At 42.6% G+C, this 119,642-nt stretch overlaps 4 protein-coding genes across 7 annotated transcripts; all 4 read left to right on the top strand.

Annotated features, from left to right (window-relative positions):
• The first annotated feature begins 7,059 nt into the window (after positions 1–7,059).
• rtca (RNA 3'-terminal phosphate cyclase) lies at positions 7,060–12,624 on the top strand. The gene is made up of 11 exons (XM_041839843.2): positions 7,060–7,521; positions 7,639–7,739; positions 8,266–8,409; positions 8,693–8,816; positions 9,060–9,118; positions 9,210–9,351; positions 9,653–9,774; positions 10,331–10,389; positions 11,624–11,718; positions 11,946–12,050; positions 12,183–12,624. The coding sequence occupies exons 1-11, from the start codon at positions 7,480–7,482 to the stop codon at positions 12,279–12,281; spliced, it is 1,092 nt and encodes a 363-aa protein (XP_041695777.1). The 5' UTR covers positions 7,060–7,479; the 3' UTR covers positions 12,282–12,624.
• An 11,387-nt stretch (positions 12,625–24,011) lies between these two features.
• Positions 24,012–98,534, top strand: LOC121533694 (dual specificity protein phosphatase CDC14AB). Of its 4 annotated transcripts, none has more exons than XM_041839845.1 (16): positions 24,012–24,471; positions 24,928–25,018; positions 27,067–27,142; positions 31,540–31,632; positions 38,944–39,023; positions 52,461–52,527; positions 62,475–62,537; positions 63,119–63,206; positions 63,578–63,808; positions 64,588–64,726; positions 70,022–70,199; positions 71,040–71,143; positions 71,579–71,626; positions 72,629–72,760; positions 73,874–74,270; positions 79,662–79,854. In XM_041839845.1, exons 1-16 carry the CDS (start codon positions 24,375–24,377, stop codon positions 79,689–79,691), a joined length of 1,914 nt encoding a protein of 637 aa, XP_041695779.1. In that variant the 5' UTR covers positions 24,012–24,374; the 3' UTR covers positions 79,692–79,854. The 4 variants fall into 4 exon arrangements, with proteins under 4 accessions (XP_041695779.1, XP_041695778.1, XP_041695780.1 ...); XM_041839844.1 differs by having other exon boundaries at positions 72,626–72,760; XM_041839846.1 differs by lacking the exons at positions 73,874–74,270; positions 79,662–79,854 and adding an exon at positions 98,426–98,534 and having other exon boundaries at positions 72,626–72,760.
• Positions 87,464–90,130, top strand: LOC121533695 (probable G-protein coupled receptor 88). The gene has a single exon (XM_041839848.2). The coding sequence runs from the start codon at positions 88,662–88,664 to the stop codon at positions 89,733–89,735; it is 1,074 nt and encodes a 357-aa protein (XP_041695782.2). The 5' UTR covers positions 87,464–88,661; the 3' UTR covers positions 89,736–90,130.
• Positions 98,535–101,338: 2,804 nt separating the features above from the next.
• On the top strand, positions 101,339–111,798 carry LOC121533696 (vascular cell adhesion protein 1-like). The gene is given in 11 exon segments (XM_041839850.1): positions 101,339–101,483; positions 101,828–102,103; positions 104,058–104,348; positions 104,561–104,821; positions 105,052–105,327; positions 106,327–106,596; positions 107,507–107,818; positions 108,197–108,472; positions 108,748–108,849; positions 108,852–109,008; positions 109,353–111,798. Coding segments are annotated over 10 exon segments (2,223 nt in total). The 5' UTR covers positions 101,339–101,440; the 3' UTR covers positions 108,968–109,008; positions 109,353–111,798.
• The last annotated feature ends 7,844 nt before the right edge of the window (positions 111,799–119,642 follow it).

Raw genomic sequence — 119,642 nt, 5'->3', positions numbered from 1 at the left:
TCATTGTATGCTGTAGCGTTAAGATTTCCCTTCACTGGAACTAAGGGGCCTTGCCCGAACCATAAAAAAACAGCTTCAGACCATTATTCCTCCTCCACCAAAAATGGCAGTATTCATTGGGGCAGGTAGCGCTCTCCGGGCATCCGCCAAACCCAGATTCGTCCGTCGGACTGCCAGATGGTGAAGCGTGATTCATCACTCCAGATAACGCTTTTCCACTGCTCCAGTCCAATGGTGGCGAGCTTTACACCATTCCAGCCGACGCTTGGCATTGCGCATGGTGATCTTAGGCTTGTGTGCGGCTGCTCGGCCATGGAAACCCATTTCATGAAGCTCCCTCGACAAATAGTTATTGTGCTGAAGTTGCTTCCAGAGGCAGTGAGTGTTGCAACCGAGGACATACACTTTTTTTACGCGCTTCAGCACTCGCCGGTCTCGTTCTGTGAGCTTGTGTGGCCTACCACTTCCTGGCTGAGCCGTTGTTGCTCCTAGAAGTTTTCACTTCACAATAACAGCACTTACAGTTGACCGGGGCAGCTCTAGCAGGGCAGAAATTTGACGAACTGACTTGTTGGAAAGGTGGCATCCGATGACGGTGCCACGTTGAAAATCACTGAGCTCCTCAGTAAGGCCATTCTACTGCCAACGTTTGTCTATGGAGATTGCATGGCTATGTGTTCGATTTTATACACCTGTCAGCAACGGCTGTGGCTGAAATAGCCGAATCCACTAATTTGAAGGGTTGTCCACATACTTTTGTATATATAGTATATTTGCTGCAACTTCACTTAAAAGTCTCCCTTCCAGTGGAGGCTGCTGAGGGGAGAACGGCTCATAATAATGGCCAGAACGGAGCAAATGGAATGGCATCAAACACCTGGAAACTATGTGTTTTATGTATTTGATACCATTCCACTGATTCCGCTCCAGCCATTACCACAAGCCCATCCTCCCCAATTAAGGTGCCACCAAACTCCTGTGTTTAATACACATAAGGGAAGTTGTCCCAATACTTTTGCTCCCCTAAAATGGGGGGACTATGTACAAAAAGTTGTGTAATTTCTAAACGGTCCACCCGGTATGGATGAAAATACATTCAAATTAAAGCTGACAGTCTGCACTTTAACCACAGTCATTGTTTAATTTTAAATCCAAAGTTTTGAAGTATAGAGCCAAAATAAGAAAACAACATGGAAATCATGTGTTTGATGTATTTGAAACCATTCCACTGATTCGGCTTCAGTCATTACCACGAGCATGTTCTCCCCAATTAAGGTGCCACCAACCTCCCTTCCTAACTGTTTTACATTCCCTGAGACCAACCAGAAAATGTTCCTTGGCCAAATATTCCCAGATTTTGTAGTCTCTCGTTTCTGCATCGGCAAATTTTGCGCAGGAAAAGGAGTAGGCTAGGTGCATTTCAAGGATTGCTCATTCGGTGCGCAGACTGCAGGGGTGTCGTAGCACTTCCACCACTTCTTACAATAGTGCTCCTATAGTAAAGTTTAGATCAAAGCTGAATCGATGTCTTGGACAGTGGCAACCCGTCATTCAGGGCAGGTTGGGCTCTGTTTTGAGCCCCACCTGTTTAGTTATATATATATATATATACAGTTGAAGTCGGACGTTTACATACACTTAGGTTGGAGTCATTAAAACTCGTTTTTCAACCACTCCACACATTTCTTGTTAACAAACTATAGTTTTGGCAAGTCGGTTAGGACATCTACTTTGTGCATGACACAAGTCATTTTTCTAACAATTGTTTACAGACAGATTATTTCACTTATAATTCACTGTGTCACAATTCCAGTGGGTCAGAAGTTTACATACACTAAGTTGACTGTGCCTTTAAACAGCTTGGAAAGTTCCAGAAAATGATGTCATGGCTTTAGAAGCTTCTGAAAGGCTAATTGACATCATTTGAGTCAATTGGAGGTGTACCTGTGGATGTATTTCAAGGCCTACCTTCAAACTCAGTGCCTCTTTGCTTGACATCATGGGAAAATCAAAAGAAATCAGCCAAGACTTCAGAAAAAAAATTCTGGTTCATCCTTGAGAGCAATTTCCAAACGCCTGAATGTACCACGTTCATCTGTACAAACAATAGTACGCAAGTATAAACACCATGGGACCACGCAGCCGTCATACAGCTCAGGAAGGAGGCGCGTTCTGTCTTCTAGAGATTAACATACTTTGGTGCGAAAAGTGTAAATCAATCCCAGAACAACAGCAACAGACCTTGTGAAGATGCTGGAGGAAACAGGTACAAAGGTATCTATATCCACAGTAAAACGAGTCCTATATCGACATAACCTGAAATGCCGCTCAGCAAGGAAGAAGCCACTGCTCCAAAACTGCCATAAAGAAGCCAGACTACGGTTTGCAACTGCACATGGGGACGAAGATCTTTCTTTTTGGAGAAATGTCTTCTGGTCTGATGAAACAAAAATAGAACTGTTTGGCCATAATGACCATCGTTATCATTGTTTGGAGGAAAAAGGGGGTTGCTTGTAAGCCGAAGAACACCATCCCAACCGTGAAGCACAGGGGTGGCAGCATCATGCTGTGGGGGTGCTTTGCTGCAGGAGGGACTGGTGCACTTCACAAAATAAATGGCATCATGAGGAAGGAAAAGTATGTGGATATATTGAAGCAACATCTCAAGACATCAGTCAGGAAGTTAAAGCTTGGTCGCAAATGGTTCTTCCAAATGGACAATGACCCCAAGCATACTTCCAAAGTTGTGGCAAAATGCCTTAAGGACAACAAAGTCAAGGTATTGGAGTGGCCATCACAAAGCCCTGACCTCAATCCTATATAAAATGTGTGGGCAGAACTGAAAAAGCGTGTGCGAGTAAGTAGGCCTAAAAACCTGACTCAGTTACACCAGCTCTGTCAGGAGGAATGGGCCAAAATTCACCCAACTTATTGTGGGAAGCTTGTGGAAGGCTACCAGAAACGTTTGACCCAAGTTAAACAATTTAAAGGCAAATGCTACCAAATACTAATTGAGTGTATGTAAACTTCTGACCCACTGGGAATGTGATGAAAGAAATAAAAGCTGAAATAAATAATTCTCTCTACTATTATTCTGACATAAAGTGGTGATCCTAACTGACCTAAGACAGGGAATTCTTACTAGGATTAAATGTCAGGAATTGTGAAAAACTGAGTTTAAATGTATTTGGCTATGGTGTATGTAAACTTCCGACTTAAACTGTGTGTATAAATATATATATATATAGTGCCTTCGGAAAGTATTCAGACCCCTTGACTTTTCCACATTTTGTTAGGTTACAGCCTTATTCTAAAATTGATGAAATTGTGACAAAGCAAAAAACATATTTACGTAAGTATTCAGACCCTTTACTCAGTAAAGGTGTTGATGCACCTTTGGCAGCGATTACAGCCTTGATTCTTCATGGGTATGACGCTACAAGCTTGGCACACCTGTATTTGGGGCGTTTCTCCCATTCTTCTCTGCAGATCCTCTCAACCTCTGTCAGGTTGGATGGGGAGCGTTGCTGCATAGCTATTTTCAGATCTCTCCATAGCTATTTTCACGTCTCTCGATCGGGTTCAAGTCCAGGCTCTGGCTGGGCCACTCAAGGACATTCAGAGACTTGTCCCGAAGCCACTCCTACATTGTCTTGGCTGTGTGATTAGGGTCGTTGTCGTGTTGGAAGGGGAACCTTCACCCCAGTCTGAGGTCCTGAGCGCTCTGGAGCAGGTTTTCATCAAGGATCTCTCTGTACTTTGCTCCGTTCATCTTTGCCTCGATACTGACTAGTCTTCCAGTCCCTGCCGCTGAAAAACATCCCCACAGCATGATGCTGCCACCACCATGCTTCACCGTAGGGATGGTGCCAGGTTTCCTCCAGACGTGACGCTTGGCATTCAGGCCAAAGAGTTCAATCTTGGTTTCATCAGACCAGAGAATCTTGTTTTCTCTGCACATGCTCGTGGTCCTCTGTAGCTCAGCTGGTAGAGCACGGCGCTTGTAACGCCAAGGTAGTGGGTTCAATCCCCGGGACCACCCATACACAAAAATGTATGCACGCATGACTGTAAGTCGCTTTGGATAAAAGCGTCTGCTAAATGGCATATTATTATTATTATTATTATGGTCTGAGAGTCTTCATGTGCCTTTTACTGAGGAGTGGCTTCCATCTGGCCACTCTACCATTTAAGGTCTAATTGGTGGAGTGCTGCAGAGATGGTTGTCCTTCTGGAAGGTTCTCCCATCTCCACAGAGGAACTCTAGAGCTTGGCGCATGTGACAAATAACATTTGATTCAATTCAATTTGAGTTAGAATAGTAGAGTACACAAGGTGCAATTTCGAAACGTGGTTGGGCATCAGCAATTTTCCTCTTGTTATATGTCACTCACTGACAGTCACTCAATTAGCCCATGTCCAAAAAAAATTAGCTGGCTAGACTAACACTAAACTATCTAAACTTGTAGTAATCATGGCCGAATTACCGACCAGGCACGCAGGGCCCGTGCCCAGGTGCCCTGACCTCCAGGGGGACCCCATTGATTTAGTCACTCTCGCTCAGGTATCATATTAACATGGCATTAGTCATTGCAAAACGGGTAAAATTGCAGGAAGTTAACTTTAAAACTTTTTTAAAATCCCTACACCCCATGGAAAAATGTGTAGAATTGCAGGAAATTAGCTGTAAAACTGCTATTTCTTCTCTCCGACCCATTGCAAAATGTGTAGAATTTCCCGTATTTGCCCTTGCACGACACGCCCTTACAATCCCCCAATCCGGGCCTCACTAAAAGCTCTGGCTGCAGCCCAATAAGTCGACCAGAATATGGGCAAGTGGGTGTGTCGAAAGGAAAGTAGAGGGCATGAGGGAAGGGTGGGTGTGTCGAAAGGAAAGGAGTAACCACGCAACTACTGTCCCGCTAGTATTTGGACTTCTATTTTGAAGCCAGATGATGAGTCTGAGTCATAGTACGTTTTACACAAATAGTTGTACATTTTCAGTTATAAAACTGGCTATTTTTTATTTTTTATTAAAAGTACTGATGATGGGTGTATTGTTGCTTGTATGCATTGTATGTGTGGGCTTACTGTGTCTGTCACCCTGATATTGGCTACTAGGTAGCTACTTCCCACGCCGTTGCAGGACAGTAGTGCTTGGCAATTGGTTGCGGGACAGTAGTGCTTGGCAATTGGTTGCGGGACAGTAGTGCTTGGCAAATGGGAGCGAAGGACACCGGTGTTGTTGCCGTTTATACCCTCCCCATTGAATAAACTGTATGTATCAAGGTGATATCTAAATTGGTTTTCAATATTAGTTATTTCTTGTGTAGGCTGCTATCCTACCATAAATAAAATCATGGGAGGGAAAAAATGGCCACGTTAGCTACTGCCTGTGACACCATGATACAGCTGCCCTGTAGGAAGCACCTCAGGTCAGCAAGCAGCTCCATACAACACCGGTGCACTAGTCATTCGCACTGGCTTACCAACTCAGCCACGCAAAACGGTTTAGTGGCAACAAATCTGCCCAATTAACTGATTTGCTTTCCATACACCCACCCCTTTAAAATATTATGTGTATTAAAGTAGTAAAAAGTACTTGGTCTAATATTCATAGCACGCAATGACTACATCAAGCTTGTGACTGCAAATTTGTTGGATGCATTTGCTGTTTGTTTTGGTTGTGTTTCAGATTATTTTGTGCCCAATAGAAATAATGGTAAATAATATATTGTCATTTTGGAGTCACCTTTATTGTTAATAAAAATAGAATATGCTTCCAAACACTTCTACATTAATGTGGTTACTACCATGATTTCGGATAATCCTGAATTAATCTTGAATAACGATGAGTGAGAAAGTTAGACGCACAAATATCATACCCCAAGACATGCTGACCTCTTAACATTACGATAACAGGGGAGGTTAGCATTTGGGGGGGGGGCCTTATGATATTTGTTGAGAGGAAGTGTAGTGACGGGAAGTGGGAGAGGATAGAGCTAGATGAAACTTGGCCAACATTCTTCTAATTTTCTTATTGATGAAACATTCGATCTCAATACAGTTTTCCGTTCCCAAAACGATCATCTGTTACTAACAGAGTGCACTAAGTTTTGTAGACTTCACCCTTTCTAAAAGTTTCTAAAAATGTTATTGTTCAGGAGTGCAAGGGCAAATTGCGATATTGCACACAAGCGCTTCACAGAGTAGGTGTTCGCTAAGGGAAATATGCAAATACATGCTAGAACGCTAGATCGTGCTTGGCCCTGCCCACCTCCTTGCTTGTTCTGCCCATTATGCTTAATTTTCTCCCATTGGAAACGACACCCCATGGTCTATCTTGGGTTAGTTATCAAAATCTTTGCTTGCACTAAGTGGCAAATCAAGTTGTTTTTGACTGGAGTCACTGGGCTAGTGGTCCACTAGTATATTCAGACTGGGCTACTAGTGGTCCGTAAATCCAGTCAAAATAACCAACTTCATTTTCCACTTACCTTGGCTGTTGATTCACCTAGAAAGTTTGGTAACTCTTTATTTGAGAATATATTAATAACACATTCCCTACATAACATACTCACACACAGTACAACAACCACACGTTCATATTTCCGATGTCACTTGCGATGAGATAATATGGTGGCACTTTTCTCTGGGACTCCCTTTCCCTAACCTTAACCTATATCTCCAAACCTGATTCGTTAATTCTACTAACCTGCGATGAAAAAGTCGTAGGCTTGTTTTCAGTGAATCTCCTTTTTTTCTAGGCCTTTTTTCCAGACATGGCTAGAAGGAATCCAGCTTTTTTCAAATTAAGGTCAAATGTTTATTTTATTTTTTTGCATTTTAGCTAACCCTAACCCTTTTCCTAACCTTAACATAGCAGGTTAGGATAATTAGGTTAAGGTTAGGAAAAGGGTTCGCTAAACTGCAAGAAAAACAAAACAACTTTTGACCTTAATTTGACAAAAACTGGATTCCTTCTAGCCATTACCCTTTCCCCCCTACAACCAACTTTGAACGGGGAGGGGGGGTTCATTGGGTTGCTTGCTGATCACGAGTGCGCATGTGCTAACTGTCAACAGACTCAAGAGTAGCAGCTCTGTGGTCGCAGCCTATGCTGAGCAATATATTCCATGGACATTTTTGAATAACATGTGAACATCCCAGTTCAAATATAACCCATTTTTGGGACCATTGTGGATGTACCTTTTTTCTCAGTGATAATAAATTGCTTTAATTGATTAGGCCTAAGTACTACCGCACTGCGCAGTGACTGTTGGGGGAAGTTCGCGGTTGGACTTGCTGTATTGTCTGCCCCAGACGCCGCCGAGTGTCTCCTACAAGCGCTGTCCAAGGCTACTTCAGAACAGACCATCCACATTGGCGTGTTTTCGCATCATTAAAGACGGCCATAATACATTTCTTAGAGCGGTGAAGTCATTGAAAAGTATAAATCTTTTTCTTATTTTTTCAAAAATGGCCGCAGCAGTGGAAATGGACGGAAGTATAATGGAGGGTGTGAGTATTTCACACGATTAAAATACACTTTCTACTACATATTTTATAAAAATGATTTGACAGTAAACGTAGGATATGTATTTACTGTGTACATTGTCATGTTTTGTCCTCTTTCAGGGCGGGCAAATTTTGAGAGTAACCGCCGCACTGAGTTGCATCAACGGCGCATCCATCAGAATACACAAAATCCGCGCAGGTAGAAGTACACCAGGATTAAGGTAATACATTTAATAAATCTATGTCATAATATTATAGAGAGTATGTATAACAACAAAAGCCACATGTCATTACTAATAAATGAAAGCTTCACTCTAGTCGCAGTCTATAGCCCTGGGGCGATCCCCGGCGTCCCCAGACCGAAGTTTAGTGAATCACAAAACAAAGCAAAGTTGGTTTAAAGGACCTTTCTTTTCAAAGCAGATAGAGCATAAACGTACGGCTCTGATCAACAGTTGATAACGGTTTTACAGCATTGATTTGTAACTTGTCTGTTTTGTTTCATATTTAACGGCAGATGCCCTCCCTCGTACATTTTTCATGTGATCCTTTGTTGGTTAGTGCGCAAGCACATGGCTGTTCACTTATTCCGATCAACAACTGAACTAGCCTACTAAACTTTTCCCTCATCGCCTATGTTATTCTGCACAGATAATATCAAAGCCTACATACATTTTTTTATTCTAGTGAAATAAGACGTTTGTTCCTTTCATTGTTAACCCCCACCCCCCTTCCCCCTTTCACAAGACCACAACATCTGTCAGGGTTGGAGTTGGTGAGAGACATTTGTTGTGGAAATCTAGAGGGAGGCACAGTGGGATCCACTGAAGTCACACTCACCCCTGGGAAAATAAAGGCTGGGAATCACACCGCAGACCCCCAAACAGCAGGGTAAATCATGTCAGGCTGCTCCTCCATTCTTCCAAACTGCACATTCAATGGGAGTATGGGACAGACAGTTTGTTGTTCCTAAACTCAGACAAGAAAGACAGAGCTGTTAAAAACCTTGTTGTTACTATCAACCTGACATATTTGATACCCATAGAAACACTATCCAGAACAATATCTAGAAGTGTCTATAGAATTCAATACATAATTTCACACAAAATATAGGGAAAAAACCTACTGCATTAGTCTCCTATCTAACTAATACTTCCGTGTGTCTCTGCGCCAGGAGTGTTGGGCTGCTGCTGCAGGTCTCTCTACCCTGTGCCCTGTACGCTGACGGACCCTCAGAGCTCTGTCTGAAGGGGGGCACCAACGCAGACATGGCCCCGCAGATTGACTACACCATAAAGGTATGGTTAACCCAAGCTGTTTTTGTAGAGGTGCAGTGGTTGTAGTGTGGGTAATGGGGGCTTGTGTTCCTGGGAAATCATGAATTGGAGTTCTCTCAAATTCTTATATACCCTGTGTCTATAGATATGCCTGCAGATGGACCGCTTGGTATATGACTGTCATTCGACATCCTCTTATTTGCCATTCTCTTACTGCTGTTAAATGCCATTGGAAATACTTTAATACATACAAATGTCTTCCAGGTATTCAAGCCCATTGTGGAGAAGTTTGGAGTACATTTTGACTGTGATTTGAGAATGAGGTTAGTATCCCTCCTCGTGTTGGATAATTTTTGGTGGGAAAATACTGCCTGGCCCCAAGAATGACAGTACGCGTTCTTGTGTCTTTAATAGGGGCTACTACCCCAAAGGTGGAGGTGAGGTGGTGGCGAAGGTAAACCCAGTGAGCGAGCTGAGCCCTGTCACCATGACCGAACGAGGGACCATCACCAAGATATATGGCAGGTCCTTTGTTGCTGGGGTGCTACCCTATAAGGTACCGTACCAAGCAATGGCTTTGGGTTAGAGTTGCCTAGGAATTTTACATTAAGTTAATGTTGTACCTGTGTAATAATATAGTACTGTAGTAATTGCATAGTAATGAAGTTGAGTGGTTTTCATCCTTATTCCACTTGTGTACTTACAAACAATCAATTAGACGTTTCTGGACAGGTGAAATGTATGTGATGGAGCAGTTTCTTTCACCTATCCGTGTGCTGCCCTCTATGCCCGTGAAAAAAAAATAAGTACATTTTGAGAGCAGTTTTGAGTGAGCTCATATACTTATTTTCCTCCAGCTTGCCAAGGACATGGCAACGACGGCAACAAGAGTTATCAGGAGAGAGATAAAGGACCTGTACATCAACATCCAAACACTGCAGGAGAAGGACATGGCCTGTGGTAGCGGCAACGGCATAATGTGAGCTTATACCTGACATTTACCATTACATGAACCCTCAAACTGTAAACATTGTCAAAAGATGTCAATACCCGTATGACCTCAGTAAACCTGCATCAATCACAATGCTAATGTGATTGCTAATGAGTACGGAGTATACACATACACACACACAGAGACTTTTATCTATGTAAAGTCCCGTGTAGCTCAGTTGGTAGATCATGGCGTTTGCAACGCCAGGGTTTTGGGTTCAATTCCCACGGGGGGCCAGTATGAAAATGTATGCACTCACTAACTGTAAGTCACTCTGGATAAGAGCGTCTGCTAAATGACTAAAATGTAAATGTAATGTTTTCAGTGAAGATCCTTGTCAAAACAATTGCACTAGTAGAGGGTGTGTTGATGGTGTCATCTAAAAATCATTAATAAGTAGACTGATGGCTTGCATAATGTTGTGTGTCCCAAGTTTGGTGGATAGACGAGAGAAGGCTACTTAAAAAAACTGCCATGGGTAATCTGTCATCTTAAATGCTTTGCACCAATACCACATTATTGATATGCTGTCTATCCTCACCAGAATCATCGCAGAGTCTTCCACAGGCTGTATATTTGCAGGGTCAGCTCTTGGGAAGAAAGGTGAGAAATCCACTGTTCTTGTGCTAGCTTGCAGCTTGGTCTATGAAGTGAAGTGTACAGTCCAGTATGTACCACTAGTGGGCAACATCCTACAGAGAATGCCAAGCATGTCTGTTACGATGTGAAACTGTAATAGATGATTGGATGGTGAGTGAAGTTGTGCTTCAACATTTCTAAGGCCATACAAGGTAAGCTGTCAACGGTGGAGAATAGGAAAATATTGAGAAAATGGACAATCTTGCTCATTGTGTTTTGTTTGGCAATATTGGCTACCATTTTCAAATTGCCATCAGCAGATGCATCCGTAGATAGTTTTTTTTATAGATTGTGTCCGTTTCTGCAACAACACATAGTTTGTTCTCTAGGGAGCAGAGTTAGGAGGTGTATGCAGTGCACCTGTTAAGAAAGAAAACAAATGACAAAAACAGTGTTCATGAATTATTAAAATATCAAACTGAACTCTATCCACTGGCCTGGTTTGAACCTCCCCTGTGACTCTGGCACACCCCTCACTCACTGATAACCTCTGGGCCAGTATTCATAAAGCTTAGAGTAAAGGCGTCAGCATGCTTCGAGCTCGGCTAGCCAAACCGAACGAGTGTGCTCGCATACTCCCTTAAAATACCTTTGCTTGAAAGACGAGAAATAATCGGCAAAAGTACTGTTTGACAGTTTTGAGACTCATTAGCCAGTCAGCATACACTTCCCCAAAATAATCATAATTAGTCTAAGATAACTCAAGAAAACTGTCATTTTGATGTTTTTGCAGAGGAGATCTTAGTCGTGCAATTTTACGTCTAAGATGTTTGGTGCAGTATTTCTCAATGAAAAAATGTGCATGAAAACAAGTTGTCTCCTTGAATGACAAATACTTTATTGAAGAATCCTTACTGTTGACTTTGGCTACTGACTTTGGCTTGCCTCGAGGAAAAATGTTGTGTGCTCGAACAGCTGAAAAACTCTTACTGAAGTCCAAAACTAACAACAATGTCACAAAATGTTGTCATAATATATGCACAAACTCTTCCTAACAGTTTCGGCTGGGAAGCATGCAGACGCTTTAAGAGGGCTGCTGATCTGGGATCAGTTTTGCCTTTTTATATTATAATGAATAAGATTACAAGGGGGGACCTGATCCTAGATCTGCACTTTGCTCTCTTAGACACAAAAAATATGGGCCCAGATCTAAAATAATTGAAAAATGTACAACGAATGCTTTTCTTCTATGCCTCAGGTGTGTATGCAGACAAAGTGGGCTTCGAGGCTGCAGAGATGCTGCTTAGGAATATAAGGCACAACGGCTGTGTGGACGAGTTTCTCCAGGACCAGGTTAGCAATGACACCCACGCAGGGGTATTTTACAGCGCAAGCTTAGGTGTCCTCCTGTAAGTCATCTATACTAATTGTAAGTAACGTGAACTTCCAAATCCAAGTTGAATAGGTGCTTGACACCTATCTTTGCCTTACTCTCTATGTAACAGCAGCCACTTGAACTTATTCTATTTAGTCATACTGAACTCTTCGTCTTCGTCCATCTCTCTTTCACTCTCTGGCAGCTCATCCTCTTCATGGCCTTGGCGAATGGCACCTCCAGAATCCGCACTGGCCCAGTCACCCTACACACACAGACTGCCATCCATGTGGCAGAGCAGCTCACCCAGGTGGGTCCAAAAACACATTTTGATTGATTTTCAAAGACTCACTTGATGGGGAAATGAGTTAATATCCTTGGTTTTATAAATGTTTATAATACCAGTCAACATTTTAATTGAAAGTGTTGTCCTTATTCCCAGGCTAAGTTTACAGTGACCAAGGCAGAAGATGAGAATGCCAGCAATGACACCTACATTATCGAGTGCCAAGGAGTGGGTGTCACCAACCCTCATTTCTAGCCACGCCCATGTGTTGTCTCCCCACCCCTTTTATGTTGACATTTCCACCTGCAGTCGTGGATAGAAGAGGCACTGGAGAGACTTGAGGACTCATAGCCGATACACTACTGTGACGTCACTGAATGGTCTGACGCTGCTTCTATTTATATTATGATTTATGGCCCTTGTGGCTCGATATTCAAGCAAATTAATTATTGGTTTAGAAACGTACAGCCACATGAGTTGGTCATCATTGTCCTTTCCCCTCCAATTGCATTAACTATCATTACCCTCTTAGCTTGTATAACTCAGGGTATTAATGCCTTACACTGTTATAATAAAAACCTTCGGTTTCTGCGTAGAAGTGGTGTACGTTTCAGCAGTTTGTTGAAGTGCCTTATAGTGCATACAGGCTTTTACGACAAAACATTTTACATTTACGTCATTTAGCAGGCGCTCTTATCCAGAGCGACTTACAAATAGGTGCATTCACCTTATAGCCAGTGGGATAACCACTTTACAAGGTTTTTTTTTTTTTTTTCTTCTTCATGTTCTTTGTCCCTAGTTTATCATTTTAGTTCTATGCTGCTGTCCTTTCTTAGGGCAATTATTTCTCTATTTTTTGTTGTTGTTGATGGTCACTCTAAAGGTAATGCAGACTAGACTGCAGAGGTTTGTTGGCTACTGTATTAGTCATACGGTTAAAAAGACAATTTGGAGATTGCTTCCCTGTTTTTTTCTTCATTTTTTTTGTAAACATTTACAAATAAAATGCCTTCCCAGAACAGATGATTTTGAGGAAAGGATTTCTCACAGACCTGGATAAATTCAGGTATTTTCTCACCACCAGAAATATGTAGCTAGAAATCTGTCATCTTAGTCCGTCATAACACTCAAAAAGTAAATCCGTATCTTCACATATCATGTTTGTGATTCAAACAAATATTTAATTCCAGTCAGTGACTTGTTCCAAAAATCTTATTAGATGTGCTTGAGAGTAATTACATAGACATCACATGGAGTTGCCTGTCTGATGCTAATAACTATCTAGCCGACCCAGCTTGATAACATTCTTGTTATAGTTGCCACCTAATGATTCAACAGCAAAAATAACCCTTTGGCACTACAAATGTTGAGGCGCTTAGGCTGCGTTTACGCAGGCAGCCCAATTCTGATATTTTTTTCTCTAATTGGACTTTTGACCAATCAGATTAGCTCGGGAAAAGATCTGATATGAACAGATCTGATGTGATTGGTCAAAAGACCAATTAGTGGAAAAAATATCAGAAATGAGCTACCTGTGTAAACACAGCCATAGTGATCTTATTCCAGATAACTAGCAGAAATAGTTGCATGTTGGTCTGACTGGAAAGCATGCAGAAAACCTGTGGAAAACCTTATGTAACTACTCCTGGCAATGTTGACTTTTTTCCCTCCCGGCTGTGGCAACTTGACAAAACATTTTCAACAAGCTCTATGTAATGAAAATGCAGTATAATGAGAAGGTCAACGACTATGTTTTAGCTTTGCTCATTGAGTGGTTATGAAAGTAAGTGGTGAATGTGTGAGGGCTTAATGGTTTACGGCAAGGCTTGTTGCTCAGCTCCTTTTGTGGCCTGTTCCAACCCCCTTGACTCACCACCCCCAGATGCAGGGACAATAGGGGGGAAAGAATGGGTCCAACCCATGTGAATGACTATGCAGGGGAGGGGGTTGTGACCACTGAACTTTATTCAATCTCTAATTATTCACAACAGTCATGTGCATCTGTTGCTTATAGAAGTCACCAACTCCCTAATTCTACCCTATTATGTTTTAGATTGAAACCAATGTCGTTTTTATTGGAAGCTCACAGTCAGACTGAATTGTATATCAATTTACAGTACATCATAGAACATGAAATGAAAAATGATCATAAAAAATAAAATATATATACAATGATGCCATAGTACTACACCTAGAACATCAGTACTATAAAAACCATAGGCTGTTTTGTCTATTTCAGGGACTGCGTGCACCAGGACATGGCTATGTTCTCATGGCAGGGGATATTGCATCATCTCAGTTATCTCGCCCTGTTTCCTTCCATCTTTCCATTGTCCTTCCTCCTCTTTCGCCACCCAGCCTCTGTCTGTTCTCAGACACAATAAAAGGACCTTTAAGGTCCCATAACATTAATAAATAATTTACGGAGCTGATTTAGTGGAACTTCGAAGTATGTGAATGAGAAAGATTTGTATGCAACGGTAAAGTAGGCCTACAATCAGTAATCTCTGTGCTTTCTCAAACCTGGGTGGTGCTGATACGTATGCACTCACTAACTGTAAGTCGCTCTGGATAAGAGCATCTGCTATATGACTAAAATGTAAAATGTATGTCAACACCAGGTGAGAAAGAGCACTGGTGGTCGACTCTGAGAAATGTGCCAGTTTAGATAAAGGTGCAACTGTCCTGGTGCCGCTCAGAAGGCGGATAATGTCCAGCAGGAGACTCGAAGAGGACTGATGGTAGTGAATAGTGTGGGGGTCTATTATCCCAGGTTGGACCTCTGATTGGTTGCAAAAAGTCAGCTGACACAGAGTTCTAGAAGGAGATTCCCTAAAAGCACAACACTTCGATTCAGCAAAACTTTTTCCAGATACAACTACGACTTTTTTGTAACAGGTTAGGATAACTTACGCAGCAGGTTAGGAGAATTAATGTAGCAGTTTAGGATAATTAGGTTAAGGTTAGGAAAAGGGTTAGAGTTAGCGAAAATGCTCTATTAACCTGCTACGAAAAGTAACTTGTATCGAAGTGGCACATTTTTAGGGAGCCCTGTTCTAGAAGTGGTGTGAAGAGTAGGGGCCAGAGTTGCCTGAGAACAATGGAAAGCCCATCCCCCGAGTTGACGAGGTTGAAAGCCCATCCCCGGAGTTGTGTCTCTGAGAGAGGGTCAGAGAGGTTTCTGAGAAATGTTCAGAAAAGACTATAGGTTTTCTAAAATATGACTTTATGGCCGTTGTGGTATTTCTACTGCAGATAAAGCAAGATAATCAGATAAGATTGTAAATATTTTCAGGTTCATTATGTAGGATGACATGAAATGCCTGAAAATATCACATGTAAACAATATACTGTATTGTAACATGTATTAATCAAATATACACACTCGTATGTTGTTCCTCGTCAACCTTGATCAACCTTTCTGAAATACTGCTCTAACAACGGTTGCGTAAAGGATTATTGTCAACATGCTTCCAAAGTAAAAAAGATTTACTGGGAGAGTTGGCAGATCCATGAAAGCCTATGTTTCAACACCACTGTGACCTTAGATGCACAACACTTAGAGGAGATTGGGAAGTTGCATCACTTCACTGTTGTTAACTTAGCTACACAATTAAACACCCTCCCAAGACAACTCTCTTGGTCTAATGCTCCTGTGGTCGGGGGGTTCTTTAGAATATATTGTACAGATTAGAGGAAACTATGCATGTACAAACATTACCTTTTTTGAAATTCCTTGTTGAGTAGTGCAGGTAAGCCATCTCCTTACAGCTACGGGTTCACTTGTCCTGTTTTTCCATGATGTCAAAAGGGGAGAGTATCAGGTCGTCTCCACGTTTGCCCAATTGACATGATCCCAAATACAAACAACACTCATCAATGCATGGTGTCTGAAATAATACACAGCACAGCACTGCAATTAAATGAAAAATGACCAGCATTTATAGGGCAGATCGATATCTATCTACAGAGAGGAAATAACAAATGAACGGCTGATAAATCTGAGAGAAACTTGAAATTCACACCGTGGCTGCATTGTGACAGGAACAGGAGCACCATGTTAGGGCCGATCACATTGCAGTAACCTGAGGTGGTTACCTGACCCCACCATCCCTAGCTTTGTGTTCCTCTGGCACACTCAGAGGTACAGCACTCACAAAGCCCCTCTTTTGGTAAACATCGACTCGATCATATTCAGGGGTTGGAAGGGGCACAGTGATCCACAGAGTCGTCGCTGAGGTCCCGGGTGGCCCCCAAACCTTCCCTTTTGCTGCACCCCAATGAAGGCATGTCAGACGTTGTGTCCTGGAGGGCCCAAGAGCACAGTGACTGGAGCCAACCTGCAGCCGCAGCAGCAACACCCCAGCGGGTCTGGATCTCTCTCATAGCAGGTGAGCTGGATCCATGGAAAACTACATTCTCTACCTCATTGCTGCCAGATCAACCTTTACTAGCATCATCAACCTTTACTAGCATCAATTAGTATTATATCTGGGATTGGGGTTTGTTTTATGTGGTATCTCTTCTAAACTCCAATTAATTGGCAATAACCATATTATGGGATTTTTTTCTGTGAGGGGAAAAGGTACAGTATTTTTTGCAGTCTATGATTGAACGAAATGAAACAAACAGCTACTATGACAAATGGCATTCTATCACAGATACATGTTTTCATGATTGATGGTGTCACTGTTGGTGTGGGTGCGTGGAGAGGAGTCAGACGCAGGACGCATAAGCTAAGTCGAACAAGACTTTACTAGATGTACAAAATAAAGTACCTCTATCGAGGAGGCAAAACGATAACGCAACACAGTGCGTTATAATAACAATTCCAGCGTACTGCACAGGATACCACCAACAGACAGGAAATAAAATAACACACAACTAACGAACACAACCACAGGAAACTTATAAGGCACATAATCAAGACCAAACGGACACAGGTGTAACAGACAGACCAAACCAAACGAACATCGAAACATTCAACGGTGGCAGCTAGTACTCCGGGGACGACGAACGCCGAAGCCTGCCCGAACAAGGAGGAGGAGCAGCCTCGGCAGATTCCGTGACAGATGGATACAAGAGAAAATAAAATATATGGTTTGTCAACAATCAAATTACTTGGTTTTTCATGACCCGTGATCTGAGCAGGACAAACTCTGGACCTTACTGAGGTAGCCTCTTTTTAAAGGACGGTTCAATAAAAATACAAATGTATATGATTTTGTGTTTACGTTGACCCTGAGTAGGCACATAGGGTCAATACAACGTTGAATCAATGTTGTTTCTACGTCATTTGAATGAAATTACGTTGAACCAATGTGGAATAGACGTTGAATTGGCGTCTGTGCCCAGTGCATGATGGCAATAAAAAAAACACATAGTACCCTAGATGATAACTACACCAAATTTCACACAGAACAAGGAAACCCCATTGGGAAAGCTTTTTAGCTACACTGAACAAAAATATAAACGCAGCATGCAACAATTTCAAAGATTTTACTGAGTTAAAGTTCATATAAGGAAAGCAGTCAATTTAAATAAATTCATTATGCCCTAATCTATGGATTTCATATCACTGGGAATACAGATATGCATCTGTTGGTCACAGATACCTTTAAAAAAAAAAAGTAGGGGCGTGGATCAGAAAATGTGTCACTATTTGGTGTGACCACCATTTGCCTCATGCAGTGCGACACATCTCCTTCGCATAGAGTTGATCAGGCTGTTGATTGTGGCCTGTGGAATGTTGTCCCACTCCTCTTCAATGGCTGTGCAAAGTTGCTGTATATTGGCGGGAACTGGAACACGCTGTCGTACATGATGATCCAGAGCATCCCAAACATGCTCAATGGGTGACATGTCTGGTAAGTATGCAGGCCATGGAAGAACTGGGACATTTTCAGCTTCCAGGAATTGTGTACAGATCCTTGCGACATGGGGCTGGGCATTATCATGCTGATACACGAGGTGAGACAGCCTATAGGGAGGAGGTCAGAGACATGGCCGTGTGGTGCCAGGACAACAACCTCTCCCTCAACGTGATTAAGACAAAGGAGATGATTGTGGACTACAGGAAAAAGAAGAGGACCGAGCACGCCCCCATTCTCATCGACGGGGCTGTAGTGGAGCAGGTTGAGAGCTTCAAGTTCCTTGGTGTCCACATCACCAACAAACTAACATGGTCCAAGCACACAAAGACAGTCGTGAAGAGGGCACGACAAAGCCTATTCCCTCTAAGGAGACTGAAAAGATTTGACATGGGTCCTTAGATCCTCAAAAGGTTCTACAGCTGCACCATTGAGAGCATCCTGACTGATTGCATCACTGCCTGGTATGGCAACTGCTCGGCCTCCGACCGCAAGGCACTACAGAGGGTAGTGCGTACGGCCCAGTACATTACTGGGGCCAAGCTTCCTGCCATCCAGGACCTCTATACCAGGCGGTGACAGAGGAAGGCCCTAAAAATTGTCAAAGACTCCAGCCACCCTTGTCATAGACTGTTCTCTCTGCTACCGCAAGGCAAGCGGTACCTGAGCGCCAGGTCTAGGTCCAAGAGGCTTCTTAACAGCTTCTACCCCCAAGCCATAAGACTCCTGAACATCTAATCAAATGGCTACCCAGACTATTTGCATTGCCCCCCCCCCACCCCTCTTTTACGCTGCTGCTACTCTCTGTTTATTATCTATGCGTAGTCACTTTAATAACTCTACCTACATGTACATATTACCCCAATTACCTCGACTAACCGGTGCCCCCGCACATTGACTCGGTACCGGTACCCCTATATATAGCCTCGCTATTGTTATTTTTAATGCTGCTCTTTAATTATTTGTTACTTTATTTCGTATTATTTTATATTGGATTTTCTTTGGTATTCTTTACCTGTTGTATTCGGCGCATGTGACAAATAACATTTGATTTGATGGCGGCGGATGAATGGCATGACAATGGGCCTCAGGATCCCGTCACAGTATCTCTGAACTTCAGTCAGGTCAAGACCCTGGTGAGGACGACGAGCATGCAGATGAGCTTCCCTGAGATGGTTTCTGACAGTTTGTGCAGAAATCCTTCGGTTGTACAAACCCACAGTTTCATCAGCTGTCCGGGTGGCTCGTCTCAGTCGATCCCGCAGGTGAAGAAGTCTGATGTGGAGGTCCTCGGCTGGCGTGGTTACACGTGGTCTGCGGTTGTGAGGCCGGTTGGACTTACAGCCAAATTCTCTAAAACGACATTGGCTTATGGTAGAGAAATTAACATTACATTATCTGGCAACAGCTCTGGTGGACATTCCTGCAGTCAGCATGCCTATTGCATGCTCCCTCAAAACTGTGGCATTGTGTAGTGTGACAAAACGGCACAATTTAGAGTGGCCTTTTATTGTCCCTCGCAGAAGGTGCCCCTGTGTAATGATCATGTTGTGTAATCAGCTTCTTGATATGCCACACCTGTCAGGTGGATGGATTATCTTGGCAAAGGAGAAATTCTCACTAACAGGGATGTAAACAAATTTGTTCGCAACATTTGAAAGAAATAAGCTTTTTGTGCATATGGAACATTTCTGGGATCTTTTATTTCAGCTCATGAAACATGGCACCAACACTTTACATGTTGCGTTTATATTTTTGTTCAGTATATTTTGTCTATAATCAGTCCCAGCAGCCTACTTTCAAAATGCCCAAGTATGTCAGTTATATGTGTGTGATTCCTCACGAAACTAGAACAAAACAGGACCATGATTTTGGGGATTTTGGGAAAATCACCCTAATCCGGCTATTGCCGACCCCTGCTCTACAGACACATCAAAGTACCAGAGAGGGATCTCTGCTAGTTTTGCAGTTATGATCCAATTTGTAAGCATTATCAACAGAGTGAATGTGAAAATTGATTTAAATTGGTCGCCTCTGCTGGTGATTTGCAGGATGTGCAATGATACAAGTAAAAGGAGGGCTGATTGCCTACTATGCCAATGTCTCTGTATAAAATAGGCCATAACCGTAAAACTAGCAGAGATCCCACATGAAGTTTGATATGCCCGTAGAGTATACTATATTGTTCAACAATATATTGAAACTTTTGCCAAATCTAAAATCATATATTAATGTAAGAAAATTGCTGTTGAAATCAAAATACTACTCATATTACAGAGCATATGATATATACTCATATATCATATGACACCACACATACAGATAAAACATTATGGAGTCTTAAAGGAGGCCTGGGTAAGGCCAAGATGTCACAAATGTTAAAAAATTTGCCCCAACAATATTAATATAACTGTTTTTGGTCAGTATTTGCATTCTTAATTTTTTATATTTTTCTCTCCAAACGATATTTTTTTCTAATCACCAATTGCATAACTTAAATTAAATGTGTCAACCAGCCACTGAACTAATGGCTACAAAATGATTAGGTAACATATTTAATTAAATAACATGTAAGGTTGAAGGTTAGAGAGCATATTTTAAGGTGGTTAGGGACAGAAGAGCTTATAAATCACCAATGTTCCTTTTTTAGAGATAATTTGTGTTTACCTAAATCTTTGTGTTAACATGCTGGGACAACTCAACAAATGGCAGAGCACACCTTTCATCTTAGCATGCTGAGTATTGTTATACAACAGACTATTACAGGTGGAAACTATAAAACCAATACCCTATCAGCAGGGCCGTAGCTACATATGAGTACACCGAGGTCCAGACCCCTGCATTTTTTTGGAATATTTATAAAAAATACAAATTTCAACTTACTGTTGAGAGTTATAATAGTGGAATACACAAGGTGCAATTTCGAAACTTGGTTATGCACTAGCAGTTTTCCTCTTGTTACATGTCACTCACTGACAGTCACTCAATTAGCCCATGTCAGTTAATTGTTTTTAGATCTGTAAATTAGTCTACTTAGTCTAGCCAGCTATCTTATCTTGTAGTAATCATGGCCGACCGGGCATGCAGGGCACGTGCCCAGCAGCCCTGACCACCAGGAAAACCCCAATGAATTGTGTTATTCACTCTCACTCAGATATCATATTAACATGGCAAAATGTGTAGAATTGCAGGAAATTAGCTTTTAAAACTGCACAAAATTATCCTCACCCCATAGCAAAATGTGAAGAATTGCATGAAATTAGCTGTAAAACTGCTAAAAAAAAGTTCTGGAAAGCAAACATTTTACCTTTTGTTAAAGATGCACTTTCGAACTTTTGAATAATTTCAGCCAGTAGTTCTGGAGCCAAAAGTTGTCCCAGTTTTTTTGTGTACTATGTCATCAAATTGTGCAAGCTGACTCCAGTCATCAGTCGAGTGGTGTTTCCTCTGACACATTGGTGCGGCTGACATCAGGGTTAAGCGAGCAGAAGTAGGTGGCCAGGCGGGTCATGTTTCAGAGGACGCATGACTCAACCTTCGCCTCTCCCGAGCCCATTGAGGAGTTGCAGAAATGACCCAAAGGACCTAATGCGGGGAGAAAACGGGATAAAAAATACTTTTGTGGCCATACGACCCTGAACAAGTCTATAGAGGGTCGGGCCTGGTTAGTACTGGGACGAGAGACCGCCTGGGAATACCAGGTGCTGTAAGCTCAAAAAAATAAAAATAAAAATAATATTGGGTACAACGTCATCCATTTCGTATGATGTTGCATCCTGCAAAAAAAATAAAATGGTGCTACATCTTACAAATTGGTTGTGCTCAAGATCCTGGAGTGCAGCTTTAATAAAATACTTTTTCTGCTAACAGATCTCTCTGTACATATTCAATTACAGTTTTTAATCCCGTTGCCCAGTTATTGTGAGTTAATGTGTAGCGGCTAATAGTATAGCTAACAGATATGTGTTTGTAGATTGATTGAGGGGAATGAAGCTACAGCAACCAATGGGATAATGGCTTGGGTAATTTTAAAACTCAGACCCTGGCTACCAGATTTGTATTTGTTGTATTTGTATTATATCCCACTATACCCAATATCCCTAAAACAAAAACACTATATATACAAAAGTATGTGGACACCGCTTCAAATTAGTGGATTTGGCTATTTCCAGACACACCCGTTGCTAACAGGTGTATAAAATCGAGCACACAGCCATGCAATCTCCATAGACAAACATTGGCAGTAGAATGGCCTTACTGAAGAGCTCAGTGACTTTCAATGTGGTACCGTCATAGGATGTCCTGCTAGAGCTGCCCCGGTCAACTCTAAGTGCTGTTACTGTGAAGTGGAGCATCTAGGAGCAACAACGACTCAGCCAGGAAGTGGTAGGCCACACAAGCTCACAGAACGGGACCGGTGAGTGCTGAAGTGCGTAGCGCGGAAATATCGTCTGTCCTCGGTTGAAACACTCACTACTGAGTGCCTCTGGAAGGATCATCAGCACAATAACTGTTCGTCGGGAGCTTCATGTAATGGGTTTCCATGGCCGAGCAACCACACACAAGCCTAAGATCACCATGCACAATGCCAAGCGTCGGCTGGAGTGGTGTATAGCTCGCCGCCATTGGACTCTGGAGCAGTGGAAACGCATTCTCTGGAGTGATGAATCATGCTTCACCATCTGGCAGTCCAACGGATGAATCCAGGAGAACGCTAACTGAGGAGAACGCGGATGCCAGGAGAACGCTACCTGCCCGAATGCATAGTGCCAACTGTAAAGTTTGGTGGTGGAGGAATACTGGTCTGGGGCTGTTTTTCATGGTTCGGGCTAGGTCCCTTAGTTCCAGTGAAGGGAAATCTTAACGCTACAGAATACAATGACATTCTAGACGATTCTGTGCTTCCAACTTTGTAACAACAGATTGGGGAAGTCCCTATCCTGTTTCAGCATGACAATGCCCCCCCCACACAAAGCGAGGTCCATACAGAAATGGTTGGTAGAGATCGGTGTGGAAGAACTTGACTGGCCTGCACAGAGTCCTGACCTCAACTCCATCAAACACTTTTGGGATGAATTGGAACACCGACTGCGAGCCAGGCCTAATCGCCCGACATCACTAATGCTCTTGTGGCTGAATGGAAACAAGTCCCCGCAGTAATGTTCCAACATCTAGTGGAAAGCCTTCCCAGAAGAGTGGAGGCTGTTATAGCAGCAAAAGGGGGGCCAACTCCATATTAATGCCCATGATGTTGTAATGAGATGTTCGACGAGCAGGTGTGCACTTACTTTTGGTCATGTAGTGTATGTAGAATGTTCTATTGTTGTTTAATAGTCTTTTTCAATTAGTATGTGAACATTCCAATTTGTCTCAACATTAGTTTATCAGCGGGCGAACATTCTATTGTACAACATATATAAATGTGTGAAAAACATAGAAATATACTTTTTTTGAGAGGTTATCATATGAATTTTGTCAGGGGCTTGTGGGGAACAATGTAATGCCATTAACCATTTGCTGCCCAAAAGTGTACAAATCTTTCCACTTGCCATGGACCAATAGTTATTATAATATAATAATATGCCATTTAGCAGACGCTTTTATCCAAAGCGACTTACAGTCATGCGTGCATAAATATTTTTTTTTGTGTATGGGTGGTCCCGGGGATCGAACTCACTACCTTGGCGCCGTGCTCTACCAGCTGAGCTACAGAGGACCACTAGGGGGTTATATAGCATCTTAATCTCTGTTAACTCAGAAGTCAAATATAGCGTAAATTGGCCAATTGCACGCAGAATCTGCTCACGGGAGATTTAATAGGATCTAATTCTCATGATGTTATTTTGCATTTCCTATCAGCTATAACTTTGTCAATAATCCACTGGGCCATGCTGAACAGGCATACAAAGTGTGTTACTCATATAGGCCTGTTTATACAGTGCTACTTACCCATAATGTTATAGAGTTTTTATTATACTCTTTACCGTGCCCTTAACTCCATTGTTGAGTTTAGGCACAGTGATTTTGATCGCTGATTGGTTGAGGCAGACATGACCTAGCAACGTGCCTTTGTGTGGTGATTGGATGGTTACCATGTGACGTTCCTATCCTCAATCATGGCAGGGAAAGGATTTGTGAGGTGTCAGAAATAAGTGAAGAGGACGTCTGCTATTTGTAATGCATGGATATTTTCCTAAGGCGATAACACAGCGCGGAATGAAACCAAGAGGCATGCAAATAGTTTCTACTGCAGGGCTTCACTTTATCTTTGGGCATGGATTTCGAATTGGAATGTAGAAATGACGTCTAATTTATTATTTCAGCCTAGAGAGAGCAGAGCAAAGTGCGTGGCTAGCAACTAGGATAGATTCTTCTGTCTATCGAGCTAACTTCATTACTGTACTTTTAAAAAATAGTTTGATACCATTATCTAGCTAACTTTTTCCCAGTTTAGTCGGTCTTTGCAACTTGTCTGTCGATGACTTTCGACAGCCTTAAACATTCTGCTATTCTTTCAACTCTGTTTAAAATGGCAGACGACATAGAATTGATAGGAGCTTCTGAATTGATAAAGGGTAAGTGGAAATTAGGTAGCTATGTGTAAACTTGCTAACTAACAGTTATCAAGTTAGCAAACTCAATAACGTTAGTATTTCGCCAACCTGGCTACCTAGCGAGCGAGCCTTTTGCACCTCGCGAGCCAATGTACTGGTCAGGCTCCTCGCTATCTGTGATTGACACATGCGTTCGAGAACTGCTAACTTGATTACTCCTCTTTTCTTATTTTCAAAGTAAATTAAACTAGCGAATTAATATGCCATTTTGATTTTAAAACGGACATTTGAATGAACGTAGCAAGCTTTGTACGGCAACTCAGCTACTTTTTAATGACAGCTTGCGGGTAGCGAGTGATACAGTCGCATGAGTAAACAATGTTGCCATAAACGCATTCTTACTTTGTAATGTGTGTGGTGGATGCAGGTTTTTATGCCCCCTGAATATTTGTTCAAAATGTATCCATGTTTTTTCAGATCGATTATATTTTGCTACCCTAAGAAGCAAACCAAAAAGCACTGTAAACACGCACTACTTCTGCACGGATGACGAATTTATCTATGAAAAGTAAGTTTTGTTCTCCCTCCCAGCATCTCTTCTCACTTCCATTCGCTTCAGTGCATTTGCTTAGCTACAGTTGAAGTCGGAAGGTTACATACACCTTAGTCAAATACATTTAAACTCAGTTTTCCACAATTCCTCACATTTAATCCTAGTAAAAATGCCCTGTTTTAGGTCAGTTAGGATCACCACTTTATTTTAAGAATGTGAAATGTCAGAATAATTGTAGAGAAAATGATTTATTTCAGCTTTTATTTCTTTCATCACATTCCCAGTGGGTCAGACGTTTACATACACGGAATTAGTATTTGGTAGCATTGCCTTTTAAATTGTTTAACTTGTGTCAAACGTTTCGGGTAGCCTTCCACAAGCTTCCCACAATAAATTGGGTGAATTTTGGCCCGTTCCTCCTGACAGAGCTGGTGTAACTGAGTCAGGTTTTTAGGCCTCCTTGCTCGCACACGCTTTTTCAGTTCTGCCCACAAATCTTCTATAGGATTGAGGTCAGGGCTTTGTGATGGCCACTCCAATACCTTGACTTTGTTGTCCTTAAGCCATTATGCCACAACTTTGGAAGTATGCTTGGGGTCATTGTCCATTTGGAAGACCCATTAGCGACCAAGCTTTAACTTCCTGACTGATGTCTTGAGATGTTGCTTCAATATATCCACATAATTTTCCTTCCTCATGATGCCATCTATTTTGTGAAGTGCACCAGTCCCTCCTGCAGCAAAGCACCCCCACAGCATGATGCTGCTACCCCCGTGCTTCACGATTGGGATGGTGTTCTTCGGCTTGCAAGCGTTACCCTTTTCCTAAAAACATAACGATGGTCATTATGGCCAAACAGTTCTATTTTTGTTTAATCAGACCAGAGGACATTTCTGTGCAGTTGCAAACCATAGTCTGGCTTTTCTATGGCGGTTTTGGAGCAGTGGCTTCTTCCTTGCTGAGCGGCCTTTCAGGTTATGTCGATATAGGACTCATTTTACTGTGGTTATAGATACTTTTGTACCTGTTTCCTCCAGCATCTTCACAAGTTCCTTTGCTGTTGTTCTGGGATTGATTTACACTTTTCGCACCAAAGTACATTAATCTCTAGGAGACAGAACGCATCTTCTTCCTGAGCAGTATGATGGCTGCGTGGTCCCATGGTGTTTATACTTGCGTACTATTGTTTGTACAGATGAACGTGGTACCTTCAGGCGTTTGGAAATTGCTCCCAAGGATGAACCAGACTTGTGGAGGTCTACCATTTTTATTATGAGGTCTTAGCTGATTTCCTTTGATTTTCCCATGATGTCAAGCAAAGAGGCACTGAGTTTGAAGGTAGGCCTTGAAATACATCCACAGGTACACCTCCAATTGACTGATGATGTCAATTAGCCTATCAGAAGCTTCTGAAGCCATGACATCATTTTCTGGAATTTTCCAAGCTGTTTAAAGGCACAGTCAACTTCGTGTATGTAAACTTCTGACCCACTGGAATTGTGATACAGTGAATTATAAGTGAAATAATCTGTCTGTAAACAATTATTGGAAAAATTACTTGTTTCATGCACAAATCAGATGTCCTAACCGACTTGCCAAAACTATAGTTTGTTTAAAATAAATGTGTGGAGTGGTTGAAAAACAAGTTTTAATGACTCCAACCTAAGTGTATGTAAACTTCCAACTTCAACTGTACACTCTATTGGACAGCGGCAACAAGTCGCTGGGGCTGTTGAGGAGCTTTCATTGCAATTATGTAACAGCGTTTCATTGAAAGTTTTCCAGTTAAGATTAATAAAACCATTGTGTTCCACTCGGCTTGCGGTTGACCAATAGTTAACATAAGGTTGACCCTCCCTGCTGAACTTGAGAACAGAAAAGTAAAACAATCAATCTGTGGTTACAATACACAAATATTTAATTGACAATAAATATAGCAGATGGGCTTCATTACTGAATAGGATAGCTAAGTCATCTCTGTAATAGCCATTTCTATTTAGAATATCAAGGATTTAAATATGTTTAAGTAGTCTGACATTTTTTTAATGTTCATTATATTTCAGCTTCTATGCAGATTTTGGACCCCTCCACTTAGCCATGCTGTACAGATACTGCTGTAAACTCAACAAAAAGCTGAAGGTAAGTCATGTGCCTCTATCTCACGCCTTACCTCCCTCAGTAAGAATGTACAGTATGCATCTGTGACAACAAAACCACTTGTGAAATTCTACCTCCCACACCCTCATTGACAACAACTGCAAGGTATGTGGCATTTGAAAACATGGCAACACATACAGTAGTGTGGTTTATGGGGTTAGTTTGTAGATAATTACAAAACCCACACATATCAAATCAAATGTTATTTGTCACATGCGCCAAATACAACAAGTGTAGACCTTACCTTGAAATGCTTACTTACAAGCCCTTAACCAACAATGCAGTTCAAGAAAGAGTAGAGAAAATATTTACCAAATAAACTAAAGTAAAAAATTATAAAAAGTAACACAATAAAATAACAATAACGAGGCTATATACAGGGGGTACCGGTACCGAGTCAATGTGCAGGGGTACAGGATAGTCGAGGTAATTTGTACATGTAAGGCCTCCTGTAGCTCAGTTGGTAGAGCATGGCGCTTGCAACACCAGGGTTGTGGGTTCGATTCCCACGGGGGGCCAGTATGAAAATGTATGCACTCACTAACTGTAAGTCACTCTGGATAGGAGCGTCTGCTAAATGACTAAAATGTAAATGTAAGTAGGGGTAAAGTGTGTGGGGGGGTGTCAATGTAAATAGTCCGGGTGGCCATTTGATTAATTGTTCAGCAGTCTTATGGCTCGGGGGCAGAAGCTGTTAAGGAGCCTTTTGGTCTTAGACTTGGTGCTCCAGTACCGTTTGCCGTGCGGTAGCAGAAAGAACACTCTATGACTTGTGTGACTGGAGTCTTTGACCATTTTTTTGGCTTTCCCCTTTTGGCTAGAGTTCAGTTACTTGCAAGGACAATAATACATTTAATAGGCCTTAAGCTAGAGTATATGAGCATCTTTCTGTTTGGCAGTGCCTCACATTGTGAAACCTGAAGGGTAGGTATGGAATGAATGGACAAAACAAAAGTCCTCTGACCATGTAAATCAGGGCTTTGGCAAAGTTATTGGCGTTCTGTTTTTAGCCACTGACTCACCTGTCACAAAGCTGGCCTTCATTGCTCCCCGTTGCTCAGCAGTTTTTGTGGGCTGACACAACACCACAATCTACTCCAACTTGTAGTATAGGCTACAGCTATATTCTTGTCTATTCTGGAGCCTCCCAAAAGAATGATTAGATAATACTGTTTGTCATGTTTGGTGCAAATGAAATCTGCAGTGATTATTACCACTTTTGGTAACAGGAGAGGCATTTTGTTTATAGATCTACATTTGTTCTTATTTGTTGATGTGCATTAGAATTCATTTGAGTTCAATCAGGGCCTGGCTTTTATCCAGGAGTCATAACATTGTTGCAGTCTATGATGATTTATAACTCAATTTTATGCCAAGATTTTACATGAAGTTAGTTTGTTAGGCAAACCTGAGTATTTATGAGTTCTTCTTGGCATTCAGGGTACATAAATTCTCCAGATATGTTTGTTCAGCCATTTTAATTATGTTCAAATCTATGTGGGGTCTAGGAGATGTGAAGCTCTAGCTAGGCCTACTCAATATTTGTTCTCAATTGCCCTTTTAAAAGGTCCAACAGGCCAAAACCTTCACATAAGACCATAGTCAAGGGGAGGTCCCAACGCTTTTGTTTAACTCGGCTATTCTCAACTGGTGGGTCGCGACCCAAAGGTTTTGAATGGGTCCTGGGTGTCTGAGTAAAAAAAACATGTATTTATTTTTATGAAAAAATACTCCAGTTTGACCTTAAACCAGGTAGAACGTGTGTAGAAATGATAATGAATTTACATTTTTAAATAATGTAACCTCTGATTTTTTTCTTTTCTTTCTTCAATCACATTATTTTCAATATAGAGCTATTAGCAACGCTATTTTGGTTGATTTTGTGGTCTCAAACCAGAGTGTATTAACACACTTCATCAAGAATGTGCAACATTTAATTATTGACAATGAAAGAGGTGGGAATGTTGTTCCCTTGTCATATAATTGCTACGGATTGTGTCAAGAGGTTCTGCGTCTTTTTCTTTTGTCCTGTCATTTTTCCTTCGATGCAGCCAATCTGTAGGTCTGTCATATGTAGATGTTGGTCAATGTTGAAGGTAAAGTCTCAAGCAAGCATGATGTTTTTAACACTGTCACCCCCTTCCCCGCTCCTCCCTTCTGTCCATGCCACCGCGCTTTGCCCTCCAGTGTTTATGTTGTGAACAGCTTGTTGCCTTAGGGACAGCATTCCTTTGAACCTCACTGGTTTGGATCTGCTGCATGACAAGCTGAGTATCGTCTGAAAAGGGCAAGGAAAAGTGGACAACCCTGATTTGAGAAATGCTGAAATTACACAGTTTGGAGGCTGGAATGTCTTTGTGAAATTTGTCAGGTTGTCCCTTTGACAATCACGTTTTGACCATCCCACACCTGTTGGACTTGAGTCCATTTGATTTGTGTTGTAGCCCCCACTCACCTACCCTGTTTCCACATCCTCTCACCACTCATGCATGTGTCTGGCCTGGCCTCAGTTTAGTCTAATTTAACCTGCTTAGTGATGCATTTCACCTGACCTTTACCCAGAGAGGATCAAGGAAGTCTAAACATCTGTGTTCACTGCTCACTAGTAGATTCAATCCATTTCCCAGATAATTTCATAAACATTACAAATCCATAAATCAAATCCATCCATGTCTTTTGGAAATGTATTGCTTCAATATCTTGGAGGTTTAGGCCTACTATTTTAGGTCTAGGCCTACATCCTCTAGCAAACCTTGTTAGCTAGTCTGTTGAAGTATTTTACATATAAAGTGAAAGCATTACAGCAGATGGAGTCTGTTTTCCCCAGAATCCAAAATAGGCTGTGTTTTCGTGGTCATATAGCCATCAATTTACATGAAACGGTGACCGCAAAGTATGTAAGCTAAGTTTCTCTGATATAGCAATTTACTGTCTCTATAAAGACTAGCATATTGGTGCCATGAATGCAACAAGTAGGTCACTTCCCTCAGGCCTAGATGATGGTATTGATTCATGACCAGGCCCGTTGTCTTTTGCTATGGTAAAATATTCCTCCCACACCTGTCCACTGTAAGTTGCTGCCAAGGTTTTCCTCTCGGATGAAAAGACTGAGGTCATCCTTACAAGCCTGTGCAGTTTCATTTCCATACCACACTTCAATTAGTATAGAGACTTCTCCTCACATTTATGATTAGGCCTATGTAGCAGTGACTGTGCATTTGTGTCTATGGATGTATATCTTCTAGCTTGCCTTTGCTGCTTCCAAGTGCTTTTGCCCCCTCGGGCAGTGATTCTGAACAAAAACACTGACAGCGGCACACACACTGTCACACACACCTGCAGCCCACCTGTCCTGCCAGCGGCGGTGACGTCCTGAGCATCTGAGGAGAGCAGCTGCCACAGCGTCTGTCTGTATCTGTACACATCACATTTTTTTCTGGATCAAAAAGGGGCTTAGGTGTTGGGTGTGGCGAGGGGGCGTGGCAATGGGCGTGTTCGGCCCATCGGCACGGCTGAATTTTAGAGAATGTTTTAGAGGCCCCCATCTTGGCAGTGTAGAGGAAATTGTGAATATTTAAGCCACTTTCCTGCAATTCTACACTATGCCATGGATGTGAGAAAATGTTGCTGTTTTAAAGCTAATTTCCTGCAATTCTATGCATTTTGGCATGGCTAATGCTGTTCTTTTGCTCAAACATAACAAAATCAATACTGCTCAATTAAATAATTGTTTTTGGAATTATCAATTCTCCCTGACTGTCTAGCTAGTGATTGTTAGTTCTCAAAGATTATATTATAAAAATATATATGTTTTACATACTTTATTTTATTTTAGTCGTTTAAGTTTATACTGAAGGCCTTTTTCCATCCCGAAAATTCATTAAAAATGTAAAAAAATGTACACTGTCCGGACTTGGCGGCCTGAAAAAAATGCTTACTCAGCCTGCCGAAGGATTTCAATGGCAGAAAAAACCCTACATATAATATAGCGTCATTTCATATACAAGCCAGTACGGTGCCAGAACCAGGTGTGCTTTCAGGTCTATTAATTAGCCCCAAAACTGACATGTTCTTGCATCTTTCTCTTGAGTAGAAAATAGGAGGCTGACGAGTTTATCGTTGTTGATTTCTATTTGTTGCACTAACTAGCGTATTTTTATGCCAGATAGAAATACATACATGATAATGCACAGTACCTTACAACCTATGGTCACCTAACCATTGTTGTTTAGACATGGTTTAGTGGAGTTTGTTGTGACTCAGCCAGCGTTTGTGGATATCTTTATCAATTGTTATAATCTAAATAGCTTTAATGTGATTAAGTTTGAATGATAATGATTATTTTTTTTCCTTGCGTGTATTTTCTCCTTTTGTCGCAGTCCTTCACACTGACCAGAAAGCGAATCGTACACTACACCAGTTTTGACCAGCGGAAAAGGGCTAACGCTGCTGTTTTAATCGGCGCCTATGCTGTGAGTACCCCCTTTCTCTCTCCTTCTCCCTCTCTCCCTTTCTCTCTCCCTGCAGGGAAAGGAAGTTACGCAAGGGGAAAAGTGTATTTTGGGGCGTTATGTCATGCTGCAGCTCAACTCATTTTGCATTAGTATCAATATACCCAGATGGGCCGATGCACATTTCCCCTAGCGTGTTGTTTTGGCAGTATTGTTGTCGACCCAGGCCTTTTTTCAGTGCTTCTTTCAGTCAGTGCGGATTTCCTTCAAGGTGGTTTAACCCCTGCAGTGTTAACCCTGCCAGCCAGGTCTCTCTCTGACTCCCTTGGAGTCAGAACAGAAACTGAGGGGAGCTGATTGATATATAGTCAGCCCTATTGTCCTCAATGTCCTGCCACAATGGCCCCATCTTCCAGCCCCTTTGAATGCCCAGCAGCTGCTGTTGCACTAGGCCCTATTCATTTGGCCCTTGTTGCCAGCCATGGTTGAAGGCTGTCCTTTCACTTACAGTCAGATACCAGCCTTGACTAATATGTGGCCGTCCCCTGCCAGCTGGCCGCTCTGTCACATGGCAGTAAACGATGGGATTTATCTGGTGCTTCTGTTGTTGCTGTGTTATGATGACATGCCTTATGACAGATGCCGTAGATGACATGATGATTATCACCAGCAATGTGGGTCAGTAGTGTTTCACCCAGTGGACTGTGCCCAGTCCTTACCCGAAGGGAACAGACAAAGGGGTCAGCATCGGTCATGACAAACTTTGTATGTAACTTAAGGCCCTTCTCTGAATATTTCCATTGTGATGCCCTGCAAATAGAAGCTTTAATAAACATGGACTAGACCTTCCTCTAAGGGAAGCATGATATAGGTTATATCAGCCTACATTCTGGTATCGGCCCTTAATGGCTGAACACATGATTGATAAAACAGTTGTTGGCATCTTAGCCATGTTTACATTTTCTTAACTAGCTAGCCTATCTGAATCAATAAGTATATTCTAATGCTGGCCTGGGTTAGATTGAATAGGGCCCTTTGTCTATAGCACTCTTTGTCTTGCTATCAGCCCAGGCAAGCCCCATAGCTCTGGGCGGAGATATTAATAAGCGGCGTTGCAGCAGGGGGCCTGCTGGAATATCATCTGGATTTGGGTTCTAATCCTTGATGACAGTGGCAGGAGGATGGTTGCATGCCATAATACCCCCCTGGCCCTCCCCAAACAACATACACCCCTGAAGTGAACCCTGTATAACATGCTGTCCTATGCACAGCTGTACGCAAGGTCGCATGCTAGCTTAGTCCTCTCAGCATGTCTAGACATTAGCCATGTTGATGCACACTAGCCATATTGTAGTGTGCATCAACATGGCTAATGTCTAGACATGCTGAGAGGACTAAGCTAGCATGGGAGCACACATGGTCAGATGCTCTTCAATATTTGTCCATGCTCGAAATAATTTGATGTACAGCACTTTCTAATAACAGATAGGATTTGATCCTCTCACCTTAAAGGAGAAGTTGACCCAAAATCCACAAACTCCCAAGTGATTCCATACATTGAATCTAGTTCAGTGGAGTTTGCCCTCTCCCCTTCTCTCTCCATGTAGTGCTGTACTGAAACAGCCCCCCCCCCGGTCATAAATAAATAGGGTACATACAGTGCATTTGGAAAGTATTCAGACCCCTTTACTTTTTCCACATTTTGTTACATTACAGACTTATTCTAAAATATATATTTTTTAAATCCTCATCAATCTACACACAATAGCCTATAATGACAAAGCAAAAACAGTTTTTTAGATTTTTTTGCAAATGTATTAAAAATAAACTGAAATATCACATTCACAAAAGTATTCAAACCCTTTACTCAGTATTTTGTTGAAGCACCTTTGGCAGCGATTACAGGCTCGAGTCTTCTTGGGTATGACGCTACAAGCTTGGCACACCTGTATTTGGGGAGTTTCTCCCATTCTTCTCCGCAGAACCTCTCAAGATCTGTCAGGTTGGATGGGGAGTGTCGCTGCACAGCTATTTTCAGGTCTCCCCAGAGATGTTAGATCATGTTCAAGTCCGGGCTCTGGCTGGGCCACTCATGGACATTCAGAGACTTGTCCCGAAGCCACTCCTGCGTTCTTTGTGCTTAAGGTTGTTGTCCAGTTGGAAAGTGAACCTTCGCCCCAGTCTGAGGTCCTGAGCGCTCTGGAGCAGGTTTTCATCAAGGATTTCTCTGTACTTTGCTCCGTTCAGCTCTCCCAGTCCCTGCCGCTGAAAAACATCCCCACAGCATGATGCTGCCACCACCATGCTTCACCGTAGGGATGGTGCCAGGTTTCCTCCAGACGTGACGCTTGGCATTCAGGCCAAAGAGTTCAATCTTGGTTTCATCAGACCAGAGAATCTTGTTTCTCATGGTCTGAGAGTCCTTTAGGTGCCTTTTGCCAAACTCCAAGCGGGCTGTCATGTGCCTTTTACTGAGTAGTGGCTTCCATCTGGCCACTCTACCATAAAGGCCTGATTGGTGGAGTGCTGCAGAGATGGTTGTCCTTCTGGAAGGTTCTCTCATCTCCACAGAGGAACTCTGGAGATCTGTCAGAGTGACCATAGGGTTCTTGGTCACCTACCTGACCAAGGCCCTTCTCCCCCGATTGCTCAGTTTGGCAGCCGGCCAGCTCTAGGAAGAGTCTTGGTGGTTCCAAACCTCTTCCATTTAAGAATGATTGAGGCCACTGTGTTCTTGGGGACCTTCAATGCTGCAGAAATGTTCTGGTACCCTTCCCCAGATCTGTGCCTCGACACAATCTTGTCTCGGAGCTCTACAGACAATTCCTTCGACCTCATGGCTTGGTTTTTGCTTTGACATGCACTTTCAACTGTGGGGCCTTATATAGACAGGTGTGTGCCTTTCCAAATCATGCCCAATCAATTGAATTTACTACAGGTGGACTCCAATCAAGTTGTATAAACATCTCAAGGATGATCAATGGAAACAGGATGCACCTGAGCTCAATTTCGAGTCTCATAGCAAAGGGTCTGAATACTTATGTAAATAAGGTATTTCTGTTTTTTATTTAGAATACATTTGCTAAAATTTCTAAAAACCGTTTTTTGCTTTGTCAATATTGTGTTTTGATGAGGAAAAACATTTATTTAATCAATTTTATAATAAGGCTGTAAAGTAACAATATGTTGAAAAAGTCAAGTGGTCTAAATACTTTCAGAGCGCACTGTATGCTAACCTGTGGAGCACCTAGGCCTATATGTCTACATGATATGGTGCAATGGTAATAACACAATAAGAACACCATGAACTTCAAGAATCAAACTCCACTGAACTAGTTTCAATGTATGGAATCACTTGGGAGTTTCTGGATTTTGGGCAAACTTTCCTTTTAAAGGGGCAGTCAGCAGTTACTACATCAATTTTTGGACTTTTAATGAAATTAATGATACGTACCCATTGATTCTTGAAGAATATAACTTATAAATGCCTCATGAGCTTAGTTTAACTGTTGTACCCCATCCCATCAGAAGCCAAAATATATAAGCTTGTTTTACTCTAATGTTCGGAAACAAAGAAGGGGTTTGAACCAAAATGATTTTCCAATAGTTTCGTTCTGAACAGAACCATTACTTTTTTCGTCCATTCCACTCTTCCAACCAGCACAATAAAGTTCTGAACCGGTTCGAACCATAATAAAAGTAACGTTTATATTGTTCCTTTTTAAACCTGTGAAATATATGTGACTCCTTCAGAGCGTTTGCTTACCGTTGGACCAGAGCTAGCTAGCTAACAAGCTTGTGTGTGCAGAGCGGCAGCAGAATTCAAATAAAAACATGTTTTTCCTTTTTGTTATTAATAAATCCGATGTGAAAAGTGATAACATAGTATCCTTAACTAGGATTGAAAAAAGTTAATCCATTCTTCTCTAATAATAATAATAGATCTCTCTCCCTAGTTTCTGAATCACGCTTGTAACGGCAGTAGGCTACAGTAGACTATGGTTCTTAGGGGGAGGGGCAGGTAACCTGCACACACACTGGCAAATATTTTGAGACTGGGACTGGAAAAAAATGCCCGGAACTAAAAATGACGTTATTAACCAGTTCCCATGCTTTTAAAAATAACGGGTTCCAGAACGGTGTAGATAACTCGTTCCGGTTTTTGGTTATGTTCCCTGAACCAGTTCCAACTACTGAAACAAAGTAAATGTAAACAAACACTTTATAGCCTCAACATGGTTAAAACTATAATTTTGAAATCATGGATGGTCAGTCATTGCATCCATGGCTCTGAGAGTGATTACATTTCTCCAGCCCCATCCCTCAGCTTTCTACCAAAACGGTGGCGGGGGAATATTTGTTATTGTTTCAACTGATGATTGGCCCTTTAAAGATCCTGTCGTTTTCCCCTTACATTTCCTGGATTGGCCAATAGGAGACTGATGATAACCTTGTGGGTTGTGGGAGGAGTTTTGCACTGTTGGTGTGTCTAATCTGTCACTAGGTGACCCTATTAAAGCTGCTATCACTTATTCCTTCCTAGACAATCTCTCCAGGGTAGATACACAAGGCGAGGCGCTCAGCTAAATTTTGCCTGAACCCTGACCGATGCCCAAGATGAATTCCTCATTCATTGACACTTAAATATCACATTCTCTTTCAAAACCAGGCCATATAGTTTCTCCCAGCTGCATGAGTCATTAGCTCTCAAATGCACACCGAGGACATAGCATTCAGAAATCAATATCGTGCCTGATGAACTGCGTTTAACCAATTAGATGGGATACTGGATGTGATGTTTGTCTGCAATGTCGTAACCTCTGTTGTAGCTACATCATGTGGATTGTGTTGACTTTAATAAGGAGAGAATGTGCAGGGAACACGGCAGGGCGGTCTGCTACTCGCTGTGTTTTCTTTCCAAGTGGGTCTCCATTGATCGCGTCACGGGATTGTGTGGGCTCCGTTGAGCCCTCCTGGCCCTGCTCTCATTACAGAAGTTTGGTGCTGTGCTTTAATACAAATGACCCGCTTTCAACCCAAGAGGATTATATGTGGGACAAACAGCTGGCCCCGTGGAACTCTACATCATGGATCACATGGGACAACACGCACACCAGCAGAATAATTTAATATGGTGCATTTCTGCTGGATCCAATTGTCTGACTGGTGAATATTTCATGAAGCGGGAGCAGGAATAAGAAAGCTCTGTTCTACTTGCTGAGGATGCGTCGGCTTCATGCACTATTTGGCCTCCATGTCACCAGATCCACTGACACAAAAGCTGCAGTCATAAGCCCACTCTCCCATACATGCCCCCAAGTCGAGACAAATCATCCAGTCAACTTTTGCAAAATGGCACTCTTGGACAGATTTGTTAATTGTTCACACCAGGGGCCGGTTGCACCAGTTGGGTGTAAAAAAAGTTGGTCTTAAATGCTAGGTCGGTGCCGTAGCTACGTCCGACTTTGGGATCAGAATTTACACCTGTTGCACCAACCAAAAATAAGACTAGTCATAGTTAAGTCCGGCGTAAGCAAAGCGCGTTCATGAGATTTTATGCTGCATAATGATGGTTGCAAGGCAGCGGCCATTACTAAACTGTTACCATCCTCGTGGCAGTTCTAAACTTTGCGAGGCATGTCCCTTCACTTCGCAAAGCCCACCACTATGTATGCCAGTTTTCTTAACCACAACTGGATGAATCAATCAGTAATTACTGTGGTATTACGAAAATATTGGAATAAATTAGACTGCCATTGAAGGTATTTATCGTATTGTTGCTTACTGAAAATCCCAAAGTCATCCAACTGTTTTAAATACTTTAAAGCAATAGCCGTGTGTTGTCAACTATAATTTCAGCACTGTTATGATTGGGACAGCGTTATCGCACTGCTTTGGGGACTGTTCTTGATAAATCAATCAATGTCAGATTTCTGTTTTCATAGAATCTTCGTTTGAATATTTGGTTACAATTAGGCTGAGAAAATGTTAGCCAAATTGAGGTGAGTGTTCATTATGATAATTGTTAGACGAGCAAACTAGATTATCTGAACATTTTGCTAGCATGTTATGTAGGCTACGCTAGCCTTTTTTTTCTTCTCTTTACTCACGTAGTAGCCTAGGCTATATTCCGAGTTAAAACCCTTGTCTGATAATCAATCAATGTGATTCTATTTCACTGAATCTCCGTCTGTATATTTGATTATTGGATCTCTGGCTGGGCAAATAAGTGGAGGTGGTTTGCTAATATCTGATCAGACACATTTAGCATGCTATAATGTAGCGTATAAATCAAGTGTGTTATTTTGCTATTGACTCGCGCATAGGAAACTCGAAAAGCCCACGGAGGTTGTGAAATATGAACACGAAACTCGCATACTTTTGAAAATAAAGATTGCCATTATTTTCCGTGCATATCATGAAAGAAGAAAGTCCCAATTTAACACCCTATGCCTTTTCTCTACTAGAATCTACGCCCAGGCATAGCACGTAGACAGCATTACGCCCAGGCATAGCACGTAGACAGCATTACGCCCAGGTTGTGCAACAGGTATACTTTTTTATGTCTGGCATAGAGCACATTTTTACGTCGGACGTGGAGTTACGACCAACTGGTGCGACCGGTCCCAGGGCAGTTTGCACCGGTTGTTTCCTGCGGAATGTTTACGTCATCTTTATTTACTTTGTCCAGAGTTATGCCTCATTCTCTGAATCTTTGTTTTACCCTTTATTCTTAATGCGTACATTTTACGTATTTTTTAATGCAAGCCTTTTAGTTTTTTACATGTAATGATTAACTAAATCCGGTCCTCTACATCCAAATGTTATGAACACACCTTGTACTGTAGCTGATAAATTCACTTATTCAGTGAAAAGAAATGGCAGACCTTTTGCTCCACTCTGTCGTTGCTACTCCTTGTATGGATGTGGGACGCTGAGGTGTTGAGTTCAGCAGTGTTTAGTTTGAGCGTTGGTTCAGATGAGCTACCAGCTTTGCTGACAGAGTTGGGAGAGCAGCACATTCATGAATGGATGACTTACCTAGCGTGTGTTTGTGTCCTCCATTTGGAGAGCCTGTGGTGCTGAGACGTGGCCTACCTGCCTCTTTATGCTCTTGCCCGTGGAATCTCATCTGTGTGACACATTTTGTGTCCCTGTCCTTGTCACCTGTCCATGTTATATCCGTGCTCTCAGAACCAATCTTTTCAAAACCTGAATAAATCAGGAAGGTAGAGGATTACCAAAATCATGAAATGAAAGCTGTGTAGCTTCAGTAATTCAAAGTAATTGTTTATTAACTGCCCCCCCCCTCTCTCGCTCTCTCTCGCTCAGGTCATCTACCTAAAGAAGACCCCAGAGGAGGCCTACAGGGCTCTGATATCAGGCTCCAACTCTTCATATCTTCCCTTCAGGTAAGACCCATGTCCACACTATCACACAGCAGCATGGTTTCTTACCACAGAAACAATCATTGGATATTTGCCTTGGAAGCACATCTTGGCTAATTGCCTTACATTTGTATCATGGTTGAGCTTACAAAGGTGCTTGTTTACATTGTCTCTGTAATCCTTATTCTGGGGCTTTAAGCAGCTCGCTTACCTTTCGTACTGTGCTTGCTCTGCTCAGTGCAGATGACTGGTTCATTGGTCTGTTCCCCTGCCTTGTCTGGTTTCCACCTCCAGAGGAGACAGACACCAGAGGCTTCCCCAGTTCCCCTGTTTGTTTGTGTCACCTGAAACTGTGACGCCCTGCCTGTCCCTGGGTCATCTGATACTCTGTAATCACCCTGTCATTCAACCCGACAACACAGACCTGGGTCACAGCTCCACAGCACAATCAGACCCCTGTGGCGCCTCCCTCTGTGTCATCATCATTGTCATAATTTCCCCATAATCCTCTTATTAACAGGGTGCGTGTGTGTCTTTTAAAATAGATTAGATTGGGCCTGTGTGTATATGTATGACGCTTGACATGTGAGGCTAAAATAACTTCAGGAGTGTCTCGTGTCCATCAAAACCAGGTCAGTTATTAGACCTGAAAAATCAGATGAATCGGTGTGCTCTCCGATAGTATTTATACTTCATATAGTAAGGTCTTTGTTTTTCCCAGGCTTGTGGCATTGACAAATAAAAATCTAGAGCCTTTACCCTCCAGTTGTTTTTAGTTATTAGACCTGCCCTACTCCAAGACAGAACTCACACGTTTTACTCAGCAAATTCCACCCATTCCATAAACACACACATCCTGTCTCTCTCCCCAGCATAACATGGAGTTAATCCACTTTCTCGTGGCATAAGATATCTATGCCTGTTGTGGATCAACGGACTCATTCTTTAATAGGATTGGGCTACATTTTTAGAGTGAGTGTGACAAAAATGGAATAAACAAGAATCTTTTCCCATCACTCGCCATTGTTATGTGTGTAAAATGGTATAATCTTCATGTTAGCCTGGTTTGTTTCACTTGTCATATAACACAAACAAGCAGTTTTCATGCATCTGGATGGAGTGTACGGTTTAGAATAGATAGCTGGATTAGATTTAGCCTGGCTACCAAGACTCCTTGCTCCGGCCAAACGCTACGCCACGCCCAAGGACGTTAGTTTCTTCTCCGCAATGAGTCTGGATCGGAGTGCCTCCCCGACCCTTCACCCAATGCATTCGGGGCTGTCGGGTTGGTCCAGAAACCGATGGGATGGGCCCGAGCCAGAACACACGTGGGTAAAGCAGCGGTTTGAAAATTCGTCATTGGTTTTGATTCTTTGATTGGCTAGAGACAATTCAATCGCTGATGACTTTGTTTTGTACAATGCCCCTCTTTAACACAAACGACTCCAATTACGTCAGTCTCAGACTGAAGTATGTAGTGAATGACAGAGCAGTGGAAGTCGTCAGGCTAGATTAGATTAGCGCCGCTACTTTAATTAGGTATTATGATGGGTCAGGTGGGGCTTCTGTAATCCCAGCTGGTCATTTGGGGTCAGTCATGTGGTGTAGACGTGGTCACGGTTTGTTGATGGAGTTGTCCGTTAGATCGTCTATGCATTGAACAGGCCACAGATAACAGGAACAAGGCTATAGTTGTGTGTGTGTGTGTGTGCGCGCTCAGGGGTCTGTAGCAGATAGCCTTACCTCATCAGCTCCTTCCTATTGAACTGTGGAGTGAGTCACACCCTCATGATCACAGTCCCATCCGCATTCCAACCCAATATCACATGGAAGTGAGGAATTGGTGATGGGGTTGGGGATATATGAGTGGGTAAGTAAAGTGAAGGCGTGTTGATCTGTTGTACCCTCTCTCTGCCCCTACATTGACCTGTGATTGCATTCTGTACTTGTCTTGTGCAGATGGTCTGTGATTCATTGTCTTGTGACCTGGGTAAGCAGCCAGGCTCTACGATCGATTTGGGCATTGTTGGCTTGAGTTATAATAGTGCCATATCGACCCTTAGGGCTTGTCTCAACCTGCCGGTGTGTTTGGTGAGTTGAAGCTGAACAATATCAAATAGTCCCATGGACTCTCCCCCATGTTGGTATGAATGAGAGATTAGGATATCTCACTGAACCTAGTTGTCCTTGCTGACTCCCCTTTCTGGTCAGTGCTTGGTTACAATTTAGGCCTATCGTCACTACATTCCTATATTCTCCAACTACTCTTCCACTCCTTTATTTACTCAATAAATTACTACGATGCATTGTATCTATCCACCAAAAGAAAATACCAATCTGAATACAATGAGAACGACTTTGGAGAGTCTTCCTGGTCATAGAAGAATCATAGGCGCTGCAATGTTTCTCTCCTCCCTGTGGTGATGCCTCTATTAGCGCTCTTTGGTTTAATTGGGGCCTTGTGTGGCCCACAAAGATGGCCTTTTGCCGGGGCCACGGGGCTGTGTGGAGCAGAAGAATGGAGCTTTGTCAGTTAATTTGACCAGCTCTAATGGCCCGAGCTAAAGGGATGGCACTTATGTAATGTGGAGAATGAACGAGTAGAGATTAGCGAAGAGGGAAGATAGGGTTCTCATTCGATCATTATGCTCTCTTGTCCTGCACTTTAAGCTGTGTGAGCATTCCCAACTAAGCTACTGCCTTATTTTTACATACTTGTGTAATGAAGGCTGGACCAACCCTCCTCCCACCACTCTGCGTTGCCAGCACATTTTAGTTTCCTTTGAACTGGATTTGATGGATATCACAGGGCTACTTTTAGAAAGTCTATTTATAACTAGGCCTTTGACCTTGTTGCTCCATCTCTACCCAGTGGCTCCCTCCAGAGGTTCAGTGTGTGTGGTTAGAGAACGGTGTGACACAGATGCTGCCCTGATCCTCACCTCCCATAATTTGTGACTGACTTATTTTAACTCTGTGCGGACTGGAGTTTGGTTTTTGGATGGGATTGTTACTATGTTATGAAAGGGAAATGGACGGACCTATGCACAGTAGTACATAGACACCCATTACATCAGGGGTCTCCAACATTTTCTAGCATGAGAGTTACTTTTTAAAAATTGAACATGTCGCAAGCTACACATTTTTTTTCTAGCTTAAATAAGCTTCAAATAAGCACATTTTTCTCTTCTCCCCTGCAACTCTTCCCCGGGTCCTTAGTGTACAATAGAAAGTAGTGCACTGTTTTCTGTCTATATACAGTGCCTTGCAAAAGTATTCATCCCCCTTGGCGTTTTTTCCTATTTTGTTGCATTACAACCTGTAATTTAAATTGATTTTTATTTGGATTTCATTGGATTTCAAAATAGTCCAAATTGGTGAAGTGAAATGTTAAAGAAAATAAATAACGGAAAAGTGGTGCGTGCATATGTATTCACCCCCTTGAAGACCAAGGAGCTCTCCAAACAGGTCAGGGACAAAGTTGTGGAGAAATACAGATCAGTGTTGGGTTATAAAAAAATATCAGAAACTTTGAACATCCCACGGAGCACCATTTTTAAATCCATTATTAAAAAATGGAAAGAATATGACACCACAACAAACCTGCCAAGAGAGGGCCGCCCACCAAAACTCACGGACCAGGCAAGGAGGGCATTAATCAGAGAGGCAACAAAGAGACCAAAGATAACCCTGAAGGAGCTGTAAAGCTCCACAGCGGAGGTTGGAGTATCTGTCCATAGGACCACTTTAAGCCGTACTCTCCACAGAGCTGGGCTTTACGGAAGAGTGGCCAGAAAAAAGCCATTGCTTAAAGAAAAAAATAAGCATGTGGGAGACTCCCCAAACATATGGAAGAAGGTACTCTGGTCAGATGAGACTAAAATTGAAATCAAGGAAAACACTATGTCTGGCGCAAATCCAACACCTCTTATCCCCCCGAGAACACCATCCCCACAGTGAAGCATGGTGGTGGCAGCATCATGCTGTGGGGTTGTTTTTCATCGGCAGGGACTGGGAAACTGGTCAGAATTGAAGGAATGATGGATGTCGCTAAATACAGGGAAATTCTTAAGGGAAACCTGTTTCAGTCTTCCAGAGATTTGAGACTGGGACGGAGGTTCACCTTCCAGCAGTACAATGACCCTAAGCATACTGCTAAAGCAACACTTGAGTGGTTTAAGGGGAAACATTTAAATGTCTTGGAATGGCCTAGTCAAAGCCCAGACCTCAATCCAATTGAGAATCTGTGGTATGACTTAAAGATTGCTGTACACCAGGGGAACCCATCCAACTTGAAGGACCTGGAGCAGTTTTGCCTTGAAGAATGCGCAAAAATCCCAGTGGCTAGATGTACCTAGCTTATAGAGATATACCCCAAGAGACTTGCAGCTGTAGTTGCTGCAAAAGGTGGCTCTACAAAGTATTGACTTTGTGGGGGTGAATAGTTATGCACGCTCAAGTTTTCTGTTTATTTGTCTTATTTCTTGTTTCACAATAAAAAAGATTTTGCATCTTCAAAGGGGTAGGCATGTTGTGTAAATCAAATTATACAAACCCCCCAAAAATCCATTTTAATTCCAGGTTGTAAGGCAACAAAATAGGAAAAATGCCAAGGGGGGTGAATACTTTCACAAGCCACTGTACCTATAATATAATAATAATAATAATAATAATAATAATAATAATAATAATAATAATATGCCATTTAGCAGACGCTTTTATCCAAAGCGACTTACAGTCATGTGTGCATACATTTTTGTGTATGGGTGGTCCCGGGGATTGAACCCACTACCTTGGCGTTACAAGCGCCGTGCTCTACCAGCTGAGCTACAGAGGACCACTGGTAAAATAATAACCTGGTAAAATAATGGCTAATAAACGACTAAGGGGCGCCCTATAAAAGTTATGAATTCTTCTAAATTATTTTCTCAGTTGTATATTTCCTGGTTTTAGAGTTTTTTTGTTTCTCACTCTCAATTACAATTGTTCGTAAAGAAACAACGAAATTGGATGTTCTGAGGCCATGTCAATGGTTAAATCGCATGATAATATTTTTTGGGGGGTCTGGAAAAAACAAAACAAATAGTGTAATCCCCCTTTTTTAATTGGGCATCTGGCACTTTAATTGCGCATCTATAAATAAATAAATTGGTCATTTAGCAGACGCTCTTATCCAGAGCGACTTACAGGAGCAATTAGGGTTAAATGCCTTGCTCAAGTGCACATCGACAGATTTTTCACCTAGTCGGCTCGGGGATTAGAACCAGCGACCTTTCGGTTACTGGCACAACGCTCTTAACCACTAAGCTACCTGCCGCCCGTCTAGTGAGTGAGCAATGTGCCGTCTAATGTGCGTTCTAGCGATGGTTCTGTACTGCTGCTGTTCATTTTATGGCGAAGTTTGCAAAGAACAGATACAAATTATATACTTACTCATGATATACTTCATCTAGGTAAGCCTACTTTACAGTTAACATTTAATTGAAAGGTTTTGGGGAAAGTATTTCTGTCAACCCACAAGACAGTTATCACGTCAACTGGCTACACACGGAGTGATAGACAAACACGCACACCATGTAGACAGACGGGGGCAATGTTGCTGGAAATGAATTGGCAGATATTGTGTTAGGTTTGGCTTTTTAAGTCAATAGTTGCTAACCAGGGGTGGGATAAAGTCAATGCTGTGTTGATTAGATAGTAGCTGGTAGTTGTGAGATTTGTTTGACAGTAGCTCGCAATCGACCTGTTGGAGACTCCTGCATTACGGTTTGTAGACACACACATTACGGCAGGGGTCTCCAATCATTTCTAGCATGAGAGCAACTTATTTTTTTTTTTATACATGTGGCAAGCTACTCGTTTTTTGTATAGCTTTCAAATAGGCTCTTCTACCCTGCAATTCTTCCCCGGGTCCTTGGAGTACAAGAGTTTTCTGTCAGTATTCAGTGTCTTCAGAAAGTATTTATACCCCTTTGACTTATTCCACATTTTGTTGTTCCAGCCTGAATTCAAAATGGATGAAATATAATTTCTCACCCATCTACAATACCCCATAATCACAAAGTTAAAACATGTTTTTAGAATGTATTGAAAATGAAATACAGATATCTCATTTACATAAGTATTCGGCTGCGATTACAACTGTGTCTTTCTGGGTAAGTCTCTAAGCGCTTTGCACACCTGGAATGATTCCTGCTTATAAGCAAAAACTAAAGCAGGAAGCACCAGTGACTCGGTTAATAAAAAAGTGGTCAGAAGACGCAGATGCTAAGCTACAGGACTGTTTTGCTAGCACAGACTGGAATATGTTCCGGGATTCTTCAGATAGCATTGAGGAGTACGCCACATCAGTCACTGGCTTCATCAATAAGTGCATCGATGACGTCGTCCCCACAGTGACCGTACGTACATACCCCAACCAGAAGCCATGGATTACAGGCAACATCCGCACTGCGCAAAAGGCTAGAGCTGCCGCTTTCAAGGAGCAGGACTCTAACCCGGACGCTTATAAGAAATCCCGCTATGCCCTCCGACGAACCATCAAAGAGTCAATACAGGACTAAGATTGAATCGTACTTCACCGGCTCTGATGCTCGTCGGATGTGGCAGGGCTTGAAAACTATTACAGACTACAAAGGGAAGCACAGCCGCGAGCCCAGTGACACAAGCCTACCAGATGAGCTAAATCACTTCTATGCTCGCTTCGAGGCAAGCAACACTGAAGCATGCATGAGAGCACCAGCTGTTCCGGATCACTATGTGATCACGCTCTCCGTAGCCGTTGTGAGTAAGTCTTCTAAGCAGGTCAACATTCACAAGGCCGCAGGGCCAGACGGATTACCAGGACGTGTACTCCGAGCATGTACTGACCAACTGGCAAGTGTCTTCACTGACATTTTCAACATGTCATTGACTGAGTCTGTAATACCAACATGTTTCAAGCAGACCACCATAGTCCCTGTGCCCATGGACACTAAGATAACCTGCCTAAATGACTACCGACCCGTAGCACTCACGTCTGTAGCCATGAAGTGCTTTGAAAGGCTGGTCATGGCTCACATCAACACCATTATCCCAGAAACCCTAGACCCACTCCAATTTGCATACCGCCCCAACAGATCCACAGATGATGCAATCTCTATTGCACTCCACACTGCCCTTTCCCACCTGGACAAGAGGAACACCTACGTGAGAATGCTATTCATTGACTACAGCTCAGCGTTCAACACCATAGTGCCCTCAAAGCTCATCACTAAGCTAAGGATCCTGGGACTAAACACCTCCCTCTGCAATTGCATCCTGGACTTCCTGACGGGCCGCCCCCAGGTGCTAAGGGTAGGTAACAACACATCTGCCACGCTGATCTTTAGCACGGGGGCCCCTCAGGGGTGCGTGCTCAGTCCCCTCCTGTACTCCCTGTTCACCCATGACTGCATGGCCAGGCACGACTCCAACACCTTCATTAAAGTTTGCCGACGACACAACAGTGGTAGGCCTGATCACCGACAACGATGAGACAGCCTATAGGGAGGAAGTCAGAGACCTGGCCGTGTGGTGCCAGGATAACAACCTCTCCCTCAACGTGATCAAGACAAAGGAGATGATTGTGGACTACAGGAAAAAAAAGAGGACTGGGCACGCCCCCATTCTCATCGACGGGCTGTAGTGGAACAGGTTGAGAGCTTCAAGTTCCTTGGTGTCCACATCACCAACAAACTATCATGGTCCAAACACACCAAGACAGTCGAAGAGGGCACGACAAAGCCTATACCCCCTCAGGAGACTGAAAACATTTGGCATGGGTCCTCAGATCCTCAAAAAATTCTACAGCTGCACCATCGAGAGCATCCTGACAAGTTGCATCACCGCCTGGTATGGCAACTGCTCGGCCTCCGACCACAAGGCACTACAGAGGGTAGTGCGTACGGCCCAGTACATCACTGGGGCCAAGCTTCCTGCCATCCAGGACCTCTATACCAGGCGGTGTCAGAGGAAGGCCCTCAAAATTGTCAAAGACTCCAGCCACCCTAGTCATAGACTGTTCTCTCAGCTACCGCGCGGTACCGGAGCGCCAAGTCTAGGTCCAAAAGGCTTCCCCAAGCCATAAGCCTCCTGAACAGCTAATCATGGCTACCAGGACAATTTGCATTACCTCGACTAGCCGGTGCCCCTGCACATTGACTCTGCACCGGTACCCTTCTGTATATAGCCTCCCTACTGTTATTTTATTTTACTGCTGCTCTTTAGTTATTTAAAAATAAATAATTTGCTTAACTTTTTTATTTATTTTTCTTACTTTGCATTGTTGGTTAAGGGCTTGTAAGTAAGCATTTCACTGTAATGTCTACACCTGTGGTATTTGGCGCATGTGTCAAATAAAATTTGATTTGTACAATATTATCACTTTCTTTTTTTTAAAGCCCTGTCAAGTTGGTTGTTGATCATTGCTAGACAGACATTTTCTAGTTTTGCCATAGATGTTCAAGTAGATTTAAGTCAAAACTGTAACTCAGCCACTGAGGAATATTCAATTTCGTCTTGGTAAACAACTCCAGTGTTGTATCTTTGGCCTTGTGTTTAAGGTTATTGTCCTGCTGAAAGGTGAATTTGTCTCCCAGTGTTGGTTGGAAAGCAGACTGAACCAGGTTTTCCTCTAGGATTTTGCCTGTGCTTAGCTCTATTCAGTTTCAACTCCCTAGTCCTTGCCGATGACAAGCATATCCATAACATGATGCATCCACCACCATGCTTGAAAATACAGTATGAAGAGTGGTACTCAATGATGTGTTGGATTTGCCCCAAACATAACACTTTGTATTCAGGACATAAAGTTAATTTCTTTGCCACATTTTTTGCAGTTTTACTTTAGTGCCTTATTGCAAACAGGATGCATGTTTTGGAATAGTTTTATTCTGTACAGGTTTCCTCCTTTTCACTCTGTCAATTTGATTAGTATTGTGTAGTAACTACAATGTTGATTCATCCTCAGTTTTCTCCTATCACAGCCATTAAATTCTGTAACTGTTTTAAAGTCACCATTGGCCTCATGGTGAAATCCCTGAGCGGTTTCCTTCCTCTCCTGCAACTGCGTTAGGAAGGACGCCTGTATCTTAGTAGTGACTGGGTGTAATTAATAACTTCACCATGCTCAAAGGGAAATTCAATGTCTGAATTTTGTATTTTTACCTGTCTACCAATAGGTGCCCTTCTTTGCGAAGCATTGGAAAACCTCCCTGGTTTTTGTGGTTGAATCTGTGTTTGAAATTCACTGTTCGACTGAGGGACCTTACAATTATGTGTAGGGTACAGAGATAAGGTATTCATTCAAAAATAATGATAACTATTATTGTACACAGAGCGAGTCCATGCAACGTATGTGACTTGTTATGCAAATGTTTACTCCTGAACTTATTTAGGCTTGCCATAACAAAGGGGTTGAATACCTATTGACTCAAGACATTTCAGTTTTTCATTTTAAATTAATTTATAAAAAAATTCAAAAAACATAATTCCATTAACATTATGGGGTATTATGTGTAGGCCAGTGACACAAAATCTCAATTTAATACATTTTAAATTAATGCTGTAACACAACAAAATGTGGAATAAGTCAAGGGTGTGAATACTTTCCGAAGGCACTTAATAAACAACTCTAAGGGGACCCCATCAAATTATATTTTCTATTTTCCTGAATTCTTTTTTTCCAGTTTAGCTTTCTCCTATTTTTTTTACTCCCAATATAGAGAAACAACGAAAATTGATGTTTTTTAGGTCTGGGGAAAAAAAAAAAAAAAAATCAGATTAAGCGTTTTTCCCCTTCAATTGCGCATCTAGCAAGAGCGGGATGTGTCGGTCTAGCAATGTTTCTGCTGTTAGGCCTACTGCTGCAGCACATGTTATGCCGGAGTTTGCAAAACAATCGCCACCCAATTGATACAAATAATCACGATATAGTTCTCAGGTAAGCCTACTTTGCAATTAACACTTAATTGAGAAGGTTTTAGGGAAAGTATTTCTGTCTACCAACAAGACTTATCATTAGCATCACTAATTGGCTACATACAGAGTGATAGACAAACGCATGCACCAAACAGATGTGGGCAATATTGCTGGCAGATATTGTGTTATGCGTAGCTTTTTAAGCCAGTAGTGGCTAACCAGGGGTGGGATAATGTCAATGTGGCTTTGATTGGGTACATGCCGGGAGTTTGAGGTGTCTAATATTTGTGAGATTTGTTTGACAGTTTGAAAAAATGCATGTACTTTCAGAATTGTTTGGTGAGCTACTCATAGGTGGGCTGCTACTGGTAGCTCTCCATCTACCTGTTGGAGACCCCTGCATTACAATATATAATCACACACACATCTACAAACAGTCTCAGCCTTTGTGTGTGTGTCTGAAACAACTTGTTTTGTGTTGTGAGTGGTGTCATGGTAACTGAACTCCTCATGTCTCCGACACACTGCTTTGTGTAGGTGGCCTCTTGAAGGCTCTTGGTTGAACCTCTCCCATTCACTTTGATGCTCCTGTCAGTAGCAGAGCGCTCACAGCCTGCAGCAACACTCCAACCTAGAGAGAGGAATGAGAACTAACAGCTGAATTTGACCCAGATCCTTCTGCCAGCTACAATATGCCTATGAAATGAGGAATTAAGTACATGCGCACATAATGTGCCAGCTGAGATTTTGTGCGTGCATAATTGTGTGTGTGTGTGTGTGTGTGTGTGTGTGTGTGTGAAACAGGGAAACTGTGTTATTGACCCAACAAAAAAAATCAATTTTGTTTGTCAGCATTGGAGAATGCCAAATGGGGCTGCAATGCAAATGCTTTGATTTCGTGAAGGCTGTCTCTAGAAAGATATATCTTCCCACATTCTCTGGTCTCCTCTCAGGGCCAACTCTCTGCACGCAACATCTTACGTTTTCAGTTTTCACATTGAATATATACACTACCGTTCAAAAGTTTGGGGTCACTTAGAAATGTCCTTGTTTTCGAAAGAAAAGCAATTTTTTTGTCCATTAAAATAACATCAAATTGATCAGAAATACAGTGTAGACATTGTTAATGTTGTAAATGGCTATTGTAGCTAGAAACGGCAGATTTTTTATGGAATATCTACATAGGCGTACAGAGGCCCATTATCTGCAACCATCATTCCTGTGTTCAAATGGAACGTTGTGTTTGCTAATCCAAGTTGATCATTTTAAAAGGCTAATTGATCATTAGAAAACCCTTTTGCAATTATGTTAGCACAGCTGAAAACTGTTGTGCTGTTTAAAGAAGCAATAAAACTGGCCTTCTTGAGACTAGTTGAGTATCTGGAGCATCAGCAATTGTGGGTTTGATTACAGGCTCAAAATGGCCAGAAACAAATAACTTTCTTCTGAAACTCATCAGTCTATTCTTGTTCTGAGAAATGAAGGCTATTCTATGCGAGAAATTGCCAAGAAACTGAAGATCTCGTACAACGCTGTGTACTACTCCCTTCACAGAACAGCGCAAACTGTCTCTAACCAGACTAGAAAGAGGAGTGGGAGGCCCCGGTGCACAACTGATCAATTTGATGTTATTTAAAAAAAAAAAAAAATTCTTTAAAAAACAAGGACATTTCTAAGTGACCCCAAACTTTTGAGCGGTAGTGTACATCTATCTCCCCGTTGCCCTGTTTCAAGCGTTCTTTCCAAACTGAATATTTTTTGTTCTCCTTTGTCGCTGGCATCTAGTACCCCAATTGTCTCTGAGGTCACTGTCAGTGTCACCTGAGAGGTGGATGGTGACATCACTTGTCCTGGCTCAAGGACTTGTTCAATTGGAGCATTCCTCTTGGTGCCCGTGTCCCACAAAGATGAGACGTTTGGATTCTAGGCTCGGATAGGGACTAGGGGTTTCTGATTTGTGTGTATGTGTGTGCAATGAGGATGTTTGTTGTGTTTTGATAGGAGTGAGTACATGGAGGGTAACCATAGCTATATATAACCTACCCCTATTCAAAGAGCACCTCGTCTCCGTAGCTTAACTACTTATACAGTACCAGTCAAAGGTTAAGTGTGCCTTGAATTCTAAATCAATCACAGACAGTGTCACCAGCAAAGCACCCCCACACCATAACACCACCTCCTCTATGCTTTACGGTGGGAACTACACATGCAGAGATCATCCGTTCACCCATACCGCGTCTCACAAAGACATGGCGGTTGGAACCAAAAATCCAGACCATAGGACACATTTCCACCGGTCTAATGTCCATTGCTCGTGTTTCTTGGCCCAAGCAGGTCTCTTCTTCTTATTGGTGTTCTTTAGTAGAGTTTCTTTGCAGCAATTCGACCGTGTGTCTGTGACTTGAACTCTGTGAATCATTTATTTGGGCTGCAATTTCTGAGGCTGGTAACTCTAATGAACTTATCCTCTGCAGCAGAGGTAACTCTGGGTCTTCCTTTCCTGTGGCCGTCCTCCTGAGAGCCAGTTTTATCATAGTGCTTGATGGTTTTTGCGTCTGTACTTGAAGAAACTTTCAAAGTTCTTGACATTTTCCGTATTGACTGACCTTCATGTCTTAAAGTAATGATGGACTGTAATTTGTCTTTGCTTATTTGAGCTGTTCTTGCCATAATATGGACTTGGTCTTTTACCAAATATATACATCTTCTGTATACCACCCCTACCTTGTCACAATACAACTGATTGGCTCAAACGCATTAAGAAGTAAATAAATTCCACAAATTAACTTTTAAGAAGTCACACCTGTTAATTGAAATGCATTCCAGGTGACTACATCATGAAGCTGGTTGAGAGAATGCCAAGAGTGTGCAAAGCTGTCATCAAGGCAATGGGTGGCTACTTTGAAGAATCTCAAATATATTTTGATTTGTTTAACACTTTAATGGGTTACTACATGATTCCATATGTGTTATTTCATAGTTTTGATGTCTTCACTATTATTCTACAATGCAGAAAATAGTAAAAAAATTATGAAAAACCCTTGAATGAGTAGGTGTGTCCAAACTTTTGATTGGTACTGTATATACTGAACAAATATATAAACACAACATGCAACTTGGGAACTTGCTCCACCCCCCCCCTTTTTTTGTCCCCAGCACAAGGTGTACCTGTGTAATGATCTGTTTAATCAGCTTCTTGATAAGCCACACCTGTCAAGTGGATGGATTATCTTGGCAAAGGATAAATGCTCACTAACAGGGATATAAACAAATTTGTGAACAAAATTTGAGATAAATCAACTTTGAGGGTATGGAACATTTCTGGGATCTTTTATTTCAGCTCATGAAAAATGGGACAAACACTTTACATGTTGCGTTTTATATTTTCGTTCAGTATAGTTCCCATGTTTGGGCTCCAGCATATTGTCTTTCCAATCTCTCCGATGTGGTATGACTGCAACACTTTATAACTCGCTCACCTTTCAATGAATGTCTCACTCCTTCATCTCTTTTGATTTTCAGAGACGCCTCATTTGGCAATTGCACATACAACCTGACTATTCTTGACTGCTTACAAGGAATCCGGAAGGTGAGTTTTTTTGTATTTATGGTTTGGTGAATTCACAGTAAATCGTGACGTTAAATAGAAAGCAATCTTTTGTGTAGCATATCATGATTGCTTTCCTGCTGCTCCCTCTTTCCCACCTCTTGATCACCATTCTACAGACTTTCTTATATCCAAGGCCAAGCCAACACTTTGCACATGATGCTGGCCTTAAGTTACTCTAACTACTCTGGTGACCTAAATGTAAATACTCTTACACTGCTGAACTTTGTTAAACGTTTCCATGTGTAGTTTCTGTGCAATTACCAGTAATTTGGCAGTTGGTTACTAAATGGTACTCACAGCCCAACTGAGAAAATCTGGACTCATTTTAACTTCATTGGTGAAGATGACTGGCAATGTGACAGGGTAAAAAAAAAAAAAAGCCCCAAAAAACTGCTCCGTTGTCATACGAAGTCGTGTTTCTCTACTCCGACGATTAATCCACAGGTAAAAAGGGAAAGCTAGTTAGTTTTTAGTTATCTAATAATTAATCTCTCCTCGTTTGTCTTTCAAGCGTACAAGTGGGTTTGTGTCTTCCTGATATCCAATAAGGAGGGGACTTGTGGCGCGTCTCAAATAGAACCAAGTTCTATTTTAGCGCTTGGCTACACAGATGCTCGTTCACGCGTGGGTGAAATTATTGAATAACACGTATGTGTACATTTATTTTGCAATGCTTGCGCGCTCAACGTGGCCGGTAAGGTTTACATGTTAGCAGTTGTCTGTCTCGCTGTAGCATCCTGACCTAGCATTTAGACAGCAATCCCAGACTGAGGGCAGAGTTCTGTAGTCCGGCAGCGGGATCCTTATGTTGTGCAGTCTATGGGGGATGAAGGGGGGGGTTCTAGTTTGTCTCTGTAGGGGGGACAGTTACGTTACCCTGTAGGTGAGCGGTAGGAAGGTAGCACAGTCTCACGTGGCACAGCAGGTGGGGCACTGCAGGGACTGGGACAAAGGCAAACACACAATAACCACTCTTTAGGTTACATCACCCACACAGTGTCTTAGCTGGGGACTTGTGCCAGCAGTGTGTCTCTCCGTCCGCGCGGCCATGTCATTCCGGAAAGACTTGTCAGACAGCCATCAGATAGGAATGTCTGCGATTCCTTGGCACATTCCAGTATTTTCCGTCATCTTCCACAAAAGGCCCTAGCACACACACACACACACACACACCCACTACGTCACTCCCCAAAAACCCAGGGAATTTCCCTACCCATTGTGAGAGGCAGGGAATAACAACAAGTTAGTATGTGGCAGTATTGAAACCTTTGGGAGATTTGAGACTCCAGTCCCATATATTTGCAATGAGGATTTGGGGTAATTTAAATTCACTTCCTGAATTGTCATAAAATTGACACCAATTCTGGTATAGGCTGGTATATAGCCCTCAGAACAACTTGCCTACTTCCGCTGTTGCTGTATTGCTGGTGCTTGAACACTAGAAAAACCTGACCTCTTTGGACCTCCCTTCAGGCAAATAAGGAGTCATTTTGACTCAACATTCTAACAGTCTAATAAATACATTCCATATATGCTATCAGAAAAATAAGACTTTGGTTGCATTTATGGAGGTCTTGGTTAACAGAATACAAAAAAAATATTATTTAAAAGAACACAATAGCATTTCTATTAGGCTAGTTTGTTACTGTAGTATATATGTTGCCGCGTGCTCACACGTGGAGTGCATGGAACAGTGGTTATGCTTGGAAAATATTATTTTGAAAAAATACATTTATTTGGCAATGGTAAGTGTTTTGGAAACCTCAGAATCGGCTCTTTCTGATACTATATAGAAATCAAAACGTCTTGCCTGCATGTGACTCTCTGTAGGAGGATTTGAAAAAGTAACCTTTTGTCCTCTTAACTGCTTAACACATTCAAAATTCTAACAACATACGTGTGTTAAATATACTTATTTAGGAAAAGTAAAGGACAGAGGGGGGCATGACTTTAAAAATGGCAGAGATATTTACATTGTAAATTCATATTGGGTCAAAATTGTTCCCTTGGCCTTTTTAGTGTTAAGCAGCCATTTCCCCATCTCTTTATGGCCCTGTAATGCTACTAAGTGAGTGAGTCTCAGTATGGTGTTTAATTACAGGCTGTTTCTGTTCTAATCACTGTTATCTGTTCCATGATTCACTGTTTGGCTGTCTGCTCTGCTCTAATAGAGGGACCCAGTGACCCCGTTAGCATGTCACTGTGCTAATGAATTAATTACTTGACACACACGCTTATGTGACATGTGCCCAGGGCACGTATGCACACACTAAGGTACATACAGTGCATTCTGAAGGTATTCAGACCCCTTGACTTTTTCCACATTTTATTACGTTACAGCCTTATTCTAAAATGTATTTAAATGTTTTCCTCATCAATCTACACACAATACCCCATAATGACAAAGTGAAAGCAGGATTTTATTAATTTTTGCAAATGTATAAAAACAAAAACAACAGATACCTTATTTACATAAGTATTCAGACCCTTTGGTATGAGACTCGAAATTGAGCTCAGGTGCATCCTGTTTCCATTGATCATCCTTGACGTTTCTACAACTTGATTGGAGTCCACCTGTAGTAAATTCAATTGATTGGACATGGTTTGGAAAGGCACACACCTGTCTATATAAGGTCCCACAGTTGAAAGTGCATGTCAAAGCAAAAAGCAAGCCATGAGGTCGAAGGAATTGTCCGTAGAGCTCCGAGACAGGATTGTGTAGAGGCACAAATCTGGGGAAGGGTACCAAAAAATGTCTGCAGCATTGAAGGTCCCCAAGAACACAGTGGCCTCCATCATTCTTAAATGGAAAAGTTTGGAACCACTAAGACTCTTCCTAGAGCTGGCTGGCTGCCAAACTGAGCAATTGGGGGAGAAGGGCCTTGGTCAGGGATGTGATGAAGAACTCGATGGTCACTCTGACAGAGCTCCAGAGTTCCTCTGTGGAGATGGGAGAACCTTCCAGAAGGACAACCATCTCTGCAGCACTCCAACAATCAGGCCTTTATGGTATAGTTGCCAGACTGAAGCCACTCCTCAGTAAAAAGCACATGACAGGCCGCTTGGAGTCTGCCAAAAGGCACCTAAAGGACTCTCAGTCCATGAGGAACAAGGTTCTCTAATCAAGATTGAACTCTTTGGCCTGAATGCCAAGTGTCAAGTCTGGAGGAAACCTGGCACCATCCCTACGGTGAAGCATGGTGGTGGTAGCATCATGCTGTGGGGATGTTTTTCAGAGGCAGGGACTGGGAGACTAGTCAGGATCGAGGAAAAGATAAACGGAGCAAAGTACAGAGAGATCCTTGATGAAAACCTGCTCCAGAGCGCTCAGGACCTCGGACTGGGGGCAAAGGTTCACCTTCAAATAGGACATCGACCCTAAGCACACAGCCAAGACAACGCAGGAGTGGCTTCGGGACATGTCCTTGAGTGGCCCAGCCAGAGCCCAGACTTGAACCCGATCTCTGAAAATAGCTGTGCAGCGACGCTCCCCATCCAACCTGACAGAGCTTGAGAGGATCTGCAGAGAAGAATGGGAGAAACTCCCCAAATACAGGTGTGCCAAGCTTGTAAATCAAATCAAATCAAATCAAATTTTATTGGTCACATGCGCCGAATACAACAGGTGCAGACATTACAGTGAAATGCTTACTTACAGCCCTTAACCAACAGTGCATCCATTTTAAACAAAAAAGTAAGAATAAAACAACAACAAAAAAGTGCCGAGAAAAAAAGAGCAGAAGCAAAATAAAGTGACAGTAGGGAGGCTATATATACAGTAAAATAAAGTGACAGTAGGGAGGCTATATATACAGGGGGGTACCGTTGCATAGTCAATGTGCGGGGGCACCGGCTAGTTGAGGTAGTTGAGGTAATATGTACATGTGGGTAGAGTTAAAGTGACTATGCATAAATACTTAACAGAGTAGCAGCAGCGTAAATAGGATGGGGTGGGGGGCAGTGCAAATAGTCCGGGTAGCCATGATTAGCTGTTCAGGAGTCTTATGGCTTGGGGGTAGAAGCTGTTGAGAAGTCTTTTGGACCTAGACTTGGCACTCCGGTACCGCTTGCCGTGCGGTAGCAGAGAGAACAGTCTATGACTAGGGTGGCTGGAGTCTTTGACAATTTTGAGGGCCTTCCTCTGACACCGCCTGGTATAGAGGTCCTGGATGGCAGGGAGCTTTGCCCCAGTGATGTACTGGGCCGTACGCACTACCCTCTGTAGTGCCTTGCGGTCAGAGGCCAAGCAGTTGCCATACCAGGCGGTGATGCAACCAGTCAGGATGCTCTCGATGGTGCAGCTGTAGAATTTTTTGAGGATCTGAGGACCCATGCCAAATCTTTTTAGTCTCCTGAGGGGGAATAGGCTTTGTCGTGCCCTCTTCACGACTGTCTTGGTGTGTTTGGACCATGATAGTTCGTTGGTGATGTGGACACCAAGGAACTTGAAGCTCTCAACCTGTTCCACTACAGCCCCGTCGATGAGAATGGGGGCGTGCTCAGTCCTCTTTTTTTTCCTGTAGTCCACAATCATCTCCTTTGTCTTGGTCACGTTGAGAGAGAGGTTGTTGTCCTGGCACCACACGGCCAGATCTCTGACCTCCTCCCTATAGGCTGTCTCATCGTTGTCGGTGATCAGGCCTACCACTGTTGTGTCGTCGGCAAACTTAATGATGGTGTTGGAGTCGTGCCTGGCCATGCAGTCATGGGTGAACAGAGAGTACAGGAGGGGACTGAGCACGCACCCCTGAGGGGCCCCCGTGTTGAGGATCAGTGTGGCAGATGTGTTGTTACCTACCCTTACCACCTGGGGGCGGCCCGTCAGGAAGTCCAGGATCCAGTTGCAGAGGGAGGTGTTTAGTCCCAGGATCCTTAGCTTAGTGATGAGCTTAGAGGGCACTATGGTGTTGAATGCTGAGCTGTAGTCAATGAATAGCATTCTCACGTAGGTGTTCCTCTTGTCCAGGTGGGAAAGGGCAGTGTGGAGTGCGATAGAGATTGCATCATCTGTGGATCTGTTGGGGCGGTATGCAAATTGGAGTGGGTCTAGGGTTTCTGGGATTATGCTGTTGATGTGAGCCATGACCAGTCTTTCAAAGCACTTCATGGCTACAGACGTCAGTGCTACGGGTCGGTAGTCATTTAGGCAGGTTATCTTAGAGTTCTTGGGCACGGGGACTATGGTGGTCTGCTTGAAACATGTTGGTATTACAGACACAGTCAGGGACATGTTGAAAATGTCAGTGAAGACACTTGCCAGTTGGTCAGCACATGCTCGGAGTACACGTCCTGGTAATCCGTCTGGCCCTGCGGCCTTGTGAATGTTGACCTGCTTAAAAGTCTTACTCACATCGGCTACGGAGAGCGTGATCACATAGTCGTCCGGAACAGCTGGTGCTCTCGTGCATGCTTCAGTGTTGCTTGCCTCGAAGCGAGCATAGAAGTGGTTTAGCTCGTCTGGTAGGCTTGTGTCACTGGGCAGCTCGCGGCTGTGCTTCCCTTTGTAGTCTGTAATAGTTTTCAAGCCCTGCCACATCCGACGAGCGTCAGAGCCAGTGTAGTATGATTCAATCTTAGACCTGTATTGACTCTTTGCCTGTTTGATGGTTCGTCGGAGGTCATAGCGGGATTTCTTATAAGCGTCCGGGTTAGAGTCCCGTTCCTTGAAAGCGGCAGCTCTACCCTTTAGCTCAGTGCGGATGTTTCCTGTAATCCATGGCTTCTGGTTGGGGTATGTACGTACGGTCACTGTGGGGGACGACATCATCGATGCACTTATTGATGAAGCCAGTGACTGATGTGGTGTACTCCTCAATGCTGTCTGAAGAATCCCCGAACATGTTCCAGTCTGTGCTAGCAAAACAGTCCTGTAGCTTAGCATCTGCGTCATCTGACCACTTTTTTATTAGCCGAATCACTGGTGCTTCCTGCTTCAGTTTTTGCTTATAAGCAGGAATCAGGAGGATAGAGTTATGGTCAGATTTGCCAAATGGAGGGCGAGGGAGAGCTTTGTATGCGTCTTTGTGTGTGGAGTAAAGGTGGTCTAGAGTTTTTTTCCCCTCTGGTTGCACATTTAACATGCTGGTAGAAATGAGGTAGAACGGATTTAAGTTTCCCTGCATTAAAGTCCCCGGCTACTAGGAGCGCTGCATCTGGATGAGCGTTTTCCTGTTGATTAATGGCCTTGTACAACTCATTCAGTGCAATCTTAATGCCAGCATTGGTTTGTGGTGGTAAATAGACAGCTATGAAAAATATAGATGAAAACTCTCTTGGTAAATAGTGTGGTCTACAGCTTATCATAAGATACTCTACCTCAGGCGAGCAAAACCTCGAGACTTCCTTAGTATTTGATTTTGTGCACCAGCTGTTGTTTACAAATATATATGTAGCGTCATACCCAAGAAGACTCGAGGCTGTAATCGCTGCCAAAGGTGCTTCAACAAAGTACTGAGTAAAGGGTCTGAATACTTACAGTGAGGGGAAAAAACTATTTGATCCCCTGCTGATTTTGTACGTTTGCCCACTGACAAAGAAATGATCAGTCTATAATTTTAATGGTAGGTTTATTTGAACAGAGAGAGACAGAATAAAAACAACAAAATCCAGAAAAACGCATGTCAAAAATGTTAGAAATTGATTTCCATTTTAATGAGGGAAATAAGTATTTGACCCCCTCTCAATCAGAAAGAGTTCTGGCTCCCAGGTGTCTTTTATACAGGTAACGAGCTGAGATTAGGCGCACACTTTGAAAGGGAGTGCTCCTAATCTCTGCTTGTTACCTGTATAAAAGACACCTGTCCACAGAAGCAATCAATCAATCAGATTCCAAACTCTCCACCATGGCCAAGACCAAAGAGCTCTCCAAGGATGTCAGGGACAAGATTGTAGACCTACACAAGGCTGGAATGGGCTACAAGACCATTGCCAAGCACCTTGGTGAGAAGGTGACAACAGTTGGTGTGATTATTCGCAAATGGAAGAAACTCAAAAGAACTGTCAATCTCCCTCGGCTTGGGGTTCCATGCAAGATCTCACCTCGTGGAGTTGCAATGATCATGAGAACAGTGAGGAATCAGCCCAGAACTACACGGGAGGATCTTGTCAATGATCTCAAGGCAGCTGGAACCATAGTCACCAAGAAAACAATTGGTAACACACTACGCCGTGAAGGACTGAAATCCTGCAGCGCCTGCAAGGTCCCCCTGCTCAAGAAAGCACATATACATGCCCGTCTGAAGTTTGCCAATGAACATCTGAATGATTCAGAGGAGAACTGGGTGAAAGTGTTGTGGTCAGATGAGACCAAAATGGAGCTCTTTGGCATCAACTCAACTCTCCGTGTTTGGGGAGGAGGAATGCTGCCTATGACCCCAAGAACACCATCCCCACCGTCAAACATGGCGGTGGAAACATTATGCTTTGGGGGGGTTTTTCTGCTAAGGGGACAGGACAACTTCACCGCATCAAAGGGATGATGGATGGGGCCATGTACCGTCAAATCTTGGGTGAGAACCTCCTTCCCTCAGCCAGGGCATTGAAAATGGGTCGTGGATGGGTATTCCAGCATGACAATGACCCAAAACACACGGCCAAGGCAACAAAGGAGTGGCTCAAGAAGAAGCACATTAAGGTGCTGGCGTCTCCAGCCTTAATCCCATAGAAAATCTGTGGAGGGAGCTGAAGGTTCGAGTTGCCAAACGTCAGAGAAGATCTGCAAAGAGGAGTGGGACAAAATCCCTCCAGAGATGTGTGCAACTACAAGAAACATCTGACCTCTGTGATTGCCAACAAGGGTTTTGCCACCAAGTACTAAGTCATGTTTTGCAGAGGGGTCAAATACTTATTTCCCTCATTAAAATGCAAATCGATTTATAACATTTTTGACATGCGTTATTCTGGATTTTGTTGTTGTTATTCTGTCTCTCACTGTTCAAATAAACCTACCATTAAAATTATAGACTGATCATTTCTTTGTCAGTGGGCAAATGTACAAAATCAGCAGGGGATCAAATACTTTTTTCCCTCACTGTATGTAAATGTGATATTTCCATTTATTTTATTTTATACATTTGCAAACATTTATAAAAACCTGCTTTTGCTTTGTCATTATGGGGTATTGTGTGTAGATTGAGGGAAAAAAAACAATTTAATCAATTTTAGAATAAGGTTGTAACGTAACAAAATGTGGAAAAGTCAAGGGGTCTGAATACTTTCCGAATGCACTGTAGGTATGTACACACACACAGACAGGTGGGTCGGGTGGGCACCACAGTGTAAACGGTTCAAAGGGATTTCCTTCTTTATAAACCTAAGCGTGGTACAGAAAAATAGGCATTTTTCACCATGGTTAACCCTCGCTGGCAGAGGGGTTAATTGTCTATTAAACCTGCTGCTCAGGAGAACCGAGAACCGTTGCGTAACACAGACCTGGGGGAGAGAGCAGCTCCGACAGTTCTCAACACTACAGACCTGACAGAGAGAAGAGGGGATGGAAAGAGGCTGTCAGCGCAGTGCACGCTCACATGTACAATGATTGTGTGCATCTTTGTCCGCTCCCTGTCTCAAAAAGTGGTCTCCCACTCTCTGCTTTTCCATAGATTTCTGTTAGTGTAAAGTGATTTTACATTAAGTAGGATACATTTCTAAGCCAAGGAGAGACCCTAAACGTATCCTTGAAAGAGTGCATAGTCCACACAATATACTCTACATGGACAGCATCTTATTATTGTATGCGTTATGTGAGGGGCGTGGAGGTTTGTTTGACAGTAGCCATGTTAGTTTGATTTACTGGTTACTGTTCATCCACAGGCTGGAGAGCTCGACCGGGTGGTTTCTTTAAGACTCAACTGTTGACACGAAATGCGATAATTTGTTTAACTGGTTTTGATTTAAGAGTAAAGGCATGGACAGTAAAGACCAGATCTCTCCCATCTATATGACATTTGTTGAAGTAAAATAGTTTTAAATATCTCTTTGGCTATCATTCTGGCTTTAGAATCTGTGACTGATCCAGACATGGGGAAACCAGAAGTATGACCTCTGTGGCAGATCGATTATACCAGTTGATAATTGATTTCTGGTGGATAAAGAAACCAGTCAACACTTCCGGGACATTACCAGGACTGGAGTTGAATAGCCCGTTGGCTCGCTGCCTCGGAGAAGCAAAGCAAACGATTGGCTCAGCAGAACTATAAAATTCACTAAATAATTGAAACTTCATTGTACAATGCTGCGAATCACAACCTCCTAATGCTTACCAATGATAGTTCTACAGCATATGGCTGGTACAGTGTAGTACCGTCTTCACACGCTTAATCTGACCCTCCCTATTTGACACCTCTGTCACAAATGTCACAGGCCTTAGACAGGAGAGACACAGTGGTGTGGGGTAGAATACTGGGAAGGAGCATGGTGGTTACATGTTCGCTACCCTCATGGCTTTGGTTGGTTGCTGACTGTTCACTATGCGTCTATCCTCACCAACACTATATTTGAGTGTGCGGTTAAAGTGCCCACATGATTTATCCTTAGTAATTTAGCCTTGTACCTAGCGAACACGTCACTTCGTCATGCCAGTAATCACAGTACCACATGCCCTCTTGTGTTACGGTGCCTTCATTATTCCTATCCTTGTAAGCCCACATTATCATCAACATGGCTTAGTTTGATGCAGCTGATAATGACTGCGTTGGTCACTTTGCCGACCTCAGCTATAACAGTATCTGTTATGAGCGACGCAGATTGTAATCTGTCATCATGACGCTGCAAAGGCTTTAGTGCGTCAGGCTTTCCAGTGGACCGCAGGCTTGAGGTGAACCTAGTTCTAGGGCTGCCTGGGTCACTTTAGTTTTGCTTGGTCATTAATTAATTGAGACACACGCGCATTAAACTGTCTCTGCTCTGTTCTTTTCTCACCTCTTCAGGCCCTGCAGCATGGATTCTTTGACTTTGAGACGTTTGACGTGGACGAATACGAGCACTACGAGGTAATGATGACACGTCGTCACGGTGACCTTGGACCTGCTCCAATAATAAGCGTCCACCCATCAGTTTGAACGGCAGAGCATCTGTAAAGGCAAACGGCAGCACCCCTGCAATATTCACAATCCCACTCGAAGATGTTACGCAACGCTGTGCTTGACTGATGAGCTGACGTGCCATTTTAGTTTCATGAGAAAGTCTTGTGTGAGCGACATCAGTTTAATTTGACCGGACTCTGCAAAAACGGACATAATATTGTCTACTAAAGTGTATGGCACGTAGTCACAAAATTATTTTTTTTATAATGTTGATGTGGCAGCCTAGCCTGGTCCTAGAGCTGTTTGTGCCATGGATTGACAATGACCGTAGGAGTTGGCAAGGCGGCACAAACAGATCTGGGACCAGGCTAGTGGGAGCCATCAGTTTAGGTTGTTACAGAAGATGGCGACTAACTGGCTAGCCTGAAAAGTCTGAATAAAGCATTTAGTGTTGAAGTAGAATTTTCAGTCAGAATGTCCATATCCCATTTCTTCTGGGTCCCTGTTGGATATGTTGAGTCCTCTTCTAATCTCGCTCTCTGTTATAGCGAGTGGAAAACGGAGACTTCAACTGGATCGTGCCCGGGAAATTTCTGGCCTTCAGTGGACCCCATCCCAAAAGTAAAATAGAAAATGGTGAGATGAGATTTGGATTCAGCCGTGACCTTTTATGGACCCTTTTCCTTTAAGAAGCAACAGCTCTTCCAGTGTAAATGAATAGTGTTGTCTCGACCAATGAACCTTGGCAAGGTTCGGGTTTGGATTCGGGTTTAGATTCAGGTAGACTTTCCCTATGCATCTGTTCTCCCTCGGCTGTTCTCCTCTGTAACAGCAGATGGCGCCATTGGCGTAGTAATACGTTTGACGACAAACCAAAGAAGATAGCTCTGTGCTTAACAAGGCTCTGGTTACTTTCTGTCTTCAACAGCATGTCTAGAATCAGTTTTCCTTACCTAGGTTTTACACTAATTAACTGTCCTGAATCTCCTCTTCCCCCCCTAAACCAGGCTACCCTCTTCACGCTCCAGAAGCGTACTTCCCCTACTTCCGACAGCACAATGTTACCTCGGTGGTGCGGCTCAACAAGAAGATCTACGATGCCCAGCGCTTCACGGACGCCGGCTTCGACCACTACGACCTGTTCTTCGTGGACGGCAGCACGCCAAGCGACGTCATCACCCGCCGCTTCCTGCACATCTGCGAGAGCACCGACGGAGCCGTGGCCGTCCACTGCAAGGGTGCGACATGCACACACACACACACTGCAGTATATGTTGAGATATTTCAAATATCTGATATACCTGAGGTGTGCTTGATTTGGCTTGCCTGGCATATGGGGTCTGCACTTTTTGGACTATTCCATTGTTTCCACTGTGTGCCTGGCAAGCTAAATCAGACGCACCTTGAGTATTTTCTGTTTGTTAAGAGGGATTTTAAAGAGTTCACTCTTCGTTGAAATGTTGGCGGAGCTAAGTTAATCAGTAATGCAACGCTCAACTGTAGGCTATGTTTTTGGATTCTTTGCCACCGAAAGCAGGTCTGCAGGTCTTACATTAGGGGGCAGTGTTGTTACATTAGGGGGCAGTGTTGTTCAATGTATGCCCCTTGTCAGGCATATTAGTTACCAGTCTTACCATTATGCTCGAGTACTGCAGTGATACTGTCTTATGTGGTGAAGCCTATGTTCCTAAAAGTGTTATTTCTATAACAAATCTTATGACATTATAAGGGCATTTTTATCCAGTCACATTCAGGTTTGGGTCAATTCCTTATTTATGAAACATTAAATCATCTTTCTTTCCCTTTTGTTCTCTCTCCCTCTCTCTCTCTCTCTCTCTCTCTCTCTCTATATCTATATATATATATATATATATATATATATATATATATATATATATATCCCCCTCTCTCTCTCTATCCATCTCTCTCTATATATATCCCTCTCTATCTCTCTCTATATATATCCCTCTCTCTCTCTATCTCTCTCTCTCTATATATATATATATCTATCAATCAGCTGGCCTTGGGCGTACAGGCACCCTCATAGGCTGTTACCTGATGAAGCACTACCGCTTTACAGCAGCAGAGACCATTGCCTGGATCAGGATCTGCCGACCAGGCTCCGTCATCGGCCCTCAGCAGCACTTCCTGGAGGAGTAAGTATTCCTTAAAAAGTTTTTATTTTTTATTTAATTGTTTATTTCACCTTTATTTAACCAGGTAAGCCAGTTGAGAACAAGTTCTCATTTACAGCTGCGACCTGGCCAAGATAAAGCAAAGCAGTGCGATTAAAAACAACACAGAGTTACATATGGGGTAAAACAAAACATAAAGTCAAAAATACAACAGAAAATATATATACAGTGTGTGCAAATGTAGCAAGTTATGGAGGTAAGGCAATAAATAGGCTATAGTGCAAAATAATTACAATTAGTATTAACACTGGAATGATAGATGTGCAAGAGATGATGTGCAAATAGAGATACTGGGGTACAAATGAGCAAAATAAATAACAATATAAGGATGAGGTAGTTGGGCGGGCTAATTTCAGATGGGCTGTGTACAGGTGCAGTGATCGGTAAGGTGCTCTGACAACTGATGCTTAAAGTTAGTGAGGGAGTCTCCAGCTTCAGAGATTTTTGCAGTTCGTTCCAGTCATTGGCAGCAGAGAACTGGAAGGAATGGCGGCCAAAGGAGGTGTTGGCTTTGGGGATGACCAGTGAGATATACCTGCTGGAGCGCATACTACGGGTGGGTGTTGCTATGGTGACCAATGAGCTAAGATAAGGCGGGGATTTGCCTAGCAGTGATTTATAGATGGCCTGGAGCCAGTGGGTTTGGCGACGAATATGTAGTGAGGACCAGCCAACAAGAGCGTACAGGTCACAGTGGTGGGTAGTATATGGGGCTTTGGAGACAAAACGGATGGCACTGTGATAGACTACATCCAATTTGCTGAGTAGAGTGTTGGAGGGTATTTTGTAAATGACATCGCCGAAGTCAAGGATCGGTAGGATAGTCAGTTTTACGAGGGCATGTTTGGCAGTATGAGTGAAGGAGGCTTTGTTGTGAAATAGGAAACCGATTCTAGATTTAACTTTGGATTGGAGATTCTTTATGTGAGTCTGGAAGGAGAGTTTACAGTCTAACCAGACACCTAGGTATTTGTAGTTGTCCACATACTCTAGGTCAGACCCGTCGAGAGTAGTGATTCTAGTCGGGTGGGCGGGTGCCAGCAGCGTTCGATTGAAGAGCATGCATTTATTTTTACTAGTGTTTAAGAGCAGTTGGAGGCTACTGAAGGAGTGTTGTATGGCATTGAAGCTTGTTTGGAGGTTTGTTAACACAGTGTCCAATGAAGGGCCAGATGTATACAAAATGGTGTCATCTGCGTAGAGGTGGATCTGAGAGTCACCAGCAGCAAGAGCGACATCATTGATATGCACAGAGAAAAGAGTCGGCCCAAAAATTTAACCCTGTGGCACCCCCATAGAGACTGCCATAGGTCCAGACAACAGGCGCTCCGATTTGACACATTGAACTCTATCTGAGAAGTAGTTGGTGAACCAGGCGAGGCAGTCATTTGAGAAACCAAGGCTATTTAGTCTGCCAATAAGAATGCGGTGGTTGACAGAGTCGAAAGCCTTGGCCAGGTCGATGAAGACGGCTGCACAGTACTGTCTATTATCGATCGCGGTTATAATATCGTTTAGGACCTTGAGCGTGGCTGAAGTGCACCCATGACCAGCTCGGAAACCGGATTGCATAGTGGAGAAGGTACGGTGGGATTCGAAATGGTCGGTGATCTGTTTGTTAACTTGGCTTTCAAAAACTTTCGAAAGGCAGGGCAGGATGGATATAGGTCTGTAACAGTTTGGATCTAGAGCAGGGGTGTCAAACGTACGGCCCGCGGGCCGGATCAGGCCCGCAAACGGGTTTAATCCGGCCCGCGAGATGATTAAAAAAAAATAAAAAAATAATAATAATAATTTTGTAAAGTATAAAAATGCGCTGCAATCTTTCAATAAAATAAACTGCTGTTCCAATTGCGTCCACTGGATGGCGCAATATCAATTGTGTTAAGCAAGCAAACTGTTTATACTGGGGCAGAGCAAGTAGGTCAAGCACGTGCAGCCAATGAGCTACTTTGTTTTGCCCGCGATATTTATTACGGCTTCTACTTTTAACATTATGTGCTTTGGCACCCTCATTGCCCCAATATGTCTCTGTCAAAAAAAGAGAAAAGTGGACGAGAGTGTTCCAAGAAAAATTGTCATCCTATTTAATCACGGAATTGAATGGGAAAGCTGTATGTTTGGTGTGTTCAGAGCATGTTGCAGTGCTGAAAGAATATAATCTTCGTCGCCGCTATGTGAGTCTTCATGCCGACAAATATGACAACTTTCAAGGACAGCGGAGATGAGAGAAGGTGAATGAACTGTTGGCGGGTCTGAAGAAACAGCAGTCTGTGTTTACTCACAGCCGAGACATCAGTGACGCTGCAGTGAAAGCTAGCTACCTCATTGCTAATGAAATCGCAGTGGCTTCAAAACCATTTAGTGAGGGTGAATTTGTAAAAACATGCATGATGAAGGCAGCGGAGATTGTGTGCCCTGAAAAGCGGCAGGCTTTTGCAAATATCAGCCTGACAAGAAACACAGTTGCAGACAGGATTTCCGATCTTTCAGTGGATTTGGACAGCCAGTTGAAGCAAAAAGTAAAGTCATTTATTGCGTTTTCGGTTGCAATTGATGAAAGCACGGACATTACAGATGTTGCACAACTGGCCATTTTTTCATCCGCGGAGTTGATGACACATTGACCGTCACCGAGGAGTTCGTGGAGTTGGTGCCGATGACAGATACAATGACAGCAGCTGATATTTTTACCGCACTCGTCGGGCGCGCTGGACAGGGTCGGAGTGGACTGGTCCCGCGCTGTCAGCCTGGCTACAGATGGTGCGCCCTCAATGATCGGGAAAAAAGCAGGCGTTGTGACAAAGTTCAGAGAGAAAGTGCAATCTGCAAATGGAGGACGTGATTTTTTGACTTTTCACTGTATTTTGCACCAGGAGGCTTTGTGTTGCAAGTCATTAAAGATGGATAACGTCATGAAGGTGGTCATCCAAACTGTTAATTTCATCCGATCCAGAAGCCTGAATCACCGTCAGTTTGACAGCCTTCTCAGAGAGAAAGACCACATCTATGGCCTGCCATACCACACTGAGGTAAGATGGTTAAGCCGAGGTGCTGTGCTGAGGCGTTTCTTTGATTTACGAGAAGAAATTGAACAGTTCATGGAAGAAAAGGGCAAACCAAAAGGGTTACAGAGCACCTGAATAACTTGAACAAACAGCTGCAAGGGCGCAACAAAGTTGTCACGCAGTATTATGACAGCATACGTTCTTTCAAGTTGAAGCTGTCATTGTGGGAGACGCAACTTGCCGGTGGTGATGCAGCTCACTTCCCCTGTCTGAAAAATGTGTGCGCGACCCAACATGTGGCAGACATGAAGCGGTTCAAAGATAAAATAACGGGACTGTTACGGGAGTTTGAGCAACGCTTTCAGATTTATGTTTATATGTTTTTATGTTGATGTGCTATTGTTTTTAATTGTTTTTATTTTATTTGTATATTTAACCTATTCTTGACTCTGTGGTTCTTGCACTTGTTTAGGGAACAGGATTTCATTATTTTTATCTACATTTCTGCCTGAGAAATGACACCCTGATATAGTTCTGTGATCTGTGATATACTTCTGTGAATCACTGAGGCATTGTGTGTTTGTGTGTTCTTTGTCCTCAGAACTTTCAAATAACTTGGTGTTTTATGATTAATAGTGATGTTGTGCTTTTGGACACTGTCCTCAGGCTCCAGCTTTATGTTTATGTTTTTATGTTGATGTGCTATTGTTTTTAATTGTTTTTATTTTATTTGTATATTTAACCTATTCTTGACTCTGTGGTTCTTGCACTTGTTTGGGGAACAGGATTTCATAATTTTTATCTACATTTCTGCCTGAGAAATGACACCCTGATATAGTTCTGTGATCTGTGAAACAGTTCTGTTAATCACTGAGGCATTGTGTGTTTGTGTGTTCTTTTTCTTTAGAATTTTCAAATAAACTTGACGTGTTTTATGATTAATAGTGATGTTGTGCTTGTACTATTTTGGACACACTGTCCTCAGGCTCCAGCTTTATGTTGTATGTTGATCGTATTAAAACAAAGAAAACAATTTGAAGTTGTTGTTTTTAAGTTATATATACCATGATTTTTCCGGTCCGGCCCACTTGGGAATAGATTTTCCTCCATGTGGCCCCTGAGCTAAAATGAGTTTGACACCCCTGATCTAGAGTGTCACCCCCTTTGGAGAGGTGGATGACCGCGGCAGCTTTCCAATCTCTGGGTATCTCAGACGTTACGAAAGAGAGGTTGAGAGGTCCTATATCAGTTTCCTCTAGCTACTTGTCATTCATTTACATTATAAGCCTTTGGAAGAGCAATTGTTAGAAGCCACAGTTTCTCAAGCAAGCAACTGTCTTGATATAGTCTTTGTGGCCTTGATTGGCAATTTGTCTTGTTCATTCAGAGCTCAGGGTGATTATTTTTTTGGGGGGGGGCATGGAAATCTTCAGAGCCACTGAAACGTTTGTGCTTCAGGCTATGGCCTGATAAAATGCTGAAAAGTTCTGCATTGCTGTAGATTTTGGCAGGGGAGAAGTTTTAATCTTATTTTTCTTAAGTCTTCTATAATCTTCATACCAGTTCATCACAATCTGTGGGCTGACCACTCTTTTTCAACTTGCTGACTAAAGCAGGAAGTCTGGCACTCGTGTGTTTGTGTTGTGAAGGGGAGAACATACTCCTCCATGGGGGAGAGTCTTAACAGGAAATGCAAGGACATACGAAAGCTTTTCCGTTTTGTGGGAAGAGTGTGTGTTTTAACACAGTGCTCAGGTCATGTTCCCAGTCCATCAGTCATCTGTGAAGCTGAACAGACTCCTGTCCTGGTTGTCCACAGCTTGTTGTTGGTCCTAATCTCTCCGGAGCTGTTCTCCATGTTCTGGGTGAACAAAGGGGTAAAGATTAAATGGGGTAAATTCTTGGTCAAATCTGCTCCCCCCCCCTCCCCCCCTCCATTCAGCCCTTCAACAGCAGTTGTAGTCATGTCTTTTGGCATAGTTTCCACCCCAGGACAATTGAATGGAATGGAATGGACAAGCTGGTCTGTATTGGTCTCTCTCTGGCCAGGCCACAAGTGACATGGTCTTATAGACTTAAGGTCACACGGTAGGCGAGTATGTCCTAATGCAACCTCTCTCCCCTCTTTCTCTCTCCCTCCCCACTTCCCCACACCTGTCCATCTTTCTGTCCTCCATCTTTCTATATTTCTCTCCTTTTCCCTCTCCCGCTTATCGCTCTCTCCTATCTGTGTCTGTCTGTCTGTCAGGAGGCAGGCAGCCATGTGGATGCAAGGAGACGTGCAGCGTTCGCAGCAGAAGCAGCCGAGGGGAGTGTCTCGCCTCATCTCCAGCATGGACGACCTCACCCTCAGCCCCACCCACACCACCATCACCACCAGCCCTGCTGGCATCCTCAGGTCCCACAGCACCGACCACCTCCAAGAGGTCAGCGCCACTCACAACCCTCCCTGGGGTCCTGTTCATTAGGCACAAAACGGAATAAAACAGACTGAAACAGGGAGGGAATATCTGAACTTGTCCAATAAGAAACACTTGTTTCGCCTTAATGAATACAACCCTGGGTTCACGATGGAAATTAAGACATTTTTCTACCTTGTTTTAATCTGTTATTTTCTGTTTGGTGCCTAATGAACACGATGTGAAACATCTGAGGCTACAGCTATTCCCCCACTTTTTATGTAAAACCATTCTAGTGTTCCTTCTAGAATGTTCAGGTACACTTGTGTTCTATGTATTCTCTTGTCAATAGCGATGCAGTGTTTGGAGCAGTAGCATTACATTTACATTTACGTCATTTAGCAGACGCTCTTATCCAGAGCGACTTACAAATAGATGGTGATGACTAAGTATCATCTACTCTTGCTTGTGGAGGCTGACTCACTCGCCCTGTAGTGTGTGTTCACGTGCGCGTCTGTGCATAGGTGGTTATTCTCCGTAAGTTCAGGGGGCTATGAGGACAGAAAGGCTGCCGATGTTGTACTCTTATCCCAGGGCCAAATTATTTCCATCCATTAATCACACAACTGTTGACTGGAGACAATCTGAGACGTCTAGGGTGTATTATTTCGTACCTGCAGTATATTGTGCCTAATGTATTTATCAAACCAGCACTAGACATACTATAGGGGTGGGAGAGCTTTTTCCGTAGACAGCTGTTCTTCTTATACACAAAACACGGCTAGGTTTTCCTTTGTTTTATTGTGATCTACTGTACATGCTTAGGCACATCATCTTATGGGTTCATGTGTTCTCTCTTCTCCACAGAACGACTACATTGAAGAGAATGGGCTCTGCATGACCCAAGGAGATAAACTGCGTGCCTTAAAGGGCCGGCGCCAGCCCAGTTCGGCCACAACGGGAGCCCTAAGGTAAGAACTACCATGGATACCCCAAACTTCCCCTTTAAGATCCTCCCGCCTTATTAGTTGGCACCTTTTGAGATCCTCCCTTAGCAGTATAGCTTGCCATGCTTGATAAACTCAGTCTTCTGCACTATGGAAAGTAATGTATATTTTAGGTTATAACCCACAGGTAAAAATTATGTGATCTGATTCGAGGCTCTGGTTTCCATAGTTATCAAGCTGAAATAACACCGGCACTGCCAGGCAGGGAAGGATTTTCAGGATAATGGCGTGGTTTCACGCTGGTGTTTCTGTTGAAAAAGACTTGATTTGGTTTTCCTCTAGGAAGTCATTTTTAAGCTTTCGTTTTAGGTTTTTCCAGAGTGACTTAAACGCTACTTTCCCAGTTCTCTAAGGACGTGTGAACCCTTCTTCATCTTTGTCTCCCTCTTTCTTTTTCAGACTTGAAGAGATGAAAATGCACACCAGGTCACCGTCCCAACCTTTTAGGTACCTTTAAAATAGTGTTGGCTATGCTGTTTGTCTGTTTGCCCAATTTTTACTCGCACAAAGAGCCAGAGGTGGCAGGGGTGTATCCTTGCTATCACACAATTCACACAGTCTCTTCAATATAAGTGGCATTAACACATCTCTCTCAAGTCTCAACACACGTCTCTGCACACACAATGTCCCTCCCACATGCTACCACGCCTGCCTATATTTCATTCAATTCAGTGCAATTCAAGCTAGAACTAGGCTACAGAGAGGAGGAGAGGCGGCTTGGAGTGTGAAAAGAGGGGATGGAAATTGAACTCCCTCTCTTGTGCTAGAGTACGGCCTTTAATAAATGTTCCTCAAAGAGGGGCGAGCGACGAGTGCTCTTAGACAGCTCTCTCCTCCCACTCCTTTAGCCCTCTTCCTTTCACCTACTCAAAGGTGTGTGTCGCTGAAAGGCCGAGGCTACTCAGGCTAGCACATCTCCTCTAGTTGTAGTACTCTCCTGAAAGAAGATGGTCCTTCAGCCCAGTACAGACGGATAGTTCACAGCTTTAATGAAGGAGCTGGGAGTGATGCCTCGTACCAGAACCACCTCTTTTCTTTCTCCTATTATCGCTCTCCCTCATTCATTCCCACTCCATTCACATTTCTATTATACTAGAGTATCAAATATTCAACTATGGTGCTTTTGAAGAGCCTTACCTAATAAATAGTCATTCAGATACTGTTCTGTAACGTTGTCTGGTGTTACTGGATACATCGTTCACTGGTCGTCATCATTCAAGTCTTGCCTATACCTTTGTTTCTAACAATGGGATTTGTACTGAAGGTCATTCATGTCTTTAAGGGGTGCACACTAACCAATTGGTGTTCCTGACAGGATGATGTTTTGTAGAAGAAACTTGTGTATGTTGGCTAAAGTTGATACTTCTGTTAACGGCTGTTCCGTTTGTTACTCCACCTCACAATATGTACATCCAGATAATCTTTCTCCCTCTTTCTCTCTCCCAGCAGGATGAACCTCGGAGTGGGCACTCAGGGCACCATTTCCCCCATCAAGTCCTCCAAAGTCCCATCATCTTCTGCTTCCGCCGCCGCCAAGAGAATCAGCCGCAGCTCCTCCTCCTCGGCGTCCAACCTCAAGAGGTGAGCCTGCGCCCTCCGCCCTGCGCATCCCTCCCCGGACACTTCTTACCTTTTACTCCACTTTTTTTATCTAAACACTTCTTTCTTTCTTTCTTTCTTTCTTTCTTTCTTTCTTCCCATTTCATGCTGCGTAGCCTCCCATCCCTCCAATTATCCACTTACCCTTTCTCTTGCCTCCTGTAGATTGGTTTATTCTCCAACCTTTCTCTCTCCCCCTCTTTCTCGCTCTTTCCTGTCATATCTTTCTTGCCTTTCACCTGGTTGTGTTTCTGCCTGTCTGTGACTACCCAATGCCCTGAGAACCAGTGGAAGGATACGCAGGGCAGAACAGGGAACAAGTGTGTGTGGTGCGGCTCACTAGACCGATTCACATAGAGAATTGATGTGCTGCAGGCCGTGCGCTTTCCCGACAGGCCGAATCTAAATCCCCTGTATTTTGCTGTGCTAGAGACAGGCACAGGCAGATACACACACACACACACACACACACACACACACACACACACACACACACACACACACACACACACACACACACACACACACACACACACACACACACACAACCGAGAAAATATGCAACATCAACCTCTCCTCTTGAGGAGTACAGACCTACTTTGCTCTGTGCAGGATTTGTGAATGTTTCTTTTTCTATTCTACTGAATGATATAACTGTGAATGTGTAGGTAGGTAGTTATGGCAATGAGAACTCCAGATTCCCCCCCGGTGAATCTGGCAAAATGCCTGAAGTGCTGACGGTGTGCGATTTACAGGGGCCTGACTACCCATATTAGTGTATCAGACTGCACATTGACAATATAGATTTTCTATGTCTGAATCAATCCACTATTACGATCTGAGTCAATCCACTATTCGACTGTTAGCCGATTGTATAAATCGGTTGTGTGTTAATCAATCTCCTATCAGATCCAATGTACCCAAAGGCAGGCGCCCTCTGCTTAGCCTGTGAAAGCGAAGGCAGTGGCTATCCCCTTGTCATTGTGTGTGTTTGGGGCGTGTCCTGTGTATTTACATTTTCCCTCTCCCACTCCTGCTACCTTTCCCTCCATATATTTGTCCACCCCCTCCCTCCACCCCCCCCCCACACCTCAGCTCCTCCATCAACTCCCGGCTAGCCAGCTCCTTAGGCAACCTGTATGCAGCCAACGGCAGCGAGGACAATAGGAAGCCGCCTTACGCTCCCCCTTCATCACCCTCCTCCGCTCCTCCCTCGTCCATCGTCATCACGCCATTGGGCTGGACGGCTCCCAGTCCCGGCTATGTGGCTAACGCCACGCGTGGCGCCAATTACCACCACCACGAGGTCAACAACAATCGTTATAATTCCTCCCCCGCCGGGCTCTTTAGCCACGGTGGACTCACGGGGGCCCCACACCACGCTGCAGGCAGGCTGGCGCCCGGGCCTGAGTATGGCCCCTACAGATCCCAACAAGGGGGTTACTCCGGCCTGAGCGGACACTCTGGCCGCTACCTCAGCCGATCAATCCCCGTAAGTGTGTGTGCGCACCACCTGAAAAAACAAAAACAAAACTCCAACAGCAGCATCTTTTTGGTATTTCCACTGTGACCCTTTTTTGACCTCTTGTGTTTCCTCTTTGCACTTCTCCGTCAAACATGAGTTTCCTCCCTTTTTCTGTGGATGTTGTCTTTTTATGATCGTAGCCAGCCGTCCCTATTCCTGCTGCTGCTGTAGCTTCTCCACTGTCTGTGTGTCTAACTCTCTGGTGGCTCCACTGAACTCTATTCCTCGTCTGTTGTCTTCATGGTGCTGGAACAGGACCTGCGATGGCCTAGTTCCACTCTAAATGCCTACTTGATACACACCAACTATGGCTATAAGGCCATTTCACACCAGCTACCCATCTAGAGTTGAAATCATGTACTGGCACATTTGGGCAGAACCCTAATTAGTGTTATGAACGATGAAGTGCCTCTTCCATTGTGTGTTGGTGGGGAGACATTTTGCTGATTCGCTGTTCTTTCCTACCCTGTTAAAGGGATACTTCAGGATTTTGGCAATGAGGCCCTTTATCTACTTCCCCAGAACTTGTGAATAGAAATTGTATGTCTCTGCCTGCAGTTTGAAGGAAGTTGCTAAATAGTGCTAGCGCAATCGCTAACTAGCGTTAGCGCAAGCTAGTTAGCATTGGCTTGAAAAACAACCTCTAACTTTCTTCATACTGGACACAGAGACATAAGAATGGTATACATTAGTTAATCTGACTCTGGGGAAGTACACTGCTCAAAAAATAAAGGGAACACTTAAACAACACAATGTAACTCCAAGTCAATCACACTTCTGTGAAATCAAACTGTCCACTTAGGAAGCAACACTGATGCAGGTGGTGACCACAGACCACTTCTCAGTTCCTATGCATCCTGGCTGATGTTTTGGTCACTTTTGAATGCTGGCAGTGCTTTCACTCTAGTGGTAGCATGAGATGGAGTCTACAACCCACACAAGTGGCTCAGGTAGTGCAGCTCATCCAGGATGGCACATCAATGCGAGCTGTGGCAAGAAGGTTTGCTGTGTCTGTCAGCGTAGTGTCCAGAGCTTGGAGGCGCCACCAGGAGACAGGCCAGTACATCAGGAGATGTGGAGGAGGCCGTAGGAGGGCAACAACCCAGCAGCAGGACCGCTACCTCCGCCTTTGTGCAAGGAGGAGCAGGAGGAGCACTGCCAGAGCCCTGCAAAATGACCTCCAGCAGGCCACAAATGTGCATGTGTCTGCTCAAACGGTCAGAAACAGACTCCATGAGGGTGGTATGAGGGCCCGACGTCCACAGGTGGGGGTTGTGCTTAGAGCCCAACACCGTGCAGGACATTTGGCATTTGCCAGAGAACACCAAGATTGGCAAATTCGCCACTGGCGCCCTGTGCTCTTCACAGATGAAAGCAGGTTCACACTGAGCACATGTGACAGACGTGACAGAGTCTGGTGACGCCGTGGAGAACATTCTGCTGCCTGCAACATCCTCCAGCATGACCGGTTTGGCGGTGGGTCAGTCATGGGGTGACATTTCTTTGGGGGGCCGCACAGCCCTCCATGTGCTCGCCAGAGGTAGCCTGACTGCCATTAGGTACCGAGATGAGATCCTCAGACCCCTTGTGAGACCATATGCTGGTGCGGTTGGCCCTGGGTTCCTCCTAATGCAAGACAATGCTAGACCTCATGTGGCTGGAGTGTGTCAGCAGTTCCTGCAAGAGGAAGGCATTGATGCTATGGACTGGCCCGCCCGTTCCCCAGACCTGAATCCAATTGAGCACATCTGGGACATCATGTCTCGCTCCATCCACCAACGCCACGTTGCACCACAGACTGTCCAGGAGTTGGCAGATGCTTTAGTTCAGGTCTGGGAGGAGATCCCTCAGGAGACCATCCGCCACCTCATCAGGAGCATGCCCAGGCGTTGTAGGGAGGTCATACAGGCACGTGGAGGCCACACACACTACTGAGCCTCATTTTGACTTATTTTAAGGACATTACATCAAAGTTGGATCAGCCTGTAGTGTGGTTTTCCACTTTAATTTTGAGTGTGACTCCAAATCCAGACCTCCATGGGTTGATAAATTTGATTTCCATTGATAATTTTTGTGTGATTTTGTTGTCAGCACATTCAACTATGTAAAGAAAAAAGTATTTAATAAGATTATTTCATTCATTCAGATCTAGGATGTGTTGTTTAAGTGTTCCCTTTATTTATTTTAGCAGTGTATATAAAGGGCATCATTGTCAAAATCCCGAAGTATCCCTTTATCTTATTCACCTATTGAGTGGATTCTTGCATCACATATCAATTAAAAATTATAAAGCTCCGCAACAGTACAAACCCTAAACTGGAAATGCGCTTTAACTACTAACTAGGTGGATTCTGGGTAAACAAAGGGTTATTGGACACTGTGGCCTCATTGGCTGTGGCAGGGGCCACAGTCATCTGATTCCTCCTGGTTGGGTGATTGGCTAGTTCCTTCTGGTTGGGTGATTGGCTGGTTCCTTCTGATTGGGTGATTGGCTGGATGTCAATGTGGTTCCTCCTGGTTTGGTGATTGGCTGGATGTCAATGTGGTTCCTTCAGGTTTCTGGCTTTAACATAAGGAAATCGAATAACTGAGACATCGAACAACACTTTAAACATGACACTAACTTCTAACGCATGCTGCTGTTCGATAGATGCAAGGGTAGCGCAATTACGTTGTGGATCTGTGTGACTGCAAGCTTAGTGTGGCCAAACGTTTTTTCGTTATTTTTTTCTCAACAGCCCACATGTGTCCCCCCTCGAAAGCGTTCCACAGGGATGCTGGCCCCAATGCTTCCCACAGTTGTGTCAAGTTGGCTGGATGTCCTTTGGGTGTTGGACCATTCTTGATTCTTGTTGCAGTTCTTGACACAAACCGGTGTGCCTGGCACCTACTACCATACCCTGTTCAAAGGCACTTAAGTCTTCTGTGTTGCCCATTCACCCTCTCAATGGCACAATCCACGATCCATGTGTGAATTGTCTCCAGGTTTAAAAATCCTTCTTTAACCTGTCTCCTCACCTTCATCTACACTGATTTGAAGTGGCTTTAACAGGTGACATCAATAAGGGATCATAGCGTTCACCTGGTCAGTCTATGTCATGGAAAGAGAAGGTGTTCCTAATGTTTTGTGCACCGTGCAAATTCTAGACTATGTTGTTATCCACTTGTGGAGGCTATTATTGGAGTAAAGTGCATTCTTCCATCCATCCCTCAGAAGGAAGCATCTCCCTCGGACTCTGTCTTCCCTCAACCCAGAGGAAATTCTAACCTCCCTTTCTAAAAGCAGTTGTTAGGCTGGCAGTCTGGCACTGGACCAAAACTATCTCCTCTCTCCTATTACAATGATTTCATCTGCTCAGTCATACTTTAGAGCTCACTAATTTCCTGAGAGGCGAGCCCAGTAATCCTCCTCTTCCTTGACCGTGAACTCATGGAGGCCTTTCATAGGCCCTGACCACGAGGGCCTTACATTTGAGGCTAGTTCCCGTAACTTCCCACACTTGTGCCAGAAACTTGATTGCGCTATGAATAAGAGGAAAAAGTACCTAATTGTCATACTTGAGTAAAAGTAAATATGCCTTAATAGAAAATGACTCAAGTAAAACTGAAAGTCACACAGTTAAATACTACTTGAGTCAAAGTATTTGGATTTAAAATATACTTAAGTACTGTGCATGCGGAAAGTATTCAGACCCCTTGACTTTTTCCACATTTGGTTATATTACAGCTTTATTGTAGAGTGGCCTTTATGTTAGAGTGGCCAGACGGAAGCCACTCCTCAGTAAAAGGCACATGACAGCTCGCTTGGAGTTCGCCGAAAAGCACCTAAAGAACTCTGACCATGATGAAACCAAGATTGAACTCTTTGGCCTGAATGCCAAGCGTCACGAGTGGAGGAAACCTGGCACCATCCCTACGGTGAAGCATGGTGGTGGCAGCATGCTGTGGGGATGTTTTTCATCGGCAGGGACTGGGAGACTAGTCAGGAAAGATGAACGGAGCAAAGTACAGAGAGATCCTTGATGAAAACCTGCTCCAGAGCGCTCAGGACCTCAGACTGGGGCGAAGGTTCACCTTCCAACAGGATCTGCTGAGAAGAATGGGAGAAACTCCCCAAATACAGGTGTGCCAAGCTTGTAGCGTCATACCCAAGAAGACTCGAGGCTGTAATCGCTGCCAAAGATGCTTCAACAAAGTACTGAGTAAAGGGTCTGAATACTTATGTAAATGTGATATTTCCGTTTAATTTTTTATAAATTTGCAAAAATGTCTAAACACCTCTTTTTGCTTTGTCATTATGGGGTATTGTGTGTAGATGAGAAGAGAAAAAATAAACAATGGAATCCATTTTAGAATAAGGCTGTAACGTAACAAAATGGGGAAAAAGTCAAGGGGTCTGAATACTTTCCGAATGTGTCAGAAGTAAATGTAATTGCTAAAATATACTTGAGTATCAAAAGTAAAAGTATAAATAATTTCAGACGGTACCATTTTCATGTTATTTTTTTAAGTGTACAGATAGCCAGGTGCAGTAGGAATGACCAGATCAGAGGCAGTAGGGATGACCAGGGATGTTCTCTTGATAAATGTGTGAATTGGACCATTTTCCTGTCCTGCTAAGCATTCAAAATGTAACCAGTACTTTTGGGTGTCAGGGCAAATGTATGTAAAAAGTGCACAATTTTCTTTAGGAATGTAGTGAAGTAAGTGTTGTCAAAAATATAAATAGTAAAGTACAGATACCCTAAAAACGACTTAAGTAGTATTTGAAAGTATTTTTACTTAAGTACTTTACACCATTGCAGAGGGGGTGGTTGAGAATGGGGAATATTGGATGACTGTCTGGTACGAATGTCTCTGTTCTCCTCTCGTCTCCTTGTTTTGCCAGTAAGTGGAGTTGTTCCTTTATCAGAATTTCCATACCCTATCAGAATCCCATGTCCTTCTCTCCCTCGCTCCCTTCTTCTTGCACAATGCCTCTCACCCCCATCTGTTTTGTCAGTCCTGCTAATTCCTTCTCTCTACCTCGCAGCTGCCTACTCCTGCCCACACACACATACACACCCTGTCGGTCTTGTCCACCATAAATCTATTCATTAGTCCAGGAAAAGGCATTTAAATGATTGTCTATTTTAATGGCTTTTCTTTGTAACCAACCGTTCAAGTGTAACCTGTTATTAATAGAATATTTCATGCAGGCTTGTTAGATAAAAACCTTCACCCTTCATGTTTTTTTTCAGCCGTCAACACTTTTAAAACAATTAGATGCAGCAGTTTGCTTTTCCATTTGCTTCAGAGCCAGAGGCAGTGTTATAATCCACTGTGATTCTCTCTGTCTCCCCTCTCCGTCTCTTGCAGTCCCTTCAATCTGAATATGTTCAATACTAAAGCAGTGGTTCTGCGTTGACCAAGACCGGACAGACATCTTGACACTGACCTCTGACCTGGACGGGATGGAGTCTCCCGCCCCCCTTTTTTTCTCTCCATCTCCCCCTTCTCCCCTGCTCTCTTCCACATACTAAATGGAAAATTAATAAACCTTGGCATCTGATTGGGTGTGGTCTTTGGAGGCGGGCACATCGACTGCAACAAACTCCCAAGGGCTCATGGAACTTTGAGTTTTGGGCTTTTTCTGTCAGCCTCAGACGGCCTCGATCCACCTTAACTGAAGTCACTGTTTGGATAATGCTTACAAAGGGCGATTGTTTACCCAGCTTTTATTTTTTGTTCTGGCCAGCTATGATTGGGCTTGGCCAGGCTGTGACTGTGAGTGCTGTTTCTTTAAAGCTGAGATCCGGCCATATACGTAGGCTGTAGGTTCTCTGCTTTCCTGCGTCACATATCTGTTTTATTTTATATGTTTATGTGCTAATACTGTGTACACAACACATGACTTGTACTGGGGGAAAAAAATTGATATTTTTTTTTAGACGAGAAAGGATTTTATACATGAAATATGACAATTTTGTTGCCTGGATGAAGAAATATGTTTATTTACAAGTGGGTTAAAGAACATGTTGTGGTTTATGACAATTCTATTTTCATCTCTTTGAGTGTAACTACTTCACTAACAATATATCTAGATCAAAATATATATGAGAGGTTTATGGAGGGGCGGCGTACGGTATTTTGCGAGCCGTGTTCCTTATCAATAAAGTATTTACAGCACAGGACCAGGCTCAGGGTAAAGTGCTCTTGTATTTACGATTCTGTTTTGTGCGTGAGCGTGTACGTCCGCGTACCTGCGTGTAGTAGCATGTACGTACCATAGGCTATGAGAATATGTACGTATGTGCCTATGTGAGCGAGCGTTTGCGTGTGTGCATGAAAGAGATTGAGTAGTGACAGTGTGTGTAGTAGGGGGTTGTCTGGAGACTTTGTGCAGTCCTCTGGTGATGTGATCTTGAGAAGGGCATATAGGGAAGAGATGAGTGCTCTCTTCACTAGTTTAAATTGATTGTTTTTGATTAAATAAATTCAATCGACTGGTGGGTTTTAGTACCCCCCCCCCCCAGTTGGAACTAATTCATTCTTAATGTTCTCCTCTGTCGCAAGCCTACAGGAGATTTACATCTCAACGGGACAAATATAGGATAAATACACAGTATTATCACAAAAATGATGTAGCTGATTTCATGTGTACTCTCACAAGTCTATGGTATGCTAACTAAAGTCATACCCGCAACCAGCGTTGTGTAGGCTATGTGACTAGGTACTGTATGTTTAGCATGACTAACCAAACAGATCATTCGAACAGTGGTCATTAGTAGAGGAAATTGGGTTGTGGTGTTGGACCGACACCACCCACAACACAAGCCTCAGTCCCTACAGTATACTCTTTATACCAGGCAGCACCGAAACCCTCTCCACAGACACAGGAGTCTACTGCAATCATGCTCTTTAAAGGGAAAATGTGTTTGATTTTAATGAGCACATTTTCAGTGTTATTTGACCCGCATTGACACGCTGTAGATTTTATTTGTGGCAGCCTATTTTTAAACCCACACACGTCCTACTGTAGAACCAATTTATGTTAGTAGTTTTATCATTAAAGGCACCATGGCAGTGGAAGTTCATCGCTATTACTGAAATATTTCCATGTTGTGTGGCGTGTTTGTGTCGAATGTAAAAACAAGGCAGAAACTGTTTTTCCAGGCTTGTGTTGATTATAATTTGTTCAGCTTGTAGATGGAGGAAAAAACTTCAGCTTTGCAGGTAGAGGTTCCTAAAAAAACTGAAAAGAACAACTGTCCCCCAAAATGCTTTCTTTTGAATCTCATGCTGGATATCATTGGGTGCACAATGCAACGGTCATTATCAAAGCTGGTTTTCTACCAATGAATGTGGCCTACTAAGTACATTTTCTGTTGGACCTTATAACAATGGATCCATATATTTGGATGCTTCTTATATTATACTTTTTTTATGTCATTGAATATCGAAGTCTGTTTATCACTGATTTGATCATTTTTCTTATTATTTTAGAACTCTGTACATTGCTGGTAGTGAAATGTTTTTCTTTGTTTTCGAATTGGGAGAATCTTAATAATGCAGGTATTCTACCTCCATGAAATGTACAATTTAATAGTTGAAAAATTCTTACTTGCATATATTTTTTCAAGCATTATGTAAAGATTATATAACTGTAGATCAGTATTTTTCATACAGTAAGCATACTAAAATGCAAATGTGTCTACTGTACGTACACGTAGCAAAAATATAAACGCAACAATTTTCAAAGATTTTACTGAGTTACAGTTAATTTAAGGAAATCAGTCAATTGAAATAAATGCATTAGGCACTAATCTATGGATTTCACATATGCATCTGTTGGTCACAGATACTGTACCTTTTAAAAAATAGGTAAGGCCGTGGACCAGAAAACCAGTCAGTATCTGGTGTGACAATCATTTGCCTCATGCAGCGCGACACATCTACTTCGCATGGAGTTGATCAGGCGGTGGATTGTGGCCTGTGTCACTCCCCTTCAATGGCTGTTCGAAGTTGCTGTGTATTGGCGGGAACTGGAACACGCTGTCGTACATGTCGATGTAGAGCATCCCAAACAGGCTCAATGGGTGACATACAGTGGGGAGAACAAGTATTTGATACACAGCCGATTTTGCAGGTTTTCCTACTTACAAAGCATGTAGAGGTCTGACATTTTTATCATAGGTACACTTCAACTGTGAGAGACGGAATCTAAAACAAAAATCCAAAAAATCACTTTGTATGATTTTTAAGTAATTCATTTGCATTTTATTGCATGACATAAGTATTTGATACATCAGAAAAGCAAAACTTAATATTTGGTACAGAAACCTTTGTTTGCAATTACAGAGATCATACGTTTCCTGTAGGTCTTGACTAGGTTTGCACACACTGCAGCAGGGATTTTGGCCCACTCCTCCATACAGACCTTCTCCAGATCCTTCAGGTTTCGGGGCTGTCGCTGGGCAATACGGACTTTCAGCTCCCTCCAAAGATGTTCTATTGGGTTCTGGTCTGGAGACTGGCTAGGCCACTCCAGGACCTTGAGATGCTTCTTACGGAGCCACTCCTTAGTTGCCCTGGCTGTGTGTTTCGGGTCGTTGTCATGCTGGAAGACCCAGCCATGACCCATATTCAATGCTCTTACTGAGGGAAGGAGGTTGTTGGCCAAGATCTTGCGATACATGGCCCCATCCATCCTCCCCTCAATAAGGTGCAGTCCTCCTGTCCCCTTTGCAGAAAAGCATCCCCAAAGAATGATGTTTCCACCTCCATGCTTCACGGTTGGGATGGTGTTCTTGGGGTTGTACTCATCCTTCTTCTTCCTCCAAACACGGCGAGTGAAGTTTAGACCAAAAAGCTCTATTTATGTCTCATCAGACCACATGACCTTCTCCCATTCCTCCTCTGGATCATCCAGATGGTCATTGGCAAACTTCAGACTGGCCTGGACATGCGCTGGCTTGAGCAGGGGGACCTTGCGTGCGCTGCAGGATTTTAATCCATGACGGCGTAGTGTGTTACTAATGGTTTTCTTTGAGACTGTGGTCCCAGCTCTCTTTAGGTCATTGACCAGGTTCTGCCGTGTAGTTCTGGGCTGATCCCTCACCTTCCTCATGATCATTGATGCCCCACGAGGTGAGATCTTGCATGGAGCCCCAGACCGAGGGTGATTGACCGTCATCTTGAACTTCTTCCATTTTCTAATAATTGCGCCAACAGTTGTTGCCTTCTCACCAAGCTGCTTGCCTATTGTCCTGTAGCCCATCCCAGCCTTGTGCAGGTCTACAATTTTATCCCTGATGTCCTTACACAGCTCTCTGGTCTTGGCCATTGTGGAGAGGTTGGAGTCTGTTTGATTGAGTGTGTGGACAGGTGTCTTTTATACAGGTAACGAGTTCAAACAGGTGCAGTTAATACAGGTAATGAGTGGAGAACAGGAGGGCTTCTTAAAGAAAAACTAACATGTCTGTGAGAGCTGGAATTCTTATTGGTTGGTAGGTGATCAAATACTTATGTCATGCAATAAAATGCAAATTAATTACTTAAAAATCATACAATGTGATTTTCTGGATTTTTGTTTTAGATTCCATCTCTCTCACAGTTGAAGTGTACCTATGATAAAAATGACAGACCTCTACATGCTTTGTAAGTAGGAAAACCTGCAAAATCGGCAGTGTATCAAATACTTGTTCTCTCCACTGTATCTGGTGAGTATGCAGGCCATGGAAGAACTGGGATATTTTCAGCTTCCAGGAATTGTGTACAGATCCTTGCAACATGGGGCCGTGCATTATCATGCTGGGACATGAGGTGATGGCGGCGGATGAATGGTAAAACAATGGGCCTCAGGATCTCGTCACAGTATGTCTGTGCATTCAAATTGCCATTGATAAAATGCAATTGTGTTCATTGTCCGTAGCTTATGCCTGCCCATACCATAACCCCACCTCCACCATGGGGCACTCTGTTCACAACGTTGACATCAGCAAACCGCTCGCCCACATGATGCCATACACGCCGTCTGCCATCTGCCCTGTACAGTTGAAACCGGGACTCAGCCATGAAGAGCACACTTTTCCAGCGTGCCAGTGGCCATCGAAGGTGACCATTTGCCCACTGAAGTCGATTATGACGCTGAACTGCAGTTGGGTCAAGACCCTGGTGAGGACGACGAGCACGCAGATAAGCTTCACTGAGACGGTTTCTGACAGTTTGTGCCAAAATTATTCGGTTGTGCAAACCCACAGTTTCATCAGACGATCCCGCAGGTGAAGAAGCCGGATGTGGAGGTCCTGGGAAGGCGTGGTTACACGTGGTCTGCGGTTGTGAGGCCGGTTGGATGTACTGCCAAACTCTCTAAAATGAGGTTGGAGGCAGCTTATGGTAGAGAAAATGAATATTCAATTCGCTGTCAAACTCTGGTTGTGTAACACAACTGCACATTTTAGTGGCCTTTTATTGCCCCCAGCACAAGGTGCACCTGTGTAATGATCATGCTGTGTAATCAGCTTCTTGATATGCCCCACCTGTCAAGTGGATGGATTATCTTGGCAAAGGAGAAATGCTCACTAAGAGGGATGTAAACAAATGTGTGCGTAAAATTTGAGAGAAATAAGCTTTTTGTGCGTATAGCACATTTCTGGGATCTTTTATTTCAGCTCATGAAACATGGGACCAACACAACATATTGCGTTTATATTTTTGTTCAGTGTATATATTTTACATTTACAGTTAACGCAGGTTTCTAAAGGAAGTAACAAAATAAAATAAAACATTTTAAAGATTCTTGCCTCAGTAAATTATTTATTCTACTTGCTCTTCAGAACTTGCCATCTTCACAGATAAGAATACATTTTTATTTTAAGCAAAGGAAGGAACACTAGCTCCGACTGATTCTGGTTGTATTGGTTTCACATCTGTATAGCCTTTCAGCTGTCAAAACTGTGAATAATTTGTTTGAAAACGCTAACTGAACACAGCATCTCTTTTAAAAATAGCACATTTATTTCCAATGACCACCACCTAGGCACATCAACTCAGAGCCTTCTATTGCAATAAAGGGTTCTGCATCATCTCTGCTTAGGCAGGGTAGTTCACCTGAATTTCTTATCTTGAGAGAGATTGGAAACACCCACAGACAATTGTTATCGTCGATGACCAAATACAAATGTGTATAATATTGCACAAAGAAGAAACTATTTACTTTTGAAGCATTATTTCAAGTCTAACTATGTTTGCCATATGTGTACATGTGGTGATTTTAATTGGTTTAGTAAATAAATCAAGAGTCAATTAGTCTCTTCTGGTTCATTTAGACACATTTCAAGATAAGGAAGCATTTTTGTAGGTGAACGTTCCCTTTATACATCAGTGACAGTGAGTTTTTTTTGTTTGTTTCTTGTTTCTGCCGGTCCTTTTACCAATTGGTACTCCACTGTGTGTTTGTGTGTGTCTGTGGGCACAGCCTATAAAGGGACAATTCAGTCTAATTCATTCTGCATGTGTTTGAATTGCTAATGACATAGCTTCATAATTCGTTTTCCACAGCTTCATAGCTTGGCACCAAACAGCCCTGTTTTGATTAAATAGCTACAGTACCAGTCAAAAGTTTATACACCTACTCATTCAAGGGTTTTTCTTAATTTTTACTATTTTCTACATTGTAGAATAATAGTGAAGACATCAAAACTATGAAATAACACATATGGAATCATGTAGTAACCAAAATAGTGTTAAACAAATGAAAATATATTTTATATTTGAGATTCTTCAAATAGCCACCTTTTGCCTTTATGACAGCTTTGCACACACTTGACATTCTCTCAACCAGCTTCACCTGGAATGCTTTTCCAACAATCTTGAAGGAGTTCCCATATATGCTGAGCACTTGTTGGCTGCTTTTCCGTCACTCTGCGGTCCGACTCATCCCAAACCATCTCAATTTCATTGAGGTCGGGGGATTGTGGAGGCCAGGTCATCTGATGCAGCACTCCATCACTTTCCTTCATGGTAAAATAGTCCTTACACCGCCTGGAGGTGTGTTGGGTCATTGTCCTGTTGAAAAACAAATGATAGTCCCACTAAGCCCAAACCAGATGGGATGGCGTATCGCTGCAGAGATGCTGTGGTAGCCATGCTGATTAAGTCTGCCTTGAATTCTAAATAAATCACAGACAGTGTCACCAGCAAAGCACCCCTACACCATAACACCACCACCTCCATGCTTTACGGTGGGAACTACACATGCAGAGATCATCCGTTCACCCACACCGTGTCTCACAAAGACACGGCGGTTGGAACCAAAAATCTCCAATTTGGACTCCAGACCAAAGGACACATTTACACCGGTCTAATGTCCATTGCTCATGTTTCTTGGCCCAAGCAGGTCTCTTCTTCTTATTGGTGTCCTTTAGTAGTGGTTTCTTTGCAGCAATTCGATCATGAAGGCCTGATTCACACAGTCCCCTTTGAACAGTTGGTGTTGAGATATGTCTGTGACTTGAACTCTGTGAAGCATTTATTTGGGCTGCAATCTGAGGTGCAGTTAACTCTAATGAACTTATCCTCTGCAGCAGAGGTAATTCTGAGTCTTCCATTCCTGTGGCGGTCCTCATGAGAGCCAGTTTCGTCATAGCGCTTGATGGTTTTTGCGACTGCACTTGAAGAAACGTTCAAAGTTCTTGAAATGTTCCGTATTGACTGACCTTCATGTCTTGAAGTAATGATGGACTGTCATTTCTCTTTGCTTATTTGAGCTGTTCTTGCCATAATATGGACTTGGTCTTTTACCAAATAGGGCTATCTTCTGTATACCCCCCCCTACCTTGTCACAACACAACTGATTGGCTCAAACACATTAAGAAGGAAAGAAATTCCACACATTAACTTTTAAGAAGGCACACCTGTTAATTGAAATGCATTCCATGTGACTACCTCATGAAGCTGGTTGAGAGAATGCTAAGAGTGTGCAAAGCTGTCATCAAGGCAAAGGGTGGCTATTTGAAGAATCTCAAATAGAAAATATATTTTGATTTGTTTAACACTTTTTTGGTTACTACATGATTCCATATGTGTTATTTCATAGTTTTGATGTCTTCACTATTATTCTACAATGTAAAAAATAGTAAAAATAAAGAAAAACCCTTGAATGAGTAGGTGTGTGCAACTTTTGACTGGTAGTGTAGCTGTTGAAATTCCTTCTTTTTTTTGTGCTGGGGGAGAATGCCCCCGGATCCCCCTACTGGCTTTGGGCTAAGCCCCAAATGTCTTCAAATCCTAGGAACGCCCCTGAGTAAAACCTAATCTTGTTTTCCCTGTTAGTGGCTTATGCTATTCATGAACTGGTAACTACAAAATGTGGTGAACATTAAGATGTGTGTATAGCACTCTGAAAGTACCTTATAAGACCTCTGTTCATTCATGTTACCTTCATTACATTCATGGAAACGTATCACTTTTCCTAGTATTTTTGACTTTATGTTTTGTTTACCCCATATGTAACTCTGTGTTGTTGTTCCAATCCAGGCCATGTTGAGTATCTCTCAAATACATGTCTTGTTGCTATTGAAATGCTGCCGTCATGTTTGATAATAAGAGGAATGCCATTGACTGGTGTGGGTTTTGTGCACTGGATGACTTCTCAGCCAGGTTTGTCATCAACTTAATAGGTTATGCCCATTTCTAAATCAAGTGTGAACTCCCCTCGGCCTGTCCAATCTGCAATTGATTGAATACCAGCCTTGGTGTTGGTGGAAAGACATTTACTGATACTGTAGGCCTATAATAAAGAGGGATTACAGAAAAGTGTCAATCTCCATCTTATTATATTTAAGAATATATTATATTTCAACAAACTGATGTTTTAGCTTGGCTGATACAATAGCTTTTCAAAAGGCTTCTCTGACTCATCTCATTAAATATTAATTGTCAGGCAGGCAGCCATTCTCTGCGGATGCATTGGTTTTGTGACCTCCCAGATAATCACATATTGATTTTCCTTATTCTAGTTTATTAGCATAGCCTATGCTATATTCCTTTAGTGGATGATATTATAGGCCTATTTGTGTTTCCATCATAATTATTTTGTTAATTCAGCACCTGGAAATCATTGAATATTCATTAACACGCTACAGGCAGTAGGCTAGATGTTTAGGGTAGGTGTTATCATGAACCTGCGCTCTGCTCCAGTCTTCTTATACGTCTTTGTTGATCTAGTGTCTGCAGCATCACCACAGGTGCTCTGTTCGCATAGCCTATTTCCCCCCATGCAACAGACTGCCGCCTCAATATGGGAACTAATTTCCACTGAGGAAGAACAGACTAACATCAACAATATTGCAAAATGACTCCTTAACGTTTTTTCGTATGAAAAACATGTTTTATTCTTCAAACATGCAAAACGACTCGGCACAACTGACAGACTGCGATGTGGGACACAATGCCAAAATCAGTCTTGCGGCACTCTATTCTCTCATGTGCCTGTTTGGGACCATTTTAAACCTTTTGGTTGTCTACCTGGTTGTGACATTTAAGAAACTTCGGACGGCTAGCAATGCGTTTATTGTGAATGGCTGTATAGCCGACCTGTTGGTGTGCGCATTTTGGATGCCGCACGAGGCGGTGGGGATTTATTCTGGAAGTCCTTTCTCGGCTGGGTACCAAGCCATCAAAGATGCGCTCTTATTCCTCGGCATCACTGTCTCTCTTCTCTCCCATTCCCTGATCGCCATCAACCGATACGTGTTGATTACCAAATCACCAGTGACCTATCTGTCCATCTACCAAAAAATACGCATAGAATGGATGATAAGCGCGTCGTGGCTTTCAGCGCTGGGATTTATTTTACCCTGGATCACATCTTTGCGGTACCCACAGAAAGGATGCTCATATCTCCCGGCTTCCGCAGCATCACTGCTCAAAGGAGGGAAACCCATTTTCTCTGACCCATTCGCAGCTGGTACCCTGGCGTTGACTATTATTGGTCAGACAATGGTTGTTCTGTATTGCTATTTCAAAATATTTCGAAGGGTGCAGATCAGTGTGAAGAGGGTCAGCATATTACATTTCCCCATCGTAAATAACCTTCCATATTCGAACCCCAGAAAGGACAAACGTTTGGGGTTCTACGTGTTGGCAGTGTGTTTCATATTCATACTCACTACACAGCCTCTTTTCTGGGTGTTATCAATAGCACGTTTTACCACAGTGCCATTGGCACTAAGGACTTGTTCGTGGATGATTTTCTGCACTCTCTTTGTTACAAACCCATTTCTCTACACGTGGAAGAACGAGGAGTTTAGAAAATCTTTCAGATCTGTGCTCAAGGGAGAATTTTGGAGAGGGTCTACAGTTGGGGTTGAGCCCATCACAGTTAATACAATATCTCACCTTCTGCCAAGACAAAACAGTAGAAGGGCATTTTTGGCTGAGATAAATTGAACTGCAATGACATTGGTCCCTGTAAGGATACATCCCTACGGTGTTTTAGAAAGCTTACCTGACAACTCAATTGAAAATGACACTATTGGATGCTCAGAATTGTAAAATGTTAGTGATGCTGTTACATTATTATTCTGTAGTTCCATTATGGAATAAAGTGTAGGTCAACCAGAAGAACACTCAGCAAATTAGTAAATTGTTTATAAAACATTTGTGTATCAAATTCGCTTTTGTCTATATTCATGTGTTTTTCAATATACATTTTTATGGACCATGGTTGTAATAAGCCTTTATGCAAATCGTAAATCTGCTTGTGTGTTCATTTTAATAAAGCTGAAATTAAAGTGCAAAAACGTTTTGTCACGTCTGGCTATTACACTTGACTAGGTGCAGTGTCCTTGTGTGTCCAGATGCACCCGAGGTCACCATCAGTGCTTTCTCGTCTGGGATGGAAGAGGAGGAAGTGGTCATGAGCTGCGGAAGTGATGCCCCCCCACACACATACGTTACCAATTTTCACCGACCAAAAATTAAACTGTCACAGGCTGGCTTCACCGCAGCAACCAAGAGTTTTACCAGTGTGTGGCCAAGAATGTGGTGTCCGAGTCAAGGAAGAGATGAAACTGGAGGTACAACTTAAGTGTACTACTACTTACCACTTTAATCAGTGCAAACAACCAGGGGTGCGACATCGCTAAGCTTATGCATGCCTCATCTGATGATGTTATTGGAAATAATATCCCTAACGGTCATTGTTACGACAGTGCATCATCTTTTGATTCATAATTTTACAATTTGCATTTTAAAATGATAGAATTTTGACAGCTATATGCTTCCATATCAATTATGTATTTTTCACATCATGTTTGTGATCTTTGTAGACGGATCAGTGAACACGAGTATCCTACAGTGCCTTGCAAAAGTATTCATCCCCCTTTGCGTTTTTCCTATTTTGTTGCATTACAACCTGTAATTTTAAATATATTTTTATTTGGATTTCATGTAATGGACATACAGAAAATAGTCAAAATTGGTGAAGTTAAAATAATTGTTTCAAAAAAGTATAAAAAATAAATAACGGAAAAGTGGTGGGTGCATATGTATTCACCCCCTTTGCTATGAAGCCCCTAAATAAGATCTGGTGCAACCTTCAGAAGTAATATAATTAGGTAAATAAGTCCTCCTGTGTGCAATCTAAATGTCACATGATCTCAGTGTATATATACACCTGTTCTGAAAGGCCCCAGAGTCTGCAACACCACTAAGCAAGGGGCACCACCAAGCAAGCAGCATCATGAAGACCAAGGAGCTCTCCAAACAGGTCAGGGACAAAGTTGTGGTGAAGTACAGATCAGGGTTTGGTTATAAAAAAATATCAAACTTTGAACATCCCACGGTGCACCATTAAATCCATTATTAAAAAATGGAAAGAATATGGCACCACAACAAACCTACCAAGAGAGGGCCACCCACCAAAACTCACGAACCAGGCAAGGAGGGCATTAATCAGAGGCAACAAAGAGACCAAAGATAGCCCTGAAGGAGCTGCAAAGCTCCACAGCGGAGATTGGAGTATCTGTCCATAGGACCACTTTAAGCCGTACACTCCACAGAGCTGGGCTTTATGGAAGAGTGGCCAGAAAAAAGCCTTTGCTTAAAGAAAAAAAGAAGCAAACAAGTTTGGTGTTCGCCAAAAGTAATGTGGGAGACTCCCCAAACATTTGGAAGAAGGTACTCTGGTCAGATGAGACTAAAATTGAGCTTTTTGGCCATCAAGGAAAACGCTATGTCTGGCACAAACCCAACACCTCTCATCACCCCGAGAACACCATCCCCAAACCATCACACCACCACCACCATGCTTGACCTTTGGTATGACGTTCTTACTGTGGAATGCAGTGTTTGGTTTTCGCCAGGCATAATGGGACCCATCTCGTCCAAAAAGTTGACTCAAGTTTGCCAAAAAGCATCTGGATGATAATCAAGACTCTTGGAAGAACGTTCTATGGACAGATGATTCAAAATTATGACTTTTTGGACAATATGGTTCCAGTAATGCCTGGTGAAAACCAAACTCTGCATTCCACAGTAAGAACATCATACCAAAGGTCAAGCATGGTGGTGGTGGTGTGATGGTTTGGGGATGCTTTGCTGCCTCAGGACCTGGACGACTTGCCTTAATAGAAGGAACCATGAATTCTGCTCTGTATCAGATAATTCTACAGGAGAATGTCAGACCATCTGTCTGTGAGCTGAAGCTAAAGTGCAGCTGGGTCATGCAGCAAGACAATGATCCAAAACACACAATCAAGTCTACATGAAAATGGCTAAAAAGCAACAAATTGGAAGTTTTGGAATGGCATAGTCAAAGTTCAGACCTAATCCCAATTGAGATGCTGTGGCAGGACTTGAAACGAGCAGTTCATGCTTGAAAACCCACACGTCACTGAGTTAAAGCAGTTCTGCATGGAAGAGTGGGCCAAAATTCCTCCACAGCGACGTGAGAGACTGATCAACAACTACAGGAAGCATTTGGTTGGAGTCATTGCAGCTAAAGGTGGCACAACAAGTTATTGAGTGTAAGGGGGCAATTACTTTTTCACACAGGGGAATTGGGTGTTGCATAACTTTGTTTATGAAATAAATATGTAATTGTTGTGTTATTTGTTCACTTATGTTCCCTTTATCTAATATTAGGTTTTGGTTGAAGATCTGATAACATTCAGTATCACAAATATGCAAAAGTAGAGAAAATTAGAAAGGGGGCAAATACTTTTTCATAGCACTGTATGTCAGGAACACCTGCCCTTTCTATAACGTTTTGTAAACTCAGTGTAAATTCTAGACTATGTTGTTGTCCACTATGTTGTTGTCCAAGATAATATTGGAGTAAAGAGCATTCATCCTTCCATCCCTCAGAAGAAAGCATCTCCCTTGGACTCTGCCTTAGCCCAACCAAGAGGGAAATCCTAACTTGTTTTTGTACACTCAGTGTATTTTCAAACAACTATCAGGCTCCTCAGAGGAGGAAGTGGAGGACCATCCTCCTCAGTGAATTTCATTTTTTTTTTTTTAAGTCATCCTTTTTAGATAAAACTATACTAAATATATTCACGTGACCAAATAATTGATTAAAACACAATGAAGGTCTATAGTAGCCTCAGCAGCACTCTGTAGGGTAGCATCATGGTGTAGCCGGAGGACACCTAGCTTCTGTCCTCCTCTGGGTACATTGACTTCAATACAAAACCTAGGAGGCTCATGGTTCACACCCCCTTCCATAGACTTACACAGTAATTATGACAACTTCCGGAGGACGTCCTCCAACCTATCATAGCTCTTGCAGCATGAACTGACATGTTGTCCACGCAATTAAAGGATCAGAGAATGAATCTAGTACTGAAAGCATAAGCTACAGCTAGCTAGCACTACAGTGTATCAAATGCGGTGAGTAGTTGACTCAAAGAGAGCGAAAGAAAATAGTTGAGAGGAAAGAGAGCGAGAGAGAGAGCTAGCTATAGTTGATTGTATTTATATAAAAAACGTTCACTTGGCTAGCAAATGCAGGTAGCTAGTTTAGCCTACTCAAACACCTGGCTCAAACAGAGAGGGATGCTATGTTAGCTAGCTGGCTATGGCTATCCAACACAAGTCAAGGTAATCTTTTGGTTTTATTAATTTGTTGCCACCGGGGCCCACCAGTGTAACTGCTAAACTGCTTTCTGACTGTACACTGTACTGCATGATTGTAGCAGTTTTACTAACACCTTAGTTCTAGTTGTTGTATTTTTTTCGGCTGGTCACAGACAGTTGACGTATTGTGCATTGAAGTCCACAAGCAATGGGAAAAGGTGAGAGGAGGAGATCACGTAGATGGTTGCGAGAAGGAATTATATATACAACGAGCAAAGTGATCATGCTGTTTTTATGTGGCTGCTATGAAAGTGAACTGTTTGCGTGTGATCAGGTGTGTTTTCACTCCGCCGATTCTGTTGAAAAACGTTTCTTAAATGGAAGCAAACAGAATGAAACGGGGATAAACATATCTGAATTTGTCAAATATAAACTCTTGTTTGCAACTGTTGGATTAATGATTACACCCTAGATCAGCTAGATGCAGGCAAGAGTGTGCAAGGCGGTATTGAATGTAACACCGACTGTCACCTTGATTACTCAAAATTCTCTCAACCTGTGCACCTACGTTGTAAACTTTCATTCATTGTCTAGGTTATAGCAACATCATGATGGGTACAGGGAAAATTTGAGCATCATGTAGTAGCCTAAACCTATCGATGTTACGTTGAGCTGGGTGAATGGAATATGAATGACAGTCATCCAATATGCTGTAATAGAAATAAGGCCATGCTCATAAAAAATAATAATAATCCTCCCTCATTTTAAAAGGCACCGATCGCCACTGATCAGGAAATAACTCTGATCAAAGGTTGTCATACTTTTACAGTGTTCGATTCATCAGCTGTTGTACAATATGATATAAAAATCAGGAAAAATTGAATTTTGACTGCAATGGGCCTTTAACAGCTATGCGTGTGTAATAGGCTAATACTGAAGGTACCTAAGTCTAATCCTAGTTATTGTACTACACACACATGGCCAAAGGTATGCGGACACCTGCTTGTGAAACATCTCATTCCAAAATCATGGGCATTAATATGGAGTTGGTCCCCCCTTTACTGCTAGAACAGCCTCCATTCCTCTGGGAAGGCTTTCCACTAAATGTTGGAACATTGCTGCGGGGACTTGCTTCCATTCAGCCACAAGCATTAGTGAGGTTGGGCGCTGATGTTGGGCGATTAGGCCTGGCTCGCAGTCGGCGTTCCAATTCATCCCAAAGGTGTTCGATGGGGTTGAGGTCAGGGCTCTGTGCAGACCAGTCAAGTTCTTCCACGCCGATCTCGACAAACCATTTCTGTATGGACCTCACTTTGTGCTGTGTGGGCCTTCCCCAAACTGTTGCCACAAAGTTGGAAGCACAGAATTGTCTAGATGGTCACTGTTTGCTGTAGCTTTAAGATTTCCCTTCACTGGAACTAAGGGGCCTAGCCTGAACCATGAAAAAGCCCCAGGCCATAATTCCTCCTCCACTAAACTTTACAGTTGGCACTATGCATTCGGGCAGCGTTCTCCTGGCATCTGCCAAACCCAGATTTGTCCGTTGGACTGCCAGATGGTGTGATTCATCACTCCAGAGAACGTGTTTCCACTGCTCCAGAGTCCAATGGCGGCGAGCTTTACACCACTCCAGCCGACGCTTGGCGTTGCGCATGGAGATTTTCGGCTGCTCGGCCATGGACACCCATTTCATGAAGCTCCCCACAAATAGTTATTTTGCTGACGTTGCTTCCAGAGGCAGTTTGGAACTCGGTACTGAGTGTTGCAACCGAGGACAGAATATTTTTACGCGCTTCAGCACTCGGCGGTCCCGTTCTGTGAGCTTGTGTGGCCTACCACTTCGCGGCTGAGCCGTTGTTGCTCCTAGATGTTTCCACTTCACAATAACAGCACTTATAGTTGAACGGGGCAGCAGATATTTGACGAACTGACTTGTTGGAAAGGTGGCATCCTATGACGGTGCCACGTTGAAAGTCACTGAGCTCTTCAGTACGGGCCATTCTACTGCCAGTGTTTGTCTATGGAGAGTGCATGGCTGTGTGCTCGATTTTATACACCTGTCAGCAACGGATGTGGTTGAAATAGCCGAATCCACTAATTTGAAGGGGTTTCCACATACTCTTGGCCATGTAGTGTATATGGTTATCAATCACTGTGGGTGGAAGAGCGAGCCGGGAAGCAATGTGTTTGTTTAGTTGTTCTAAGAAACAATAGATATTGCAATGGTCTGCACAACTGAGGACTGAAGTCCTTTTCAGATGCCCTGCTTTATCAATTAAAGGAAATCTTTTTTTTGTCCTTATAGTATTGTCCATATTGGTATGTGTATATATTGTAAAGATAACAGGCTGTTATGAAATAAATGAAATATTTTTCATGAAATTAATGGACTGAATAAATGGAATGGATATTGCAGCTTGTTTTCAACAGAAGGAATTAAAATTCACTAGAAAGTCTACGACAAAGTGTGCATGAGGAATCCAGATACACAAACTCTGAAGGAAGAGAGACTTTCTCAGAAGCAGGACATTCAAGGGGTCCTTCCTTTTCCTTTCAGTTGTTTCATATCAAGTAGCGAGAGACGTTTGCCGGTGTCTTTTCTCCCAGATGAGCCACTGTATTTTTAGCTGCCAGTGTTTTGTTGTTTATACACTAAACAAACATATAAACAGATCATGCAACAATTTCAAAGATTTTACTGAGTTACAGTTCATATAAGGAAATCAGTCAATTTAAATAATACAGATATGCATCTGTTGGTCACAGACACCTTTTTTTTTTTTATGTAGGGGCGTGGATCAGAAAACCAGTTGTTATCTGGTGTGACCACCACTCTGTTCACAACGTTGACATCAGCAAACCACTCACCCACACGACACCATACACGCTGTCTGCCATCTGCCCAGAACAGTTGAAACTGGGATTCATCCATGAAGAGCGCACTTCTCCAGCGTGCCAGTGGCTATCGAAGGTGGGCATTTGCCCACATGTCGGTTACGAAGCCAAACTGCAGTCAGGTCAAGACCCTGGTGAGGATGACAAGAATGCAGATGAGCTTCCCTGTGACAGTTTGTGCAGAAATTCTTCAGTTGTGCAAACCCACAGTTTCATCAGCTGTCCGGGTGGCTGGTCCTAGACGATCCCGCAGGTGAAGATGCCGGATGTGGAGGTCCTGGGCTGGTGTGGTTAGACGTGGTCTGCAGTTGTGAAGCCGGTTGGACGTACTGCCAAACTCTCTAAAACGATGTTGGAGGCGGCTTATGGTAGAGAAATTAACATTACATTATCTGGCAACAGCTCTGGTGGACATTCCTGCTGTCAGCATGCCAATTGCACGCTCCGTTAAAACTTCTGTGGCATTGTGTTGTGTGACAAAACTGCACATTTTAGAGTGGCCTTTTATTGTGCACCTGTGTAATGATCATGCTGTTTTAATTAGCTTATTGATATGCCACACCTGTCAGGTTGATGGATTCTCTTGGCAAAGGAGAAATGCTCACTAATAGGGATGTAAACAAATTTGAGATAAATAAGCTTTTTGTGCGTATGGCAAATTTCGAGGATCTTTTATTTCAGCTCATGAAACATGGGACCAACACTTTACATGTTGCGTTTAATATTTTTGTTCAGTATAGATTTATATAAACTACCCACTGGGCACAGACGTCAGTTCAACGTCTAGTTTTGATTTACATTTGGTTGAGTTGTCATGAAATCCATATCATTGGATTTAGGGTAAAAGTACGAAATGCCCTTACGTTGATGACTTTTTACGAATCCAATTAGTTTTCCACGTTGATTCAGTGTCATCACACAGATCTTTTCGCTTGAAATGACGTGGAAACAACATTGATTCAACCAGTTTTTGCCCAGTGGGATTGCTCTATGACAGCAAAAATCAAGTATTTGTTCAACTATTTTACCTAAGTCATTTAACAGCATTATTTTTTGTGAAACCCTTTCTTATTCATCAAAACAACCATTGGTGTGAAATGAGAGAGAATCTTGGCAGTATCAGACACCACTGTGAGGACAGCTATTTGTTGATAGAAGCACAGTGTTTATAGCAAATTCCATAGTCGCTTGACCCATGTAGCACTAATAGTTATTACTCTGATACAATATACTTGGACTTTCCCTCTGATGCTCCTCCGGTTACATAACTCTGTGCTTTCTAGCACATTTGAAAATCATTTGTCAAAATGAATGTGCACTGTAGCCTACATTTAGAAATAGGGGGGTTGAGATGAGGAAGTTTAATCTAGTTGGTGGATGGTTCTGTATTATACCACCTAGATTAACAGTATTTCCAGAACATTTAACTAAACTAGAATGGTCCTTATGTTAAGGAGAGTTCCCTCATGAATCCCCTCCACTGTTGAATAAGATCTGAAGAAAATGTTTCTTGCCTAAGCTCTTTTGAGGGTAGTTGTAGTTGACAAATAATGTTTATGCTACCTCAGACTATGCTCTTTGAAACAATGTACACTATACAGTATTCCTTGTTTTGGTGTGTGGTGTGTGTGTGTGCGTGCGTGTGTGTTATTACTGTCGGTAACACGTCTGTACCATTTTGGCTGGTGTGGGTGAGGACAGAATTTCAATGATATACACATGATTGAAACTAAATCTTGTGGGAAAACCGATCCCTGGATTTTGAGACTGCATTACAATGAGATGGAATAAAGTATTTATACAAGATCACAGCTGTGCTTTAGGTTTGATCCCTTGCCAAGAGACAGTGATGGTCTTTGACCTTGAGCCGAGAGAAGATAACGTGTTGTGAGACTAAAGATGCACGTTTCCTAACCCTAAATTAGAATAAATTGTAGATCAAACGCTTGTATATCAGTAAAGCAAAAAAGTGTGATGGCTGCCGTTTGGCTGAAATATGAATTACAGATTGTGGCTTTAATCTATCCAAAATACAGGATGTAAGGCAAAAAACATTTGTACACTTTCTACAGGCACTGTAGTGGGGTATTGACTCCATAGTACCATCCTTTCTCTCCCTCACTGCCTGGTTTCATTATCTACTTTGTGCTATTTCTTCTCAGGGACGGTGCTCACCATTTCTGTGAATCTATGCAAGTCTGGATCTGTCTGGATCTGGAGGTCCACCACTGTTGTATTGAATTTGAAGGCCTGTAGGTGTCAAGTAATAAAATGTTAACCACTAATCTTCCCAATATGCCTTGTTTTATCTGAAACATACACATCTAGATTTCCAAGGTTGTCCTATTGATTGTTTATTTCACTGTGACCATATGAACAGCTTTCTTTCCAGGTCACAGTATTTCAGTGCAATGGAACCTGATACATGTTCACAATAGAGGCCATGCATATGTGGGAGAACACTACAGTCTGGAGAGCACACTGCTCTTATCACATGGATGTCTATGTCCTCAGATGCATTGGTGTGGTCATAGAAATACATTACATTTATATTACAATGGGTGTGGTATACAGTGGGGGAAAAAAGTATTTAGTCAGCCACCTATTGTGCAAGTTCTCCCACTTAAAAATATGAGAGAGGCCTGTAATTTTCATCATAGGTACACGTCAACTATGACAGACAACATGAGGAAAAACAATCCAGAAAATCACATTGTAGGATTTTTAATGAATTTATTTGAAAATTATGGTGGAAAATAAGTATTTGGTCAATAACAAAAGTTTCTCAATACTTTGTTATATACCCTTTGATGGCAATGACACAGGTCAAACTTTTTCTGTAAGTCTTCACAAGGTTTTCACACACTGTTGCTGGTATTTTGGCCCATTCCTCCATGCAGATCTCCTCTAGAGCAGTGATGTTTTGGGGCTGTCGCTGGGCAACACAGACTTTCAACTCCCTCCAAAGATTTTCTATGGGGTTGAGATCTGGAGACTGGCTAGGCCACTCCAGGACCTTGAAATGCTTCTTACGAAGCCACTCCTTCGTTGCCCGGGCGGTGTGTTTGGGATCATTGTCATGCTGAAAGACCCAGCCACGTTTCATCTTCAATGCTCTTGCTGATGGAAGGAGGTTTTCACTCAAAATCTCACGATACATGGCCCCATTCATTCTTTCCTTTACACGGATCAGTCGTCCTGGTCCCTTTGCAGAAAAACAGCCCCAAAGCATGATGTTTCCACCCCCATGCTTCACAGTAGGTATGGTGTTCTTTGGATGCAACTCAGCATTCTTTGTCCTCCAAACACGGAGTTTAGTTTTTACCAAAAAGTTATATTTTGGTTTCATCTGACCATATGACATTCTCCCAATCCTCTTCTGGATCATCCAAATGCACTCTAGCAAACTTCAGACGGGCCTGGACATGTACTGGCTTAAGCAGGGGGACACGTCTGGCACTGCAGGATTTGAGTCCCTGGCGGCGTAGTGTGTTACTGATGGTAGGCTTCGTTACTTTGGTCCCAGCTCTCTGCAGGTCATTCACTAGGTCCCCCCGTGTGGTTCTGGGATTTTTGCTCACCGTTCTTGTGATCATTTTGACCCCACGGGGTGAGATCTTGCATGGAGCCCCAGATCGAGGGAGATTATCAGTGGTCTTGTATGTCTTCCATTTCCTAATAATTGCTCCCACAGTTGATTTCTTCAAACCAAGCTGCTTACCTATTGCAGATTCAGTCTTCCCAGCCTGGTGCAGGTCTACAATTTTGTTTCTGGTGTCCTTAGACAGCTTTTTGGTCTTGGCCATAGTGGAGTTTGGAGTGTGACTGTTTGAGGTTGTGGACAGGTGTCTTTTATACTGATAACAAGTTCAAACAGGTGCCATTAATACAGGTAACGAGTGGAGGACAGAGGAGCCTCTTAAAGAATAAGTTACAGGTCTGTGAGAGCCAGAAATCTTGCTTGTTTGTAGGTGACCAAATACTTATTTTCCACCATAATTGGCAAATAAATTCATTAAAAATCCTACAATGTGATTTTCTGGATTTGTTTTTCTCAATTTGTCTGTCATAGTTGACATGTACCTATGATGTGGGAGAACTTGCACAATTGGTGGCTGACTAAATACTTTTTTCCCCCACTGTACTTTGATGCTAAATTTAGGTACATTGGTAGATCAGATAACATACACGTGTTTAGGCTAATGGAGATTGACTTTTGCAAAAGGCGTGTCTTGTACATGACAGACAGACAAGCAGGCAAAGAGACAGATCAAATAAATCCATATAGTTCATGTTTGGAACATCTATATTATTTTAATAAACATAGAATGTCTATGATTTTCAGGGATCTTAAATGTGATTCTCCTCAGCTAAAAGATCATTTAATCATGTTTTTTAAAGGCTCAGTTCAGTCAAAAGCTAGATTTTCCTGTGTTTTATATATATATTTCCACACTATGAGGTTGGAATAATACTCTGAAATTGTGAAAATGATGATAATGCCCCTTTTCGTGTAAGAGCTGTTTGAAAAGGCCGCCTGAAATTTCAGCCTGTTGTGGTGGGATAGAATGTTGGCCTTACACGGTGAAATCACCATGCGGTAAATTAGTTAATAGACCAATAAAAAGGGGTTTCAAACCTCTCTACCAATAACAGCTACTTTTCAGTGTTCCCCTCCCCACTCAGACCACTCCCAGACAGTCCTAGAAAAATTGCTTGAGAAATTGCTCTTTCATAAGAAGCAATATTTGTTTCTATTTGACCATTTTAAATTGAAAACAATCACATTAAGGTACTTAATTGTTACCCAGAAATTATTTGATAGAGATAACTGCTGCATTGGACCTTTAAGGAAACCATCTTGAGTTATATTTAACCCAGCAGAGGGGGTTGTTATTCACAACCATGAGAGAGAGAGAGAGACACACACAATGAGAGGCCAGGAGTGGGAGAAATAATCCGTGACATACTTGGACTTGTAAGGGGGTGTGTTTTTATTTTTTTGAATTTTTTTTACCCTGTTGGTATCCCCCCCCCCCTATTCCAAGTTATAAATCCACAGACTCTGGGCTGACCAGACCCATCATCCACAGCATAGCAAAGCAGGACTAAGGGAAGTTACAGTCTAGCTCAATCAGTTCCTTACAGTTTTTTTATTCAGCCTATCCAACGCAAAAATGTATCTCACTCTGGTATGGGTATTGATACTACCAGTAACAGGTAAGCAGTGATTCTATTTCTATCATTCATGCCAACAGATTAACACTTCACAATCAATGTGACATGTCTACTGTGTGGCAGTGTCATGCATTTTAATAGGATTGTGGGTAGCCTTGGGATGTAACTGTTCAAAAAATGTCAGTGTTGTATTTAACAGTATGTACATATTTAAATGCAGCCATAGTAGGCTAAATATTATAATTACCAATAGGCTTATAACCTAGAATTGAAACTGAATTTAAAAAACGATAATGACCTCAACTTTCTTTACCCTACTTTATAGTTTTTAAATATGTTATTAATTATGAATGTGAATTGTAATTCATTGTTATTTTGCATTTCAGCATTTGCATTTCATATGGAGCTAAACCCAAAGAGTGCACTTTTGAAAGTTGGTGATAAGCACAAACTGCGATGCTCGGTGAAGGATTGCAATGAAAAGGTTACTATCTCCTGGGCTTTGCTGGAGGATAAGCCAATGTTTGTTAAAATAGTAAACTCAGGGTCGGAATCAGTGGCGATCTTTGACCCTGTGATGACAGTACATGATGACACACTTCTCTGCAAAGGCAGTTGCGGAGCATTGACCAAACAACACCGTGCGGTTGTCAAAGTATACTGTAAGTCCATTCAACTTAATTCAGAATAAGCCATCATCAGCCATTGTTATAAGCCAATATAAAATGCCTATAAATGCTTATAAGTTCTTTATTGATTACTATAAATATTCTGAATGCTTATGAATTGTAATACTTATCATGCTTATGAATGCTTATACAGTGGGGAGAACAAGTATTTGATACACTGCCGATTTTGCAGGTTTTCCTACTTACAAAGCATGTAGAGGTCTGTAATTTTTATCATAGGTACACATCAACTATGAGAGACGGAATCTAAAACAAAAATCCAGAAAATCACATTGTATGATTTTTAAGTAATTAATTTGCATTTTATTGCATGACATAAGTATTTGATCACCTACCAACCAGTAAGAATTCCGGCTCTCACAGACCTGTTAGTTTTTCTTTAAGAAGCCCTCCTGTTCTCCACTCATTACCTGTATTAACTGCACCTGTTTGAACTCGTTACCTGTATAAAAGACACCTGTCCACACACTCAATCAAACAGACTCCAACCTCTCCACAATGGCCAAGAACAGAGAGCTGTGTAAGGACATCAGGGATACAATTGTAGACCTGCACAAGGCTGGGATGGGCTACAGGACAATAGGCAAGCAGCTTGGTGAGAAGGCAACAACTGTTGGCACAATTATTAGAAAATGGAAGAAGTTCAAGATGACGGTCAATCACCCTCGGTCTGGGGCTCCATGCACGATCTCACCTCGTGGGGCATCAATGATCATGAGGAAGGTGAGGGATCAGCCCAGAACTACACGGCAGGACCTGGTCAATGACCTGAAGAGAGCTGGGACCACAGTCTCAAAGAAAACCATTAGTAACACACTACGCCGTCATGGATTAAAATCCTGCAGCGCACGCAAGGTCCCCCTGCTCAAGCCAGCGCATGTCCAGGCCCGTCTGAAGTTTGCCAATGACCATCTGGATGATCCAGAGGAGGAATTGGAGAAGGTCATGTGGGCTGATGAGACAAAAATATAGCTTTTTGGTCTAAACTCCACTCGCTGTGTTTGGAGGAAGAAGAAGGATGAGTACAACCCCAAGAACACCATCCCAACCATGAAGCATGGAGGTGGAAACATCATTCTTTGGGGATGCTTTTCTGCAAAGGGGACAGGACGACTGCACCGTATTGAGGGGAGGATGGATGGGGCCATGTATCGCGAGATCTTGGCCAACAACCTCCTTCCCTCAGTAAGAGCATTGAAGATTGGTCAATGCTGGGTCTTCCAGCATGACAACGACCCGAAACACACAGCCAGGGCAACTAAGGAGTGGCTCCATAAGAAGCATCTCAAGGTCCTGGAGTGGCCGAGCCAGTCTCCAGACCTAAACCCAATAGAAAATCTTTGGAGGGAGCTGAAAGTCCGTATTGCCCAGCGACAGCCCCGAAACCTGAAGGATCTGGAGAAGGTCTGTATGGAGGAGTGGGCCAAAATCCCTGCTGCAGTGTGTGCAAACCTGGTCAAGACCTACAGGAAACGTATGATCTCTGTAATTGCAAACAAAGGTTTCTGTACCAAATATTAAGTTCTGCTTTTCTGATGTATCAAATACTTATGTCCTGCAATAAAATGCAAATGAATTACTTAAAAATCATACAATGTGATTTTCTGGATTTTTATTTTAGATTCTGTCTCTCACAGTTGAAATGTACCTATGAAAAAATTACAGACCTCTACATGCTTTGTAAGTAGGAAAACCTGCAAAATCGGCAGTGTATCAAATACTTGTTCTCCCCACTGTACATGAAATACTAATTTATTAATACATTGTTTACTAATGCTTTAATAACCATGCAACATATTATCAAGTAATACCCTTAATTAAATCAGTCCAATTGAATCAGTTTTAAATATACATGTTTAAGGTAGGCCTTTGAATTTCAATTTCAATTTTTTGCTGCATTCCCTAACATAGTAATTTGATATTCCAGCATTTCCACAGTACCCTGTCATATTAGGCATTGACCGACTTCTGTTGGGCCAGACCAACACTCTGACATGTAAGGTGATAGGCGCTTATCCTGTAGAGCAGCTGAGGCTTGAGTGGCTGCGAGGAGACAGCTTGCTCCAGACAGATGCAGAGTCTGTTGTGTCCACCTACACATTCACACCCACCCCCGAGGACAAAGAGGCAAGCATCACATGCAGAGCCACTCACGATCAGGCTGGTGTACCTGATGATGAGAAGACCAAGGAAACCTCTGTTTCCCTCACAGTGCTTTGTAAGTTACTACTGCAGCATAACTGTTAGGCAAAGGGAAGTTGCTAGTGATAGATTGAAGGTTGACATTTATATGATTAATATGAAATTGCCCATGTAAGCACTGATCTTAGTCAGTGTGGTTTATGCAGTTATTCTGCCACGACTGAATTTCATCCATAGTTCACAATTGAGGCCTACAACAACAACATAAAGATTAATTTTTTTCTTCAGATGCGCCACAGATTACGTCAATATCTGAGCTGACTGTTGTGAGAGTTGGCTCCAGTCCCACATTGTTGTGCCATGCTGAAGGGAACCCCAGACCAGAGATACAGTGGACGGCCATTGGTCCGCATGGACAGGCTGTCATAGTGGGGCAGAGCGAGGAGCTTGTCCTTACAGAGATGACACTGGTGGATTCTGGTCAATATGATTGTGTGGCAAGCAACACCATTGGAAACATCACAGCCAGCGTGAACGTCATTGTTCAAAGTAGGATAATAACTACCTGCATTTCTGAAAATGAATTTCTCCTTAGTCTTGTATTTTGGATAAGTTCTGTTTGGTGTCACTCTATGATAGTGTAATAGTAAGGAGTAATCTTTATAGCTTTGTCTAAAAAGTATCTTTGGGGGAGCAATCTCAATAAAAACAACCTCTTAAATAGCGAGCTAAACTTCTGTCTTATGTTATCTATCCTTGATCACGTTCCCCTCTGGCAGCTCCCCCAATGAACACCTCCATCAAAGTAAGCCCAGCCAGTAAGGTGAAGGAAGGGGAGAATGTGACGGTGTCCTGCCTGTCAGACGGAGCTCCGGTGGGACGGATGGTGCTGAGGAGACTGTCTGAGGACCAGGATGTAGCTCTCCAGTCCAGCAACGGCTCCTCCACCTCCTTCACCCTCTCCTCTGCCCTGCTAGCAGACTCTGCTCTCTACCAGTGTGAGGCCTTTAATGAGCACGGCAGCCAGAAAGTCAGCACCTTGCTCTCCGTTGAAGGTGAGATTTTTTTAAATGTACATTTGGGAACATAACGTTGTAAGTTGACCTTATGCTTTGTGCAGTAGTTACTATAACTACTTTGGGAACCAAATTAGAATTACAAAATTGCAGCATTCTACATAAAACAATGGCAGGATTCTAATAATGGAAACTGGAAAAATTATGTTTCAGAATAGTTGCCAGTATAGTTAAAGTTTATTACATGTAGGCCTAATTACACCCATGTAACGGCATAATATATTTAAATGTAAAGTATAACCTAAATCTGTACTGTTGTTCTGCAAATATACTCCTTCAGTTGAACTATAACAATGTACAAAAGCATGTAAGAGGCATGTCCTGATGAAAAGGGAAAATGTGTCTTAGTAAACGTATTGAAACGCAATTTCTCTGGGGAGCAAACTGAGTGTTGAGTCACTAAGCCATTAGGTTCTTCTCTGTGTACAAGAGCCCTAGAAAAGTGGCATAGCAGATAGCAGAAATAGTACATGTTCTGTTCACATGCATACAGACTTTTGAGAGACTCTCCAATGTGGATTGCTATTATTTTTACTCTGTGTGTGTTTCCCACCTCCAGGTAAGATGAGATGAGTGGGTTTAAATACAGGAGCTACTCAGAGTAATAATTAAAACCATTACTGTGAGTAGATGATGATGATGATCATGTGGAGTAGAGGGATCTGGCGAAATGTTCATTGTTTTACCGAACAGTTGATTTCTATAATGATACCTGCCTTTGTGATGTAGCTTTACTCTTTTTAATATACTCTTAACTTTGCTTCGTTTTTTCTGTTGTGGATTAAGTTGTGGCTAGATTTGATTTCGCTAAGAGATTTTCTTGCGGAATAGTGGATTGATTTGAATTGAATTGAATTAACTGAACTGAATTTAACTGAAACGAAGCAGAATCCAATTGAACTTGATTTCTATTGAACTGAATAGAGCGTAGAAACAGAGACGTCATCTATCCTCTCTCCTGTGGTTCTTTTCTCTCAGCGTATCCCCTGGAGGTGGAGATGGAATCGGGGGTGACGGCTGAGATGGGATCAAACCTGGTGCTCTCCTGCCGGGCTTCGGGCTGTCCCCAGCCAGCCTTCTCCTGGAGGAGCATGCTGGACATGCCCGTCCACAGCCACGCACACAACCAGGACTCCCTCTCCCAGCTCCACCTGAACCCACTTGGGCTGGCCCACGAGCAAGCCTACACCTGTGAGGCCAAGTGTGGCTCTGTCATCAAGGCCAAGCAATCAGAGGTCAAGGTCTTCTGTGAGTAAAGATGGCTTGGCTTGGTTTAGTTCAATGCATTTACTTTGAGTTTGTATGTTATGAGAAGAAAGAAAGAAATGTGCTTAGAAATAAATAAAATAAAGGTGCTTGTCATTGGCCATCTTTTACAGAAGTCCAATGCCAGTTTGATATAATTTATTCAATTTTGTTTGGAAATGTCCAGATGAAAACAAAGTTAGTTGGGGTTGTCTGTAATTTGCCTTACACTTGTTCAGTGGTACAAAGGCGTGGCACATTACATTCTATAGGTTTATGTTGATATAGCAACTGTTTTGCTCAGTGTGGGGGAATGCTTAGGTTCACGTCACTGACTTGGAATGAGTACAGTGACACTTTGTAGGAGGTTAGAAGAATAATCCTTCTCTTATGAAAATAAACGTAAGACTTAAAGTATGAATGATCACCCTAAACCATGCTGCTTTTCCACACAACATGGGCAGAAGTCCAGTTTGCTTTTGCCGGAATGCACTGGTATAAATAGTCTGGTTCAATGTGGGAGAAAGATCAACATAAAGTGAAGAATTGTCATATTTCCCGTATGTGAAATGTAGAGTTTCGCAGAAGCATTGTCATTGTATTAAAGGGGGTTAAGTGTTAATGCATTCTAGTTCATTGACTCACATGATTCTATCGGAAGGGCTGTTTCACAAGTTGTGTTGATTAATGCCTCCCTTACTGGCAGTCTTTTTAAAAGTCTGCTATATTATGGAAATGTGTCAGGTCCCCATGTCGGCACGTCACGATCTGAAACACCGCATCTTTAAACCTCTGAAGTGAAGAGTCTACCCTTTAACATGACTGACTAACTCGCTCACAGCTCTATCTGGTCTCATGTTCTTTTAGTCAAATATTGATATTTTCATCTACCCATTTCTCTCTCCTCCCCCAGCATTCCCCTCGGACCCTATCATCGAGAACCCTGGACCCTTTCTGGAAGACGGGAAGGCCACCTTGTATTGTTCTGTAGTCGATGTCTACCCAGCCAGTCACTTGCAGATCCAATGGCTCGATGGGGAAACTGAGCTACACTCCGAGGTGGGTCAGTACTCCAGTGAGCTCCAGAATGTGACATCAACGCTATCTTTTTCGGTGGAACCGGAGGATCAGGGGAGACGGATCACCTGCAGAGTCGGTCTTCAGATGGACGTAGTCCCTCAGAGTCGGAGAGAGAGGCAGGCGGTGACTGTACTGGAGCTCCACTGTGAGTGGTTTTACAGATTATTGAAGTCTAACTCAAATCATGAATTTTTTATGGCCTTGGCCAATGGAGTGGATAAGTATTGTGATGATCCTAGAGAGCCACAGGGTGGTGCAGGCCTTTGTTCGACCCCAGCATTATAACACACCTGATCCACTCATTGGGTTCTGAATGGAGGACCATGAACAGTTGATTGCTTGAATCACTTGCGTTTACCCTGGGCTGTCCACCCACTGCCCTTGGTGCTTTAAATTTAGGGAATCTGTCATGCCGAACTTCAGTCCTTGAGGTGTTAATGGCGGTTGTGTAGTGCGAGTTTATGACCTTATAACCTATATGTGTGTTTATAAACCTAAACTAAGTCTGATGTTTGCTGTGCAGATGCGCCCAGGGGAACCACCATCACAGTGAGCCCAGCCAGTGAGGTAAAGGAAGGGGAGAGCGTGACGGTGTCCTGCCTGTCAGACGGGGCTCCGGTGGGATGGATGGTGCTGAGGAGACTCTCTGAGGACCAGGATGTAAAGCTCCAGTCCAGCAACGGCTCCTCCACCTCCTTCACCCTCTCCTCTGCCCTGCTAGCAGACTCTGCTCTCTACCAGTGTGAGGCCTTTAATGAGCACGGCAGCCAGAGAGCTAGCACAAACATTACAGTCAGAGGTGGGTGCCAGGCTTCAAGCAACCACACACCACATTCTTCTTTTATTTCACTAAAACACATTCGTACTGACAACAACAGGAAACTTTGCCTAACCCCAGTTTGTTTTTTTGGTTCTTCAATTAAGTTACTGTTCTCTACACCGGTAATGTAATGTTGTATTTCGCACTATAACTGCACTGCACCATATTCATATTTGTTTTTCATTTGTTGTCTCAAGGCAGTGTCAAGTGTCTTCCCTCAGTATTCAAGTGTGTTCTATTTATCTTTTGTCCAGCACCTCCTAGGAATACAACAGTCCTGGTCTATCCATCCACTGAGGTTCAGGAGGGCCAAAATGTCACCGTATGCTGTCGCTCTGTTAGTTTCCCCCCACCTGTTGTGGTTTTGAGAAAACTGGACAATGGCACAAAGCTCTACTCCTCAGATGGGAACTTCCTGCTGGTGAACCTTACGCCCAACGATACAGGCCTATACCAGGTGAATGTCACCAATGACCTGGGTTACGAGACTGAGATCTTCAGCATCAACGTCATGGGTGAGTGAGACGGTTCAGTGTAGAGAGCTCTTTATTTCCCTTCACCGCAAATATAAAATATAATTCACAATAGAACCAATTACTTGAAAATACTTTGAACCCCATGTTTAACTGAGAAATTGGAAACAGAGAGAACGGAGATATCTCTATCTCCTCAAAACAAACAACAGTGGAATTTGAGAACAGTGAAGCTTTAAAAAGTCAAGAAAATTCCATCCACCCATAACAAACACCGGTGTCATTTGAGAGGACTCGAAAGCTGTAAAAACATAAAATTCAATTTTTGGCCAATCTGCCTCGTCCTCACTGTCTCCCTGTTCTTCCCCTCTTCCCTTCGCCTCCAGAGAAGCACTACAGTCCTTCAACCGACTGGAACCAGATACTCATTCCTGCTGTCTGCGTGGGTATCATGGTGACCACCACAGTCCTAGTCCTGGACTACCTGAGGAGAGCCAGGAGGAAGGGCTTCTATGAGCTGGCCAAGTGTAAGCCCGGCACTGCATAAACTAGAGGAGTCTAAAACCTGCGGCCCGGGAGCCCGATTGCGGTCCCCACTTGTGCTACCAACATGAACATGTACTGTCCAAAAATGGTTCCTCAGACTAAATTACTTTGACGCTCCTGGTGTAAAGACATACCAAGGGACAGACTCACCTGGAGTGGACTCCTTGCCTGAGAGGGTACAGACGAGAGGCTCGCTCCTTGTCCCGTGTCCAGGTCTTTGGCCGTGTCTAGACTTGACAGTTCATGCAGCTTTAGTATTCTGATCATAGAGTTCTGATCATGGAATTCCGAACGTGTCATGGGTCTACACCTACATTTTAAATGTGTCTACCGTGTCCACAGTGTGTCCGGATTCCCTTTTCCCGCGCTATATTCAAATGCCAGTATGCATTCTAAAAACGGTGGAATAGGCAAAATATGATAATAACACAACAACAACAAGTTTTTCTAAATATTAGCTAGCTAGCATTTATGAGGCCAGCAAACATGTTCCTCACACGCTAGGAATGTATTTCCTACAACGTTATAATGAAAAGGTGCCTCTAGATCTGAACACAATCAGACCACAAAGCAAATTTTGTGCGTCTAGACCCATCTTTTCAATGGGATTTTCGTATTCTGATAGCAGAAGTCGCATGTAAGTGTCAAGTGAAGACACGACCTCAGTCAAGGACAGAGGACTTATGACCTTCGGATGTTACTAGAATAGGGAAAGAAATAGAGAAGCACCTTTGTGGTTGGATGTGTGGATTTCTGGATATGTGTGTATGTGGGAACCATTGACTTGGTGTGTATGTTTGTTTTTTACGGTGTATATCCGTTGGACCTTAGGTTCCCATTTCTATAGAAACCTACTATAATTTTCTCCTTCATAATTTCTTGGCAGCTTTCATTAAACCCGTTGATGTCTAAGTGACATAACAGTAGGATGAATGCAATATGTTACATTTCTTCAAACTAAATCATACAATTTGAAATTAGCAGTGATATGAAGTTGAACTTAAACAAGTTAATACAATGTATTGACATTGTATATACAGTATGAACTTTGCTATATCAGTATGATATGTGTCAGAAACGACACAATGGTTTCCCAAGGAAAGGAAAATACAGTGTTGTGGTAATATGTAATACAATATGAAAGCAAGACATATTTGCCTCATTGTTTTGTCTTATAAGACTATTATATAGGTCTCTAATGTGGGCTAAACTTATTAGAAGTGTTTGGATGTGTGGAGAGGTTGCAATGTGTGTGCTGTATTTTTGTTCCCCACCATTTACTTAATGTTTGTGGGATATGAGAGCCGGTTTGGTACGTGTTTTAAAGGAGCTGTTGTTTTTTAATCAAAGCCTGTATATAACTTTATTTCTTATGTTTATGACTGTTCGTAGTCACTTTTGAAAGCGGTGAAAAGTTTTTCCCTATTTTATGTGAATTGTGTTTGAATTGTAAGTTTGTTTCATTATTAATAAATATTTATTTCCATAACTAAAAGCTGTTAATTGAAATAGGAGCTTTGTGTTTTGGGGTCTCCCGTTGCAGTGGGGAAAGCCAGGGAAAGTGAAGACAATTATCGGGGGCTTTTGTGTGAGTCAGCATGTTCAGCGTGACTCACAAGTCAAATTTCACTTTCAGTTCCTGGAAGTAGTGCTATGAGTGTTGGACATGTTAGAGCAAAACTCCCTTTCCTCAATTTTGTGATTGGCTCCACTCTTACAATCCAAGGGGAGGATGGAGAAGGGCAAATAGATAGGAAACATTGACATTCAAGTCAGTAACAGATTGATCAAGGTTATATACCTTGTGCATGCTGGTTGTGGAAAAAAGCATGTTTGACTATGAACTCAAATCTGTCTTAACCAATGTACTGAATAGACCACAGCTTTCGGGAAAAACTCAACCTCGTTTAATTATAGTATCTATTCTTTACAGGGAACATTGAGCTTCTAAATTACATAGTGAAAAGCTAATGAAAAGAGCCCATTTGGCTTACGCAATCAGATTGCAAGTTCAGAGAGTCCTAGGTATGTGTTCAATTTCACGCCTTAAAGATGCACTCTCGAACGTTTGTATAATTTCAGCCAGTAGTTTTGAAAGTGGTGCTCACGTGCCAAAAGTGGTCCTCGTTTTTTGTGTACTATGTCATCAAATTGTGTACTACGTCATCCATTTCGTCTGATATGTTACGTCCTGCAAATTATTATTTATGTGGTTTTATTTGCAATTCGTATGGTATGTTATGAATCAAATTTGTACTATATGTTAAAATAAATGTTTGCTTAAGATCCTGGAGTGCATCTTTAAGTATTGAATTCAAAATAAAATAAATCGTAAAGATGAAAAATAAAGTTACAATTGTAAAAAATAATATTTTTGAGGAAAAGTGAAAATATTTATATAAAAAAAAGGAAAGCAAAATGTGTAGAATTGTAAACAAAAACAGTGATATCAAAAGCAAACAATTATTTTAAAGCGAGAGAGAAATTAATTTAAAAGCAAGAAGAAATTATTTGAAAACTAATGGAAAAATAGCTTTTAGTTAAACTTTTCCAACAACCAACCCTATTGAATCAATTTTGGCTACGCTCTTGCCTGCAGTTGCTACCTTTGGTTAGGTTACTCGTACAATATGTTAAGAATTTAAGTTAAGAAAAGTTACAAATATAATCCAGAGGACTCGCGCAAGAGTGTCGTCGTGTCATCATGGTAGATATATACGAGTCCCTGGTCTAAATACAATGATGTAGCTAACTGGAGACATTCGTCATGGGACTAAAATCACAATGGCCTATTTGGGCGTGACAAGCAGTTGGTTTACTAAAAACATGCGGGCAAACCTTTCACTACGGCTGGCAGTGGCTAGCTACAGGCTTGCAGCCTTGTGATGCATTCCATTTGGCTAGCTAGTCAGACAACAAGATACAAATTGTCACAGGTCTATAATGAACGGATATTAGAAGTGTACAGTCTGAAATTATTGACACTCTTGATAAAGATGAGCATTAATTAAACTGTATAAAATAAATAATTAAAAACGTAGCTATATTGTATGTTCCAAACATTTTTGAAATTATATTACTTTATACTGATACAATTGCTCAGAGAAAGAGATTTAGTCAGGGGTCAAAATTATTGACACCCCTGTTTTCAATACCTTTTAATACCTCACCTTGCAAGGATAACAGCACTGAGACATCTATGAGTTGGTGGGATCTTAGACCATTCCTCCATACAGAATCCTTCCAGATCCTTGATATCCTTCATCTGTGCTTATGGACTGCCCTCTTCAATCCAATCCACAGGTTTTCAATGGGTTTCAAGTCCGGAGACTGAGATGACCATTGTAAAACCATTTATTTGTGGATTTTGATTTGTGCTTGGGGTTATTGTCTTGCTGGAAGATCCACTTGCAGCCAAGTTTCAACCTCCTGTCAGAGGCAACCAGGTTTTTGGCTAAAATGTTCTAGTACTTGGTCAAATTAATGATTCCGTTGACATTAACAAGGGCCCCAGGACTAGTGGAAGCAAAATAGCCCCATAACATCAAAGATCCACCACCATATTTTACAGTAGGCATGGGGTTGCTGTTTATGCATTCTCATTTAGACGCCAAACCCACCACTGGTGTGCGTGGCCAAAGAGCTCTATTTTCAGTCAATTTACCCCATACCTAGGGCTCTTTCAATCCGTATCACGGCAGTTCAGCTTTACAACAATTAAAGGCAATGTTCCCGCGTTAGCGCAGACTGCATTCAGGGTAAATGCTGCATATGTTGGCTCAATCGGAAATTACATTTACATTTCTATTACACAATCTGTAACACTTCAGCGATACAGATTGAATAGAGTGCCTAGTAGACTGGGGATGTGTCACACCAAACTAAACTGGTGAATCATTGTGTTTCAACATCATTATTGTCCATAAGCTTCCATGTTCTGTCTTTAAAGATGGCCATTGATGTCTTGAATCAAACGCATATTGAGCCCCCATAGACACTGATAGACGTTCTCAATGTGCTTAATAGGGCAAACAAACGAGGGCGGATAAATGAGGCCAAGCGTTACCGCTTTAACAAAACTGTATCATGTTCCCAGCTCCTTTCTTCAGCACATTGTCTATTGATTCTCTTTTCCCTTTCCTCCATAATGGCCGGTCACCATGGAAACAGTCCCGAAGCCTGGCTTCAGAAGGAAAGAGGGGTGTCAGGGTTGTTAATACCCAGAGGACAAAGATGTGTGAGAGAGTAGGGGAGGTGCAAATGGGACATTGTGGTCTGTCTTGGAGAGGTGGCAAAGTAGGAGACAAGGTTTCTCCAGGCCACTGCGGTCTTCCAAATGTAGAGAGACCCATTGGAGCGGAGCACCATTTAAGGTGTGAAGAGAAGCTCCTTGGCTGTAGGCCTATTTTGGGATCATATGGATCCAAAGAGTATGGGTTAGTAATGCAATGTTGTTGCTGAATGTGGAAATAACCAGCAAAGTCCTTCTGTAGAATGAGTTAGTGTTTGCAAGCAGTTCCATTGGAATACATTTACTGTTCACCTTCATGGGGTAGAAAATACTGATCTTGATTTATACTGAACAAAAATATACATGCAACATGTAAAGTGTTGGTCCCATGTTTCATGAGCTGAAATAAAAGATCCCAGAAATGTTCCAAACACACAAAAAGCTTATTTCTCTCATATGTTGTGCACAAATTTGTTTGCCTCCCTGTTTTTTTTGGGGGGTAAGAGCGACTTACAGGAGCAATTAGGGTTAAGTGCCTTGCTCAAGGGCACATCGACAGATTTTTCACCTAGTCGGCTCTGGGATTAGAACCAGTGACCTTTCGGTTACTGGCACAACGCTCTTAACCACTAAGCTACCTGCCTGTTAGTGAGCATTTCTCCTTTGCCAAGATAATCCATTCACCTGACAGGTGTGGCATATCAAGAAGCTGATTAAACAGCATGATCATTACACAGGTGCACCTTGTGCTGGGGACAATAAAAGGCCACTCTAAAATGTGCAGTTTTATCACACAACACAATGCCACGGAATTCTCAAGTTTTGACGTAGCGTGCAATTGGCATGCTGACAGCAGGAATGCCCACCAGAACTGTTGCCAGAGAACTGAATGTTCATTTCTTTACCATAAACCGCCTCCAACGTCGTTTTAGAGAATTTGTCAGTACATCCAACTGGCCTCACAACCGCAGACCACGTGTAAACACGCCAGCCCAGGACCTTCACATCCGGCATCTTCACCTGCGGCATCGTCTGAGACCAGCCACCTGGACAGCTGATGAAACTGAGGAGTATTTCTGTCTGGGGAAAAACTCATTCTGATTGGCTGGGCCTGGCTCCCAAGTGGGTGGGCCTATGCCCTCCCAGGCCCACCCATGGCTGCACCCCTGCCCAGTCATGTGAAATCCATAGATTAGGGCTTAATATATTTATTTTAATGAACTGATTTCCTTATATTAACTGTAACTCAGTAAAATCGATGAAATGGTTGCATGATGCGTTTATATTTTTGTTCCGTGCATTCGGAAAGTATTCAGACCCCTTGACTTTTTCCAAATTTTGTTACGTTACAGCCTTATTCAACAATTGATTTAAATACAAAACATCCTCATCAATCTACACACAATACACCATAAAGACAAAGTGAAAACACGTTTAGACATTTTTGCAAACGTATTAAAAATAAAAAACAAATACATTATTTACATAAGTATTCAGACCCTTTGCTATGAGACTCGAAATTGAGCTCAGGTGCATCCTGTTTCCATTGACCATCCTTGAGATGTTTCTACAACTTGATTGGAGTCCACCTGTGGTAAATTCAATTGATTGGACATGGTTTGGAAAGGCACACACCTGTCTATATAAGGTCCCACAGTTGGCAGTGCATGTCAGAGCAAAAACCAAGCAATGAGGTCAAAGGAATTGTCCGTAGAGCTCCGAGAGGGAAGGGTACCAAAAAATGTCTGCAGTGGCCTCCATCATTCTTAAATCGAAGAAGTTTGGAACTACCAAGACTCTTTCTAAGTAAAAGCCAAGTAAAAGCCAACACACGTGATTAAAAGGCACTCATAAATAGGCATGATATAAAATAATAAGACCTGCTGATAAGTAATATAAAAATAATGACATTCTAGTTTAGTAAGAGTCAGTGTCACTTGTGACACATTCAAAACCTTTATGGGAGTACATTACACTTCTGTACATGGTGAAGCACATGAGCTGCTCTCTTGCTTCACTGTCCTATGACATGGTGGATAGTGGTATTAAAGGGGAATGAACTGGACAATTTATGCTGCTTCAGACCATTCATCTACCAAGGCAATTAAAGGAGATAAATCTCTTGCGGCAAACACTTTAAATGCTTTTCCGTTTTAAAGAGCTTATCTGTCGGGGGCCTTGAGTTGTGTTGAAGTCTCACACTGGACCCCAATGACCGTTAACCTTGTCGTGAAGAAATGGTGTAAATTATGTAAGACTAAAGGAGGATTTTCTGCAGATGTTCGCCCATCTTTGACTTGGGGACAATGATTTGTGCTGGGGGTATTTCCTGGCCTCTGGAACGGGAGGCACAAGTTTTTGCTGTTTTGCTTAGACGGACTGAAGCTGCTGCCTAGAGTTGTTGTTTGTTTGATTACCACTTCAACAATTTTATGGGGGGGACCCCCGTGACTCAGCAGATGTTGGTTGACCCAGGGTCGTTTCATACAGCCTGATCCCAGATCTATTTTTGCTGTAGTGCCAATGACTATAGGAGTTGGCAAGAGAACACAAACAGATCTAGGACCAGGCTATGTTTCATGTGGAGGGCTAATTTAACTGTTGGGCTCCAACAGAATGAACAACATATCTGTGGTGCCAGCACATTTTCCCCCATATACAGTTGAAGTCGGAAGTTTACATACACTTAGGTTGGAGTTATTAAAACTCGTTTTTCAACTACTCCACACATTTCTTGTTAACAAACTATAGTTTTGGCATGACACAAGTAAGTTGTCCAACAATTGTTTACAGACAGATTATTTCACTTATAATTCACTGTATCATCAATCAACATCATTTGAGTCAATTGGAGGTGTACCTGTGGATGTATTTCAAGGCCTACCTTCAAACTCAGTGCCTCATTGCTTGACATCATGGGAAAATCAAAAGAAATCAGCCAAGACCTCAGACATTTTTTTTTTGACCTCCACAAGTCTGGTTCATCCTTGCGATCAATTTCCAAATGCCTGAAGGTATCACGTTCATCTGTACAAACAATAGTACGCAAGTATAAACACCATGGGACCACGCAGCCGTCATACCGCTCGGGAAGGAGACGCGTTCTGTCTCCTAGAGATGAATGTACTTTGGTGCGAAAAGTGCAAATCAATCCCAGAACAACAGCAAAGGACCTTGTGAAGTCCTATATCGACATAACCTGAAAGGCCGCTCGGCAAGGAAGAAGCCACTGCTCCAAAACCACCATAAAAAAGCCTGACTACAGTTTGCAACTGCACATGGGGACAAAGATCGAACTTTTTGGAGAAATGTCCTCTGGTCTGATGAAACCAAAATATAACTGTTTGGCCATAATGACCATTGTTATGTTTGGAGGAAAAAGGGGGTTGCTTGCAAGCCAAAGAACACCATCCCAACCGTGAAGCACGGGGGTGGCAGCATCATGCTGTGGGGGTGCTTTGCTGCAGGAGGGACTGGTGCACTTCACAAAATAGATGGCATCATACGGAAGGAAAAGTATGTGGATATATTGAAGCAACATCTCAGGACATCAGTCAGGAAGTTAAAGCTTGGTCGCAAATGGGTCTTCCAAATGGACAATGACCCCAAGCATACTTCCAAAGTTGGGGCAAAATGGCTTAAGGACAACAAAGTCAAGGTATTGGAGTGGCCATCACAAAGCCCTGACCTCAATCCTATAGAACATCTGTGGGCAGAACTGAAAAAGCGTGTGCGAGCAAGGAGGCCTACAAACCTGACTCAGTTACACCAGCTCTGTCAGGAGGAATGGGCCACAATTCACCCAACTTATTGTGGGAAGCTTGTGGAAGGCTACCCGAAACGTTTGACCCAAGTTAAAAAATTTAAAGGCAATGCTACCAAATACTAATTGAGTGTATGTCAACTTCTGACCCACTGGGAATGTGATGAAAGAAATAAAAGCTTAAATAAATAATTCTCTCTACTATTATCCTGACATTTCACATTCTTAAAATAAAGTGGTGATCCTAACTGACCTAAGACAGGGAATTTCTACTAGGATTAAATGTCAGGAATTGTATTTGGCTAAGGTGTATGTAAACTTCCGACTTCAACTGTATTATGTTCTGTTGATTAAAACAAAACACCTGCTTTTGACTATCTTCTCTCCCCCCCCCCCCCTCTTTGTAAAGGGGATCTGGTTTTCTGACCTCCTTTCATATTTTTATTAATTTTGTCAGACAGGACAATGGAAATGTAGAAAGGAGTGAATTGGGAAACAGGTAGAATGGCCGAGAGAGAGCATGAACCCCTGTTGCCAGGGGGGCATGTCGGCCGGGTTTGGGTTGCTGCTCTCCACTGCAGCACACCTGATTTTGATTCTTGTTTGTGTTTTTTGCACGACAAGACTGGATGAGAATTCGTCATAGTTTAAACTTACAGCATACATTACAAAAGAGCAGCCTTTTTGGGGCCCTAAGCGAGATTTGGTGGTAGAGAGAAAAATGTGTAGTTTGAAAGTTAATCAACTACAATTCTACTCATTTTGCCATGGGGCAAAGAGAAGATACAATGTATTGCAGTTTTAAAGCTAATTTGCTGCAATTCTAAACATTTTGCCATGACTTATTCCATGTTCATATGATATGAGTGAGAGTGACTAACAAAATCACTGGTGGCCCTATGGAGGTCAGGGCCCCTGGGCAGGTGCCCTGCAAAGTTTGGCCGTGATTACTACAAAGTTGAAATAGCTGGCTAGACTGCTTTACCTAGCAATCTAAAAATGTTAGCTGACATGGGCTATTTGCGTGACTGTCAGTGACTGACACAACAAGAGGAAAACTACTGATGCACTACCAAATTTCAAAATTGCATCTTGTGGATTCTACTATTCTAATTCTCAACAGTAAGTTGAGACCCCGACTGAGTTCCCAAAAATAATAATAATATTATTGCCTGAGCCAGCGCTGTCTTACAATTGACTTTACATTTTAGTCATTTAGCAGACGCTCTTATCCAGAGCGACTTAAAGTTAGTGAGTGCATACATTTTTCATACTGCTCCCCCGTGGGAATCGAACCCACAACCCTGGCGTTGCAAACGCCATGCTCCACCAACTGAGCTACACGGGACTTGTAATATTTCATGACAATGCTTGCCAGTTTGGTCTTTGTGTGAGTGCACTTCTAGCAGAACCATTACTATTAGTCAGTAAATGTCTGAACATTTGTCTAGGGAGAAAAATGTAAGGGAGTAAAAAAGGGAGGTAGAGTGTTTATTTTTACCAATGACCTGTGTGGTCATGTTCCCTCTTGCATGTTCCCCCTGCCCTCCCCCAGATCTCGGAGGCCTTCACAAAGCTTGCTGACCCATGCAGGAACCTCATGTTTGAAGTGCCAAGTAAGTTCCCCATGAAAATCAATGAGGAAAGCAAGCACTTGTGTCTCTAAATAACAACATGGCCAGGATAGAGGTCACATGAGTATTCAAAGTGACACCGAAGTTATGCTTGCTTTCCTGTTGCCTGCTGCAGATGGGTTGATTAAAGAGCTATCTCCGGTGGAACTGAGCCTTTAAGGCGGAAGTACCAGCTTGACCCATTGAGTGGAATCTTGGCCTTGCCTTGTGTCTGCCTTGGTTAAAGTAGTTGTAGCAATGATGATTAAAATGCTTGGCCAAGACTTGCATGCTTACTTAAGCAGAAATCTGTACCGTACTTTGTGTTCTCTGCTCTTGGAGAACAACAGGCTGCATCATTTGTGATGAACGCTTCTCCCTGTAAACAAGGGAACTAAACATGTGGTCAAATGGACATCAATGCAGGCCTTTTAATAGCACTATAGGACAGGCAACTAGATTTTATAAATTCACTAATAGAAATCTGACATGCATGTATTTGTATGCCACTTTATCATAAGCA

Source organism: Coregonus clupeaformis, chromosome 20, assembly GCF_020615455.1.
Source record: "Coregonus clupeaformis isolate EN_2021a chromosome 20, ASM2061545v1, whole genome shotgun sequence".
NCBI classification, from domain to species: domain Eukaryota; kingdom Metazoa; phylum Chordata; class Actinopteri; order Salmoniformes; family Salmonidae; genus Coregonus; species Coregonus clupeaformis.
Note: the sequence above shows the minus strand (reverse complement) of the source record. Positions and strands in the feature narration are given on the sequence as shown.

Excerpts from the sequence above, each read along its gene's own strand:
- rtca (XM_041839843.2), top strand. The coding sequence starts at position 7,480 with ATGGCCGCAGCAGTGGAAATGGACGGAAGTATAATGGAGGGT. Across the intron at positions 8,817-9,059 it reads AGATTGACTACACCATAAAG|GTATTCAAGCCCATTGTGGA; the intron begins GTATGGTTAACC and ends AATGTCTTCCAG. Across the intron at positions 9,119-9,209 it reads GACTGTGATTTGAGAATGAG|GGGCTACTACCCCAAAGGTG; the intron begins GTTAGTATCCCT and ends TGTCTTTAATAG.
- LOC121533694 (XM_041839844.1), top strand. The coding sequence starts at position 24,375 with ATGACTTTCGACAGCCTTAAACATTCTGCTATTCTTTCAACTCTGTTT. Across the intron at positions 39,024-52,460 it reads TCTTCATATCTTCCCTTCAG|AGACGCCTCATTTGGCAATT; the intron begins GTAAGACCCATG and ends TTTGATTTTCAG. Across the intron at positions 71,144-71,578 it reads GCCACAACGGGAGCCCTAAG|ACTTGAAGAGATGAAAATGC; the intron begins GTAAGAACTACC and ends TTTCTTTTTCAG.
- LOC121533695 (XM_041839848.2), top strand. The coding sequence starts at position 88,662 with ATGAAAAACATGTTTTATTCTTCAAACATGCAAAACGACTCGGCACAA.